Source organism: Acomys minous (genome assembly GCF_964271855.1).
Source record: "Acomys minous genome assembly, chromosome: 19".
NCBI classification, from domain to species: domain Eukaryota; kingdom Metazoa; phylum Chordata; class Mammalia; order Rodentia; family Muridae; genus Acomys; species Acomys minous.
Genome location: NC_140499.1, coordinates 28,367,731 through 28,493,477, shown reverse-complemented (window position 1 = coordinate 28,493,477; position 125,747 = coordinate 28,367,731). Strand labels below are relative to the sequence as shown.

At 42.2% G+C, this 125,747-nt stretch overlaps 5 protein-coding genes and 1 long non-coding RNA gene across 6 annotated transcripts; 3 read left to right on the top strand and 3 right to left on the bottom strand.

Annotated features, from left to right (window-relative positions):
* Nucleotides 1–15,372: 15,372 nt before the first annotated feature.
* On the bottom strand, nt 15,373–26,911 carry RAB33B (RAB33B, member RAS oncogene family). The gene is made up of 2 exons (XM_084769848.1): nt 26,283–26,911; nt 15,373–17,803 (listed from the first exon to the last, which is right to left on the bottom strand). The coding sequence occupies exons 1-2, from the start codon at nt 26,529–26,531 to the stop codon at nt 17,363–17,365; spliced, it is 690 nt and encodes a 229-aa protein (XP_084625974.1). The 5' UTR covers nt 26,532–26,911; the 3' UTR covers nt 15,373–17,362.
* Nucleotides 26,912–37,490: 10,579 nt separating this feature from the next.
* On the bottom strand, nt 37,491–102,304 carry NAA15 (N-alpha-acetyltransferase 15, NatA auxiliary subunit). The gene is made up of 20 exons (XM_084769256.1): nt 101,958–102,304; nt 79,733–79,817; nt 77,397–77,501; nt 74,754–74,911; nt 74,090–74,224; nt 72,829–72,982; nt 70,564–70,683; nt 68,980–69,075; nt 68,756–68,862; nt 65,934–66,006; nt 61,308–61,477; nt 59,387–59,539; nt 58,536–58,664; nt 57,604–57,817; nt 54,022–54,215; nt 50,630–50,738; nt 48,182–48,280; nt 44,294–44,437; nt 42,926–43,023; nt 37,491–40,332 (listed from the first exon to the last, which is right to left on the bottom strand). The coding sequence occupies exons 1-20, from the start codon at nt 102,009–102,011 to the stop codon at nt 40,132–40,134; spliced, it is 2,598 nt and encodes an 865-aa protein (XP_084625382.1). The 5' UTR covers nt 102,012–102,304; the 3' UTR covers nt 37,491–40,131.
* Nucleotides 66,394–72,817, top strand: LOC311590365. Its single transcript, XR_014776851.1, has 3 exons — nt 66,394–68,372; nt 69,235–69,605; nt 70,919–72,817. It is a non-coding gene; the product is annotated as an uncharacterized lncRNA (long non-coding RNA).
* LOC311590364 (uncharacterized protein) lies at nt 102,178–105,716 on the bottom strand. The gene is made up of 4 exons (XM_084769258.1): nt 104,379–105,716; nt 103,167–103,305; nt 102,963–103,074; nt 102,178–102,652 (listed from the first exon to the last, which is right to left on the bottom strand). The coding sequence occupies exons 1-4, from the start codon at nt 104,499–104,501 to the stop codon at nt 102,574–102,576; spliced, it is 453 nt and encodes a 150-aa protein (XP_084625384.1). The 5' UTR covers nt 104,502–105,716; the 3' UTR covers nt 102,178–102,573.
* Nucleotides 105,717–105,967: 251 nt separating this feature from the next.
* On the top strand, nt 105,968–113,323 carry NDUFC1 (NADH:ubiquinone oxidoreductase subunit C1; the record flags this gene model as incomplete). Its single annotated transcript, XM_084769184.1, has 5 exons — nt 105,968–106,009; nt 108,073–108,265; nt 108,849–108,952; nt 109,611–109,690; nt 113,167–113,323. 4 exons carry the CDS (start codon nt 105,968–105,970, stop codon nt 109,668–109,670), a joined length of 399 nt encoding a protein of 132 aa, XP_084625310.1. The 3' UTR covers nt 109,671–109,690; nt 113,167–113,323.
* Nucleotides 113,324–117,206: 3,883 nt separating this feature from the next.
* On the top strand, nt 117,207–124,153 carry MGARP (mitochondria localized glutamic acid rich protein). Its single transcript, XM_084769257.1, has 4 exons — nt 117,207–117,807; nt 120,995–121,098; nt 121,565–121,658; nt 123,272–124,153. The coding sequence occupies exons 1-4, from the start codon at nt 117,726–117,728 to the stop codon at nt 123,814–123,816; spliced, it is 825 nt and encodes a 274-aa protein (XP_084625383.1). The 5' UTR covers nt 117,207–117,725; the 3' UTR covers nt 123,817–124,153.
* Nucleotides 124,154–125,747: the final 1,594 nt, after the last annotated feature.

Genomic DNA, 125,747 nt, shown 5'->3' with positions numbered 1-125,747 from the left:
CGCCTGCTGATTACTCAAGGGCTCATTTGCCCCCACTCAGCTTTTGTTTCCAAAACAACCCTTGAATTCCTCTGTGGCTCAGCTCCCTCTTGTGAGGATTTCTTCTCATAGCATTTCTGGGAAGGAGACATAAACCAAAGACCTCGTTCTAAGGTAGCTACAAAACAAACAGAAAGGCCAGGCAAGTAGCACTTGGAAAGCCAATGACAGAAAATCAGAATCAGGAATTCAAGGTCATCCTGGCCTACACCATGAGTTCAATGGTAGCCTGGGCTACAAAAGACCTTTTCTTTAAAAAAAAAACTAGAGGAGGAGGAAGAATTCAGCTGGGGTTAGGGTGTGGCTATGTGGCAGGACCAGTGCTCAATATGGATGAGGTCCTGGGTCCCCTCCCTAGCCACACGTACACATACAAACACATCACAAAGGACAAAAACAGCTTTAGCTATTTTTTCTTTTTGTCACCAGATTGAATTTTGAATAGCTAATAGCACATTTGGTACCTCCAGTAAACTATATCAAACAAAGCTGATTTATATTTAAAAACAAAGGCTGGTTTGAGGTTTTGGTTTTCAGGACTGGGTTTCTTTGTGTCCTGGTCCTATGTAGACCAGGCTGGCCTCAGAACCCAGAGATCCACCTGCCTCTGCCTTCCAAGTGCTGGGATTAAGAGAGTGGATGTACCACCACTATCCAGCACAAAGGCTATTTTTTTTAACAAAGGGATTTTTTTTAATGTCTCATGGTACTTTAAAATTCTTAGCTACAGCCAAGCCTGGTGGTGCACACCTTTAATCCCAGCACTGGTCTACAAAGGGAATCCAGAATAGCCAGGCCTGTTATACAGAGAAACCCTGTCTCAAAAACAAAAAAACTAAGTAACTAATAATAAAATGCTTAGGTAAAATGCAGTTATCTGCCAAAATCTGGGCTATGGACTTATCAGTCCTAAGGATATAACCCTGACTTCCTAAGCAGTCCCCTTATTTTCAGTGTACCATCCCTGCTGTGGAGAAAGAGGCCTAGTTTATGCAGGGAGCTGTCTTCTCCTTCATGTGTGTACCAAACATAAGGAATTAAATTAAGTTGTGATTTTTTTTTTTTTTTTTTTTTTGACTCTGGGATTCAGCTGGCACCTCCGGCAGAAAGCATACCTCCCTAAGCAGGGAGGTCTCAGCACCTTTACACAGAGCTAGAAATAAGCCAGGTATGCTAGCATGCACCTTTAGTCCTAGAGCCCCGGTGACTGGGGCAGGAGGAGCTGTATATGAATTCGAGGCCAGCATGTCTACATAGCAAGTTCCAGGAGCAACCAGAGCTACATAGTAAGCTCTCCACATCAAAACAAAGCAAAAGGCTTGAAATGAAAATTAAGTCAGAAGCCAAACCTGGTGGCACACGCCTTTAATCCCAGGACTCTGGAGGCAGAGGGAGGTGGCTTGCTGTGAGTCTGAGGCCAGCCAAGATAACACAAACCCTGTTTCGAAAGACAGTTTTAAAAAAAAAAAAAAGGCCCAACATTTGACAAACTCCTGACCCCACTGAAGTTGGAGGGTGAACTCAGGAATGTTGTCAGTGATTAATAAAGCTCATAGGGTGCAGGGGTGAGGTGGCACATGCCTGTAATCCCAGCACTTGGGAGGCTGAGGCAGGTGGATCTCTGTGAGTTCGAGGACAGCCAGGGCTACACAAACCCAGTCTTAAAAAAAAAGAAAAAAAAACAAAGCCAAGTATTTTTCTGAAGTACACACACACTTTGCTGTATTTCATATCTCTCTGCATCTGAGATATGAAATGTGATGTTCCATATTGACTGTGCCAAGGGCAAGTGCATGATACTTGAAATGGTGGTTCACTGTTGTCAGGTTTCTGGCTGTATGCCACCTAAGAGGTCTTGTGCACACACATGGACACATACATGCACAAGCATATGTTTATACACATACACAGGCTGAAGTACTGTGGTTTTATCTTTATAATATAAACATATGAACAAGATATGCTAAGTATCTGGTTGCTCTTGTAGGGATCAATTTACTTGCTATGGGGTGGATGCTACCCCCTCTAGGATACAGTCCCACTCACATGACAAGCTGAGCCACAATTTTAAAAAATTTATTTTGTATGGGTTGGCGGGATGGCTCAGCCACTGAAAGCACTGAGGCTGAGGCTTTGACAACCTCGGCTTGGTACCTGGGATCCACATGACGGAAGGAGCTGGCTTCCACAAGTTCTTCTCTGACCTCCATTTTCATTTCATCTCACACACACACACACACACACACACACACACACACACACACACACATACACCTACACACTCACACACACAAGCAGGTTACATTTTTTTAAATTGCATCTTAGTTTATCTTTGTGCCTGCATGTGTGCATACATGTGTATGTCAGAGGCCAGGAGTCTGTTCTTTTCCTTTTACCATGTGGGGATTGAACACAGGCCCTCAGTAGGTGCCTTTACCTGCTGAACCATCTGGCCATCTCTGGTTAATTTTCTTTCTTGCTTTTTTTTTGGGGGGGGGGCTGCTCTTTCAAGACAGAGTTTCTCTGTGTATCTTTGGCTACAGAGATCCGCCTGCCTCTGCCTCCCCAATGCTGGGATAAAGGTGTGTGCCACTACGCCTTGCTCAAATGTTGGGCTTCTTGAACTGTATTCTCAGCTGATATCTGCATGGAGTTTCCTTGGTAGGACACACACACACACAAAAAAAAAAAAAAAAAAAAAAAAATTTAACCCCTGGAGCTTTACCTTGCCAAGTAGTCCAATAATTGATGCTTGTGGTAGTGTTCCTGAGTAATTAGGGAAAGGTTAAAGGAAGCAGAAATGATGGTGGCCGTCTTGAAACTGCCCTAGGAGGGGGGGAACATATCAAGATCCAGGCAACATCACCAGAGAACAAGAAGAATGAAGTTCAAGCCAACAAGGTGGGATTGAATAAAATATCCTTCAAAGCCATCACAATGTTTGGACCGTTCTTTAAGGTGATACAGGAGTGGGGAAAGAAGTAGAGGCATAGATAAAGCCAGACTGGCTGTGTGCAGAAGCTGAGAGGCGGGCACAAGGGAGTTCATTATATTATAACGCCTGCTTTTATGGTTTCAGATGGGGGGGGAACATAAAACAATTTTAATATTCCCAAAGGTTGCTAACTATAAACATATCAAGCTCAAGAATCATTGAGGCAAACATTACCTGTCATAATTCTCTCTGAGCAATCCCCTTTCTTTAATTTCCTGGGCCCACTGGCATCTAATCTCTATTGTAAACTGGATGGATCGGGTTTGGTTAAGTGTTACACTGGTAATTCGAGAATGCTCCGATCTGATTCCCTGCCTGTTAAGCCATTCCCTGGCTGTCATTCTGCCTTTGGGGAGAAAGTGCTGGACAGACCCTGAGGCAGTCACATTTTTCTCACCCTCTGTGACTACGCTGGGAATCTCACTCTGAACGTTGATCTTGGGAGTTTGGTTACTAGATCTGCTGGTCCTAGTGTGCTGGCAAGCATCCAGGTTCTGCGCCTTTGAAGATCTGGGGAAAGATGGAGCCAAGGAAGATTTTTCAAGGACTAAGAACATCCCGACTCTGCCCCACCCCTCTGCTACCCGCTGAACCTCTCACTGTGCTCGGGCCTTCTGGTTCTCACACTTGACAGGTGTGTTCCTGGCTCCAGACCACTACACCTGCTCATCTCCCTCCTGGGTACCACGTCCTCATGAGAGATGCCTTCCAGGCCATCTGTGTCCTCCACGGCCCACTTTATCATTCCCAGTTTGTTTTCTGTTCTTCTTCGTGGTGTGTGTATATATGCTCCTTAGCTGTACGTCTTCTGCTGCGAGCCACGGAGGTACAGCATTTGCTGGCCCACTGCGATCCATCAGCCCTTTGTGTGGTGCCTGAAACACTGGAGAGTCTCATTCGGTGTTGACTGAAAACATGACTGAATCTTCTCCTGGAATCTCCACTTGTAGCGATTGCTCTTCAGTGAAGGAAACATGAGGTTATGCGGTAGTGCACAGCGGGAGTAATGAGCGCGAACACAGCACTGTCAGATGACTTCCAGCGCTAGGTATCAGGGGAGCCAAATGTGTGGCAAAATCAACCTATCAATGTAGTAGGAGAGCAATTGCGATGGTGTGGAAGTACAAGGCACAAGGAAGTGCCGGGCCATCGTTACACATTTGGTCCAGTACAACAAAGCAAGGTTAGGAGAAGAACCTTGCGGAGCCAGCTCTCTCTTCTGACCCTCAGTGTAAAGCTGGCCTTTAACCTCCACACACCTTCCCTTGATATATGTCCACATACACACATGTGCGCACACACTAATAATAACGAGGAAGAATACAATTGTTACAAGAAACAAGGTAGGAGTAAAAAATACACAGGAAGCTGGATGTGGTAGCACACACCATTAGCCTCAGCACTCAGGAGGCAGAGATGAGATGGATGTGAGTTCAAGGCCAGCCTGGTCTACATAGTGCGTTCCAGGACATCCAGGGATGCATAGTGAAACCCTGTCTTAAAACAAAAAAGGAGCTGGGCTGGGTGGTGGCGCACACCTTTAATCCCAGCACTCCTGAGGCACAGGCAGCTGGATCTCTGTGAGTTCAAGGCCTGCCTGGTCTACAAAGTAAGTCCAGGACTACAAGAGGAGCCCTGTCTTGGAAAAGAAGAAGAAGAAGAAGAAGAAGAAGAAGAAGAAGAAGAAGAAGAAGAAGAAGAAGAAGAAGAAGAAGAAGAAGAAGAAAGAAAGAAAAGAAAAAAACAAAAGCGCACAGGAAGCTGCATGCACACGGTGCCCACACTTGGGATCCCAGCATCCCAGAAGCTGAGGCAGAAAAACTGAGACTAGCCTGGCCTAGAGACGATGATCCTTTCTCAAAAGTACAAATATTAAAAAACTAGAATGTATGGAAATTGGAAAGGATGCTTAAAGCAGCTCATACTAGTAGATAATACAATTTAATTCCTTATACACAGCATCAAAAAGAATGGACAGGTACAATTTTAGAATTCATAAGTGCTCTATTTAGCTCCTTGGTAGTGTATCCAATATGCTAATGTCAATTTTAGTTTTATACATTAGCAACAAGCAATTAGAAAATTAAAAATCATGGGGCTAAAAGAGATGGCTCAGAAGCTAAGAGCACTTTTTGCTCTTCCACAGGACCTAGGTTCAGTTCCCAGGACCACCGTGGTAGCTCACAGCCATCTGTAACTCCAGTGCCCTTTTCCGATCCCTGAGAACGTCAGGCACACGTGTGGTACACAGACATGCATACTGGCAAGACACCCATAAACATGAATAAAAATAGGTAAATCTCATAAGAAAGAAGAATAAGGTGGTGAGGGACGGAGGACACCAGTCAAGCCCTGACCTCCTTAGACACTTGCACCAATGCTCACAACCAAGCTCACATAAACACATACTCAACAAGGAAAAAAACCTTAATGATTTCCTTTAAAAAGCAACAAAAAGCGGGCGGTGGTGGCACACGCCTTTAATCCCAGAGTTGGGGAGGCAGACGCAGGTGGATCTCTGTGAGTTTGAGGCCAGCTTGGCCTACAGAGTACGTGCAGGACATCCACGGCTACACAGAGAAACCCTGTCTCGAAAAAAAAAAAAAAGCACAACAAAAATACAGTAACTCCTATAAAATAACCAGGTCCTTTAAGAAGAAAATTATAAACCTTTATTGGAAGATGCTAAAGAGAAGCTAAATAAATAGGACTTACTATATTTGTGGGCCGAAGAATCTAACTTTATTACAATGTTACTGTAATTTTTTTTCTCTCCCTTTTTACTATTTATTTATTTTTGCCTCTGTGGGCTGTGAAGATGGCTCACTGTATAAAGGCACTGCCATGCAAGCCTGATTTTCAAAGCGCCTCTAAAATTATTTAGTTTCAAGCAAACCTTTTAATTTGTAGTCAAAGTTACTCGGCAAGTATGGTGAATACTTGCCAATCTTTTGAAATGGGATAATGTGCCACTGCCTGTCTTTACATATAAACCCTGTTTTCACGAATACTAGCTTTCTTGTGGTCCTAGCATGGCCCCACACATGCCAGGTAAGTGTTCTGCCAATGAGCTACATAGTCCCAACACAGTGTAAACTACCACTTATCAGCTAATAATGTCAGTATTAATTTTAATTTATAGATGTTTAATTAAACACTTGGTTTGTTTTATTCACTTTATTTTCATACTTATATTCTGGGGGCCAATTCTTTTTTGGTTGGTTGGTTTGGTTTGGTTTTGGTTTTTTGAGACAAGGTTTCTCTGTGTAGCCTTGGCTGTCCTGGACTCACTTTGTAGACCAGGCTGGCCTTGAACTCACAGCGATCTGCCTGCCTCTGCCTCTCCAACTCTGTGATTAAAGGCAGGCAGATCGCTGTGAGTATGAGGCCAGCCTGGTCTACAAAGTGAGTCCAGGGCAGCCAAGGCTACACAGAGAAACCTCGTCTCGAGGGGCAGAAAAAAAAAAAAAAAAGCCTTGCAGAGGCCAGGAGCTAGAAGGCAGCTTGGTGCAAGTGCAAGGACAGAAGCCAGCTGGAGCCCAGAGCCACTTCTCCATCAGGCAGCTGCTGCCCACAAGCTCCTAAACTGAACCAAAGTGGAAGCAGGGCTAAAGGACAGCAGCCACTTCTACAAAACACAACCTCCCAGCCGTGCTGTGTCCCGTCTGTGGGTCGGCTGTGGTGGAGACATCTGTCTTCAGAGCCAACCCCTCTGTCCAGGGCAGAAACAGCTATGTAGGCACGTGTTCGGAGCTCAACCCCTCTGTGGTTCTTCTGTCTCATGTCTGCAGAGGCTGCAGAGGCTGAGATCGCAGCTTCTTAAGTTAAAGCCCGCCTCCACTGCAGAGTGTGTTCAAGGCCACCTGGTCTACAGAGTGAGTTGCAAAACATCTGGATGGGACTACACAGTGAAACCCTGTCTCGAAAAAACAAAATAAATAATGGAATAAAAAGTTAAAATTTGCTGGGCATGCCTTTAATGCCAGTACTCAGGAGGCGGAGGCAGGCAGATATCTATGAGTTTGAGGCCAGCCTGGTCTACAAAAAGAGTTCCAGGACAGCCAGAGCTACACAGAAAGAAGTTAATTTATTTTTTAAAAGATTTACTTATTTACTATTATGTGTACAGTGCTCTGCCTACATGCACACCTGCATGCCAAAAGAGGGCGTCAGATCACATTATAGATAGCTGAGAGCCACCATGTGGTTGCTGGGAATTGAACTCAGGACCTCTGGAGGAGCAGTCAGTGCCCTTAACCTCTGAGCCATCTGTCCAGCCCCCAAATAGTTAAATTAGAAGAGGGCTGGGGCTATAGCTCTATGCTGAAGTGCTCTCCTTAGGATGTGTGGTGACCCGGGCCAGAGGTGACAACACAGACTGGCAAGCAGACATGTTTATGGTAGAACAACCTTGTGAGCTGCAGGAGAATGAAATTCTCTTTAAGAGACTCTAGTTAGTGTAAATGAGTCTAATAATGAATAAGAACCCTGAGACTTACATTGGCGTCGAGTAACTGTCCCCCAATGGGAAGACGAGGCTGGGAACTACGTGCGTGCACAGGAGTCTTGCCAAGGTTTAACAAGCAGCAGTGGCCCTCGTTGGCTGTCAAAACACATTATAAGAAGGCGTGGTGGTGTGTGCCTTTAATCCCAGCACTTGGGAGGCAAAGGCAGGTGGATCTTTGTGAGTTCAAGGACAGCCTAGTCTACAAAGCATGTCCAGGACAGCCAGGGCTACACAGAGAAGCCCTGTCTCAAAAAACCAAAAAGAAAAAGAAGGAGGAGGAGGAGGAGAAGGAGAAGAAGGAGAAGAAGGAGGAGGAGGAGAAGAAGAAGGTGAAGAGCTCAGTTTATTCATGTTCCCTTTTCTTCTGAGGCAGGATCTTACTCTGTAGCCTCACATTTGCATTCTCCCTCAGCCTTCTAAGTGTTGCGGTTTCAAGCATGAGTGCAGTACACCTCAATCACCTTCTAAGCAGCGAGGTCAAGTTGGCTACGCTTGGCAGAGAAGCCAAAAAGAGTGCTGTAGAGATGGCTCAGTGGTTAAGAGCACTGTCTGCTCTTCCGGAGGTCATGAGTTCAAGTCCCAGCAACCACATGGTGGCTCACAACCATCTATAATGAGATCTGGTGCCCTCTTCTGGAGTTCAGGTGTACATGTACATGCAGGCAGAATACTGAATGCATAATAAATAAATAAATCTTAAAAAAAAAAGAAAAAAAAGAGTGCTGCTGTGTTCGATTTCCTGCAACGAAGCTCCTGGAAGCTGCGCGCACGTTTGCAGCAAAATCTCAATGCCATATTGCCAGAGCATCCTGGTGGGCAGAAATCGCTCGTTTTCACAAGGCATGATTCAACCATCACATCAGGAAATGTTTCCTCTTGCAAAGCCCTCAGAGCCAAATTGGTAGAGAGAGAATCAAGAGGAATCGTTCAGGGAGTGATTTTCAAATGCCAAATGCTTTGGAAAGAAAAGACGATTGTGTGGCAATCAAACACAAGATACTAGCCTCAAAATGTGGAGACCGGCACAATCAAGGCTATTATAAACAGAATTCGTGAGACTGCCTTTCCTTCCCACCGTGAAGCCAGGGGAGGATGCTTGATATGAGCCTGTAAGCAGAAGCCCTTTCCTGTGCCTCACACAGTGAGGAGGCATGGTACCACAAGGCCACAGTGCCACAGGCCACAAAGCCGCTAGCTAAAGTGACAACACCAGGACCTGAGAAGGCTGGTTTACAAAGCAGTTTGTCTGGGGGCTTCAAACTCTTCAACTTAAAAAAAAATACACACACACACACACACACACACACACACACACACACACACACGGCTATGAGCAAAGGTGCTTCCTGCCCAGTCTGGAGAACTGAGTTCAATTTCAAGGATACACATAAAGAGAGAATTGATTCCCCAAAATTATCCTCTGACCTCTCCATGCACCTGTACTCAGAACACACTGTCCAGGTTCGATTTCTGTGATAAATGCTATAACCAAAAGGACTTGGGGAGCAACAGGTCTATTTGGCTCACACATCCCTGTCACACTTGATCACTGGATGAAGTCGAGGCAGGAACTGAAACAGAGGCCATTGAGAAATGCTTTTGTTTACCCCTCAGGGCTTACTCAGGTTATATCCATCAAGAGCATCACTGGCCAGGCTTAGCTGTGTCTCTGGGTTTTCTGTTCCATCATAATCTATGCAAAAGTGTTCACTGGAATGTATTTGCCAGATTGGCATCTCTGCCAGCTTGCTCGTGCACATTAATTACATGTCACATTTGTCTCTTTTTAACAAATGGGTCCAGAGTCTAAATGCAATTCTAAATTTGGAAAGATTTTCAACAAGATAGAAAAGTCTAACTTTTAAAATGCTTTAAAAGCATGCCTTTAATCTCAGCGCTCAGAGAGACAGAGACAGGTGGATCTCTGTGAGTTCAAGGGCAGCCTGGTCTACAAAGTGAGTCCAGGACAGCCAAGGCTACACAGAGAAACCCTGTCTCAAAAAACAAAAAGGAACACAAACAAGCAAAGAAGATGGACGGATAGAGAAAATATGATACAGAGACATGGAATTTTTTAATGGAAAGTAATAAGGAGTTTATTAATAGAATCAATAAAATGTGTGGCAAAAGTTGGATAGCAACCAGCAATTCCTGAAGGCTATAATAAATAACAAACCAGAAATCAAGAGACATGGAATTTTATTCAGCCATAAAGTGCTCAGCTCTAAATGGGACCTCTGTATCACAATTCCTCTCCTTGCTGCTCAGGGGTCATCTCAGAAAAGGAGGTGGAAAGAGTGTAAGAGCTAGAACTCCTTTCACACAGCGTTTCCCAGACGGGACAAGGCTGTTACATACATGGTCTCACAGTAGCTGTGGCTGCAAGCACAAGATCTGCTCAAGGGCAAGCCAGTCAAAGCTTCAGCATAGATAGGGGAGGGGCTCACAGATCCCGTGGTAGATGAGGGCTATTGGTGATTGATGGCTGCTGGGGAAGGGAGAATCAGCTTTCTCTGCAGGAGGCCAGGGAGGCCCACACACATATTGGCAGCAGTAACTGGAGTCAGTGGGTTCAACATGGGGCTGGAGAGATGGCTCAGAGGTTAAGAGCACTGGCTGCTCTTCCAAAGGTCCTGAGTTCAATTCCCAGCAACCACATGATGGCTCACAACCATCTACAATAAGATCTGGTGTCCTCTTCTGGCTTCAGGCACACATGCAGGCAGAACATTATACAAATTATAAATAAATAATTTTTAAAAAGGCAGGCTTGGTGGCACACGCCTTTAATCCCAGAACTCAGGAGGCAGAGGCAGGTGAATCACTGTGTGTTTAAGGCCAGCCTGGTCCACAGAGTGAGTCTAGGACAGCCAAGATAACAAAGAGAAACCCTGCCTTGGGGGGTGGGGGTGGGGAAGGTAGCCTGGCAGTGGTGGCACATGCTTTTAATCTCAGCACTTGGGAGGCAGAGGCAGGTGGATCACTGTGAGTTCAAGGCCAGCCTGGTCTACAGAGTGAGTTCCAGGACAGCCAAGGCTGCACAGAGAAACTCTGTCTCAAAAACAAACAAAAAACAAAAAACAAAACAAAACAAAATAGTAGCGCATTCCTTGATATAAAAGTGTGTTCTGTAAAAGCATGGCATAGGCTTCTGCATCACAAGACTTTTAGTTAGCTCTAGCATGACGCAGATGGAGGCCACTGTGAGCAGGAACTCCCCATGGTCCCCGTGTAGAAATTTTAAAAGGCCGTAGCTTATGGCAGCCCTCTCGTTCCAGCTAGAGCATACCCACATAGGCAAAGCTGCTGCAACTGCTGTTCAGAGTGACTTTTGTACCTAGTTAGAAGTGCCCATAGGACCATGTAGCTGTACCTTGGGCCACTTGCCCTAGGGGTTTTCCAGCTACTGTACAGGAACTCCACCCAACTTGAGGCTGCCATCTGGAGTGGGTACAAAGGACAGGGAGGACCAGCCTTGAGCTGTCCCATCCGAGCTGTCCAACCTTGCCCGGCTACCCCTCAGATGGCATTGTCCTGCACACCAAACCAGGAAGAACCTAGCTGAACAGCTCGCTATCCCTCATCCACTACCACTGAGGGAAAATACATAATCGGTTTATCAACTCAGCTTCAGGGAAATTTGCTAGACAATAATAGATATGACACATATATTAAGTCATTTCATTGTCACAATAACCAAAGAGTTGCTCTCAGTCTCTCTTCTAAAATGAGGATACGCTGGGGGGCGGGGGTGTGGGTGTGGGTGTGGGTAGGATGGCCAACGCCTTTGATCTCAGCACTTGGGAGACAGGGGCAGGTGGTTCTCTGTGAGTTCGAGGCCAGCCTGAGATGCATAGTGAAACTCTTGTAAAAAAAAAATAAATAAAATGAGGATATATGGTAAGGAGAGTTAAGATGAAAGCATAGCCACAAGGAAGTCCAAGCTGTAGGGGTGCCATTACACAGGGACACAGTACACACGGACACAGCAGCAGGGGCTCTGGCCCATAGCTCAAGGCAGGTCGTAATTACAAACTGCCTTGTCCTGATCTAAAACATTATCCAAGATATATAGAAATGAGGAGGAATCCAAGGAACAATGAATAACCACACATTCACCAATTGGACTATCTAGAGAAAGTGGGCAAAGGGTTAGAAGCACCTTACCTAAACTGGCTTGTGAAGGAATAAGAAATCTGAACACACTTTTAACTAGTAAGTGGGCTGGACAGAAGAGGAAACGTTTCCTGTTGTGGTTTGCTTGGTGTGTTTGAGGACTGGGTCCCTATCTGATGACACTGTTTCAGGAGGCTGTACAATCCTTACCTGAGATCTAGATGGAGGAAGTGGCTTGTTAGGCGTGGTTCTTGGATTTCACAGCCTAGACCTGCTTCTGGTCGTTTCTAGAAGCTACCCTGTAAGAGCCAATCCCCCTACCACAGGCATGGGCTGGCGCTGTTGCCATAGCGTCCTGCCATAGTGGATGCTCCCACTTACACCAGGAGCCAAAATGCGTCTTTTCTCTCTTAAGTTGCTTTAGCCAAGAACAGTCACTAACGCGCTCTGGACTGGCTAATTTTATGTCACCTTGACACCAGCTAGAATCATCTGGAGAGAAGGAACCCCAGCGGAGAAAACGGCTCCATTCAATTGCCTGTGGGCAAGCATGTGGTGCGTTTCCTTGATGGCTGATTGATTCAGGAGAGCCCAGCTAACTGCGAGTGGAGCCGCCCCTGGGCTGGTGGCGCTGGGTGCTACCGGAAAAGCGGGCTGAATGCGACATGAGGTACTTCCGATGTTCCCTGCATTAGCTCCTGCCCTGGCTTTCCTCAGCGATGGGCTGTGACATGGAACTGTAAGCTGAAATAAACTCTTTTCTACCACCCCCCACCAAATAAAAATAAATAAATAAAATAAAATGAGGGGACTGGAAGCCAGTGATGGTGACACGGCCATACTGAGCAGCTAACCCTGGCAACCTGAGTTCAAAGTCCAGAACTCATAAGTGTGGGAAGAGGATGCTTGGGCCGTGGTCCCTCTGACCACCACACCACTCCTCTGTACACATGTACGCACACACAGTTGATAAGATTTTAAAAAAACAAGATTAGAAACCGCACAAGCAAGGCTAAGGGCGAGGCAGAGCTCCAAGCATCAAGGCAGACAGGAAATACAGGGCAATCAGTCCAGTTCTGCGGTCTCCAGTGGGCCCTTGGGTCAGTCACACTGGGCTGAGACCTGTAGAACTCCTTAGCAAAACTCGTCTAGCTTGACCAATAGTAACACATTTAGACGGAAGAAGAGGAAATATGAGTGCAGCCATACAAATTTGCTGGCCTGGGGGCGGGGCTGAAGGAGGCTGAGCATCTCTGCTTCGCAAAGGCAGGCATGGCACTTCTGTTCGCAGCACTCTAAAACTTAAGTAAAAGAGCAACCCCAAGTGTTAAAGAGAGACTTTTCTCTACCTGGATATACAGGTAGCTGTCTGCTGGCCTGTGCCTCCTGACATTCGGTAATAAATTAGGGGTCAGTTGTGAAGGGACACAGGTGGGTGTGTGGTAACAGGTAAATGGTCCTTTTGGGCACCATGATGTTAGAGGCCTTTAGTACATCTGCAGCAGCTCTGGGGACACGCTGATGGCAGGTCCTGAATGTCACAGGGGTTGAGGAGAGCAGTAGTGACAGAGAACTCAGGTGATGAGTTCTCTTGGCTGCTGCTGCTCTTGTATTTGTCCTATCTCCTTCCTTCCTGGGTTCCGCCTGACGATTGTAAAAGCCACCCCAAATCCTCTTAGTCTTTCTGTATTTTTATTTTATGTATTTATTGTATTGGGGTACGGGGTATTGAAACTAGGGTCTCGAGTATCCCAGGCAAAAACTTTACTACTGCACAGTACTGTCCACCTTTTAAACTTTCTTTCTTTCATTCATTCATTCATTCAGTCAGTCAGTCAGTCTTGAGACAGAATCCAGCCAGGCTGGCCTCAGACTCACTGTGAGGATGACCTTCAAATTCTGATCCCCCTGCCTCCACTTCCTAGGATTATAGGTACACGGTGTGTTCTGCCAGCTTCGTCACTCACCTGTAATCCCAGCCCTCAGGGAGGCAGAGGCAGGTGGAGCCTGGAGCTGTGCCAGTTAGAGCTTTGTCTTTTAGGCTATTACAGTGAGTTGACTGTCACCATGACCTCATTTTCATGAATGATTAGCCACAGAATTCCCAGCATAAGTATGATGCTGCTGCTACCCTGTAAAAGCGACTTATTTGTTGCCCACATTTCTGTGAGGCTGTCCCTGCCACTTATTTTTTACTTTTCTTCCCCCAAATATCCCTGCCTCCTAAACTGCAAATACTACCTGCTTTGTTTGTTTTTTTAAGATAATGGCCTTGGGCAAGTACCTGATTGGCCAGGCCAATGAACTGTCCATTCTAGAAATTTCAACTTGGAACTGACAATCAGTTCATTTTTCTCTAGATGGTTGCAGCATCCAATGATCAGAAATAACCAGTGACCACATTTTCCTCCCTACTGAGCCAGAAAAGTGGAGAACACTAGTTGTTCAAGGGAAAATGAGGACATCCCGTGTGGGGCTCAGCTGGAAAATGAAGGGTCCAACGTCAGCCCTGCTCTGAGTCCAAGGTAACAAGCTAGACACAAGTCAGATTCCTGCAGTAAGCTCCTTCTCAGTTGCTTCTCACTTTTTTCTTTTTAATTAACTTTTTATTTTTATTATTTATTAATTTTTGAGACAAGGCTTCTCTGTGTAGCCTTGGCTGTCCTGAACTCACTTTGTAGACCAGGCTGGCCTCGAACTCACAGAGAACCACCTGCGTCTGCCTCCCTGAGTGCTGGGATCACAGGTGTGTGCCACCGTACCAGGCTATATTTTTTATTTTTTAATTAATTAATTAACTAATTAATTTATTTGGTTTTTCAAGACGGGGTTCCTCTCTGTAATAGAACCTACCTCTGCCTCCCGAGTGCTGGGATCACAGGTGTCTGCCACTGCGCCCAAACTGTACAACCGGGTGGGACAGTTAAAGTCAGTAGTTTCTTCCCATGTAAACCTGTTAAAGAGTTCTGTAAAGAAGCCCTCATTTCTTTCCCATACCATGTTGCCTGTTTCCTGTGCTGCTCAATAAATACTGTACTGCTCAGAAGTTCCTGTGCTGTTCAGAGCTCTTTGCTGGGAACACGAGCAACACACAGGCAGCACAAGGCAGGCAATGAAGGCAGATCAGACCCACACAACACAGGGGCTACAGACAGGTCAGAAACCACAAACTACAGATGGAAGACACGGACAGAGAAGTGAAGAATTCAAATTTGGGCTCACTCTTGGTCAAACTACTCCAAAAGGAAGTCTAATTTATTCTTTAATGTGACATCTATGCACTTACCTATCATTTTGTGTGTGTGTGTGTGTGTGTGTGTGTGTGTGTGTGTGTGTGTGTGTGTGCAGGTGCCTGTGGAGCTCGGAAGTGGGTGTCAGACCACCTGGAGCTTTAGTTATAGGGATTTGGGAGGCACCAACATGGTGCCAGGAACTTAAAGGACAAATGCTCTTAACCTGTGAGCCATCCCTCCAGCCCCACACTGAGTATTCTTGAGAAACCTTGTTTCAGATCTCAACTTCACTGGTTGAGAATACCTAATCCAAAAACTCTCAATCCAAAATGAGGTTTTGAATGAACTAAATATCAGATTTTGGGTTTTCAATTTAACAAACTGCAAGCTATATATATTTTCTGAAAACCACAGCAGACACAAGAGGAGGTATGTTTGTCGATTTTATATTCAACCCAGAAAACAAAGGAAACACCATGGCATTTCTTCACGGCAGAGATTTATTGTAGTTGGTGGGAAACATGTGAGAGGGACACTGCCTCACAGCAGGACTATGAGCTTGTTGAGGAAACATGGAAAGCAATATGCTGTCAACCAAGTGGTTCGTAAAGTAACTGCTTTGGTGTTCTCAAATTAACATTTTTCTAAACCATATGACACTTCCAGTTAACTGCCAGCTAAAATAAACTTAGAGGTACAAAATGTGTGATACTAGGTATGAGCTCACCATCATTTTGGAAATGATGTCAGCAGTCAATAGAGTGCTTTACAAACACTTTGGACTACATCTAAAGGCCTTAGTCCTGCTGTATCTTTTTAAAATAAGAAACTAAAAATTAAAGTGGTGGGTCATTACAAATGAGATACAAATAAGTTTTAATTAATAAATACTAAAGTTAAAAATAATGCTTTTCACAGAATTGTAAAGAATGCTCATTAACTCCTTACCAAAAAAAAAAAAACATTATGAATTAGCAGTACTGAAAAAAAAAAGTACTGAGGACAGTACATGAGAAAAGCACAGACGTGCTTGGAAGGCGTATCAGTTCTTTCCACAGTTGTACAAGTGTTGAAAACAATGAACAGGCTCCCTTCTGTAAAAACCACGCCTACAGTCGCCAGTTACCACAGCCGTTACGTTTCACTAGAAAAATAGTTCACAAGTCAGCACTCATCTAGATAGAAGACATTTTTAATCTTTAATTCTAGCATGGTTAAGAAAAGGGTAATGGGCTAGTATTGATGAGGAAGCCTTTAATCCTCAGCAGTTGGAGGATGAGGCAGGGGGGTACCTGTAAGTCTGAGGCCACCCTCGTCCCAGGCTACTCAAAGCCAACCTGGGCCCTAACATTTATTTAACTGTATTTACTGAATTAATATTTAAATTGTACAATCATCCCTTAAAAGTTACTTTCACTTAGTTTATTAAATAGATACATTTTGCCTTCATAACTGAATTGTCCGGTTGGGACCTTCAGAATAATGAAACAGAAAAACCTGAAACTAGGCTAAACCCAGCTTATGTGTCTTTCTGTAACAGCTTCAATGGAAATGTGCAAAGTCTTAAATTCAAGCTAGAAGCACTTAGAGAAAAAAAATCTTTTAAAATTATTTTTCATCATTGAGGGACAGATAAGATATTTTTTAATATTTAACTCATTTTCCATACCAAGGAACAGTTTGTGGCCATAAAATTTGGCATTTAAAACATTTATCCATAGCTGGGCATAGTGGTGCATGCCTTTAATCTCAGCACTAGGGAGGCAGAGGCAGGGGAATTGCTGCAAGTTCAAAGCCAGCCCGGGCTACAAAGTGAGTCCAGGACAGCCAAGGCTGCAGAGAGAAACCCTGTCTCAAAAAACAAAACAAAACAAAAGACTCAACGATACTATTACAGGAACACACGTAGACGCCCCGGCCAAATGGACGCTGACTGAATCCAGGCCTGAGCCACCCAATTGACTGGGAACAGAGGACAAGGGGCACCAGAACCAACTCTGTAAATATCTGGTATTTCGATTAAGTCATGGCTAACATAAACTCCTGTTAGAACTGCCTGGATTCCTTTGATTAGTTTTTAGTGCTTACAGATACACAGTAAAGCAAAGCACACCTCGCCATTTGCTCCAGCTCTGCTCCGGATGTGTGCAGGACACAGCACTTCTTAACAAGACTGACCCTTTGAGTCCCAGCATGCTAACTTGAGGCCACCTTCGTCTGGCTGGCACTGGAAAGATGGCCTGGGTCATCCCAGCTTTGCCTCATTTTCCATCCCAGCTGTGAACCGGCCTTTTCTATAAGTTATCTCAGTGACAAACTTGATTAAGAGGATGCAAAGTACAAAAGGTGGACTAACAACAGTAACAGTGGGGTGATCTGTTATATTTAAGATTTGCTCTTATGAACATAATCACCGTCACCCTTCAGAAGTCTCTTTAGACAAGTCAGGCCCACGGCGGCCACGCCTATGACTTAGCACCAGCATGTCACCGCAGGTTTTGTTTCAGGTTTCAGGCTAATTCTGTTATCTGGCAGCTGGCTAAGCATCAGTGGCTTGTGGCTCTTGAGTTTATGAGCCAGCGTCATGAATATAGCTTCTACGTGGTCGTTATCATTGGGGTTTTTAGCAGAGGTCTCAAACAAAGGCATACTGTGCGTGTCAGCAAACTTCTGGGCTAAGTCTGTGGGCACCTGAATGGCGCTTCTCAAGTCACATTTATTTCCGACCAGAATGCGAGGTATGTCATTTGCCAGCAAATGCTGCTTGCACTCCTCTATCCAAGAAGGCAGGCTGTGGAAGCTGGCCATGTTGGTCATGTCATACACGAAGACAACAGCGTGCACGTTCCTGTAGTAGTGCTGGACCATGCTCTTCCTGAACCGCTCTTGGCCCGCAGTGTCCCACAGCTGGATCTAGAGGGGAAATAGAAAGCAAAGTCAAACTTTCAGGCCAACAGTACGGGCACACACACGCCACTGATGAGCTTTAAACCTGCCAGCTCCTTCAATCCAAAGGTCTTTATTTTATCCATTTTCTTTTCCCTTGAAGTAGCGTCTTACCGTGTAGCCCTGAGTGGCTGGAACTCGCTCTGTAGACCAGGCCAGCCTCAAATTCACAGAGACTCACTGCCTCTGACTCCCGAGTGCTGATGCCCAGTTTTCATCATTCTCAATAGTCTTCCTTTGTCCTAATTCATATAAGCCTAATTTTATTCAGGGTAGGAACATAAACTATTTATAAACCTTGATTTCTCATATTTTCTTGGTACTTTGGTACCCAAGGGCAGAACTGGAGCTAGTAACATACAACCGGCCTTCCTAGGAGGAGGGTGTCCCAGGAAAGCTACTGTCTTTCGGGACTGAAAAGAAGAGGACCCGGAGAGATGGTAAAGTGTTTGCTGTATGGCTATGAAGCCTGGGTTCTGTCTTGGGCACTCACAGAAGGTGATGCTTCAGTCACACCTATAACCCTAGCAATGGGGGTGTGAGGACAGAAGGGTGTCTGCAGGCCAGCAGGGCTAGCTGGACTGTTCAGTTTCCAGAGGTAAAGCCTGTCCCCAAAACTAAGGTAGAGAAGGCAGGATGCCTGTGATCCCAGCACATAGGGAGGCAGAGGCAGGCGGATCTCTGAGTCTACAAAGCAAGTCCAGGACAGCCAGGGCTACACTGACAAACCCTGCCTCGGAAAAGCAAACAAGCAAACTGGGGAGCAACTGAGGAGGAAGTCTAGCCTCCATGTGTGTCTGCACACACAGGTGCACACACGATCACACACACAGGGAGAACAGATAAAGCACGTCACGTGTCACAGGTAACCCTGCCCCTTGATGTCTGACAACATACATTTTCTAAGAGTGAAACTAGCCTCCCAAGGAAAGCATAAGGCAGAGCTGAGCATAAGCTTGCATCCTACTAACAGGAGCCATCACAGGACGGCTACCTCTGGCCTCAGTTTTTAAATATTGTATCTAGGAACTGATTACAGATTTGTCAGATAAGATCCTAATGAAGGGCTGGAGAGATGGCTCAGAGGTTAAGAGCACTGGCTGCTCTTCCAGAGGTCCTGAGTTCAATTCCCAGCAACCACATGGTGGCTCACAACCATCTATAATGGGATCTGGTGCCCTCTTCTTATGGTGCAGTTGTACATATAATCAGAGTACTGTATACATAATAAATAAATCTTTTTTTAAAAATCCTAAGGATCCCTCCAAAGGTGTAAAAATTCTACCAAGGTGTGGTAACGCATGCCTTCATCCCAGCAGAGGCAGGTGGATCTTTGTGAGTTCCAGGAAAGCCAGGGTTACTTAGTAAGACTTTGTCTCAAACAAAGGTATCTGAAGCCTGTATTCAGGGCTGGCAAGATGGCTCATGCAGGGAAGGTACTTGGTACTTAGGTCAATCCCAGGACCCACACTGTGGAAAGAGAAACCAACTCCTACTGGTTGTCCTTTGACTTCCACACATGCACACGTGCGTGCACATAGGAAGTACATGAAATTTAAAACTAAAGCATCTCTAGATAAATGCAATGCAATGTTCTGCCAGGCATGTTGCTGCTAATGGTCCTGTTACTAGACTGGGGCAAGAGTATCTAGAGTTTGAGACAAGCCTGTGCAACATCCTAAAATGTAAAGATTCAGAGACTGGAAAGACGGCTTAGCAGGTAAGAGCATTTGCTGCTCCTGAAGAGGACCAGGGTCTGGTTCACAACAGCCTGTAACTCCAGTTCCAGGAACCTAACATCCTCTGGGCACCAGGCACAGACATGGTGCACAAACACCCATACACATAAAATAAAAATAAATGAAAACAGCTGGGCATGGTGGCGCATGTCTTTAATTCCAGCACTTAGGAGGCAGAGGCAGGTGAATCTCTGTGAGTTTGAGGCCAGCCTGGTGTATAAAGCGGGCCCAGGACAGCCAGGACTACAAGAGAAACCCTGTCTAGGAAAAAAAAACAAAAGAAAACATTATTTAAAATCCAATGTCAGGCCGGCGGTGGTGGCGCACGACTTTAATCCCAGCACTTGGGAGGCAGAGGCAGGTGGATCTCTGTGAGTTCGAGGCCAGCCTGGTCTACAAAGTGAGTCTAGGACAGCCAAGGCTACACAGAGAGACCCTGTCTCGAAAAACCAAAAAATAAAATAAAATAAATAAAATAAAATCCAATGTCCAGCTGAGTGTGGTAGAGCACACCTTTAATCCCAGCACTCAGGAGGCAGAGGCAGGCGGATTGCTGTGAGTTTGAGGCCAGCCTGGTCTATAAAGCGAGTCCAGGACCAAGATAACATAGACAAACCCTGTCTTGAAAAACAAAACAAAACAAAACAAAACAAAAATCCAATGTCTCCGTGGTCCTAGAAGTAGATGTTTCACCTCACTCTCTGCTCCTGGAACCATCACCTCCAGGACTTGCCTGTTGGAGTTATTACCTGTGGTCCCTGCAATTTGCCTCTATAGCCTCTTCATCATTAAAACAAAAAACAAAACAAAACAAAACAAAAAAACAGTTATTGAAACCTCTGGCTTTAGCTTCAAAATTCACCCAGGATTTTGCCCTCTATCCCCTGTCTTTTTGTTTTATTTTAGTTTTGGTTTTTGGAGACAGGGTTTCTCTGTGTAGACTTTATAGACCAGGCTGGCCTCGAACTCAGAACGATCTGCCTGCCTCTGCCTCCCAAGTGCTGGGATTAAAGGCCTGCATCACTACTGCCCAGCTTGTCCCCTGTCTTTTCACTGACTTTTTTTTTTTTCACTCGAATTTCGGATTTCCAGGATAACCCACCAACTGACCTGTTTGCATAACTGAACACTTGGGCCCTGAGCTTCCCCCCCACTCCAACACGGATAGACTGATCCCGCCCTCACAGGAAGACAGCTGCGTAGTACCGTGAGAGGATGATGGTTTGATGGAGGGCTGTGTGTGTGTGTGGGGGGGACACGTAGGAGAGAAGCTGAACGACAGTCTTGCAGAGGTATACAGGAGAGACACTCCAAGCACACAGTGGGGAACCAGCAAGTGACTTGGCTGAAGGCAAAGGGCAGAAGGCTGTGTTAGCTTTTACGTGAGACCAGCTGAGCTGCTGTGACGTTTGACGTCCCCCCCCCCCCGCCCCCTGAGTCCTGAGGATGAAACCCACCATCCTGAACACGTCTGACCAGTACTCCACCCCTGGGAGATAATGTTGTAGCTAGGATTCTGACGATGGGAGAATGGGAGAAGCTGCAGCGGGAAGCTAGCTGGATTTAGGGACTAAAAGATAAAGACTACCAAAGGATCACCTGCTAGATTCTGAACCAGATGTAGTTTTCATTTATCATGAAATCTCATTCTTGTGCTTCTTTTCTCCAACCACATAAAAAAAGGCCGTGGGGTATAGCTTGGTGGTAAGAGGCCTGGCATACACAGCGTATGTGAGGAAGCCCTGGGCTCAAGCCCCAGCATAGGAAATACAGAACTCATTCTTACATTGCATGTCACATAAAAACAGGAAGTAGAGCATTTGTCTCTCACAGTTTGTTATTCCCTACACCATACTATCATTCTTTGTGCTTAAATATCCATTTTGCCAAAAATCAGTCATTAAATATTTTATTTATTAGTGAAGATATCTTGTTTTGCTGCTTTTTTTTTTTTTAAGGTTTTTCAAGACAGGGTTTCTCTGTGTTACAACCCTGGCTGTTCTATACCAGGTTGGCCTTGAACTCACAGAGATCCACCTGCCTCTGTCTCCCTGAGATTACAGGCGTGCGCCACCACACCCAGTTTGGAGGAGATACTTGATTCTTTCTCCTTAGTTAATATTAATATCTAGTCTTTAACAGGGCAAAGTCTCACTTCTCTCTATGTAAACAAGAGAGGCACTGATAGGTTTAAAGACTGAGTGCTGATCTGATAGGAGACTGGAATTAACCTCCAAATATCAGGCTCTACTGAAGCACGCACGCACGCACGCACGGCCATGGGACTGCTGGGACAGAGGACAGCTAGACAGTCAGGAAGGAACACATGGATGAAGACTGGGAGAGCCAATTTGAAAGTCAAATACATTTTTAAAGGAATTCATTTCTATTCAGCTGCCAAAATTCTGTGAATAAGATTTTTCTCTTTCAATTACATGTGCGTAGCACTCAGAAATCAATTAGCACGTACAGAATTTCTAGAGTTTTCTTTTCCTTCTTTTGTGTGTATGTTTCGACAGGCCTGGGACTGAAAAGGAAGACGCTTTTTAAGGCTACCAGATTGTTGAAGCTGTGGACACACAATTCAACTGCCTAGCTGCATAGCTTGAGTCGGTTTTGGGTTTTGTTTTTCTGGGTTTTTTGAGACAGGGTTTCTCTACGTAGTCTTGGCTGTCCTGGAACTCACTCTGTAGACCAGGCTGGCCTCGAACTCACAGAGCTCCACCTGCCCCTGGGATTAAAGGTATGTGCCACCACTGCGGGGCCTGAGGAGCTCTTTTTCAAATAGATCTGAATGCTGGGGTTAAAGGTATGCTGCCTTTTTTTGTTTCTTGCAACAAGGAGGCCCACAATTCATTGAATAGTCAGGCTGGCCTTCAACTTAAGGCCCCCCTCCTGGCTCAGCCTCACATTACGTAGCTCTGACAGACCTAAAACTCACATAGACCTACCTATCTACGCTTCCTTAGTGCTGAGAATAAAGGCATCACAAGCACAGCCTGCTTAGGAAAGGTTTTACAAAGATTCAATACAGACAGGGATGGGGAAAGAGCTTAGCTCACACAGTACTTGCCCCACTTATACAGAGCGCTGGACTCCATCCCCAGCACTGGAAAAACCAGGTGTGCTTGTCTGTAAGGTAAAGGTTCATGAGTTCAAGGTTGGGTTGGAGAGATAAGCCCCACTTTCAGAGAGGCCCTGTCTCAAAATATGTAACAGTACTTAGAGACCACTACCAAACCAACACATGCTTCCCTAGCAGATGGGATTGTAAGGTGAACTGTCAGATGCTCTGAGCAAGCTGACAAGCTGGAGAGAAAGACAGAGAGAGACAGATCCTAGGTGTAAGGGACTATTCCTTATCCCCCTAAACTTTTTTTTCTTTTTTCTTTTTTTCCTGGTTCTTCAAGATGCAGTTTCTGTGCTGTCCTGGAAGTCACTATGTCAGTGGTTCTCAACCTTCCTAATGCTGAGATCCTGTAATAATCACAGCTCCTCATGTTGTGGTGACTGCCCAACCTTAAAAATATTTTCGCTGCTACTTTATAACTGTAATTTTGATCCTGTTATGAATTGTAATGTAAATATCTGTGTTTTTCTGATGCTCTTAGGTGATCCCTGTGAAGGGGTCATTTAATCCGCAAAGGGGTTGGAAGGCACAGGCTGAGAAGCACTGGACTCTGTAGACCAGGCTGGCCTCAAACTCAGGGCTCCTTCTACTTCCGCCTCCCACGTTCTGGGGTTAAAGGCCGAGGCAGGCAAGTGAGTCTCGTGACTTATGAGGCCAGACGTGGTACATAGAGGCTTCCAGGACAGCCAGGGCTACATAGGAAGACTGTCTCTAAACTAATTAATTAAAAAAAAAAAAACCAAGAGCAAAGCAAAAAGCCTTACACACAGCCCATATGCCTCAGAGAATAGAAGTTTATTTGGTTCACAGTTTTACAGGTGGACAAGACATGCCCAATAACCCATTAATCCATAAATGAGATTTATTCACTAATCTATGAATGAACTAATCCCTTAACCAGTCAACAGATTAGTCTAATTAATCTATAAAGGGATTAACCCATTCATAAATTCAAAGGACCCAATCACCTCCTAAATGTCCCACCTCCAAGTGTCATTAATTTAGAAGCTTGGGAATTAAATTTCCAATTCAGGAGAGAAATTCAAGCCACAGTTTCACTAGCTCATGCTTGCACCTGGGTTAGCCGGGCTTCAAAGCCTGGGCAACTTTCCCCACAACTGCTCACCCCTCAAACCATGCACACACCAGAAGCTTTCCTGCTTCCACAAGCTTCTGTACTGTCCTGGCTGGTTGTGTGCCAACTTGACACAAACTAGAGTCATCAGAGAGGAAGGAGCCTCAGTGGAGAAAATGCCTCCCTGAGACCCAGCTGTAAGGCATCTTCTCAATTAGTGGTCAGTGGGGGAGGGCCAGTCCACAGTGGATTGTGTACCTCTGGGCTGGTGGTCCTGGGTTCTATAAGAAAGCCGACTGAGCAAGCCAGGGGAAGCAAGCCAGCACCCCATGGTCTACATCAGCTCCTGCCTCCAGGTTCCTGCCGTGCTTGAGTTCTTGTCCTGACTTCCTTCAGTGATGAACAGGGATATGGAAGTGTAAGCCAAACAAACCCTTTTTTCCCAACTTGGTGTTTGGTCATGGTGTTTTGTTGCAGCAATAGTAACCCTAACTAAGACACATACCTAACCTAGTTTTACTTAAAAAAGAAAGGAAGGAAGGAAGGAAGAAAGGGAGGAAGAAAGAAAGAAGTCACCTTTTACTTAACTAGCTCTTGTTGCCATGTGCACAAATCTCTTTCCTTAGCTTCTGTTAGGGATGAAGCACTGGACTCTGAGCATCCTAGTCAGTGCCTACCTCCAAGCTGCACCCCATTCCCATAAGTCACCTTTACTTCCTTTATACTACAATGTAGTCAAATGTCAATACTGGCAGCCTGAAGAAGAAGTTGAAGATAAACGTTTCCAGGGCTAGGGATATGATCTGTCAGGTAAGTAAGTACTTGCCAAGCTAAATTTGGACCCTCAGCACCTGTACAGCATAATTCCAGCCCTAGGGAGGGCTTGCTGGTCAGTCTCCTGGAATCAGTGTGCTCCAGATACCTTGAGAGACTGCCTCCAAAATGAAAGAGGGAGAGCAACTGAGGAGGAGCCCTGACATTAACCTCCAGAGGCTAGACTTAGCCCAACATACACAGGCGCTTGTGCACACATGTGCCCCAACCACGAGTCCATCTCTTAACTCAAATGATTTGCCCTTTATTGTTAGGGGTAAAGGCTTCTCTGAGGGTGGGGAGAGGGGGTTGAGTTAAGAAAAGCAAACATCCTGCCTCAAGGGTAGAGGGTAGGAGGGACAAACCAAACCTGTTCCAAGAAGACAGAGGGAGGGAACTGCAGCGTAAAGCAAAATAAAAGCAGTTGCTTAAGGAAGTCAAGGTGGTTCTCAGGGTTTTTATGTGTGTGTGGGTGGGGGGGGGGTTGTTTTGTTTGTTTTGAGAAACCCCTGGCTGCCCTGGGCCTCACTATATAGACCAGGCTGATCTTGAAGTCACAGAAATCCACTTGCCTCTATCTCCCAGAATGCTAAGGTTAAAGACGTGGGTGCCCTCCTACACCCTCCCCCCCCCACCTCCCCCCGCCCATCCCTCCTCCCGCCTTCCCCGAGTTTCACAAGTGTTAAGGAGTATATTAAGTAACCTTTAGTGGTTTTGCAATAAAGTGTCAAGGTTTACAGCACCAGGAGGCCCCTACATTGTCAAGGATCATTACTCTACTGTTGCAGAAATCCAGCACTTCCGAATCCCAATCTGGCTGTCTTGGACTTCCTTACTATAATTACAGTGTCTGATGCCACAGAAGCCACCTGGGAGAGGGTCTGCGCTAGCATCAAGAGATATGACTTTGGCAAACCGCTTAAAAACCACCACATACATGTAAATACTTCAATGGGAGAATACAGAACACGCCTCAAAGGCAACAGGCTTTACCTCCACCATACTTAGCATTGGTGCAATGCTCAAATAATAATGCTCTACTTCCACAATACTTAGCATTTGTGCAATGCTCAAATAAATTCCTAGAAATAACGAAGGTTTTGTTTTGAAATTGGAGTGTCTTGGGTCTGTCTGTTTGCTTGCTTGCTTGCTTGCTTGCTTGCTTGAGACTGGGTTTTTCTGTGTAAGAGAACCCTGGCTTTCCTGGAACTCACTATGTAGACAAGGCTGGCCTCTAACTCACAGAGATCCGCCTGCCTCTGCTTCTAAAGGCGAATGCCACCACGCCCGGCTTATAACGGAGTTTCCTATGCTTGAGAAATGTCTGGATTTGCTTCGGTCATATTCCCCAGACTCCCAGGCCATAACTCACTCAGGCAATAGGGGGTGGGGCTGGAGGGTGGGGAGGGGCGATTATAGCCCTTACACCCTTGACACTCAAAGTGTGGTCCACAAGCTTGTTGCATGTGCATCCTTTAGGGACTTATCAAATCATAGCCCAGGTAAAGCTGATGCACGTTAGAGGTGGGGGAAACACTGCCTCCGAAGTTTGCTGTATACAGATGCACTTTCCACGCCAGCGTGGGGCACCTGGGGCGCAGAACCGAGGTGCGGTCTGGACACCTGCCAAACCCTGGCTGCCCTCTGCAGAGACATCCCCCCACACCCACAACCCCTCCATCGGCTCACCTTGATGCGCTCGCCATCAATCTCCACCGCTCGCTCTCGGAAATCCACGCCGATCGTGGCCTCGGTGCGGTCGGGGAAGCGGCCGGCGCAGAAGCGGTAAGTCAGGCACGTCTTGCCCACGTTCGAGTCGCCGATCACTATGATCTTAAAAATGCGGGAGCGGGCGGGAGGCAGACACCCGGACGCCCCTGACACCGCACAGCTGGACGAGAAGCTGACCTCCAGCGACGACTCCATCTCCGAAGCCATCCTCCCGACCCGCCCGGAGCTGAGCCGGAGCAGAGAAGCCGGGGGAGTGGCGCCACCCCAGCGGCAGCGCTCCCTGGCAGTGACACACAACGCCCCGGTCCCCACAGCCCGCAGGCCCCGCAGCGCGCGTGCGCGAGCCCGGCGAGCCCCTGCCCACGCAGGTGTGACGCCCCGCTCAGGCCCCGGTGCTCCGGCCCCTGCGCGCGCGCACTACGTCTCCGCCCGCAGGCGCTGTGTACCCCTAAAGATGCGTCGGCCCTCCCCGGCTGGACTGCGGCGCGGAAGATCCGCTCGAGGGACCTCTTTGCGCGACGCTCCAGTCTCCGACCGCCCCGCCACGTCCTAGGTTCTCCCTACTCCGGAGGAAGCTGCGCAGCTCCTCGGGGGCGGGGAGAGTCTCTGTGGAGAGGAAGGAGGTGCGGCCCCGCTGCTGTCTCGCGAGAGGCGGAGGGGCAGTGGCGCTGGCCACCGGGTGTGTGTCTCCCACCCCCCGCCCGGGTCCGGGAAGGAGTTGGGGGCTTGGGGTCGGGGCCGCTTGAGGTTATGCACGGATCTTGTCTAGTTTGGTTTAGATATCCCCGATCTCACAGTTGCAGCAGATCAGCGTGGGATCCTTGGGAAATCCAAATCCTTTACGCATCTGGGCGTGGCAGTGCACTGTTAGAACGACTCGAGGCTAAGGGAAACTGAGGCAGAAGGATGTTAAGTCAGAGTCTTTTTTGTTGTTGTTGTTTTTGTTTTTTCGAGACAGGGTTTCCTCTGTGTAACAGAGCTCTGGCTGTCCTGGACTCTTCGTTGTAGACCAGGCTGGCCTCGAACTCACAGATATCTGTCTGCCTCTGCCTCCCAATTGCTGGGATCAAAGGCATGCGCCACCACCGCCCGGCATGTCAGAGTCATAAGGGTTGGAGCCTAGCCTTTAATCCCAGCACTGGGAAGGCAGAGGCACGAAGATCTCGGTGAGTTCAAGGCCAGCCTGGTTTACATTTCAAGCTCTCGGACGACCAAAACTTTTAACAGGCCCTCAGACGCTGACGCCCTGAGGAAAGTACTATTAAGGCCTTGGAACTACATAGGCAGCTACACCTGCCAAAAAACAAAAGCAAAGACCTAATCAAATTCTGTAGTTGTGGGAAAGTCCCTAATGTAGTACCTTGCTTTTTGGCTTATGTGTGTGATTAAAAACTCACCCTGAGAAAGGCTCGGGTCCCAAATACCAAGGACTAATAGACTATATTTGCTTGAACCCATGCATGGCTACTTGGTCGTCTCTGGTAGATATTTCACAACAAGACTAAAGAAAACCTGTCTTTTTGTTTGGCTGTTTGCTTTTCAAGACAGGGATTCTCTGTGTAGCCTTGGCTGTCCTGGACTCACTTTGTGGACCAGGCTGGTCTTGAACTCACATCGGTCTGCCTGCCTCTGCTTCCCAAGTGCTGGGATTACAGGCATGCACCTCCATGCCCAGTTTAAGAAAACCTGTCTTTAAACAAAACAAAACAAAACAAAACAAAAAAGCCGGACTGGCCTCGAACTCACAGCTCCTCCTGTCTCTGTCTCCCACGTGCTGGGGTTACAGTTGTGCACCACCGAGCCTGGTTTCAGATAGCTAGTCTTGGTAGCTAGCTTGCTCTGAGGATCCCGCCTCCATCTTCCAACGTAGGAATTACAGGAGGGCGCCCATGCCTGCTCAGCATTGCCCTGGGTGCTGAGGATCTTCTTCCTTGCCCTGCAACACTTTAAGCACTGAGCCATCATCTCCTTGTTCCCTTCCTTCCCACCCAAACAGGGTCTCATATTGTAGCTAAAGCTTGCCTAGAACTCCCTGTGTACACAGGACTGGCTCCTGAACTTGTGGGGATCCTGTCACATACCTAGCTGATTTTTTTCCATTGGCTTAAAAAATGCTCCTGAAGCTGAGCATAATAACATATGCCTATAATCCCAGCACTGAGAAGGCTGTGACTTTGAAGCCAGTTTGGGCTGTGTAATGTCACGGGTTACATGCAGGGTTAACTCTGAAGGACCTGACGAGGTAACTTTGTAAGTCACAGTTGATGATCAGGAGCCATGAGGCTCCCTTTAGGAGCCGTTCCAGCCGTCTCAGGAACAACCTCTACCTCACTGACAGGCACAGGGCTCCAGGACCAGCTCCCACCCGGCTTTTTCAGGTGTTTCATGTGTGTCTCTTAATGAATAAAGGGTTTAAAGAGGGAAGTTGTCACAAGTCATAAATGTGTCGCCTGTCTTGACTTAAAGCTTGCCCACTCCTTTGTTCCCTTATCGTTCTGAATTCCTGGCTAAAGTCCAAGAGAAGACATCGTGACTGCAAAAGCTGAGTCAAGGGTCCTGAAACCAGGTGACCTGGGGAGACCCAGTCACCAATGTTAACTTCCTTGCTCAAAATATGATTGGTCAATGCAACAGCCCACCTTGCTCCCCTCTCTTTGTGTTCCCATCCTTGTTGTTGGTTTTTGTTGTTATTTCTTTTTTGGTTTTTTCAAGACTGGGTTTCTCTGTGTAGCCCTGGCTGTCCTGGACTCACTTTGTAGAGCAGGCTGGCCTTGAACTCACATCGATCCACCTGCCTCTGCCCCCTGAGTGCTGAGACAGCTAAAGGCATGCATCACCACGCCCAGCTTGTGCTTCCATCCTTTACAAATGTTTTACAATCTCCCTTCTGGGACAAGGTTTAGCTCCTGAACTGGCCACCTTCCTGCGAGCGCAGAAAATAAAGCTTTCTTTTTTAAGCTTCTCTGAAGTCAGTTTTCTCGGCTTCCACTCTGAACCCAACGCTCCTAGGTGAGAAAGGAAGGGGCCGAGATCAGCATGTATGCCCTATTCCACCCACGATGCCATGAGGCCCAGGTGATGCCTGCCGCACGTAAGTGGTGGCATTACAGAAAAAGTTCTGCAGGAAACTGGCCTTTCACAAATGGCCACTGAATCTGCCCAGCTTTATCCAGAAGAGTGATAGTGCTTTTTTCTTATTCTGGAGAGCAAACAAGACTCCCCTCGGAACAAGTAGAACTTGAAAGGGAAAAACAAATTAAGAAGAGAGTCAGAAGTTAGGCTGGATTGGATGGGATCAACGTTCTATACAGTGGTTCCTGGCATGGTGGTGTGTGCCTGTAAAAAGAGCACTTGGGAAACTGAGGCAGGACAATCATAACTTCAATGCCACCAGGGGCTACATACTTTTAGTCATAGCTCAGATATACAGCCAGACTCTGACCATGTCACAAGCAAATAAATGGGGGGAAAATTGAGACAGAGCCTCTGTGTAGTCCTAGCTATCCTGGAACTCACTCTGTAGACCAGGCTAGTCTTGAATTTACAGAGATCTTTCAGCCTCTTCCAAGTGCTGGGATTAAAATCACTGGGCCAGAAGACTGAAGATAATGCTCCAATGTTATAGAGAGTTTGGAGGGACTATTCAGATAGCAAACTGTCTCTGTCATCTTCTCATTTGGGAAGCTGCTAACCTGCACTCTCTGTATACTCAGGCAATTAATTTTATTCCTTCTCAAGTCTCTGATGGGGTTGAAGACCAGATAGTTTAGTTTTAAAATGAAGCTTAGTTGATGTTTTTAGGTCTAGATAGATGTTTTAAGTTTCTAATGATGAGATATGATACATATTGATTTACATTCAGAATTTTAGATGCATCAAGATAGGAAAGATGTTTTCTTCAAGGCTGCCAAATAAAAATAGCCAAAAACATTAAGAATTTACATTTATTTAATTCCTGACTGTGTCATGGTTCTTCTTGATGTAGGTAGTTTATTATATATATGTATAATAATATGAATGTATATGTAAAAAATTAAAAATATTTATTTAAAAATATCATGTACCACAACACCTAGCCAAATAAATAGAATTAATAGAGGAAACTGGGATATAAAATTGACAAGATGGGGCCGGGCATGGTGGCTCATGCCTTTAATCCCAGCACTCGGGAGGCAGAGGCAGGCGGATCGCTGTGAGTTCGAGGCCAGCCTGGTCTACAAAGTGAGTCCAGGACAGTCAAGGCTACACAGAGAAACCTTGTCTCAAAAAAATAAAAATAAAAAAATAAAATAAAATTGACAAGATGACTTCAGATGTCATGGTTAACAGTTTAGTATATCCAGTCTCATTCAAAATGATGGACCATGCTCCCCAGACACAAAAACAGCAAAGCACAACTTGATGGTTTATACTAAAAGCCTTTCCTTTTTTTCTTTTTATTAAAAAGCTTTTAAAAAATGCAACTGGGCGTGGTGGCACAGGCCTTTAATCCCAGCAGTCAGGGAGGCAGAGGCAGGTGGATGGATATGAGGACAGCCAGGCTACACAGAGATACACAAACAAAGTAATAATTAAATAATTAGTTTTAAAGATGCATGGGCTTTGCTTAGGCATCCCAGTTCGTTCGTTCGTTCTTTATTTATTATGTATACAGTCTGCAGGCCAGAACAGGGCACCAGATCTCATTATAGATGGTTATGAGCCACCATGTGGTTGCTGGGAATTGAACTCAGGACCTTAGGTAGAGCAGGCAGTGCTCTTAACTGCTGAGCCACCTCCCCAGCCCCGCATTCCAGTTCTAGAAACACTCCAGGGTAAGCAACTAGAAGAGCAAAGGTTTGTTTTTGTGTCTGTTTTAAGTCATGTAAGCAATGCCATGACAGTGGTGGAACATGACTGGCATACCCGAATCGTGAGTTCAATACATTGTGTTAAGTAAGAAAAAAGGTGGTTAAGTTTTCAGCCAGGTGAGGTGGCGCATAGCTGTGATCCCAGGTCCTCGGAAGTATAAGGCTGGAGGACCCCAAGTTCAAAGTCAACCTGCTGAATTTAACAGGATCTGCTATAAAATAAATAAACAATACACCTCCAGGCAATGGTGGCAAACACCTTTAATCCTAGTGCTTGAGAGGCAGAGGCAGGTGGATCTCTGTGTCTGTGAGTTCGAAGCCAGCCTAGTCTACAAAGTGAGTTCAGGACAGCCAGGCCTACACAGAGAAACTCTGTTTCAAAAAACCAGAATCAAACCAACTAAACAAACAAACAAAAACCCAATATGCCTAATAAATACACATAGGGTCAAATAAAAAAACCAGCACGTGTGAAGGGAAAGTAGCTCAGTGGTAAAACGCTTGCCTAACAAGGCCCTACATTTGATCCCCATCATTGAAGAAAATTCCCTTTAAATGTTAGCAATTCTCGTAACATAATGTTTATGAATGACTAAACTTGTTTTTTCCTACAACTGAATAGTGACTGAATAGTGAAAAAGAGATGTCTCCAAAACAGGCTGATGGGATAGCCATTAACTTCTTCACTTCTGCCCTCTGGTGGCTACACAGGGAGGATGCACTCTTTTCCACGCTGCCATTTTAAGAAGTAAAACAAATAAATATAATTGAAAAGTAATACCAGGACTGAAGGTGCACTTCAGAGGTAGAGTGCATGCTTAACATGTGTGAGGCACGTGTTTTGAGTACCAGAAATAGTTATATTTGTTTTTTTGTTTTTTTCCGGAGACAGGATTTCTCTGTGTAGCCTTGGCTGTTTTTGTTTTGGGGGCTTTTTTTTTTTTTTTTTTGAGACAGGCAAGTCTGTAATGGAAGTTTGGGTTTTTTTGTAAACTTGGTTATGTTATTTAAATATATTTTTGTTTTAATCTCAAGTATGGGATTTTAGTTTGGGCTTTAGTATGTCCATAACGGATAATTGCCTCCTGCAGAGTGTGCTCTTTGCCAGCTGGTAATGGCCTGCAGCAGGAAGAGGGGCATGGTCTAGGACTCTGAGGAACATAAATAGGAGAGCTCTGAAAGAGAACGTGTGGTGTGCACATGTAGCAGTTTGGAGAGATCAGAGACAGACGATATGACGGGTTGGAGATAAGACAGAGATACACTTCAGCACAGAGGCTCAGAGGAGACTACTTGCTGCCTTTGTTGACAGAGACTAGTATTGCCCCAAAAGAACCCAATTGACCCTAAACAGCCAGGAGAAGTAAAGGGGCCTGTTCCCCCTCTCCCCACTAACCTTCTCTCTTACCCAGAGGTAGGGGGTTGAAGGAGGGATAGAAGCTGTAAATACTCCCAAATAAAATAGAGTTTAAAAACAAGCATCAAAACACGTCAGTCTGTATTCTAATTCACCCACAAGCTTCCGTAACTCCACTATACTGCTGTGGTACTAAGCCTCAAAGAGTTGGTGCTGGTACTTAATAGCTGAGTCACAGGATCAACAAAAATGACCTCACTAATGCAGGACCTTCAGTAAAGACAGATTGAAACTGGAGACCATGGTGAGGAATAACATAAAACCCAGAAAGGTAAGGAATAGTGTCAACTCTGCCTCAATTAAAAAAAAATTATTTTCAAGGCCAGCCTGGTCTACAAAGTGAGTCTGGGACAGCCAAGGCTACACAGAGAAACCCTGTCTCAAAAAACCATAAAAAACAAAACAAAACAAAATTATTTTTTATGTTCATTGTGTTTTGCCTGCATTTACGTCTGTGTGAGGGTGTCAGAAGCCATGGTACTGAAGACAGGTGTGAACTGCCATATGGGTGCTGGTAATTGAACCGAGGTCCTTTGGAAGAGCAGCCACTGCCCTTAGTCACTGAGCCATTTCTCCAGTCCCAAAACCCTGCTTTTTGTTGTTGTTGTTGTTGTTTTGAGACAGGGTTTCTCTATGTAGCCTTGGCTGTCTTGGACTCACTTTGTAGACTTGGCTGGCCTCGAATTTACAGTGATCGCCTGCCTCTGCTTCTGGAGTGCTGGGATTAAAGACGTGCACCACTACGCCCAGCCCCCAACCCTGCTTCTTGATCAATAACCATTTACCAGCATCCTAGACACAACTGAGGCTGTGACAAAAGTACCTTTTTTTTTTTAACTAAAAAGACTAGATTTTAGAGTCCTACCAACACCCTCAGAAAGTAAGTTTACTTGATGACTCTGGGGCCTGTCAAATGCCTTACCAAATGCTCTACTACCAAAGTTCCTGTCTCAACTAAGACTTGTAATAGGGATCCATGTATTTACAGTAAATGCCATCTTGTAGTGTAAACAGATGGTCAGATTCAGCTGTTCTCATAAGTACTGGGTTGGTATTTAAAAAGCCCAAGGATTTGTACCTTGTCCACTTAAAAGAGCTATGTCTAATGAAAAATTAAAGTTGTTTTAATAACATAAACTAATAAATAGGTTGGCTTTTTCTTTGTTCTCCACTGTTTGTTGTTTTGGTTTTAAGACAGGGTTTCTCTGTGTAGCTCTGGCTGTCCTGGAACTCACTCTGTTGACCAGGCTGGCCGCCTTTGGCTCAGTATTGCATGACAGAAATATCAGAAAAGTGTAGCTAGAAAACCAATCAGAAAACCACTTTTGTTTTGTTTTCTGAGACAAGGTTTCTCCGTGTCCCCCTGGCTGTCCCAGAACTCACTCTGTAGACTAAGCTATCCTCAAACTCCACCTGCTTTTGCCTCATCAGTGCTAGGATTAAAGGAGTGCACCATCGTTCCTGACTGAGACAGTGACTCTTAACTTTAGGTGTACCTTAGAATCTTTAGAAAAGATCAGGGTTAGGCAATTGTCAGTACTGACTAATACTAACTGCAGATCATTTTAATCATGTTTCCTAGTAGGCCTAGGCAACAGGTGTTTTCAGAGTTTTCCTGGGACTTGAATTCAGAACTAGTGTTAACAATTTTAAGGACTGAACTGTCTCCTCCAGAGAAGGGCAACTGTGGACCAGAGCTGACAGATGTGAATGATCCTCATTATGGTGTTGAGAAGACAGATGATCCTGTGTACTCTCTTTGTAAAAATTAAAGATGCTAGGCTACTAAAAGAAGTCTAGGTATGTAGTATCCCAGTCACCAATGTCCTTATATACTTTGAAAAATTAGAAACTCTGTGGCAGCTGGGTACAGTGGTACATGCCTGTAATCCCAGCATTTAGGGAGACAGAGTCAGGTGGATCTCAGTGAGTTGGAGGCCAGCCTGGTTTACAGATTGAGTCCAGGACAGCAAAGTTTACAGAAAGAAACTTTTTGTCTTCAAAAACAAAAACAAAAAACCAAGAAGAAACCATTCCAGTAAGCCTGTATCAATAGGCATGGGAATACCTGGGAAGAGACTGCTTCAAGACGAGCCATTCACTGCCAACTAGTATCACAACAGACAATGGAGGAAAATAGAGATGGTACTTCAGCATCTGTGTCCTAAAAACTGTGTAAGAGCAAAGATTAATGTGGAGAATATACTGATGTCAATAAATGATGTATCTGTAATATTTTAAGATGGCAATGTAAGGCCAACAGATAGGACCACAAATATTTATCTTCATAGTCACAGATAGAGGATAGGAAATTTGAGACTGCAGTTACCTAAGTTCACAGTTATTGCTACTCCTACATTCTGTGGGACAATCATATTCACACCAACCTGAAGTTTGAGTGTCTACTATGCATTGCTCTCATCTCTTTTCATAGGTTTATAGGCTGGCAATATGACTAAGGGAGCAAAGGCACTTGTTACCAAACCTGACAATCTTGAGTTCAAATCCTAGGACTCACATGTGGTGGGAAAAGAGAACTGACTCCTGCCAGTTGTCCTTGGACCTCCAAGTTCACACACATTGAATTAAAAAAATAAAATGGACTTACAGGAATTTGAGCCAAAGCATTAGTCATGTAACTTCATGCTGCAATTGAACATTTCACTTACATTAATTCTAGCTAACTAAAAATGCTATATTTAATGGAGTGTTAAAAAACTTTTTCAGCCGGGCGTGGTGGCACATACCTTTAATCCCAGCACTCGGGAGGCAGAAACAGGTGCATCTCTGTGAGTTTTGAGGCCAGACAGGTCTAGAGTTTCAGCTATAAAAATACAAACAAATGAAGCAGTTGGCTTATTCTTTGATCCTTTTTTAATAAACTTCTGAACAAGTAATGCTGAGTACATGTTCCTAAATATGTTACTTTTTTTCTCAACTAAGTTAATGAAGGGAAGAAATAATTATCGGGTACTCCAGAATCCAGGGGAAGTCTTGCTACCATCTACTTTAAATGGTGACTTTTTATTTTGAAAGATACAAAGCAGCAATATGATTACTTGAGGGCAGATAAATAGAGCTCCTAAGAAAAGCCAGTTTGGAAGAACAAGGTAGCCATGTGTGTGTCATGATCACAAAGTAAACAGGTAGCAAATTCATCCAGGATCAAACAATGGAAAACCACAGAGACAGCACAGAGTCCCTGTGCCACTCATGTACAAATAAACATAGAAGACAAGCATCATTAGTTGAAACCAACTCATGAGATTCAGAACACTCTCAAAATCACCTCACTTCCTGTTACTCCTAAATGAAGACTGTGTTCAGAGGCCAGACCATCTTTACAATATTTCCAACCTGCAGAAATATACCGTCTCCATGAAATAGAACAGGTTCTTAACTAGAGACCAAGGCCTCATTTATGGGTCAATGAACTGTCTCAGCAGGGGAAGGTGCCATGCAGCCTGGTAACCTGAGTTGGACTTATGAAACATAAAAGTGGAACATGAGATTGGATTATGCAAGTTGCCCTCTGACCTAAACACACACACACACACACACACACACACACACACACACACACACACACACACACACACACACACACACCTCTTTTGTGTGTTTATTTTGGTTTTTCAAGATAGGTTTTCTGTTTGTAGCCTTGGTGGTTCTGGGCTAACTCTGTAGAACAGGCTGGCCTGTCTCCCAAGTGCCGGCTGGGATTAAAGGCGTGCCCCATCACACCCGGAAATCCTTCATCGCTAACTCAGAAGGGAGGCGGAGGCAACATCTGTGCTGGAAGCCAGCCAGCAGGAGCTACATGGTGAGATACTATCTCAAAAAACAAACAAAACAACAACAAAAGACATGACAGGCCTTGGAATGGTTTTGTTCCACTGCTCGTAACATCCTTTAAACAAAGGATATAGTCTGGCTTTGGTACATAGTACACTGAGATTATAACATCAGTAAACTCTAATTTATACCATACCAAACTTTTGTACCATCCCAAAATACTGTTGCCCGAGAGCCAACTGGATAAACTAACAAGTGGCACTTGTAGACTCTCCTTTTATACTTTTCCCCTCCGCTTTGTTTACCTTCCCAGGCCTGTCCCCAACTCCATCTCCCAAGCGCTACGATTATAGGTATTCACTTTCACAGCACCCTTTGCTGTTTTTTAAGTATTACAAGTATGTCTTCATGGACATACAGTCATTTTACTATACAAACTATAGAGTATATATCAAGGGTATTCTTCATTAAACACAGCATTCTTAGAGCCTCCTACACACCACAAAGGCTTCCCACAACCACCTCAGAGCTGTAGAAGGGAAAAGTGAAACTTGGTAATAACCTTTTCCAAAAAAGTTTTATTGCTACAAGTTGTTAAATTTAACCAGCAAAAACTGCAACCATTTCTGCTTCCTATGGTGCAACAGAGCCATTTCATGGGGTTTGTGTTTTAGATTTAACAATGGGTTCAGCAAAGCTTAGACAACAGCAACTTGATACTAATAATCTTTCCATTTAAAAATTGGGAGGACATGGCAGAAAAGGAAGACTCCTTCCAGCAGAAAGGTTGGTCTGGGTGCTATTAATATCATTGTTTTTAGAATTCAAGGGCAGGAATTATCTGAAAGAAATGCCTACCATGTTCAGTGCTCTAGATGCTCTGCATGGCAAAGGAAATAAGTCTTATGAACTGACTCGACGGGATTCTGTTTGTCACAACCCACCTGATCCTGGACCATGGTTTTCTGAGCGCTTCATACAGTCACAGCTTTCATGTCATAGCTCTAAGAGCAGTAGAGCATGCAGTACAATCATGGTGAGAAACAGGGCCTAATAAGACCCAGAAAGCTTTCCAGTGACATCGGCACTACTTTAGTCATGCTATTAGAGATCATTTTATTGTTGTGCATAATAAATACAGAAAAAAATGGTGAAAATGTATGACTCCACTATCTAATTAAAGCTAAGTAAACTAAGCTAGTCAGATTTTAGCTTTTCAATGAGAAATGACAATAAGTGAATATAAGGAAAAACAAAAGATCTTTACTTTCCTATATTAATACAGGCCGAGGGACCCCTTCTTATTAAAAGGGTTGATAACACCAGTTCTTAGCAATAAACATAAGGCACTTGTTTAGATTACAACATCACACTGCATTTCCCCAACTTGTTTATCTAACCCTGTTTTCCCCCACAGTATCACTGGAAATTAACTGAATATGAATGGGGTAAATGTGAAATGATCCAGTTGATATACTCAGAGTAAAGTACAATGTTTAGGTAAACCCAGTCAAGGTCCTTTGACACCAGACAATGTATCCACTATCAAGTAAACCTGAAAGAAAATAAAAGATTTATTCAATAATTCCAGTAAAATTGGATTGGAATACAATGTACACGACAGGAGTTTAGCTTCTCTTGGTGGCATCTGCATTAGAATTCTGAGTACTTCTGAGTATTTGTCCTCAGACAGTCTACATCATTTGAACATTGCCAAGACAAACAGACAGATTTCATTGTGATATACAGTAGAGTTTAAACAAACCCACACATACACACCTACTATATGGCTGGTGCCTCCTCCAGCACTGAATTAGTGGCACACATACCACTAGTGTTCTTTCCAAACAATAAGAACTTAGTTGCCACTCATTAAAGAAAAAATTTTAAAGTTTCCTCTTTTTTTTTTTTTTCTTTTTTTGCCATCTGTTAAGATGTTCCTGAGACAGGGCCTATTAAAGCGAAGCACTGGAGTTGATGCTGTCATTATCTTTGCATCCATCACTGACCTCTTAGACTGGGATGTGGAATGCAGATCATGTTCTATGAAGTAAAAGGATATGACCTTCTGAAAATCCCCTTTAGCGTATGTACTATCTATAACTAAAATACTACAAAAGTTCAATTTTATATACACTTAATTCATTTTACTTAAACTTAATTTCTCAGACCTTGCAAACATAAAGAAATATTGAGCCTGAGGCTAGTTCTCAGTGTACAGGTTTGACATGTTTAAGGCTCGTTTTCCAATCAATATAGTCGTGTTTAGTTTTCCAGATTCTGAATGACATCCATAGGACCTGCCACCATCCTAGCCCTCAATGAAATCACAACAAAGGAGCAGCATTCTACATAATTCTGGAACTTCCCTGACACCACCATTTAGCCCACTCTATAAAGCTCCCCTCGGTACTTGCCCTACATTCATTGCCTCTGGCTTCAACCTCTGTTTCCACCTGTGTATTTCACAGAAGCCCAACTCGGATTAGTGGAAATATTCACACAACTGTTTTTCAAAACAATTTATTGCATCATATTTGGTACCTTATGTTTGACAACAAAAAAAAAAAAAGAAATTACATTTGTAACTGCAGGAAAAAGAAGCTGGTCTGTTATTGAAAAAAAAATCTTGGGCCCTTTAAAAATTACAAAGTCTTGGGCTTGCCTGAAACAACTGAGCAAGAAATATATTCTTAGAAATGAAGGGCTTCAAGTATTACAAACCTGTGACACTGTGGAAAAGTTCCAGAGGTATCTAAACTGCAGCACTTTTTTCTGCATATCGTGAACAAGGCCTGCTGAGGTTTTTAGCTATTAGTCTCTTGATCAGTCATAGAATGGTAGTCAGGAGTTCTGCTCTTTAACTTCAAGCCATGGTAGATTTTTCTTTTTTTCACTCTCGGGTGAAAATTCATGCTTGCTAATTAGTTGGTGCCACATCACAGTGCATTTGGTTCTTGCATTACAGTTTTAACAAGTTTGGCCAAAACAATGCTAAAGGTTTGCATTGCTATTTTAGTTCTTCAAGTTTTAGTTAAAATTGAGATTGTTCCAACTGGTTCCTTCGGTTAAAAACTGTGGTACAAGAACACCAAACTGATCATGTACAGTGAATTTTGGAAACACAACACACGTACTGAACACCTTCTAGGTTTCATTTAATCTGCTTGGTAGCTGTGTGTCCCAGTCTCTACAACGTCAAGCATCTGCTGTAGATGGCTCTGTACATAGTGATTCACATTGCATACTTCCTATGGTCAAGATAATCAACCCCGTAACAAAATCAGTCAGATGCTAAAGCCCCAACAACTCTTTGTGCTCAGTGAAAGAATCCAGTGCTAAAACAGCATTTATGCTGTCTGAGATATAGTAAAATCTCACAAGACGAATTGAAAGTAATATTTCTGCCACACACCTGCTATGTTAGCTGTAATAGCCTCCAGATTTTATATAAATTAGTTTAAAAACATGGGCAGGGAAGGTAGGAATAGGATACGGATTTTTTTTTAACCCCTCAATTTTAGCAGCTTTTAATTTTTTTTAAGAAACTGAATCTATATCCTGTAATGTTAGATATTTTATATATAGTTTTCAGCAGGATAAAAAAAAAAAGTAAGACTATTTGAAGGCAAGAACATTTACTCCTCTCATTCTGTGTAAGTTAGAGCAATGCAGCAGGTGCGTGACAAAAATATTATACACTAGATATGGTCCAAAGTCATTCCATCTGCGTGTTTAATGATGTTCAAATTTCATTGGCCAGTTCTTCAGTTTCTGCAGAACTATCTCCGTTAACTGTGATCTTCATGTCCTCTTCATATCCAGGAGGCATGAAAGCCAAAGCATAAGGGAAAAGCTTGTGGCAGTTTGCTCTGTATGCTTCAGCAGCTTCTTTACAGTCTCCTAGGCTACCACCACACAAGGCTTCTAACACCTCCATGCAAGTCTAAAGAAAGAGAAGGTCATGTTAGAACATGTTGAAAAGGGGTCTTACTATGAGACACTTCAACATCAACTACTTCCAAAACAAGAATAGAACAGCTATTTTAGAAAAACAAAAGCATTTCTTCCTGCTCATGAATCCCATCAGGATGGTCTTCAAGGCCTAATTCAACAATTTCTTCAGAAATGGAGGGTTTATTCCAAATCTAAAGAGTTAAGTATATGAACATTTGATGATACATAAAGCATTAAAAAGGTACTGTTATTAGAGAGGTATTTTGAGGAGCTAGAGAGATGGCTGAGAGGATAAGAGCACTGGCTGTTCTTCCAATGGTCCTGAGTTCAATTCCCAGCAACCTATAATGAGATCTAGTACCTCCTTTTGGTGTATGGGTGTTACATACAGGCAGAACACTATAGGCGTGATAGATAGATAGATAGACAGACAGACAGACAGACAGACAGACAGACAGACACTTTGAGCAAACACACAGCCTTTACCTTAGCCTAGTTTGGCCCTGTGTAAAAATGTTAAATTTAAAATGTTGAGGCGGGAGAAATGGCTCAGTGGTTAAAAGCACTGGCTGTTCTTCCAGAGATCCCAGGTTCAATTCCTAACACCCACAAGGCAGCTCATAACTGTCTGTAATTTCAATTCCAGGGGACTAGATACCCTTGCACAGACACAAAGGCAGAACACCAATGCACATAAAAATAAGTAAGTCTTTGAAAAAAAAAAAAAACCACAATGTCAGTGCCAATTTCTGCAGATAAGCCATTTTACTTCCTTCCCTTCTTTTGAGGAAGTAATGAGCCAGCAAAATCAAATACTGGTTCTGGCAAGGGGGCCTGTGTTTAATTCCAGCACTTCTGATGTAGAAGCAGGCAGATCTTTGAGTTCAAGGCCAGTCTTGTCTACACAATGAGTTCCAGTTCGGACAAGGCTACATAGTAAGACAGTCTCAAAAAGCAATCAATCACTCAAACAAACAAACAAAATCAAATTGAGTTATTTAACTCCAAATTCAAATTAAGAAATCTTGAGGCTGGAAAAATGGCTTAGTAGTTGAGAGCACTTATTGCTTTTGAAGAGGTCCTGGGTTTGGTTTTTCTCAGCATCCACACGGTGGTTCATGACCAATCCTAACAAGAGTTCTAGGAAATCCAGTGCCTTCTTCTGAACTCCAAGGGCATCAGGCATGTATGTGGTATACATCCATACTCACAAGCAAAACAGACACAAAAATAAAAATAAAAAAATTTTTAAGTAAGCAAAAATATGTTCAGTATGAAGTGATTTAAAGAAACAGGTTCAGCCAGACGTGGTGGCACACACCTTTAATCCCAGCACTCAGGAGGCAGAGGCAGGTGGATTGATGTGAGTTTGAGGCCAGCCTGGTCTACAAAGCCAAGTCCAGGACAGCCAGGGCTGTTACACAGAGAAACCCTGTTTCAGACACACACACAAAGTTCTTTGACTATCCCCTACTTTATTATGTACATTTTTAAATGCTTCATGTGAGGCACACTCCTCACATTTTCAGCTAAACAACACTAGTTTCCATAACATCTTGCCAAGATACAAAAAAACCAGTACTCACTCAACCCTCAATGGTGTGTTCCTTGACAAAGAGTTCGAAGACTTTTGCCCCCTTCAGCTGGATTTATGGCTGAGCAGTGAACACACACACAAGCTATCTTTCAGCAAGTACTCCATTTTTAGACAGGGTCTCGCTGTATAGACCACACTGCCCCAATTCACAGCAGTCCATCTTAAGTGCTTATAATAAAAGTCTGGACTAGAGCAAGTACTCTTTTTATTGGGACAACTATACTACAATGTAGTTGTCTTTTGTTTACAGTTTAGATTACAATTGACACTGTCACAATGTCACAATAGCTACTACTCTAAAAGTCATTGTTTTGTGTTTTCAAGTTCCATGTAGCTCTCTGGCTGTCCTGGAACCCATTTTGTAGATCAGGCTGACCTTAATATCTTAAATGTGTCAGAATCCTAGCTGAGACCACTGAATGCTCATAAATGGTTGCAAGATATATAGATATCCTGAAACATAACTGAAATCCAAAAATAACATTTATATTTTTTTAATTTTTAAAAGACTTCTTTATGGGTATATGAGTGTTTGCTTTTATGTATATCTATGTACCCATGTGTGCTCCGTGTCCATGGAAGCCAGAAAAGGGCAATGGATCCCTAGAACTGATGTAATATTTGTGAGCTGCTATGTGGGTGGTAGGGATTGAACCCGGGTATCCTAAAGAACATTCAGTATTCTTAACTGAGTTATCTCTCCACCCTATATACATATAATTTTATCATAACATAATTCTAAGTAAGCCATATATATGAAACTAGTTATTAAGTACCAAATAACCTGGTATACTTGTGCATAAGAACACAAACATACACATATACACACATTGTCCCTTAAAAGTAAATTTCTAACAGATTATAATGATTTGGAAAATATTACAGATAAGTAACAAAAATGATTTCATTGTTTGTAGTGAGAAGTAAGAGTTGTTAGTTTTTCTAACAGAGAGATTACTTTAAATAAATAAATAGGCCCCATTACCTGAAGGTTTCTGTTGGTGAGGGACGCATCAAGTGTTGTTGCCAACTCTATCGCTCGTTTCTGACTAGAAGAATCTAAATAATATACCATTTTGGCAGCTAAATGGGAAGAAAGAGTTGTCAGAGTTTAGGAACCTTGGCCTCTACTCATTTAGATGTAAAACAGAAGATATGTGTATGAAGTGCCATTGAAAACAGTTACAATACCTGAGAGGGCTGGACTGTCTAACATAGGAGAGAGGATTAAGGTATGTAATAGACACCCATCCATTGAAAGAGAACATGTTAGTAAACCACACATAATCAAAACCACGAAACAATACAAATATTCTAATATTTGTCTTGGTGTAACGAGATCATGAATCATTTTCCAACTAAATACAGTAATTTGCTAGAGAAGGCAGATGACTCATTAACTTCACGTGGGAAAAGGCATGAGAGGAACAGCCAACTTCAACGGTATGAGACAAAAGCTTGCACTCAGCTTCTCACAGCAGCAGACAAAGCTTCTATGCTTTAGCCAGGTTTGCTTTGTTTTGTCTGAGACAGAGCTTATTGTGTAGCTCTGGCCTGAAGCTCACAAGGTAGACCAGGCTGCCCATGAGCACATTGAAACCGGCCACCTCTGCCTTCAGAGTGCCGGGATTACAGGCGTGTGCTACCACTTTAATTAGTTATTTTTAAAGCACACTAATAAAACCCAGACATTCATGGTGAATGATTCTTCTTGGCTCAGGCTTTCTGAAATGCAGCACAGTTTTCAGGTATTTATTTAGCTTACCAGGAAAAATGCACAGCACGGAAAATCAAAATCACACTACGTGAGCCTTACGACCACAATAAGGGAAGCACGAGACCCCAGCACAAGAACCTACACAGTATTGTAATGCACACTTTTAAGTTCACTGGGGTGGGTTGAGTACTGAAGTTTTGTAAAACTCACTTAAATTCAGTTGTGAGGTGACACATGCCTTTAGGCCTAGAAACTGGAGGCAGAGGCAGGCAGATCTCTATGAATTAGAGGCTAGTCTTGTCTATATAGTGACTTCCAGGTAAGGCAGGGTTACATAGTGAGATCATGTCCAAAACCAAACCAAATCAAACCAACAACAAAAAAATCAGTTGCACTTATTTGTTTATAATGGTAGTGCTGAATCAGTAGAAACTACTTGCTTACTTTACTGTAATAATTCTGTCTCACAAAAATGTAAAATATAGAAGAAACATCTATATATGGTCTATTTTCCTAGGAAAAGTACAGTATATATTGCCATTTTAAGCAAAATGTATACCTTACCTTGACGGTGATTCATTAAAGCATGAGAAGCTGTTCAAGAAGGCTACTAGAAGGACCAAATAGATTGATTACCTGATAATCTATGTGGCAATGAATCAGAATTCCTTTTCAGGAAAGTTTCATTAAAATTCTTTGGATTTGTTGCTCCAAAAAGACGGTTCATTTCTTGTTTTAATACTGTTCTAACTGTTTCAGGTAAGTCTTTACTTTCACACACTGTTAAATAAATTAGGAAACAAACACTTTTAGCAGTTAGATACTCTGACAAAGCTTGAAACACGGTGAGAAGTACCCTAAAAGATGCCTTAAGGAAAAGCTACTACATGTCACTTTAACTATGTAATTGGTATTCAATAAATTATACTTATTTTACTACAGTTTTGAAAACAGTGAAGAGATTTTCCTCAGTTAAAAACTCTGCACTGAGATCAGTCTCAAAGTGGAGGCCACAACCACCTTTTTTATGTGGATGCCGGGGATCTGAACACACATCTTCACGTAGTCATCAAATCTATTAGGCTATCTGCCTAGCCCCAAGTCTGCATTAAAAGCCTAATAACCCCACAGTTCAGCAACTGTTATAGTGTGTCTATAGCTTTTCTCTCTGTTGGGGGGATGGTGGTGGTAAAGGTGAAGGGTGGGTACAAAAGGAGGGTAAATTGGGGTGCACGATATAAAATTCACAAAGAACCAATAAAGAATAAATTAAAAAAAACCAAACCACCCTCTGCTGATCAATTTCAACATTAAACAAGCATACATCCCATATCCTTAGTATGCTGATATTTTCTATGTATTTCTACTTGGTTTTCAAGTGACAGTAATGAGCTGCTAAGAATGGATTTCAGCATTCCATTAACAAATTATTATCCTCTAGTTTAAAAACAAACACTAAGTAATCATAGAAATAGCTTACAGATAATTTTAAACCAACTAATTCACCGACATGGCACCAGTTAGCTAAACAGCATTTCTTTTATGAAGCTGAGTGACTTAACTAAGTTACTAAAAACTAACTTACCCTTCATTATAGTTGCAATTTTAACTTTTTCTGACCATTAATCAAGACTTATTTTTCAGGAAGGAAAAGTAGAAAAGGAATAAAACTTTTTACACTCTAGCCAATTGCGAAGAACACTATCTTCTGTAAAATAAAAAGTGGTGTGGCTGAATACTTTGGGGGATCCTTTACATATAAACAGAAAGTAACTATATAGTTCCCATTAATTTTGAAAGAGTTAACATTTTCAGTATTGTTTTTAATTTATTTCCCTCAGGTAAAAACAAAACGGGAAGGAAAAAAAACACCATAAAATTTAAAATATATTATCTATACACAGAAAACCTGTATCTTCAGGCCTGCAAGATGACTTGGGAGGGCAAAGGCACTTGTTGCAAAGCTAAGGATTAATGATTCTCAGAGCATTTGGCTCCCACAGGTTATCCCCTGGCTTTTACTTGTGCACTATGGCACTAGCAGTTTAAGTACATTTCTAAAAGCAAATACAGAAATCAACTCCCAACCTGACAACCAGTCATTTGGAAAAACTATCTTCACTTAGCAATGCAACATGCAACACACACACACACACACACACACACACACACACACACACACACACACACACACATCTATACCCCTACCTACCTACGGACCTACCCACACTGTGCATGGTGGTGCATGCTTTTAATCCCAGCACTTAGGGAGGCAGAGGCAGGTAGACGACTGTGAGTTCGAGGTCAGCCTGGTCTACAAAGGGAGTCCAGGACAACCAAGGCTATACAGAGAAATGCTGCCTCAAAAAACCATAAATAAATAAATAAACAGACAGACAGACAGACAGATAAATTTGTAGGCGTGGTGTGGTGGTGCTCAAGAAGCAAGGCAGAGGCAGGTAAATCTTTGTAAGTTCAAGGCCAGCACAGGACAGAACTACCAACTAACACCCTGACTTGAAAAGAAAAGGGGATGGAATGCAGAAGGAAAATGAGAAAAACAGAAGAAAAAAAAAGATTCATATACACCAAAGCTATGTTTTCCACAAAGATATCAATTATCTGTCTTTTTAAGCACCAAAATATGAATAAGCAAACTAACACAAACCCAAAGGCACCACCAGCAACAGCAAAAACACAACCACCGAAATAAAACTTAAATGTTACTTGGGGTCTTGAGAGGGAGTTCAGTGGTAAAGAGCTCTAGCCACCTTGCAGAGAAAGTGCATTCTGTTCCTGGCATCTCCTTCTAGCTTATACCAGGCACACACAAAATGCATACAAACATACATACAGAACATTCATATATATCAAATAAAAACAAATAAAATTTGGGCCAAGAGTAGTGCTGCATGTGTTTAATCCTAGGCAGGGATCTCTGTGTGTTTGAGGCCAGCCTGGTCTACTTGGTGAGTTCCAGAACAGCCAGGGCTACACAGAAACACCCTGTCTCAAACAAACAAATTAATTGATTAATAAAATAAATCACAAAACAAAAATAAAAATATTCTATGACTTCTATGTAATAAAATCTTACCTATATCTTAGGTGAAGGTTCAAAATCAGGTTTATTACATGATGACTTATTGGTATGACTGGTGGACAGACTATAAACAAAACTTGATTATCTTCTATGATAAGTTAGTAAGTTTCATGAATCAATGAAAAGTAATTAGCAATAGGAGGTCAGGTAAAAAAATAATTTTTTCTGTGTAATCTTGGTGATCCTGGACTCACTTTGTAGACCAGGCTGGCATTGAACTCACAGTGATCTGCCTGCCTCTGCCTCCCTGAGTGCTGGGATTAATGGCATGTTTCCAGCAAGAAATCATTTTCTAGTAAAATTTTTTTCGGAGGGGGGAGGGGATCGACACACAAGACAGAGGCTTCACTCACTGTGTAGCCCTGACTATCCTGGAACTCACTCAGTAGACCACGTTGGCTTTAAACACAGAGTTCTACCTACCTCTGTCTACTGCATGCTGGGATTAAAGGTATGTGCCACACAGCCCAACTCTAATGAACTTTTATTTGGTTCCCCCAACATCCTCAACTGAAATCATATTGGTTCATGCTATTAGCTTCTTAGCAGACAGAATTAAGCAAAGTCTTCCCAGGACAGTTAGCATTGTTAACATAAGTAGAGAAAAAAAAAAAAAACACAAAAGATAGAGCTGGGCATGATGGTACATGTCTTTAAATCCCAGCCCTCAGGAGGCAGAGGCAGGTGGGTTTAAAATCAGCCTGGTCTATATGTTGAATTCTAGGACAGCCATGACTATGTGGAAAGAACCTCTCTTAAGGGGGGGTTGGGGGGGGGGGGAAGAGGCAAAACAAGTTAAGGGAAATGGCTTAGCAGGTAAAAAAGCATTAGCCAGACAAGCCTGTGACCAGAGCTCAATTCCTGAAACTGAAATTAAAAAGACAGGTATAGATCACACATTCACAGTCTTAACACTTCTCTCCTGTGTTCTGTTCACTCTGCATTTCTACTACACACTAACAATAATGTATTGATCTGGTTGTCAGATGACTATTTTTAAGTTAAAAAAAAAAATACTGATAGATTGTTGGCAGCTCAGAAGGATGTTTTGTGTGCCATGCATAAGGCTCTAGGTTCAAGCCCACTATAGAAACAGAAAACGCCAAATGTGATTCCCAAATACTTGAATCTAACATTCTATACCAATACCACAAGTATTTAAGGCCTTAAAATGAAAATCACAAACAAAAAAACCCTGTTTTTCTCTCAGCTAACTGAATATGTAGTACCTTTAACATGACTTTATGTTCAGATTATTTGCTTTTACTTATGTGCATACCGTATGTATTTGGGTGCCACTGAAGGCTAAAAATGATATTAGAAGCCCCAGAGGAGTCAGAGGTGACTGTGTGGGTAACTCAAATTCTACACTCATTACCAACTATTAGTCAAGTATGTGCGGCATGGGAATAAAAACCTACCAGAATTAAACAGTCGAATCATGCACTCATGTAGCCAGGGATGACTAGGATCAATAGCAAATGCCCGCTTTACTGATTGTAGCATCAAAAGAAACTTTTCTATAAAAAGAAAAAATATATTTTGATAATTTGATAAAATAAGTTGTCCTTCCAAGAACCTTACAAACACAACATATGAGCTATAACAACTTTGAAGCAAACATCTTCCCTCCAATTGGCTACATGTTATTTCCACATACCATTTTTCAAGTGGTTCCACCAAACAGAACTTATACAACATCTGTAATATGAACTAGTATCATATAAACAGAGAAACAAAATGTAAAGCCTTTTCCTTTCTAGCTTCCATTACTTAGAAAAACTCTTGTTCTCCTATGTTCTGTGACAGACAGTTCCCTTTCTGCCACCTCTGGATGCGTCCACCCAGACTATGTCTAGTGCTCTACACTATCCCTACTCCCACCTGCTTACCTTTCCCAAGTCTCAGCGGTGCCTCCACCTGTTAAATAGAAACTTACACTGAGTCTTCTTGATAGTCACCTCTTTGTTGAGACTTTCCTAATTTGGTATCACGCTTCAAATATCGAAGCATAAAACCCTAACTACTTCTAAAACTCATACACCCCAAACTCAGAAAATACTAAAATTCCTGCTATGCTCTTTATCATCACCTACTAGACACCACTGCAAGGTGTTGCGACCTCTTTAAACACAGCAACTTTTGTGTATCTGGAAATTCTACCTAGAAACATTTTCTTTCTTTCTTTTATTTATTTTTTGTCCAGCTTGGGGTACCCAATGAGTATCTTGCTGGCCCTCTAAGATTACTTTTATAATGAACTGGGGTAGCAAAACATAGTGGTACACTCTTTTAATCCCCGTGCTCAAGAAACAAAGGCAGACAGGACCTCTGTGAGTTCCAGGCCAGCCATGACTCACAGTAAAACCCTGTGCGTCCCTTCACACACACCAAAAAAAAGTAAGTTAAATATATGAAAATTAGGGCTGGATAGATGGCTCAGAGGTTAAGAGCACTGACTGTGCTTCCAAGAATCCTGAGTTCAATTCCCAGTAATGACATGGTGGCTCATAGACATCTATAATGAGATCCAGTGCCCTCTTCTGATGAACACTGTATAAGTGATAAATAAATAAATATTTTTTTTTAAAAGGAAATTAGCCAGGTGTGATGGTGCACACCTTTAATCCCAGCACTCAGGGGGCAGAGACAGAAGTAGCAGGGAAGCTCTGTGACTTTGAGGCCAGCCTGGCCTACTAAGCAAGTCCAGGACAGCTAGGACTACAAAGAGAAAATTATTTAACTAATCAATTTCTTTCAAAGTTATAATTGTGAAAAGTAGAAAATACAGTAAGATATATTTTAACTACTTAAAAAAATCTATCAAAAACCAATTTTTGTTATCTTTTGACCATTTCTTCCTAATTACTTCTATAGTATTATTATATACCTCCATAAATATATTAACAACTGGGCATGCTGATACACACACATGATCCCAGGCTTGGGATGCCAGGATTGCTGCCAAGTTCAGGTCTAGCCTGATCTACAGAGTGAGTTTCAGGCTAGCCAGGGTAACATGGGGACTTGTCTCAATAAACAAATATATGTTCAACTAATACTAAGTTTTACATCTTATTTCAAAATAAAAGTTATATTAGAATTTATCTATATTATATATTGCTCACATGGCCTGAATTCATATGCCCTGCTTCATAACAGTTATTTTCTGATGTAACAGTCTTAGCCTGATCCTACTAATAACCAGCTTTTCACTTCAATTCATACTACTTTAATAAACATTTCCAATGACTTGAATTACATAAATTCGGTACTATGAAGTTTTGTTATTGTCTATATACACATATATGAGATATAGATAGATAGATAGATAGATAGATAGATATAGATATATCACCCTAAATGTGAAAGACAAGACTATTAACTTCTCCTTCACCTTGTCCTTCCAAACAACACAGACACCAACACTGTTGACACATTCTAGTGGATACTATTTCCTTCAGAATCCAGAACTATCCTCTTAAGATCCAGCTCAGGAACTGGTTTATATTTATGACATCAACTCATAACAGCTAAAAATTATCTGATGCTTAGCTCTGTCACCCACTATTCTAAACTCTGTACTTATATTAGACAACATTACCAGAAACCCTCAGGTTCTTTCACATAACATGTTAGGTGATCACTGTATCTGACTTAATACTAGGGACCAGTGTGCATCTGCTGTTGGGCTCTGTGTTCTCTAAGAGGACAGATACACCAATGCATTTCCTACAACAGTCTACATAGCATACATCTTTATGAGGAATCTGTATTGGTATCTGTCAAGAAATGCAATAGTGATGGGTGACACTAACCCTAAGAAACATGAGCAGTTTTATCACATCTACTATACCCTAATATCCTACCTTTCCTAAAGTAAATCTCAAAGGCAAAAAGATGAGTTTCTATCTTGTTCTTCACCAAGTTCTTCAACGGTGTTAAAAACTTAATAGCTTCTTCCAATGGTGTTTCAACCTAACAAAAATGAAAGACATTATACAAAAGGAATTAAGATTCTTGAGGAATATGAACTTAATTTAAACTATTTTCTTTGGCCACAAGTAAAAAATAAAAGAAGGCACTTACCAGTTGCCCAGAAATATATTGTCAAATTTCACCCTCCCATAAGTTACACAAAGGCAATTTTCAACTCTAGAACTGTCTTCAATGATTTTTTATTTAATCTTATTGTTTTGATGTACGCTAGTGTTCTGTCTGTGTGTGTGTGTCTCTGAATCACTTGTGTAACATGGTTCTCAGAGGCTAGAAGAGTGTGGAATGCCCTAGAAGAGACTGGAGTCCAGACTGTTGTAAGCCACTAAGTAAATGCTAGTCTCCAAGAAGGGGAGTTTAAAAATGACTGGCTAGGTGCCAGAGACATGGCCCACTAGTTAAAGAGCAATTGCTGTACTTGCGAGGACTAAACTTTGGTTCCCAGCACTCATATGGTAGCTTACAACCATGTATAACTCTACACCCTCTTCTTACCTCTGCTGGCACTAGGCATTCCTGTGATGCACAGACATACATAAGAAAAAGACTCATACACATAAAATAAAGCAAATGTAAAAGAAATCATTCACTCATGTAAAAGAACAATACAGTCTGATGGCCCTGGGGAAGTATAAAGAGAAACGTTGAGCAGTACATGAAGGAATTCATGAATACCAATTACTGACTCATGCTAAACTGGAGAGACAAGTAATTTACACATTTTGTTGCTATGTTGGGAAATAGACATACACATGTCTCACGAGCCAGGTGGTGGTGGCGGCACACACCTTTAATCCCAGCACTTGGGGTTGGGGTGTGGGGGGCAGAGGCAGGCGGATCGCTGTGAATTTGAGGCCAGGCTGGTCGACAAAGTTAGTCCAGGACAGCCAAGGTGACACAGAGAAACCCTGTCTCAAAATCAAAGAAACAAACCAAAACAAAAGCACATATGTCTCATGAAGATTAGACTTCAAAGCAGGTTTTTAAGTTTGGAAATTGTATGCTGGGTATGGTGGCTCCTGCCTGTAATTCTAGCACTTGATTCTTACAAAGGAAGACTGCTGCAAGCTTGAGGATGACCTGGGCACCAAGTGTTCATCAAAACTTTAACTAAACCCATGCCACCTTCCATTTCCCCATGGGTAGAATTACTGATGATAGCTAATGTTACTTATTTATCTATTTATTTTGGTTTTTTGAGACAGGGTTTCTCTGTGTAGCCTTGGTTGTCCTGGACTCACTTTGCAGACCAGGCTGGTCTCGAACTCACAGCGATCCACCTGCCTCTGCCTCCCAAGTGCTGGGATTGCAGGCGTGCACCACTGTGCCGGGCAAGGTATTTAATGGTTTTATTTTATATGTATGCTATCTTGAGTTGATTATCATTACATGTCCCATCTACAAGTACACTTTAGGCTATGTACCCATATTTGGCAGCAACTTTTAAACAGCCTTCAATGTTGCAACCAATAATTATGACATCTTGATGTACTCTGCCCTTGCCACTATCAGACAGGTATGAACATTGCTGGATTAGCCATCTCTGAAGTACTTATATTAGGAAGGGAAGGGTCTTATGTTCCTAGCAAGTAATAATACTGTGTAGTGAGCAACAACCTATGAGAAGGGTTCCTTCTACCACTTTCTTCTCAAACAAAGCACCCAGAAACAGTTGCTTCTGAAACCCTTTAACACTAGCTACTAATAGTCACTAGACCATATTGTGATGTGTGGTACAAAAACAACACTGCAGGCCCGTGTGGCAGAAGGACAAATTATTCTTTCTTTATTTAATAATGCTAGAGAACATTTTTGTACATGAGAAACTTGTGAAAGCCTTTTTAGATTAAAACATTCAAATTTTTAGAAAGTATCAAACATTTTTGATAAGGAAAACCCTGAAAATATGACAATGAAGGAAATTTTTTCAACAAATCTTTTTATTTATTTACCCTTAACTACTTGACAATGAAAACAAAAATTGAGGGGGCAAGAGAGTATGTTATTGTTTAACTGTTTCCAGGATATTAAAATGCTCAATTCTGAAAGGAAGCTACGTAAGGGGCAACGCAGAGACGGAGGCCGTTCTTACCACAACAGTAATAAATAGGTTGCAGAAAGAGAACTGAGGTGAAGACTGAATGAATCAGAGAATGAGAAGGAGCCAGAAGATTGGGAAAGACTGCTGAAGTTAGTTTGAGGCCTAGAGATTGAATATGTGAGCTGGGAGAGGAGTTTGAGCCAGAGCAGCTGAGTTGAACCAGCCAGCAGTTCAGAAAGAAGAAGAAAGGGTGAAAGAGCCTGAAAACATACTTTCTGGAGGCTAGAAGCTCCCAACGCTAGCAGACAGATGCAATAATTCCCAGAGGTAACAATTATCTCAGGAAAATAAAAGTTCTTTTTACAGGCCAGACTCAGGAAAACCTTCTAAAGGAGGCGTGACATAGCAGTTCTGCTTTGCAGGGAGCTCAGAGAACACTATTCTGTCCCAATAGTTACACAGTGTAAAAATGTGCAAATACGGCATGTGAGAGTCAAATCACATTGCTTTCCTTTACCACTACTGCTATTTCTAAGAGGGTACCAAGCACCTGCCCTGTATAAATGCATTCTCTGTTTCTTTCATATCCTAATTTTCTTACATAATGATTTTAGATTTCAAGTGATGTGCTTATTCCACGGGTTTAGCACAATTATTATCTCCATGGACTAGGATTCTTGTGAACAAAGAAAGACAGGTTACTAACCAATATAACTTATGTGACAGTATCTAGATTTGGGCTCGATGGTTAAAATTCTCAAGTCAGAGTCTAGATTAAAAAAATAAATAAATAAAGGGGATGGAGAGATGGCTCAGAGGTTAAGAGCACTGGCTGTTCTACCAGAGGTCCTGAGTTCAATTCCCAGCAACTACATGATGGCTCACAACCATCTGTAATATAATCTGGTGCCCTCTTCTGGTGTACATGAAGACAGTATACTCACACACATATATAGAAAGGAAGGAAGGAAGAAAGGAAGAAAGACAGACAGACAGACAGACTGACTTAAAAAATTTCCCCAGACAGGGTCTTGGCTAGGTAGCCTACGTGAGCCTGAGAGCCTGAATTCCACAAGCTGTCCTCTAACTGCCACATGCACAGCCACACACATACATACACATCTGTACAAAACACAAATACATAAATCAGACTAAAAACTGTTTTCAATATCAAAAGCCTACTGTGGCACTCACTCACTTGTGCTAAGCATGACTACGAAATACCTTGGCCAATTTCTCTGGGATCAGTTCCTCTTTGGGGCCTCCAATTTCCTCATCGTCATCATCCTTTTTCTTTTTCTGATTTCTCTGCTGTTTTTCTTTTTCTGCATTTTTTTTCTCTTCTTCTATCTGGGCTTTCTTTTGAGCTCTTCTTTGTTTATTACGTAGCTTCTTTAATTCTTTGTCAGACATGTTTGCTGTAGAAAGTGTTAATAGAATTATAAACATGTTAACTAAATAAGTCACTGTAACCACTTTTAAAACTTTCAACTATTTATTTTATGGGTAAGGGTGTGTGTGGTTTGAAATGGCTCGCACAGGCACATGTATCTGAATGCTGAGTCATCAGAGCGGCACAACCTGAGAAGGACTGGGATCAGGACATAGTTCTGCCGTGCCTGCTGCCATACTTCCCACCATCCAGATAATGAACTGAAACTGTAAGCCAGCTCTCTTATGTGGTTCTTTTTCTTTTCTTTTTTTTTCAATATTTGTTTATTTTATGTATATGAGTATACGGTCTTCATGCACATCAAAAGAGGGCACCAGATCATATTACAGATTGTTGTTAGCCACCATGTGGGTGCTGGGAATAGAACTCAGGACCCCTGGAAAAGCAGCAAGTGCCCTTAACCACTGAGCCATCTCTGCAGCCCCCAAGTGTTTCTTTTGTAACAGTTCTCTTGGTTACAGTGTCTCTTCACAGCAATAAAAGAATGACTAAGACAGAGTGTACGTTTGCATTTGTTATGTGTACTATGTGCACAACCGATGCCCTCTTTTGCAGGAGTAGCAAGTGCTCTTAACAGCTGAACTACCTCTCCAGGCTCTATTCCCACCCCTCTAAAGTTTTAGTTCTTTAACAATTTACTTATTTAAAGCATGTGTATGTGGAGGGGTGGGGTGAATGCACATGCAACACCTACAGAGGTCAGAAGACAGATCCTCTGAAGTCAGTTATGGGAAATTGTGAACCATCCAACATTGGTGCTTGGAACCAAATTTGGGTCCTCTGCAAGAGCAGCACATGATCTGCTCCCTGCTCTTAATTTTTTCTTTATTTTAAACCAACTTTATTTTGTATGCAGTAATATAAATACTATAATAGGATGATCTGACATAAATTTTTCTGTTTTTGTTTTTCTTTTTGAGTAGGGTGTGTTGGTACATGCCTATAATCCTGGCAAAAGGCGGTGGATCTCTGTAAGTTTACGACCAACCTAGTTGACAGTGAGCCAAGCTAGCAAGGGCTACATAGTGAGACCTTGTGTTTGAAACAACAAAACAAAAAACAAAAAAAACCACATAGAAGATTACGAAGGAAGGGATGGAAGAAAGAACGGGCAGGCTTAAAGTGAACATTGTGGGAAACTTAGCAATAGAGTTACAAAACTTATCAAATAAACTAAATGACCTTGCTAAGGTGATTCTCCAACAAAAGCCTTGAATGTAACACTTCTTGCTGTAATAGCAAAAATGCAAAAGAAAGCTAAAGAAGTACCAGGAGCTGCCAGCAGAAGTAAAAAGTGTGACATTAACATCCAGAAGATGATGCCTAAGAGTACCATTCACAACAAAATGGAGATGCCAACAAAATTCACAGAAATAGCCATCATGTTCCTAATAGAACTGTACAGGAAGAACCACATCAAATTTGGACTGAAAAGAAACTATTAAAAAAGAGCGAGAGAGAGAGAAAGACCCCTTAGACTCTCATAAAGAGAAAAGGAGAAAGTAACCAGCTGCAAATAAACGCTGGTTTGTTTGTTGTTTGTTTGTTTGTTTCTCTCCAATCTCCCTTTGCAGCCTAGGATGGACTATTTAGTGAGTTCCAGGATAGGATCCACTACTGAGTGAGATCATGTCTCAAACTAAGCCAGTTGCTATTTAAAAATCTACTTATAGTACATCAGAAATGAATTATCATACGAGTACTATAGATAATTTAAACCAATATATGGTTTTTGTGTAAGTGATTCAAAATCCCAAGTACACAGTGGCTAAAGAGGGTCTTGAAACAATCCTGACAATATGAACAGATGACATTAGGAAATTGAGGATTTGTGGTTTGGGGGGGTGGGGGAGAGAATGGGTTTTTGAAGTGATAATAAAAGGATTCAGGCTTACTTCATGCAGTCTCCAAACTAGCTTTTCACTATGCTATACGTACAAGCTATTAAGTAACACTATGCTAAAATCAGTGCATTTTTCTGCAGTAGACAAGATACTAAGCACTATCAGTTTCTTAAGTAGGGCACTCATAATTAAGCAACTATAACATGAAAGTACTGCAAATGACATGAAAATAGGTTTCATTGTGTTCTAAACACTTTATCAAAGCAAGAACAAGCATGCTATGAACTAGCCTTGAACTTCAAATTTTCTTGCACCTGTCTCCATGCTTGGGTGTGCCATATATGTTATTACCTGCCATTATTATTATTATTATTATTTTTCCCCAAGACAAGATTTCTCTCTAGGACAGCTCTGGTTGTCCTAGACCGACTTAGTAGACCAGGCTGGCCTTGAACTCAGTGATCCGCCTGCCTCTGCTGCTGAGTGCTGGGATTAACGGCATGTACCACCGTGCCCAGCTACCTGCCATTATCTTAAAAGGGCTCAGGTCAGTTCACCACAGTAAAATGGTCATAAGTTAAAAATACTTACACATACACAAAATATCTTGACAACTTGCTACAAAAATGGTATCAAAAAAGTTAGATGAAAATGATGAGCCACATCAATTTTTCTAGTTTTCTTATTTTTTAAATCTAATTTTTTTTTCAAGACAGGTTCTCACTCTACAGGCCAGATTGGCCATGAACTCATTGTGACCTCCCTGAGTTCTGGGATTTAAGGTGTGAGCCATCTTTCCTGGACAATTGTTTTAGTTTAACTCTAAGCTAGATTTTAATGTTCAAGCAAAATATATCTTATACTGGGCTAATTACAAATTGCTACTAAAAAAGGAATAACGAGAGCTGCTGAGGTAGCTCAGTGGGTAAGGGCACTTGCCATCATGTCTAACTACTCAACGATGGAAAGACAGAGTGACACATGCACACATGCAGGCACCAAATAAATATAACTAGATTAAAAAAAAAAAGAGTGATAAGTTATACTAAAGAGTCAACACTAATGTAGAGTTTCCACACAAATTATATCACTAGCAATTATAGTACTATACTTAGCTGAATAAATCTGATAGTAAATGTGAATCTTAAGTAACTTAAGCTCATTAGATTCAAACATCTAATCCCATATTGAACCCCTGGCTAGGAAAGTAGCTCAATAACAGAGTACCTGATGAGGAAGAGGCACTGGATTGGATCCTTAGTCACCCCCAAGTACCTAAGCAAAACTCTCAAATCAAAACCAAATTAAGTCTATGCTTAACTTATTTTGAAAGCATAAAAGTAGTTTTTCTTCCACTGCTTAGCAAAATTCACAAAAACCCATCATTTTCTATCCTTGGATAACAACCACTCAAGCAGATACTCAACTAAACCTTTGGAGGTCAGGGAACTGTATTATTCACGACAATAAGTACCTATAAACACAACAGAGCAAATAATGATGTTATACCTGTATCAGCCTCATGCTCTTTGTTCTCATCTGTAAGAGGGTTGTCATGAAGTTTCAAATAGATCTCAATAGCAATTCTTGCTGCTTTGAAGTAAAATGGATGCTGTCGAAGTACATCTTCTAGTTTTAATAAGTCCACGTATGATCTAAGGGTAATCTTCCTCATACAGTATGTATGGAAGTCAAACTGGTCATCAGTGATTTCTATAAAATGCTAACAAAATTATCCTTTTATTATCATTGGAGTATAGCATTGTCTTAAACCATAAAAGCAAAGTCTTGGAACTACTTGTTTCTTTAGCATGAAAAACTAGTAAAAAACAAAATTTACAATCGTTGATGTATCTGGCATATAAAGTTAAAAAATACAGTTGGTTATTGCCTAACAAGAACTGAATAATTTAAATGAAATGGGATAATAATGCTTCAACTATGTTCACGAATATACTTATTTCCTCTTTAATCATACTCACCTAAAACTATTCTGACAAGCCATTCACTAGTTAGAATGATGTTACTATATAGTAGGCACATATACTATACACAGAGATCAGAGATCTTATTTTAAAATCTTATGGCAGGGACTATAGCACATACTATTTGGTAGGGTTTTTGAGGCTACAAATCTGAAATCTGTACAGCATGCTATTACATGTAAATCAAATAGTAAGTCAAGAAATCAACAATGCCATTGTTTAACCAAGCACGGACATTCTGTATTTCATATTAAAAATGTCAACATGAGCAGGGCAGTGGTGGCAATTGCCTTTAATCCCAGTATTCGGGAGGCAGAGCAGGAGGATCTTTGTGAGTTTGAGGCCAGCTTGGTCTACAAAGAGAGCTCTAGAAAGCCAGGGCTACACAGAGAAACCCTGTCTGGAAGAGCAAAACAAAACAAACAAACAAGAAGCTCACATATGTAAGGTACTTACTCTCTCGATTTCATGACATTTCTTAAGTGCTTCACCAAATTTGTTCATTGCTTTGTATGCCTGGGCGCACTCTGTCTGGAACCACATGCACTGCATCTCGTTCAGGTTCTCTACTGCTGATGTGCCTTCCTAAAGAATCACACAGTGACCGAGAAGATCAGCACCCAATATTTCACTTTACCATAAGATTTAACAAGGAATAATGGTCAGCTCATCAGAATTCTCTGAAGCAATTTTTTTAAAAATTCTTATAAAATAGCTGGGAGTGGTGGCACACACCTTTAATTCCAGCAAAGACAGTGAATCTCTGAGTTCCAGGCCAAACAACAAAAAGCAAAGCAAAACAAAACAAAAGCATGAATGCAAAGAGTAGGAAGCCTCAGGTTAGCAAAGACAAAATGTAGGCAAAGGAGGAAGAGATGTGTTTGTGGTGCATAGGGCCGGGTGTAGACACCTGCCTCTGCATCCCAAGTGCTGGGATTAAAGGCGTGCACCACAGCGCCCAGCTACAAACCAGTTTTAAAAACCAATGTTCAACTATACAAAAATATTTTATTTAATGATTATTCTTCTTCTAATACAGTAATTTAGTATCTAGACGATATTGATAATAAACTTGAGGGACTGAAAAAATGGCTCAGGTTCAATTCTCAGGACGACTCGACTTTTAGTTCAAGGAAATGCAATGCCATCTTCTGGCTTCTGTAGGCACCAGGCATGTTCATGATTGGCAGGTACACATGCGGGTAAAATATCTATACACATAAAAGAATTAACTTTGAAAAAGAGAAAGATATGAATACAAAGTCAATTATGTCTTCTTTGCAATCAAGAAGATTAGCCATACAAACCCTCGTAAACTTGGAGCACATTTCTTCAGCCTCTTTAATCAGATTGGCTTTTAACATGTATTTTGCACACTTAGAATTAATAAATCTGTCTGCTGTGTCCAGGGCCTGGGCTTCATCCATCCACCTGGCAGCTTCTTTAATATTCCCAGCATGCTTGCAAGGTACAAAAAGAAAATTAAACAAGTAAATATAATTGTACTGTGTTAAGTAATTTGCGACCTATAAATAAACAAATGAAAGAAAAGGTATTTTTCAGACTCAAAACCTGAGTTTGGATCCCAACACCAATATAAAAAAGCTAGTTGTTTAAAAAAAAAAAAAGCTAGTTGTGATACCTTGAGTTTCTAATCCTAGTATTGAGGGAGGTTAAGACAGGAACATTCACCATGCAGTGGTGGCTTTAATCCCAACACTTGGGGGAGGCAAAGGCAGGCAGATCGCTGTGAGTTCGAGGCCAACCTGGGCTGCAAAGGGAGTCCAGGACAGCCAAAGCTACACAGAAAAACCCTGTTCCGAAAAACCAAAACAAAGACAGGAACATTCCTTGAACCCACCAGGCAGCCAGTTAACCTTGCAGAAGAGGAAAGCTCCAAGTCAGAAAGCTATTAATAAACATTCCCCCACTAACCTAATTCTAATGTATTTATCTGGCAAAGCCACAAAACTGAGTAAAACTTGGCTTTAAAACATTTGGAGTAGCAAACAAGATGGCTCAGCGGGTAAAGAAAAACTGCTGCCAACCTTGATGATCTGTTCAAACCTATATACATATAACGGTAAAAGAGACAACTCCTATTATCTTCTGACTTACATGTACATGCTGTAGAAACATAAGCCACTTCCCTCAAAATAAGTAATGTAATTTTAGAAAATGTTTTTAAAGTTCTGGGACACAGAATGCTGGTGCACACTGGTAATCCCAAGCACCTGATGCATAAGTCCACTTTTTAGGCCAGCCTAGATTACAGGGACCATGCCTTTAAAAAAAAAAGCCTGGAGTGGTGGCAGTGGTGTATGCCTTTAATCCCAGCACTGGAGAGGCAGGGGCAGGCAAAGGGAATCCAGGACAGTCAGGGCTACACAGAGAAACCTTGCCTCAAAAAAAAAAAAAAAGTAATTAAATATATCAAAATAAAGACAGTAATAACAAAACTTGCAGGTGGGTGCACTTAGTGTCTGTCTAGTACATATGAAGCTTTGGATTCAATACCCAGGACAGTCAAGGGGGAGAGGGTGATTTGAAAACTACTTAATTCTATTATTTTCTTACTAAATGTATCATTGGTCGACAGAAACTCCTCTAAAAAGCTTGATTACTGGATATACTGAAAATTAGAAAAGAGACCAACTTCGACATTAAGAACATGTACCATAAAATTCTCAAGCATAGCTGAGGAATTAAGTCAAGAGATGGTAGCATGTACATTCAAAGTACAATTGTTTTACTTCATTAACATCAGATGTTACATGTGATCATACTCAATTGTCAGCAGAAACACACTTTATAGTAAATAACTATCAACAAAATCAAACACAGGTGTGCTTGTCTGTACACAGTTTTTTGTATTATATAGGTGTCCCCCCGCTCCTCCTCTACCCCCCCCCAAACCCCATGACAGGGTTTCTCTGTGTAGCCTTGGCTGTCCTGGACTCACTTTGTAGACCCAGCTGGCCTCAAACTCACAGTGACCCGCCTGCCTCTGCCTCCTGAGTGCTGGGATTCAAGGTGTGAGCCACCACGCCCAGGTATTATATAGTTATTAATGAGTGATCAAATAAATGTAACTACGATGACTCCAAGAACAAATCAGACTGTTATTTCTGATATATTTTAGTTACTCTACCTAGAAGCTGTAAAACAACAAAAAACTATGACCAATATCATTACCTTATGAGAAAAAAGGGGGGTAAAGGTTTTTACCTTATAGATTTTAGCTTTTACAAGAAAGAGTTCTATCAATGTTGGTGTACTTTCAATAGCAGTATTTATGTATTCCAGAGCAATAGAGGGCTGGCCAATTTTATCATAATGTTGTGCCAAATAGTACTGGACCCAAAGCAATGTGGTTGGAGGTTCCTCCTTTCCATCATCTTGAAAGGGAAGAATTAAAAAAACAAAACAAAACCAGATTAGATATTAAATACACTAAGAGAACATTCTATCCCCATACTGGTCCCTCCATTTAGTAGTTTTAGAGAGGTTTGTGTATCTATCTGGCTATAATCTATAGCTAAGCACATTAAGACCTACCAAAGCATGTTTTTGTAAGTGAACCTTACCATAATACCTTGCCTATAGTAAGATTCTAAAAAGAAAAGTGTGAGTGTCCAATTATTTACATATGTATGTATATATGTTCGTGTGTGTATATATATATATATGTATATGCATTTGTAATGTGGACATTTTCATTTTGGGTGACATTTTTAGATATTAATATTACGTCAAATATGTAAAGATCAACTACAGACTGAATAAAAGCTATATCCAAAGAAAGACAAAAATTATTTCTTCTGTAATTTAGTTCAAGATGTAATTTTAGTATGTAAAAATTAAACATACAACTCACACATCAAAAATGTTGTCCTTAAATATAAATTTCTATAACCTGAGAACTCTATTTGCTTTTTTTTCCCTAATAAAAGCAAGGTGGCTCAGAGGACAAATATTCTGAGAGGAACACACTACCTCCCCATCTGATAGACCCGCTCAAAGTGCTACTACACATCCATGAGTATGTCACTGAGCCTCTTCCACATGTGTAAAGTATATAGAAAAATGATGATAATCAAAGGAACATCATGATAATTAACCAATGAAACCATGGTATGCCTTTTTAAAAGTACTGTTAAAATTAATCTGAGACCTAGAAACAATGGCCAGCTTACTAGCAATGTGCACCCCAGGTCCCACGGTGGGCTATTCCACTATTGAAGCCAGAACTCTGTGGGAAAAATGATTCCAGGTCTTCAGTGGTAGTGCACAAGATAAGTGCTCAAGATCTTGTCAGCGATAAGTTATCACCTACCACCACCGCACTTGAAAGATGGAGCCACGTAAAATTAAATAAGTATCAAGCATGCTTAAGTAAATTTCTCTTAAAACATTTATTATATTCACTTGAGTGTATGTGTGTTGCATATATGCTTGCCACAGTGCACATGCAAAGGGTAGAGAACAATTTTTTCCCCTTAAGTTCAGTCCTTTTACCATGTGGTATCCAGGGACTAAACTTATTAGTAATCAGGGCCTGAATCCCTATTATTTAAAAAATAAAATTACTTGCCAAGTTTGAAGGATACAATGAAGTAGTCTACTCTTTTGAAAACTGGTAATAGAGCAAAACAAAGTATAACAAAGAGGGAAAAAAAAATCTTGTTTTCTCATACAAGCTGAAATTTTTGGAAATCAAGTAGTAAGAGAAATAAAACATACCTTTCAAAATAACAGTATTTGCCTACTGATAGGCAATTTTGGCTCACTCAGCTTACGTTTAAAAAAAAATTATCAGAGGCTGGAGAGATGGCTTAGCAGTTAAGAGCACTGACTGCTCTTCCAGAGGACCCAGGTTCAACTCCCAGTACCCACATGACAGCTCACAACTGTCTGTAACTCCAGTTCCAGGAGATCGAACACCTTCACACAGACATACATACAGGTAAAACAACCAAAGCACATAAGAAATAAAGAGGGGGAAAAATATCGGAGGTAGAGGCAGGTGAATTAATGAGTTTGAGGCAAGCCTGGTTTACAAAGTAAGCCTAGGTCAGCCAAGGCTACAGAGAAACCCTGTCTCTAAAAACAAAACAAAAAAGTAAACAAAACAAAGCAATCATCATCAAGCCATTAGCTTAGGACCTGCCCATTAGAAAGATCTGGAACAGACATGTTTCTCCATGTGCCCTGTTCAGGACAGGTATTAGCTATACATATGTGACTATTGAAGAACATTTGAACTGTACTGTAACTAGACCAGTGGTTCTCAACCAGTGCGTCAAAATACCCTTTCACAAGAGTCCCATATCAGACATTCTGCATATCAGATATTTATATTACAATTTATAACAGTAGCAAAATTACAGTTAAGAAAAAGCAACAACAACAACAAAAAAATGTATGGTTCGGGCCACCACAACATGAGAAACTGCACTAAAGATCATGAAGGTTGAGAACAACTGAACTAGACTTTTTATATTATTTCTAAAAAAAGCAAATAGCTACTGTGTGTAATTTCAATGCTAAAAGACAATCTATTATACATCTATCAACTTACAAAGGACAAAAATAGTGTACACGCGCACGCGTGCGTGTGTGCCTGTGTGTGTGTGTATATTCAGCAAAATCTAGACTAAGAAAATTCATTCTCCAATAAACAAATCACAGGTGTTTGAATGAAAAGAGACATAAAAGACACCAACCAAGTCTGTAAGAGTTACTTGAACTTCAAACAAAAGAAGGGCTGGGCATGGTATAATCGTAGCACTTGGGAGATTCTGAAAGGAGTACTGCAGAGCTGGCTAGTTTTATGTCCACTTGACAGAAGCTAGTGTGATCTGGGAAGAAGCAGCCTCAATTGAGAGAATACGCCCACAAGTCTGGACTGTGTAAGGCCTATAGTGCATTTTTTAAAACTAGTGATTGGTGTGTGAGGGCCTCGCCCATTGTTAGTGTTGCTACCCCCAAGAGGTGATCCTGGAGGTCAGGCCTCCTCCACGACCTCTGCTTCCATCACTGCCTGCAGGTTGTTACCCTATCCTGACTTCCCTTCAGTGAAGGAGTGGGACCTGAGAGGTAGAAACTGAGACAAACTCTTTTCTTCCAAAGTTGGTTCTGATTAGGGTGTTTACCACAGCAACAGAAATCTTAACAAGACAACCGCCACAGATTCAAGAACCTCAGAGTAACATAGAGTAATAAATCTGGGAGAAAGAAAAGGGAAGGAAGGAAGGGAAGGAAGAAAAGGAGAATAGAGAGAGGAAGGGAAGGATAAAGGTACTGAACTATAAGGAAGGGAAAGACAAACATAATACAACTGAAAATGTGAGTATATAAACCTCTTATTTAGAATTAAAGACCTTTATTTTGTGAGCATGCGCACCTGTTTGTGTACGACCCAGTACACATGTATGTGGAGGACAGAGGACAATATCAAGTGTCATTTCTCAATTGCAATCTACCTTGGTTTTTTGTTTTGTGTATGTGTCTGTGTGCAAGTGTGTGCAAATGTGTGCGTGCGTGTGTGTGTGTGTGTGTGTGTGTGTGAGAGAGAGAGAGAGAGAGAGAGAGAGAGAGAGAGAGAGAGAATACCTGAGATTGAACCAAACAGCCTGGTGAGAAGAAAATACTGTACCAGTGAGCTCTATCAGCAACCCTCTTTTACCTTCTTTTTTTAAGTTTTGAGACAGGGTCTCATCAAATTACCGAAAGCCCATAAACTTATAGCTCTCCTATCTCAATCCTGTAGCTGGGATTACAAGCCACACCACCAGGTATAACTGATAGTATTGCTATGTTTGAAATGAAATACTTTTCTTTAGGCATACTGAAATATTCATGAAATAATATAAAGCTTAAGAGTAGACAGGAAGTACTCGGGAAGCATAAGCAAGCGGATCTCTAAGTTCAAGGCCAGCCAGGTCTGCAAAGTGAATCCAGGACAACCAGGGCTACACAGAGAAACCCTGTCTCCAAAAACCAAAAAAGGGCGGGAGAGATGACTTAGAGGTTAAGAGCACTGGCTGCTCTTCCAAAGGTCCTGAGTTCAAGTCCCAGCAACTAAATGATGGCTCACAACCATCTATAACGTGATTTGGTGTCCTCTTCTGGCCGGCAGGCGTTATATGCTGGCAGAACACTCTATACATAATAAATAAATCAATCTTTAAAAAAAGAAAGAAAAAAAAGAAAAAAAAAGCCAGACATGGTGGCACACACCTTTAATCGCAGGACTTGGGAGGCAGAAACAGGCAGATCTCTGTGAGTTCGAGGCCAGCTTGGTTTACAAAGAGAGTTTCAGGAGAGCCAAGGCTACACAGAGAAACTCTGTCTCAAACTCCCTTCCCCCACCCTCCCCCCAAAATACATATAAGAGGGGAAGCCAAACATGGTGGTGCATGCTTTTAATCCCAGCGCTTGAGAGGCAGAGACAGGCAGATATCTGAGTTCTAGGTCAGCTGGTCTACAGAATGAGTTCCAAGATAGAGAAACCCTGTCTTGAAAGACAGACAAAAGAATAGAAGGCAGTAGGTAAGGCTATGATGATGATATATTTGGGCATAAATTCAAAATTATTACACCTAAGTGATGAATAAATAGAGGATGATATTAAATCAAGTTTTATAGATCTTCTAAAGTTTACATAGCTTTCCAATAAATATTTCTCAATAAAACATTATCATAACACCGTGTAATTAATGGATAATAGGAAAGGAAATTTAAATGCACTATACTTACTACTAGAATATAATAAAGACTAACCTGAATAATTTCATAGTCTATTAAAATTTTCAACACTTTAAAAAAAAACCATAAAATGTATGTACTTACCATTGGGATTAAATAGGCGACAGCTTTTTAGAGAAGTTTCATACCCAACTACTAGTTCTTCTACGATTGCCACCTAGAGTAGAAACACAAGCATTTTAATAGAAAGGTATTTATTGCTCTTGTGCAAAATGTTCCTTATATAAAGGACTAAATAAATATTCAAACACATTATCCCTTCCCTTTATGAATACTTTAACCTTGGACAAAACCTAAAAGTTCTCAGCTGGGGGTGGTGAGAGGAAGGGGTATGGAAGGTGACACAAACATTTAATCTCAGCACTAGAGAGGTAGAGGCAGGTGGATCTTTGAGTTTAAGGAGCCAGCCTGGTCTACAGATCAAATTCCAGAACAGCCAAGGCTACACCAAGAAGCTCTGTCTCGGGGGGGGGGGGGGGGGATATCTAAAAAGGCTCATGAAGGTACACATTAGTAGTCAGTTTCCTAAAACCTTACTACTAAGTTCCTTTCCTTGATAGAACATAAAGCATTAAAGCAGATGTTGGACAGAGGCAGTACAATGGGTAACTTATATCTAAATTCACGTTTATCTCAAAACACAAAGAGAATGCCCACAGCTAACATTTATTCTTTATGGTAGCACATACACAATGGCAGCTCACAGGTGGTGGAGGAAGAAGAATCAAGAGTTGTTTGATGAACCAGGCAGTGGCGGTACACTCCTTTAATCCCAGCACTTGGGAGGCAGAAATAGGTCTATAGAGTGAGTTCCAAGACAGCCAAGGCTACACAGAGAGAGGGAGGGAGTGAGGGAAGAAAGAAAGAAAGAAAGAAAGAAAGAAAGAAAGAAAGAAAGAAAGAAAGAAAGAAAAGAAAAGAAAAGAGTTGTTTGATCAAGGTCAACTCCAGCTAGGTAGGTAGCAAGTCTGAAACTTGAGATATGAAACCTGACTATAGACGGATGGGTGGGTAGATAGGTGATAAGATAAATGGGTGAATGAATAAATAAATAAATAAATGGATGAGTAGGATTAAATACTATGTGAAAAGGGCAGGGTTTTTTTGTTTGTTTCTTTGGTTGGTTGGTTACTTGGTCGTAGGTTTTCAAGACAGAGTTTCTCTGTGTAGCCTTGGCTGTCCTGGACTTGCTTTGCAGACCAGGCTGGCCTTAAGCTCACAGAGATTCACCTGCCTCTGCCTCCGAGTGCTGGGATCAAAGGCGTGCAGCAACTGCGCATGGCTGAAAAGTGAGTTTTTTAAGTGCCATAAATGAACTTTCCTCATAATCCAGGAGAAACATCACTAACCCTAAAATCCAGCAAAGTGGGATGGATGGCAAAGGTCCAGAAAAATACCTGTCTGTCTAGGTTGTACTTTCCTAAACTTTAACTAGACTTCTGGCTTCCTCAAAAATATTAAGCACTTTAAATTTATTGATTTCCTAATTTTAGCAGAGTGCAGGTGCAGGAGTCTGTAGTGTTATATTCAAGTTTCTGAGGCAAGAGGATCAAATGAACCCACTAACAGATTAGTGCAGCTCCCCTTTAGACTATGAGTCCACAATGAGCACAGCCAGGTTATTGTGGTATACCTGTGCTCTCCTCCTACGTCAGGGTACACATGTATACCAAGATGCAATGTAACATCTCCAAACTGTTTGAAACATGTCCATTTGTTAACAAATGAAAGAATTCTGCCAGTGGTGTTGTATGCCTTTAATCCCAGCAACATGGGAGGCAGAGATAGGCGGGTCTCTGAACTCAAGGCCAGCCTGATTTACAGAGCAAGTTCCTCGACACAAGAAACCCTGTCTCAAAAAACCAAACAAACAACCCCCCACAAATAAATAAAAGAACTACCATAATGCTGAATTTAGGCCAATATTATGCAAACTTAGTAAAAGCAAAAAGAATTAATTCTGTAAATTGGATACTATGAGAAGGCTAGAAGAAAATATAGGATTGCATGTGTGTGTGTGTGTGTGTGCGCGCGCGCGCGCGCGCGCGTATTTATTTATTTATTTATTTATTTATTGGGGGGGGGGTTCTGAGGCAGGGTTTCTCTGTGTAGTCTTGGCTGTCCTGGAGTAGCTTTGTAGACCAGGCTGGCCTCAAACTCACAGAGACCCGCCTACCTCTCTGCCTCCCCCAAGTGCTGGGATTATAGTTATGTGCCACCATGCCGGCCACTAGGATTGTATAAGACTGTTCTGCAAACATAAAATTTCTCACTGTTCCAAAACTACAACATGTTATATGTAAGAGAAAAAGGAGAAATCAATAAAGCCTTGGTCCTTTCAACGAAAGACTGGCAACTAAATGTACATTATGTGTTATGCATGCTTAATTTCTTCCACCTAGTTCTTTTCAATGTCTTTCATGTTTTTAACCCAACATATCTTGTTCTTTCAAGGAAGCAATCAACATGAAGATTAAAATACCTTCTTAAAAATTACCTGAAGCATCATAACAGGTATGTCAGGCAGAAAAAGGGGTTAGTGAATTATCCAAAAAAAAAAAAAAAAAAAAAAAAAAATTCTCAGTTCCTTTTACTGAATAAAAAAGGTGAAAGCTTAGAAGGTTAAAATTTAATTTCAAGAGGAAAAAAAAATCACTTCTGACTTCTAACAATGAAAAGGAATTAGAAAACATGTGAGTATGAGATGAAATTAAGAATAGAAAGCAGACACTGAATCACTAAAACACCAAAGAGCAAAAAGACTACAAAGAAAGAAGGGTACGGAAGCATCAACACTGCAAGCCAGGAAACTATCAGCAGGTTCACAAAATAGGTAGTACTGGGCCAATGTCATGGGAAGCTGGCGAGGCAGACTCTGAGCAGAAAGGATATATGGTTGCCTTTACCTTCTCTTTATCTCTGTATAAAGACCTCAAGGTATTGAAGACAGGTGGACAACCCTTGCTGAAATTCATCCTTAGGAACCTATCCAAACACTCCTTAAACTTCTCTCCTGGAAGAAAAAGATTCTGTTGGAACTCTAAACAATGCACACATTAGCCTTCATAAACATATTTATCATATTTTAATCACAACAGCCCTTTCTTTATTTTACAAGTACTCTGCTTACCAGATAAAAAGTTTAACGGCAGCCTTCTTGGCACAAGTCCTCTGGGGTATTTAGTCCAGGCCTCCTCATAGATTTTTAGCCGTTCTAACATATTAGCTGTAGAGGAAAAAAAGAGGGGGTGGGGGTGGGGCAGGGGGAAGGAAACATCTCTCTTTTATTATGTAATTTTAAATTGCCCAGATTTTTGTCCAACTACAAGTTTTTCTACATTAAAATTACAAATGCCTGCGTGTTGACACACACCTTTGATGTCAGGGGCAAGAAGGTATTTGTGACTTAGAGGCCAGCATGGTATATATAACAAATTTCAAGCCAACCAGGGCTACAAAGAGAGATTGTGTCTCAACAATCAAAAAAGTGAGGGCAAGTTGTACAGAAAAGGGTTATTTCAAATCCTTTCTTTTCTGTGAAGAATAAATCTAACTACATCAACTTGATGGCCTAGAACTCTCTGTATAGACCAGCCTGTCCTCAAACTCACAGAGATCTGTCTGCTCTGACTTCAAAATACTGAGATTAAAGGTGTGTCACCACACCTGGCTTTGTTTGTTTGTTTCTTTATTTGTTTTTCGAGACAGAGTTTCTCTGTGTAGCCCTGGCTGTCCTGGAGTAGCTCTGTAGACCAGGCTGGCCTTGAACTCACAGCTATCCGCCACCTCGCCTTTTTTTTTTCCTCTTTTTTCTCTTTAAATAAAAAATTTTATGGGGCTAGACAATGGCTCTATGGTTAAGAGCACTGGATATTCTTCCAGAAGATGTAGGCTTGATTCTGAGCACAGCTCACAACTATTTGTAATCCTAGTCCAACGGTGCCTGATGATACCTTCTTCTGGTCATGGGTATCAGGCATGTTAAAAGTGGTACACACAAACATGCAGGCAAACCACCCGTATTAAAAAAAAACCTGTAAACTTACTACATTTATTTATTTATTGAGTGTAGTGTGGTGGGGGAGAGGAGGAGGAGGTACACACATATACTTGTATTTCATTGTACATATGCTGAGGACAGGGGTCAGAAGTCAAGTCTCTTCGTCCACCATGTGGGTCCCGGGTATTAAGCCCAGGTCACTGTGCTTGGTGGTAAGCATCTTAACCCACTGAGCCATCCCACTGGCCATTTCCAATCCATCTTGTAGAAGAGGATTTCAGAACAGTCTCAATCCTTTATTCAATTGAGAAATATACTTTTACATTTAGATTTTGGATCTATTGTTTTGTTATTTCTGGGTATCACTATGTAAAAGCTGGCCTTGAACCGACAATGTAATGTAGCCCAGGCTAGCTTCAAACTCAAGATTCTCCTACTTCATCTTCTAAAGTATAGAGGTTACATACGTGAATTAACAAAGCTTAGTATGCCAGACTTTGAACCAAGTCCTGTTTCTTTCATTGTTTGAGGCATGGTCTCACTATGTAGCCCTGGCTGGCCTGGAACTCACCTCCCAGGGGCTAATTAAAGGCACGCCTGGTTCTAGATTCTGTATTGATTTAACCACTACTTTTCTAGTTGTACTTTACAAGGAGTTAATAAAACACGAATTAAGAAAAAATAAAATAAAAAAAAGTAAGTTTTAAACACTACCTGGCTTCAGTGCTTTCTCTAAGCCTTTGTAATAGGCCCAATTTTCAGGATTCCTTTCTTGTAATCCTCTATAAACATCAGCAGCATCTTCCAAACGACACAACTGCAACAGAAGTTCCCCTATTTAACAAAAAGAACATAATTAAAAGTATCCGAGGAAATTTTTCCTTCAAAAATTATCCTCAATGTCTCATTTTGAGTAAATGTTTGACAGTGGTTAGTTCTCTTGAGCTCTTATCCTATTTCATTGTCTCCTTTATTCAAGCTGGCATTAATTTTAAAAAGCCATTATCTTCAGCACTGGAGGCAGAGGACTGCTGTGAGTTCAAGGCCAGCCTGGTCTAAGACAGCCAAGGCTACACAGTTAAACCTAGTCTTTTTTTTTTTTTTAAAGGCCATCGTCTTTAAATCTTCATTATTCAGGAATCTGCCCAACTCCAAGCAAAGTTCCCTCAAAGTAGCCTGTGCTTATATCAGGTAACTGAAAAATAATTATCTACTAAAGACTTATGTGCTTGTGAGTTATAAAGATTTCTCATGTAATAACAAATTAAATCCTTAGAATTAGGCGGGCAGGGGTGGCACACACCATTAGTCCTAGCCTAGTCTATAGACCAAATATTCATTTTAAAGCAGATATAACTTAAGCAAACTTGTGTCTGAGTGTTGTAAAAATTAGACTTTAAACCCCAACATGTGGTTGAATTCTCAACCAAGTTACATTTGACAATTTTTAAAGACATTATATGCTTGTTCATCTAGCAGGACAAACCTCTGAAAACTGAAAAACATCCTATAATTCAAAAAAGAGATACATCTTAGTAAGTTAGGTCAGAGCATCAACAGAACAGGCTAATCGATAACATAAAAAGACCTAGGCTAGAGATGGAGAGATAGCTCAGAAGTTAAGAGCACTGACTGCTCTTCCTGAGTTCAATTCCCAGAAACCACATGGTGGCTCATAACCACCTACAATGAGATCTAATGTCTTCTTCTGGCCTGCAGGCATATATGCTAACAGAACACTGCATAATAAATAAATAAATAAATAAATAACTCACTCTTGGGGGGGGGAAAGACCTGGGCTTAAGTCAATCAGTCAGTCAGTCAACTAATAAATGAATAAGAACTATTAAGCTCTTTTTTTCCAGACTAGGAATAAATGGCAGTATTTGGAGACATTTATTTCAACAGTACCTACCTCTCCTATCAAAAAAGATACAAATCCTGTTCCTTCCCACCTAGAATTTATTGTCTATTTTCTCAAAAAAAAAAAAAAAAAAAAAAGTCAGATAAACCATAAAGAGATCTTTCTCTGTCAGCCATGGTGGTGCACACCTTTAATCCCAGCACGTGGGAGGCAGAGGGAAGCAGATCTCTTTGAGTTTGAGCCCAGCCTGATCTACAAAGCAAGCCCAAGACAGCCAGGGCTATACAAAGAAACACCTTCACAAACAAACTAAAAGAAAGGTCTTTTCTCTTTTAGTTTTTTTCTTTGAAACAGGATCTTGCTCTAGAATCCAGCAGGCCTCAACCCAAGATGCTGACTTAGTCCTTTCAGTGCAGGGTTGTAGGAGTGCATCACTACATGCAGCTTCCTCTATATGCTTTTTGTAAGAACTAATTTATAAATATATATTACTGGCAGTAAAATCTGGCATACATTACTTAACACTTTTTCCAACAAGTTATCTTGTTTTATAAAACTACAATTGTCTCCTGTATTTTAATCAAATCCTGTAGTAATTTCCTTTCTTTTTTTGCAGTACTAGGAATTGGAACTCGGGGCCTCCCAACTGCTATACCAAATGCCAAGTGCTGTACAATGAACTCTATCCCTAGCCATGTATTTCCAATATAAAAGGTGCTTTGCAGAGTGGGTGCTTGCCCTGGGTGTTCACCTAACCTTGTAGTCTCAGTTACTCCCAGCTAGAGAATAAGGACCATTCAGCTCAGGGGTTTGAGACCAGTCAAGAAGACACAGCAAAGACCCCTTTGAAGTAAACAATGAAAAAATTTAAAACAAAAATGCTTTACCCAAATCATTTTACAAATTAAATTTCTGTGGCTTTTTATCTCCTGATCAACAATGCCCATCTTTCAATGACGATTTTCCCATGTCACAAATTATTCAAAATGCATGAACAGTATACAAATTTTCCCAAACTTAGCAAACTGAATTATATGACTATCAGCAGCAACTATGAATTTTCACCCTGTTCTTGGCTACAATTAAAAGCTACACTGATACATGCATTTAAATACCTTTGGTTTCTTCTACAGCAAGTTTATCACAAATCTGCTTCTCATAGGTACAAAGATGTTCCAAGGCTTCTCTATAAAGACCTGCTTCCCGAAGAACTTGATTCTGATATAAAAGGAGTTCACTATATTCATAATCCACTTTATCAGGAGAGGTCTGCATGTATATAAAAGAATGCTAACAGTAAGAATCTTATTTTTATATTATAAAATTATTTATACACCCCCCCAACAGAAAGAAAAATACTGGTTAAAAGGAATACTTTATAAATACCTGTTTATGAAATGTTAAATAAATAACAACAGTATCAGCAATAAATAAATGGAAAGAAGGAAACTACTAGTAATAGAATCCAAATATGAAATCTAAAAGAAAATAATGGTAGACTCAGAGAGTCTGACTTCACAGATGTCATTTTAGCAGCTGAGCCAGGCAGTGAATGGTAAAGGCTAGTAGTCAAAATTTGATGACAGATGAGCTATTTGGTCTTTGGTTGTTTATAAATAAGGAGTAAAACAACAAGTTTACAGTTGCAAACACCATCCAACACAGTAATTAAATGATCAAGCAAATTATGTGCCACCTGATGTGGTAAACTGAGAAGCAGCCATCATTAGTCTGTGGTTTTCTATGAAAAGTACAGCTTTTACTAACAATGAGTGAAGACAAACAAATCCAAACTCAGAAGCATTCCCAAAGCTTTACTGTTTGCTCCGCAAAATAATTAATAAAGAAACTAGAAACTCAGCCAGGCATGGTGGTGTGCACCTATAATCACAGCATTTGGGAGGCAGAGGCAGGCAGATCCCAGTGAGTTCCAGGCCAGTCTTGTCTACAAAGTCCAGAAGAGCCAAAGCTACACAGAGAAACCCTATCTCAGAAAAAAGAAAAAGAAAAAACAAAAACAAAAAGAAAGAAACTCTTTAAAACTGCCTAAGATAGAGACTCCAGAAAAATGATTACATGATAGGTATACTTCAAAACAGGACAATGGAATTGAGGAGAAAAAAAAACCTATTAGAAAGAAAAAAAATAAAGTCAATTTTACAGACTTAGAAATTAGAAATAATCTAAATTTGATAACCCACAATAACATCTATCTTAGGAGCACTGTGAAGTACATAAAATAGCATGTCTGTAATAGTTTAAGGGGAAAAAACATAAGCACATAGATATTAACCACAGAGATTTAAAAGTACGTATATATACTTCTTTCTTTCACTTATACTTAGAAACAGACACAATAAACTGGCTTGTTATTACCTGCTGTGTTTTCCTAAATTCTTCTAAAATTTTTGCTGCCATTTCATAGTCTTCTAATAAATGGTAAGCAATAGCATAACCAATCCATGACGCTCTCTGTGCAGGCCGAAGCTGAAGCAACTGGTACCTTGTTTCCTTCATGGGGGTAAGGGGGAGAACAACAGGACTTTTAGATTCACAGCTAAAGCAAATGCTCCTCTACTGACTAGTACATGAGGTTCAGTCCTTAGGGGTTTAAGAAAACAGAAGATCACATTAATTTGTTTCAGTTATTCATGCTATAACACAATGCTGGTAACTATTTTAGTCAATTTTCAACATCAAATATTATATAGCTGTATAAAGACAACATACGTTGTAGCCTCCAGTGTTAATTTTATGGTAATTTTTTTAAGCTTGATACTAGATATCCTTTATTTCCTGATCTCCTCAGCAAAGTCAGAAAATAAAAATTTTTATAAAGTATACACCAGGGGCTGGAGAGATGGCTCAGAATTTAAGAGCACTAACTGCTCTTCCAGAGATCCTGAGTTCAGTTCCCAGCAACCTCATGACAGCTAAATTTCTTTTAAAAAATAGAAATTATCTTCATCAGAATTTAGTCAAAATTCCAAGTAACAAGATTTCTCTTTTATGATAAAATAAGAAATATATATTTACTTACCCTATAACCCTCAAGATCTCGCATTTGTATCTGTAGTAAGGAAAGATCTCTTAAGATCTGAAGATTGTCCTTGTCCCATTTCAGTGCATTTCGGTAGCACTTAATGGCTTCGTCATACTTCTTATCTGATCTCTGAAGAAGGCCATAAACATGCCAACCTAAAGGAACTTAGTTAAGGATCTAACCTTTATGTCCAGAAACACTACTCCCAGCTATGAGTGGTAGCACACACCTTATAGCCTAAAACCAGAGAGCAGAGACAGACAAACTTCAGAGTTTCCGATCTACCAGGGATACAAAGTAAAACCTTATCTCAAAACAAAACAGGTTTTATACACATACAGTTCAAAACACTTGGAAAGCTAACATCATTTGTAACTTTCTGAATGTAAATGGGGACAACACTGGGGAAGAATATACAGATAAAACAGAATTTAACTAACAGAAAAGAGGACAGCTTTTGAAACCATAGACAATTAAATCTGACCTGTTATATTAACGCTATAACCTCAAACAAATTAGCCTTATTTGGCTTCTTATTTACAAAATGTAAATAGTATCTATATAGTAGAGCAAAGCAATGGTAATGAACTGAAAAGTATTCACAGAAGTGCTGGAGGCGGAGAGCGGACAATTAGAGAGACACCTCTGTGGTTAGGTGCTCCTCTTCTAGGTTCAAGTCCCAGCACCCACATAGCAGTTCACAACTGTCTGTAAAAGAGCTCCAAGTGACTTGACACCCTCACACAGACATACATGCACGCAAAACACCAATGCACATAAAATAAAAACAAATCATAAAAGAAAGAGAGGAAAGAAAGAAGGAAGGAAGGGCTGGCTCACCGGCTGACGCAAAGCAGACACCAAGTAAATGTAAGAAAATAGAAGAATTGGACCCATGGTTTTTCTCTGGTTAAAATGTCTTAAAGACAATGCTCCTCATGGCACAAAGTTTCCAAAACACAATCACATATAAAACTAAAACACTGATTTAAAAAATAATTATTACAAATTCTCAGTAATTCGGGTTCTTACTCCCCCCCCCCTTTTTTTTTTTTTTTTTTTTTTTGGTTTTGCAAGATAGGGTTTCTCTGTGTAGACTTGGCTGTCCTGGACTCGCTTTGTAGACCAGGCTGGCCTCGAACTCACAGCGATCCACCTGCTTCTGCCTCCTGAGTATTGGGATTAAAGGCATGCGCCACCACATCCAGCCATCTTTGAGGAGTTTAACTTTCCTAAAAAGTTCATCATAGCTGGAAAGGCAGCTCAGGGATTCAAAGCACTTGCTGATCTTGCAGAAGATCTGAGTTTGGTGCCCAGTACCTACATGTTAGCTCACACTATTGCTAACTCTAATTTCAAGGGCACCAGGCAGGCACATGGTATACACACACAGGCAAAAGACATAAATAAAATAAAATAAATCTAAAAAACCATAATACCCATTAGTTACATCTAGTTAGTTACTGCAAGTAAGTACACGCAGAGCAGAGTGTTGGTACCATCATCCAAAATGGCAGCGTATCTACAGCTGCACTGCTGAGCCCTGGCTTACCTCTCTAGTTCTCTTCACACTTTGACACTCTGTGTCTACAAGATTAGTGGTACTTTTTTTTTAACAAGCCATGTTTTATATACACTCTAAATAGGCATCTAGTATCTTCAACAGACTATTTACTTCATCTGTACTGTTCTAAGAGACTATACTAAACACTTGAAAATGTGTTCAATGACTCAGCTCTTAAATTTTGCTAGCCCACAAAACAGGTATAGGAATCCTTGTTAGAGACTGAAAAATACAAAAGTATATTTTTGTCTGCTTTTCTTCATAAACTTCTACTCAAATCCAGTACTTATTAATCCCTTAACAAAATACAAATTGTTATATACTTCAACATTAGGTCACTACAACTAATTAAGTGTAAATATCCCCATTTCACAAATGAGGAAACCTGGGTAACAGAAAGGCTAAGTAGGCTTCATATCTCTGCTCATATTCCGTATACTATAATGCTGTCTAATATTCCTTATAATACACCCTCTCTAAAGTTATGACATAATGAATGAAATGATAACACCTTTCTTGGACCATTTAGTCTGCTATGACAAGTAAACTGGGTAATATAAAAATAAAAGATGTTTGCTGTTCCTACTTCTGTATATTCATCATCTACTGAGTCTTGTTCTCTCCCTCATTGAGGGCACATCCTATCTGTATCTTCATGTGGCCAGAGTGGTAACAAGCTCCCTGAGGGCTTTCACACAGCTCTTATTCTGGAAGGCTCTATGCCCACACCCTATTCTCTTCTCAGACAACCCTACTCCCTAATAACATCACTCTGTGACTTCAGGTTCAACATAAGCATTTAGAAGGATACAAATCCTTAGGCCATAGCAACAACGCCCCTCCCAAAGTGAGAAGAGCTTTCTTAGAAACAATTTATCTAACATATATTGTTAAAATTCAGTGGGTATATTTTTTTAAAGTTCCTTGAATGGTGCCAGTTGCTGCTTTCACTATAGAAAAAATATTGTTTCCTCACACTAAGAGGGATTTACATTTCTTGACTTGGTTTCCTGCTTTTTTTTTTTTTTTAAATCAAAACAGCCTACTGAATCTTTAAAGACATTTCAAAAGGATACACACATGACTCTTCAAGTCATTTCTCAAACCTCTACGAACCAATTCATAAGCTTCCTCCTTTTTTCCCAAACAGTTCAATGTTAAGCCTTTCATAGCCAGGGTTTCTAGTTTAATAACAAAGAAAAAGAGAAGGCAGAAGAATCAATAAGAAGTATCTATAATCTCAGAAACAAATATTTCAAGATTAACAAAATGTTTCCAGGTTTGTAGAGAATTAAAAATTTTCCAAAAACTGACACAGCAAGTGAGCAAAAGCCTCTGTATCCTGTTCTTGGAGGCACTCTTAGATGAATGAACGAATGAAAGATGAAAACCTAAGCGGGCATGGAAGCATTCACCTTTAATCTCAGCACTTGGAAGGCAGACACAGACAGACCTCTTGTAGGTTTAAGGCCAGTCTGACCTACTTACAGAGTTCCAGGTCAGCCAAGATAACACAGTAAAACTCTGTGTCCAAAATTTTTTTTAAAAAGATCAAAAAACAAAATGCACACTGTCTGACTAGGCAGACAGTCTGTCTACTAATATTCACTCTGTTGGCATTCTTAGGGAAATTTATGAGATGACAACATACCTATTCCTTTAAAATATGAAACATAATCTTGAAAACAGACTTCGTTTCTATAAACCTAAGTTACAAGAAGGCTAAACCAATTCATTAAGACACACATAAATTGTCTACAGGTCTGATTTTGGGTATATGTGTTTATCACCTGTGTGTTTTTAAGTACATGTGGGCACTTCCATGCACCTGCACATGTGTTGAGGTCAGAGGACAATCTCGGGTCTCGGTCCTTGTTTTCTATTTTATTTCAGGCAAAGTCTTGCTGTTTATTGGCAGTTGTATATGCCAAGATATCTGGCCTACCAGTTTCTGGAGAGTCTCCTGTCTCTGTTTCCCATCTCCCTGTAAATGTGCTGGGATTACATGTGTACACACTACCTGATTGGCTTTTCCTACTGTTTAAAGGAATTCAAACCCTGATCCTCACGTTTGCTTTAGGAAGTACTTTACTCACTACTATCTATACATCCTTATATTTCTAATTTTCAGAAATGTGTTATTGAGTCTTTAGGATTGCTATAAAGAACACAGTTAAAGATATCAGAAGCTCACCATTTCCAATCACCAGTTTAAAAGAGTATTGTGGGAAATAGTAACTTCTCAGAAAGAAAAATTATTCCTAATTTCATAATGCATAATCTGTGAGAGTTAAAATAGAAATATTCATGATTTATTTACCTAATTCCCCCCACCTCAAGACAGGGTTCCTCTGTGTAGCCTTGGCTGTCTTGGAACTCGCTCTGTAGACCAGGCTGGCCTTGAACTCAAAGACTCGCCTGCCTCTGCCTCCCAAGGGCTGGGATTAAAGGCGTGTGCCGCCACCGCCACCACCTGGCCTATTTGCCTAATTTTTAAAGTCAAGTTTTAGAACTTTAGAAAAGAAACAGCAAAGATTTGTATGGGTGAAGACGCATGTGCACACATAACCCTTTGCACTTAGGAGGAGGAGGAGGATGATCATGGGCTGGAGAGATGGCTCAGAGGTTAAGAGCACTGCCTGCTCTTCCGAAGGTCCTGAGCTCAATTCCCAGCAACCGCATGGTGGCTCATAACCATCTATGATAAGATCTGGTGCCCTCTTCTGGCGTGAAGAGTTACATGCTGGCAAACACTGTATACTTAATAAATGAATAAATCTTAGGGAAAAAAAATCCAATCAGGCATGGTGGCTCACACCTTTAATCCCAGTACTCAGGAGGCAGAGTCAGGTGGATCTCTGTGAGTTCAAGGCCAGCCTCGTCTACAAAGCGAATCCAAGACAGCCAGGGCTACACAGCGAAACCCTGTCTCGAAAAAGAAAACAACAACAACCAAAAAAAAAAGTCTTACAGTGTTATTTGTCTAAAAATATCTCCAGTAAATGTGTGGTACTTCATATTCAACCTAATTTCATTTATGCTAAAATACAGGAAAAGAAGCGAGGCCCAGTGGTGCATGCCTTTAACCCCAGAACTGGGATGGGGGGAAAAAGGCAGGTGGATCCTATGAGTTTGAGGCCAGCCTGGTCTACAAAGCAAGTCCAGAACAGTCAGTGCTACACAGAGAAACCATGTCTTGAAAAAAAAAACAAAAACAAAAACAAAAACAAAAAGGAGAAGAAACCAAAACCTAAATTAAATGTACTATCGTTTTCTTGGTATTTAACTCAAAATTCATTGTTAAATTTTATCTTTCGATAGGTGATACAGGTTCACGCTGAAAAATAAAGACAGCTGAATAACAGTTTCAGTAAAGTCAAATGTACTTAGAGGTATATAGTGTTATTCTTACCTCCATGCTCTGCAAACTTGGGATTGGAAAGGATTTGTTTACAGAACTTCAATCCATTTCTATACTGCTTATGTTCATAACATCTCTGTCAAAACAAGAAAGTATGTCAGTTTACCAATAAATGCAGAAGCTTTCTAGGTTCGTTACTAAATATTTATGCTACTCAACAGTATGTTATCTTCAGATTCTTCCAAGTCCCACTAAAAAGTCACCAAAAGGGGATGAGGATGTGGCAGAGCACTTGCCTCCCACAAGCACAGCTCTAGGTTCTGTCTTCAGCACCAAAATTAAAAGGCTTCAGTGCAAAAAATTAAAAGCAGAACAAAGTGAAAGATATAGATTTGAAAATTCATTAGGTCGTTTTCAAAAGGCTAGTAACTGAGTTATAGGAAAAGTAAAAATACAATTTAAAGGTAAAGATAAGGCATCATGGTGCACACCTGTATCTTAATCCCAGCACTCAGGAGGCAGAAGTAGGTAGGTCTGTGAGTTTAAGGCCAGCACGAGTATGGTCTGCATAGTAAGACCCTGTTTAAAAAAACCAACTAAACATCAAAAAAAAGATGAAAAGGGAATAAGAATTACATTTTAAAATTACACTTTTCTAACCAAGCTAGTCTTTTAGGTGTAATGGACCATGTAAGTACATGCAAAATGAATAGAAAAGAAGAGCCTTCACTATAGTGTATCAGAGAGAGAGAGAGGAAGAGGAGAGGAAAGAAAACAAGAGTTGGGGAAGGAGCACACCACAGCATATCATAGAGGGGGTGTTGTAAAAGAGGAAACTGAGTTAGGAAAGGGGCAGAAGAGAGAAAAGAAAATCACAGGAAAAAGTTTGATTTCAAGTCTAAACTGTCAGAAATAAATATTGCTACACCTGCTTGATTCTTAATTTCATTTCTAGAAATATCTTCTATCTTTTCACACTAAGACAGTGTTTCTCCTCCCCGGTAAGATTCCTTTTAGGCAACAAATAGATGGGTTCTGCCGGGTGTGGTGGCGCATCCAGTACTCAGGAAACAGAGGCAGGTGATCTCTGTGAGTTCGACAGCCTGGTCTAGGACAGCCTGGGTTACAGAGAAAACCCTGTGTTGAAAAAAAACATAACAATAGATGGATTCTGTCTTGTAAACTGGTTTGCCAATCTGTGCCTTTAGATTAAAAAATTGAGGCCATTAGCATTAAGAGCTATGTATTCATTCCTACCACTGTGTTACTTTTGTAGATGTTTGGTATTTTCCTAATCCACATCTGTTTGTTTCTTAGTTCTTAGCACAACTTACTTTATTATTCTTGTGTTCTCCACAATGTGTTTATATTTCTCTTCAATGTTTAGGATTCCTTTAAATATTTTCTGGGGTGCCACTAAAAATAGTCATAAATTCCCTTGGTTTGTGTTTATTGTGGAAAGTGTTACTTTTTCCATCATTATGGAAGGATGATTTTGCTGGATATAGTAAGCTAGATCAGCAATTACTGTCTTTCAGACTACTGAAATATACTGGTGTGTGTCCTCTTGATTTTCTAAACTTCTGTCAAGAAACCTACTGTTACTGTGATGGATTTATCTTTATGTATGACTTGAAACCTGTCTCTTGCCGCTGTCATTCTTCTTTCTTCTGTGCGCTTAGTATGTTCAGCATGCTTACAATGTAATATACGGAGGCTCTTTTCAGGTCTTGTCTGTTTAGGTGTCTCCTATCTAGATGGTTACCTCTCTCCCTGGGTTTTGGAAATGTCCTGCTATGACTTTATTTAGCTGGACCTTCCCTCCTGTGCATCCGTGGTGCACAGATGGGTCCCATCAATCTAGCACATCCTGCTGGCACTCTAGTCTGTCTGTGTCATTGTCTAGCGGTTCTACTCCATCTACTTTGTCTTCAAGCCCTCATAGTCTTTTGTTTTGCTTTGCTTTTTTTCGAGACAGGGTTTTTCTGTGTAGCCTGGCTGTCCGGAACTCACTATGGAAACAAGGTTGGCCTCAAACTCAGAGATCTTCCTGCCTCTGCCTCCTGAATCATGCATACCCTCATACTCTTAACCCACTTATTCTATTAGTGAGGCCTTCCAGAATTTTTTACTCAATTTACCTTTTCATTTCCAAACTTACAATATTCTCAGTAATCTTGTTAAATTCCCCTTTCATATCATGTTTACCTGTCTGCTTCTGTTCAAAGATTTATTGACGTACACTCTAGTTTCATTGACTAGTCTTACAACTATTCTTCTGAATTATTTAGGACTCTATCTTATTCTCATAAAGTACTACTGTAGAATTAGCAATTGTGAAGACTTGTGTTCTCCTGATTTTCCATGTTTCGTGGGTCTCTGAAGTCAGATTTCGTGGTTGGCTGGATTTTTAATTTAATCACGCTGTTGTTTCACTGAAGTATTGCAATTTCAAAACAGTAAGGTAGAGTTTTTCCATACTAGATTGGAAGTGTAGCTCACAACTTAGCCCTCAGCTCACAGTCAATGCACTAGACCTGATCTCTAGTGTAACTTTGAGAATATAATACTATGTTCTGACACAATCACAACCAAAAGATAGTTTACTATGAAAATACAGTAGAAATAAAAATTAATCCCTTCAATTCTAATAATTTGAAAAGGAGGTAAAGAACAAAGGACAGTATTGTACACACTAAGATACTCCTTAACTAAAGATAAAATGGAAAAAGATATATGCAGATAAAGATTGGTGGTTACACCAGGCGTGCCTGTACTCCCAGCACTCAGGGAGCCAGAGTCAGATGGATCTCTGTGAGTTTGAACCAGCATGATCTATATAGTGAGATCCATTACAGCCAAGGAATACATAGTAAGACCTTCTCTCAAATCACAGAACAAAAATCTTAAAAACAAGTCAAAGAGGGGAGGGGAGAGAAAAAGGGAAAAGGAAGCATAACCAAATAACTTTAATTTATCTTCTCAGCACTCAGCCGGGAGACTTAGTCCCAGTTAGTTTTGTTTGTTTGTTTGTTTGTTTGTTTTTTGAGCGTGTCAAGACAGGGTTTCTCTGTATAGCCTTGGCTGTCTTAGACTCACTTTGTAGACCAGGCTGGCCTCGAACTCAGAGATCCACCTGTCTCTGCCTCCAAGTGCTGGGATTACAGGCATGCACCACCACTCGCCTGGCTTTCTCTATGTAGCCTTGGCTATCCTGGACTTGCTTTGTAGACCATGCTGGCCCAAAACTCATAGGCTGCTTCTGCTTCCCAGAGTGCTAGGATCATAGGCATGCGCAACACGCCCAGCTCCAGACCATTAAGCTGAAGACAGATATTAAATAAAGGATGTCTGGCACACGATGTCTAATATTAGGCCAGCCAACACTCCAGCACACAGAGACTGAAGGGATTTACCAAGCCCAACATATGGCTGAAAACCAGCAACTGAATACTACTAGGGGACCCATGAAAGACTAACTATGCTCCAGTGTAAAAGGAGCAGCACTAAGTGGACTCAGCAGTTATTTAAAAAAGAAGATGACGGCAGGGTGTGGTGGCGCAAGTCTTTTAATCCCAGCACTTGGGAGGCAGAGGCAGTTGGATCGCTGTAAGTTTGAGGCCAGCCTGGTCTACAAAGTGAGGACAGGACAGGCAAGCTACACAGAGAAGCCCTGTCTCGAAGGGGGGGGGGGCAGATGATGACGACAACCATAGGAAGTTGAGAAAAGGGTGGAGGGGTCGAGGAGATGGATAGGAACTAAATACACTGTATTAATATATTACTTTAAAATTTTTTCTTAAAAGGAAGCGAGAATGAGGTAGCTACACAACAATCTGTGTTGTCTTTGCCTGAGCCTCGTGGCTAAGTCATCTTCCATGCAGTAGCTGCTCAGGCAGACTGTTCTGCCTCTGAGCTATCTCTGGGGGACAGTTGTAAGGAGAAGAGGGGGATGAAAGTGTATCTCTGTTCCATCCCTTGCTGGCGCAGCATGAAGTGATCACATTCTGTGCAGTCAATTGGCAGAGCCATGTCAATCCTACCTCTTTGCAGTTCCCCACTTAGGCAAGGTACAGACACTAACCCTGCCTTTGTCCCATTCGTCTGGTAGACAGGGTGCAAATGGTCCACCCAAGTCTACAGCTCAGTCCAGGTTTCTACTTCTTGAGACATTACAGTTATTACACAAAAGTTGTTCCCCTCTTCCCAAAGGTATTTTATAGGCCGAGCCTTTTCCCCCCAGTTCTTCAAGACAGGGTCTCTCTGTAGCCCTGGAATTCACTCTGTAGACCAGGCTGGCCTTGAACTCTACCTCTCGAGTGCTGGGATTAAAGGAGTGTGCCACCACCGCCTGGCTGCATAAACCAAGTCTTAAGTTCATGACACCTGCTCTAAGTTTCTGGTCATACAATGAAGAATTTCTGCTTTAAATTGGCTATATGAGATACAGGAGTCTTTTTAAAATAGCTTCTAGTCAGTGCTCAGGTTAAGAAGCTTCCTAGCATCAACTCCCCTAGCATCTCTGCCCATCCAGATGCAGCATGGTGCTTCTGTTCTCTCTTTAAATTACTTTACTGAAAAACGCAGCAGAAATTACCTTTTTTTTTAATTTACTAGCCGGGCGTGGTGGCACCGTCTTTAATCCCAGCACTTAGGAGTTAGAGGCAGGCAGATCGCTGTGAATTCAAGGACAGCCTGGTCTATAAAAATAAGTCCAGGATAGCCAGGACTGTTACACAGAGAAACCCTGTCTGGAAACCTGCACATACACCCCTGCCCAAAAATTTTTTACTTACTTATTATGTATACAGTGTTCTACCTGCATGTAATGCCTGGGCACCAGACCTCATTATCAATGGTTGTGAGCCATCATGTGGTTGATGTGAATTGAATTGAGGGCCTTTGGAAGAGCAGCCAGTGCTCTTTGAGCTCTGAGCCATATCTCTGGCCCCAATTTTTCCTGTCTCAAACTGTGATTCCAAGCCTCTGTGGCAGCTCACTCAGCTTTAGAGCAGAGAACTCCCCAAAAGGGCTTAGTTCTCAGGAATGGCTCTGCACTCATTCTCTTTCCTTCTAATGTAGGTATTTCTTTTCTAAAGTTTCCTTTCATTCTCTGCTACTGAAAGTAGTGTTTTTTCCTCTATCACACACTTAATATAATGGATAAACTATGCCCAGGATACTCCTCAGAGATTTATTTTTGGCCTAGCCAACAGTATGCAGGCCCATCTGAACATACAGTCCACACTAGGGTATGTGATAGTCACTAATGTTTTTACTTAACACATATGGGACTTTATTTTGTATAGCTGTATTTAAAATATTCAGGATTAAGCTTTCTTTCATGGTCTGACTGGAACTCTCTTACAACTGTTTATAATAACACTTTTTTAAAAAAGGAATTTCAAATACAAATAGCATTAGCCAGTGGTGGTGGTGGTGGTGCATGCCTTTAATTCCAGCCCTCTGGAGGCAGAGGCAGGTGATAAAAATGTAGGCCAGCCTGGTCTACAGAGGTAGTTACAGGACACCAGAGCTACACAGAGAAACCCTGTCTGGGAAAGACCCAGCACAGGAGGCAGAGGCAGAAAGATCTGGGGTTAAAGGTCAAAGAGCTATTCAATAAGTTTAACCTGAGACTGATCAAAACAAAACAAAATCTTGTAAAATAAATTCAGAAGCACAAAAGATTGAGTCCTAATTTTAGTCACTTATTTCACAGTGCTAGGAGTAAGAAGACAAAGCAAGTTACCTATGGCTACATACCTAGTTAGTAATAAAATTTAGACTGCAGCCTAGGCTTTCTGATCCTCAGCTGGCAGTTCTCTCCACTACATACAGAAGGTTCTTAAACATTACTGCTAACAGAGTTGAAGAGATAGCTTGGCAGTCAAGAACACTTGATGCTCTTCCAAAGGACTCAAGTTCCCAGCACCCACATGATGGTTCACAACCATCTGTATCTCCAGGTCCAGGGAATATGGTGCCCTCTTCTGATCTCTGGAGGCATTAGACATGCAAATGGTACACATAAATACAGACACACAAAACATTCATGCATATAAATCTAAAAGAGGGCCAGGCACAGTGGCTCACACCTGTACTCCCAGCACTCAAGGAGTCAGAGGCAGGTGGGTCTCTGTGAGTTTAAGGCCAGCCTAGTCCACAAAGTGAGTCCAGGACAACCTAGGCCAATGTATGTATTTATTATGTATACAGTGCTCTGTCTGGGTATACACCTTCAGGCCAGAAGAGGGCATCAGATCACATAATAGATGGTTATGAGCCACCATGGGGTTTCTAGGAATGGAACTCAGGACCTCTGGAAGAGCGGTCAGTGCTCTTAACCTCTAAGCCATCTCTCCAGTCCTCAAGTTTTATCTTTTAGTAGATTATAGAAATAGGTTAACAATTACAATTATTATGCACCTTGTTATTTGTTTATTACCCAGTTTTATAACCAAATAAACTCTTTTAAAATGCCCCCAAAATAGGGACACCCTGGGTATACCTTTGGAGTACAAGAACACCATGTGGGCAGCCGTCAGGGTCAAGGATCTTATCTTTGGACAACAAGTGTTTTAACTACTAATCTATTCCCTCGGGTTCCCTTCCCTGACTTTTTTGGTTGGTTGGCTTTGGTTTTTCCTTTTAACTTTTGTTTTTTAGATTTATTTATTTATTATTTACATGTGAGCCAGCAGGCCAGAAGAGGGACCCAGATCTCATTACAGATAGTTATGAGTCACCATGTGGTTGCTGGGAATTGAACTCAGGACCTCTAGAAGAACAACTAGTGCTCTTAACCTCTCCAGCCCTGCTTTTTGGTTTTTCAAGGCAGTTTCTCACCAGGAATGATGGCGCACACCTTTAATCCCAGCAATCAGGAGGCAGAGGCATGTGCATTTCTGTGAGTTCCAGGCCAACCTGGTCTACAAAGAGAGTCCAAGATAGCCAAGGCTACACAGAGAAACCCTGTCTCGAAAAAACAAAAACAAAACAAAACACCAAAGACAGAGTTTCTCTGTGTAGCCCTGGCTGTCCTGGACTTGCTTTGTAGATCAGGCTGGCCTCGAACTCAAGAGATCCGCCTGCCTCTGCCTCCCACCACACCCGGCTTACCCTGCATATCCTTATTATATAGTATTATTTTAAAGACAGTAACGTGCATAATCACACAAGAGAATAAACAAGCACAATAATCTTTTAAAAAGGGACTCAACACAGCATCTGAGAAATGCAAACTAAACAGAACAGAGACCACCTCCCTCTCATTAGTGTGGTATTATTTTCTAAAAGCCTGAGAACCAATGAAATAATAGCTCAGTAACAATACAAGCCTAAAGACCTGAGTTCCATTGCAGAACCCCATAAAGGTTAGAAAGCTAAGCCAGGCGTGGTGGCACACACCTGCAATCCCAGCACTTGGGAAGCAGAGGCTACACAGAGAAAGAAGCCCTCTTTCAAAAATAGACAAACAAAAACAAAAGTTAGAAAACTAACTCTACAAAGTTCTCCTCTGACCTCCGCACATGCACTATGATGAACCAACCAATCAAAATCAATCTACCTGTCTCTCACAAATAATAAAAGTGAGTATGAGTGTGTGAGTGTGTGCGTGTGTGCATGTGTGCGTGTGTACTCAAGCTATAGAACTTGAGCACCAGGTAGGAGAGCCAGGTAAGGAACCTAACACTGACTAGGATAAAAAGAAATTGAAATCCTTGTTGCTACTGATTAGAATATAAAAAACGATGCAGCCAGTAAAGTCAACAGTATAGAAGTTCCCCACCCCCCCCACCCTCGCCAAAATTAATCCTTTCATATTCTCTCCTTTTCCCAATATTTCTTATCTCTTTCAGGTTATCTGAAGAAGTAGTATACTTAACAAATAAAACAAAACATCACCAGTTAAGACAAGGGCTCATATAATCCAAGATAGCCTCCAACTCACTATGAAGCCAAGGACAACTTGATATCCTGATCTTTCATCCTGGATTACAGTGTGCCACCACACCCAGGCCCCTGATCATACTCTTTAAAAATTTTTACTTTACGTGTGTGAGTGTTTTACCTGTCTGTGCAACACTGGCTAGAACTGGAGTTAAAAATGGTTACAAGCCACATATGAGTACTGAGAATCAAACCTGAGTCCTCTGGGAAGAACACCAAGTGTTCACAACTGCTGAACCATCTCTCTAGCACCTTAGCATAGATTTTATAAAATGATAAAGTAACCCACATACTTAATTTTTTCATGATAAATCCCTGTATTAAATTTTAAAAATGAGATGCCGGGGGGCGATGGCACATGCCTGTAATCCCAGCATTCAGGGAGACAGAGGCAGGCGGGTCACTATGAGTTCAAAGCCAGCCTGGTCTACAGAGCTCAAGTTCCAGGACACCTAGTACTATACAAAGAAATCTTGCTTAGTCTGGGGTGGGGGGGCAGAGAAAAATATTTAATTAAAAAATAAAGGCAATCATAAAACACACTAGTGCACCAAAAAAATTACCTGCAAAGAAAACAAAATTTTATTAATAAAGGCAACAGGAAGCTAGACATGGTGGCACACGCCTTTAATCCCAGTACCTGGGAGGCAGAGGCAGGCGGATCACTGTGAGTTCCAGGCTAGCCTGATCTACAAAGCCAGTGCAGGACAGCCACGGCTAAGATCCTGTCTCAGAAAAAAACAAAAACAAAAACAAAAGTTAGCCAGGCATAGTGGCACACCTGCGATTCTAGCACCCAGGGAGGCAGAGGCAGGCAGATCTCTGTGAGTTCAAGGCCAGCCAGGTGAGGATTACAAAGCTGAGTCCAAGACAGCCGAGGCTACAGAGAAACCCTGTCTCAAAAAACAAAACAAAACAAAACAAAAGTTGTCTTTTTTTATATTCATGCTATGGCATACTCTCCAAACAGACACACATAGAATACACACACACACAAAATGATAACAATAATAATAATAGTAATAATAACAGTAACAACAACATATAAAAATGTGCAGACTCAAGAGTTGTAACAATTTCTAGGCAAAAAATGCAAACAAAAGTTCTATCATAATCCAACTGTTGGAAAGTAAACACAAAAAAATGTAAAAGCAACAGGGTGGAGGGAGGGAAGCTATTATCAAGTCTTAATTATCTCCGCTTCTGTCTTAAGAAATTATAACTATAAAAGCAAATTAAATCCTAAAAAGGCACAAGAAAACTGAGTGTAGTGGTGTACACCTTTAGTCCCAGCACTAGAGGCAGAGGCAGGCAGACCTCTGTGAGTCTGAGGCCAGCCTGGTCTACAAAGCAAGTTCCAGAACACAGTTTATTTTATGTTATTTTAGCAACACACAGCTTTGGTGAGAAAAGGAGATACCTTAAAAGAAGGCTTGAGCAGGGTAGTGGTGGTGCATGCCTTTAATGTCAGCACTCAGGAGGCAGAGGTAGGAGGACAGCAAGGTATACAGAAAAACCCTGTCTCAAAAAACCTACTACTTCACAGTAATTAGCAAACCATAGAATGCTCATTTCTGAAACAATCAAGCTTCAAGTGTTTTCAGGAAAAATGAGTACCATTTAGAGTATTATGTATCTGTTAATTATTTTACATATGTAAATCTATGCTACCTTTTTAAAGGATTTATTTTATTTTCATGTGTGTTTAGTCTTGCATGGTTGTTGTATGGTTCCTTGAAGTTACAGGTAATTTGTTAACTACCTGAAGTGGGTACTTGGATGTGAATTCAGGTCCACTGACAAGAACAATAAATGTCTTAAAAACTGAGCTATCTCTGCAGCCCCCATGTACTATGGTTTTTATTAAAGTCTCATTTTGCTGTTCTGCTGGAGACTTGGTTTTTGAGATAGGGTCTTTTTATGTAGCCCAGGCTAGTCTAGAACTTGGCTTTCAGAGTGGATTGCTGAGATTATAGACATGTACTACCTTGCTTATCTTTGTGATGTTGTGTTAGGCCCATCTGCCCCATATGCTATATATTTCACTTTTATTATAAACTTTTGCACAACGCAATGTCTTTTAGGAACATATATGGCCTGGTATAGATGGAACTCTTTATATATAAGAAACCAGAAAGATGCTTTTAACAATGTGATTGTAAGTCCTATCTATCTTACTTTTGTGTTTGCTTTTCAAGACAAGGTCTCTTTGTGTGTAGTTTTGGCAGTCCTGTGACTCACTTTGTAGACCAGGGTGGCCTCGAACTCACAGAGATCCACCTGCCTCTGACTCCCAACTGCTGGGATTGAAGGCAAGCACCATCGCCACCTAGCCTTACAACTTTTTTTTAAAAGATGTATTTATTTATAATGTATACAGTGTTCAGTCTGCATACAAACCTGCATGCCAAAGAGAGCGCCAGATCTCATTATAGATGGCTGTGAACCACCATGTGGTTACTGGGAAATGAACTCAGGACCTCTGGAAGAGCAGCCAGTGCCTCTTAACCTCTGAGCCATCTCTCCAGCCCGCCTACAACTTTTTAAAGGAATGTTAAAAGGTTTTGATCCATCAACACATGAAAAAGAAAAACAAACAAAACTATCATTCTGGCTCAAAACAGATATTCAACAAATACTACAATTTACTTCATTCTTCATTTTGATGCAGTCCTCAAATATTGATACTCAAAGAAGATCCTGTAGTAGCTAATGAAATCCCTCTAAAAAACCAGGGTTGGAGAAATGGCTTAAAGGTTAAGAGCACTGGCTACTCTTCCATGGGTCCTGAGTTCAATTCCTAGCAACCGCATGGTAGCTCACATCCATCTATAATGAGATCTCCTTCACTCTTCTAGCATGCAGGTATGCACGCAGGCATGCACGCAGGCTGAACACTGTATATACAATAAATAAATAAATACATCTTTAAAAAAAAAGAACAAAATAAAATACCATTTTAAGTAGATTGCAGTATCATTGAGAACAAAGATTGCTATTTATTTACTTGGTACGGCAACATGTCTAAAAGCAGAAAATCAGCCAGGAGTGGGTGCACACCTTTAATCCCAGCACTCGGGAGGCAGAGGCAGGCAGGTCACTGTGAGTTTGAGGCCAGCCTGGTCTACAAAGCAAGTCCAAGAGAGCCAAAATAACATAGAGAAAAACTCTGTCTTGAAAACAATCAGAACCAAAAAGCTGGGCAACACACCTTTAATTCCAGCACTTGGGAGGCAGAGGCAGGTGATCTCTGAGTTCTAGACCAGCCTGATCTACAAAGAGTTACCAGGACAGCCAGGACTCCACAGAGAAACCCTATCTCAAAAACAAAAAATAAATTAATAAAACCAAAATGTAAAGGACACCAGCTCCATCATTTATTTTTGCACAACTTTTGTTTAACTTTAAAATAGGGGGAAAGAGGGATGGGCATAATAGCAGGTGCTCTTAATCCTAGCACTAAGAGATAGATGGCAGGCAGATTTAAGTTTGAGGCTAGCTTGGTCTACATGGTGAAGAGTTCTAGGCCAGCCGGAGCTACAAGAGACCTTTAAGTTAAGGAATTGTTTTAAAAGAAACAAGCACTATAATTCATATCTTAACAAAGAGGAGACACAATCACACACCATTCTGGTTTGGTGTTTTAGCAGAGGATGGGGAGGTGGTGCTAGTGACTGAAACCATGGTACTAGAAATGTGAAGTAATTCTCTAACAACCGAGTTACATCCCTAACCTTTGAGGTTTTGAGACAGGATCTCACTAAGTAACTTAGAATGACTGAATTATCCCAGGGTGGCCTGCAACTCTCAATCCTCGCTCCGCTTCCCAGAATGCCAAGGCTGTGTCACTACTAGAGGCTTGAATTTTGTCTTTTTTAAGGCACAGCTTTAATACAAGTTTATATGACAGGCAAAGCATGCTTAAGAGTTTAGATATCTAAAGAAATCCGTAAAAGCCAAGATCACAGCCACAGCATTAAGTTCCCTCCACGTTTTAATATGCACATTAACAACTTTCACTCTCAAAATCTCATATACTTTTTAACATCAGAACTACAAAATGACAATCTTTTCAGGTCAACCTTTCCTAAGAATCAGACTTACTCAGCAACATGAGACTACAAAGAAAGAGCAGTAGTTAGAGGTGAAAATGCTGAGAACTGGCTCAATTCAGTATTAAGTTATGAAAACTGCTTCCCCTCTTTCCAACACCAACTTAACAGCAGCATACTTTGATCAATCCTAAAACCTCAACTAATTGTTAAATTTTCTGAAAAATAATCACAAAGGAAATAGAACATATTTGAGCCAGCCAGTAGTGGTGTGCACATTTGATCCCAGCTCTCAGAAGGCAGGGTCAGGCAAGATCTCTGTGAGTTCAAGGCCAGTCTGGTCTACAGGGCAAGTTCCATGAGAGCCAGAGCTACACAAGAGAAACCGTCTCCAAAAGCTAAAAATTTAAAAAGCTAAACAAAACAAACAAACAAACAAACAAAAAAACCCAAAAAAGCAACAATACCCTAACATATTTGAACATTTATATTTATGGTTATAATATTGTACACAGTGACCCCCCACTCTAGCTGTGTAAAAAATCACTTGCAGAGCTTTATAAACACATAGAGCAGTGATTCTCAACTTCCCTTTAGTACAGTTCTTCATGCTGTGGTGACCCCAACCATCAGATTATTTGCTTTGCTACTTCCTAACTGTAATTTTGCTACTGTTATGAACATAATATAAATATGTGGGGTTGGGGATTTGGCTCAATGGTAGAGAGCTTGCCGGGCAAAGACAAGGCCCTGGGTTTGGTCTTCACTTCTAAAGAAAAAAATATATATAACTGTTTTCGAATGATCTTAGACGCCCCTGTGAAAGGGTCGTTTGACCCTTAAAGGAATAGTGATCCATTGGTTGACAACCTCTGCTTTAGAAGACTCTAATTCAGCAGGCACCTGACAGCAAATTCCCTTAACTTTACCAGATTTTTTCCTCTAATGCAAAATGAAACAATGACAAAGATTTCCTTTTATTATGCTTCTATAACAAGAGGCCAAACAAATGAACTAATACCATGATTCATTCATAAATGCAATTTCCAAGCTTTTACCAAACAACAGTCTCTGCCCAATATCCTGTATAATAATACAGTCTACAAAGCCAACGGCCCAGCTTAACTACCATCTCCAAATTTACTTATACAAAACCATGAGCACTTTCTCTCTTGCTCTGTAATCGCTATTTTTGTTTTGAGGGTTTTGTTTGTTTGTTTTTCCAGACAGGGTTTCTCTGTGCAGCCTTGGCTGTCCTGGACTTGCTTTGTAGACCAGGATGGCCTCGAACTCACAGATATCCCTCCTGACCCTGCCTTCTGAGAACTGGGATCAAGTGCACACACCACCCATGCTTGGCTCAAATATGTGCTGGGATTAAAGGCGTGCGCCACTCTGCCCGGCTGTAATTGCTATTTTAACAATTGTTTTATGCAACAATTACTTATTTAGCATTACTATAACACATTACCTAATATGAACATAGCAATTAACAAAACAAAGTTGTATCATAAAACCCACATTTTTAAAGCCAGGCAGTGGTAGCTCATGCCTGTAATCCCAGCACTTAGGAGGCAATGGCAGGCAGATCTTGGAGTTCAAGGCCAGTCTGATCTACAAAGTGAATCCAGGACAGCCAGGGCTACACAGAGAAACCCTATCTCAAAAAAGCCAAAACAAAACAAAACCCCACATGTAATTGCAAAAGATATAAGTATATGGCTAAGTGTATACCAAATGGTCATTAATTATACTGGAGAAAAATAAAACCATGAAGGAAGTAAGAAAAAAGGTAGGTTAAGAAATACTCCTGATCAAAGAAGGAAAAGTTTGATCAACATTAGAAGACTCCACCTAAAACAGATGTTAGGAAGAAACCATTCAGTTTTCTGGAAGAGAAACTTCCCAACATGCACTTCTTTGTGTATGCTCTCTCGTGGGCTTTTTAATATACAAACACACTTTTATGAACAGCAACAACAACAACAACAAAAATTAATCAATCCTCTACCATACATACATTCTCAGAAGCAGAAATAAGATGACACACTAAAAAGAGGTGCTCATCCAGTTGAGACCGTATGGTTACCAAGCACTCCAGTTCTCCCATGCTGCAGGGTACCAAATGTTCCTGTCTGGAAAACTCTAGTCAGTGTTTCACAATAGCTGGGATGGCAGTTCTATTATCAAATAATTAGTCTATGTGAGCCCCACAAATGACCCTGCACTGTATGGCTTTGCAATGCCTATGGAATGATACGGTAAGTTCAGTTCCTATAAAGGTTTTTGTAAGAACATAGTATTGTCTATTATTATGGAAAACTGAATCAGGCATGGTGATGGTGCTCGCCTCTATCCCAGCACTCAGGAGGCAAAGACAAGAGTTTGAAGGCAACCTGGTCTACAGAGTGAGCACCAGGACAGCCAGGACTACACAGAGAAATCCTGTCTCATAAAAAAAAAAGAAAGAAAACTGAACTATAATTATTTCATTAAAACTTTCTATCCTCCCCAAATAATCAACCAAATGTGTGTGTCTGTCAGTCTGTCTTGATCAAAGTATCATTTTAACCGCTTTAGATTTCAATTTTGTTTCCTATGTATGAGTGCTTTACCTGCACATATGTATGCATATGCACCTCAGTAAGTGTCTGTACTCATGGAGATCAAAAGGTTATCAGAGTTAAGGCTGGTTGTGAGCTAACGTGTGGGTGCTGGGGGCTAAACCTCAGGTCCTCTGCAAGAGTAACAAACGTTCTTAACTGATGAGCTATTTCTCCAGTCCCAAAGGTAATTTTAAAAAAATTTTCATCCAAACAGGGACTGGAGAAATGGCTCAGCAGTTAAGAGCACTAGTTGCTTTTCCAGAGGTTCTGAGTTCAATTCCCAGCACCCACATGATGGCTCATAACCATCTGTAATAGAATCTGAATCCTTCTAATGGTGTACATGAAGACAAAGCACTCATATATATAAAATAAATCAGTAAATCTTTAAAAACAGAGAAACCCTGTTTTGAAAAAACAAAGTAAAATTTTTTCATTCAAACATAGCATTTAAAATACACACACACACACACACACACACACACACACACACGCACGCACGCACGCTTTGTTGATTAAAAAATATAAATGTATTTGCTCCTTCACGCCACATCTCTTTCAAAAAAAGGATTTGGGGGGTGGGGGTGGGGGGGGTTCCAGATAGGGTATCTCTGTGTAACAGCCCTGGCTGTTTATTTTAGCTCACAATTCCAAATTATAGTGCAGCACTGCAAGGAAGTCACACCAGCAGAAGCCTGCGTTAAGTAAGGGTCTCTAACTGCTGTGATAAAATACCATGACCAGAAAAAAGGAGGAAAGAGTGTATTTCATCTTTCTACCCTTAATGACGTTCTCTGTCACTACATTAGTGCTGTGATACATACCTCAAACATGCAAAATAAATAAATGTAAAAAAAATTTTAGCTAAGTTTCTTAAATTATTTTAATGAAACTCATTACCTTGCATGACGAATATATGCTAATAAGACATTAAGTTTTTGATGAAATAAATGTCTTCATGATCAGTTAGTATCTGATCTGAATATCTATTTTATATATCTCCCATATGGAGTTGTATAAAATTTCTCAGGCAAAAGGAAATCACAAGTAGAAAAGGCTTAAGCAGCCCTAGTTTATATGCATGTAGTATAGGGAGAAATATATTAAAACTAATTTCAAAAAGAAAAAGGAAACCAATTTCAAAGTAACTGCCTATGCTGCAAAACTAAAATAACATCACACTAACCCTTAAATAATTGCTGAGCCTGGCGTGTATGTGCCATAGGGTTGATCTCCAACTTGGGGGAATGTAAAATAAGAAAGGCAGGTGACCTTTCCTGCGTATAAGGAAACCTACTTGTTAGTAACAATTCCTAAAATGAATTTCATCAGCAACTAAAACTAAGCTGATTATTACTAGTTACAAAGACACTTTTATCTTTCTTTTTTCCTGTTCTCTCACATCTCTCCCCCAAATAGTAAAAACTAGACAAGTACGATCTAACTGCCCTGAAAGGTAAGGTCTGGTTGCTCACTCCTAGCTCTGGCTGGGAACCCTAATTTAACTTCAGTCTGCTTACCTAGTAAAAATATCTGCATGAAAGCAGCAGGACAGCTCAGCGGATAAAGATGCCTGTTGCCCAGCCCGATGACCTGAGTTTGCTCTCCAGGACCTACACGGTGGAAGCAGAGAACCAACTCCCACAAACTGCCTCTCATCACCACACACTCACTGCAGTATGTGTGCACACACAAAAATAAACTAATTAAAATTTAAATTAAAAGTCTGCAAGAACTCTCAAAAGAGTGCTATAAGAGAAAGGCATGGTGGCACATACCCCCAAATCTAGTACTTTGAAAGATGAGGCTACTCATGGTCCAAAGCACAGCCTGGGAAATGAAAGGTGTTTAGTACAGAACGTATGAACTATCCCCAAATAGCTACCATTCTCCTACCCTTTTCTTTCTTTCTTTCCTGGTTTTTTCAAGACAGGATTTCTCTGTGTAGCCTTGACTGTCCTAGATTCACTCTGTAGAGCAGGCTGGCCCTGAACTCACAGATCTACCTGCCTCTGCCTCCTGAGTGCTAGGATTAAAGGTGTGTGCCACAATGCCAGGTTTCCCTTGCTTCTCCTAACCCTTTTCTAAGGAAGAAATATTCTATCCTTGGAACTTAAAACAAACTACTAAGACTAAAGTTCAAAGCAACATTTATTAATGGTAGTGTTTCCAACTCAAAACTCACATTACTATATAGAGTGAAAGAGGAGAACACGGCAGGATAACAACCAGCTTTGTGATATCTGATTGCTGGCATTGCAAGCATTACATAGGTTCTGCTTTCCTAGTGAGCCAACATCAGAAAGGTGTGAGTTTTGCCCATATCTTTCAAGAACATCTTTCCTACACTAAACCTAGATCACAAGAAAGTGACGTAAAGCTGGAAAGTGGTAGCACACACCTTTGATCCCAGCATTCCAGAGGTAGAGGCAAACAGATCTCAAGGCTAACCCGATCTACAAAGCTGAGTTTCATGACAGCCAGGGCTATATAGTGAAATGGTGTGGGGTGAGGCGGGGATGGGGGTGTAAAAGTTCTGGGCAACTCTCAAACTATCTAGATGAACAAATAGCACCAAAGGTATGCAGAAGCCACAATTTCCTAATGACTAATTTTCTAAGTGTATTAAAACAATGTGAAACTTTAAAAGGAAGTACTAGCAAGCAAAATATCACATAGTACAATATGCATATTTTTGTAATACCAAACGTACCTTCTTTTTCTCTAGATGAACTAGAAACAAGAAATACCTTGCAGTTTTTGTTTATCAATTTATAATAAGGCTTCCTCAGAAACCACAGCACTGAGGAGAGGGGAAAAATGCAACAAATTTTATTTCGGGTATCAAACTAAATTAAGCCAAACAAATCCACTGTGGAAATTACAAAATTTTGCAAAGTGATACTTATACCATGTTTCCATTAAAGTACTAGGCCAGAGGGCTGGAGAGACAGGCCAATGATTAAGAGCCTGTGCTCTTCCAAAGGACCTGGGTTCAATTCCCTGTACCCACATGTTGGTCTCTAACACTAGTTATAGGGAATCCACTACAAGTATGTGGTACTCAGATATATATGCAGACTAAATACTTAGAAGCATTTCATTATTCTGAAACTGAGGCTAGATGTCCCCGTGAAGTACAAACTGATCCTATGTAAGTTACTAGGTAGAGAAAACTACAACAAAAGGAATACAGCTATCGCCAACCTACCAACACTTGACTTTAGCACTGGAGCATGCACAACTTTTCCTTTACCAGACAGGGAAAAGAGGAGAAGAAAAAGCTTAAAAATGAAGTTGTGGCAGGGCATGGTGGTGCACACCTTTAATCCCAGCACTCAGGAGGCAGAGGCAGGCAGATCTCTGCGAGTTCGAGACCAGCCTAGTCTACAAAGCGAGACCAGGACAGCCAGGACTACACAGAGAAATCATATGTATTTAAAATAAAAAAAAAAAAGTGTGGCTTTAATCTCAGCACTCAGAAGGCAGAGGCAGATCTCTGTAAATTTGAGGCTAGCCTGGTCTATACAGCGAATTTCAGGACAATTAGAATTACGTGAGAGACAGACACACCACCCCTAGGCCTGTCTCAAAAAAAAAAAAAAAAGGCAAGAGTTAACTATAAAAACTATAACATGCAATTCTGAAACAAAACTATTACTTTGCTTGGTAACATTTTTTTTTTCATTTCTAATGCCAGTCAACAATAAAACATTATAATCTCCTTTTCTTCCATTTAGTGATTTATACATTTCTCTTGTCTATGGCTTATCACAATAAATCCTTAGTGGGCTAGCAAAATGGCTCAATGACTAAAGGGGCTTGCCACCTGAAGACCTAAATTTAATTCCTGGGACCCACATGACAGAGAACCAATTCCCAAAACTGCCCTCTGACCTATACCTGTGTGCCTTAGCATGAAGGCACACATACACATTTACACACACACACACACACACACACACACACGATTAATAAAGTGTTTTCAAATAATAAATAAAAATTATTTTAACAATGAAATTAAAGGTTTTTGTCCATCATCACAACCATTTATTCTAAATGTTTACACTCTAAGTCTGTAGTGGGGAATGTAATGAGGAATATTACAGAGTAAGATCCTGTGTCAAAAGAGAAAAAACAGGAGGCTGTGGCAGTGCATGCCTTTAATCCCAGCACTTGGGGAGGCAGAGGCAGGCAGATGGCCGTGAGCTAGAGGCCAGCTTGGAGTACAAAACTTCCAGGACAGCACAGAGAAGAAACCCTGTCTTGAAACCCCAACCCCAAAAAGAAAAATGAGGGAGAGAAAGAGAAGGAAAAAAAACCCCAAATAATAAAAGGGTGTCTATAACAGTTGGAAAACTTGAATATTTAAAAAAAAAAAAACTGTTAGTTGGAGCATTCTGGGAGACAGGTAGGTGGATCTCTGTGAGGTGAGTTCAAGGCCAGCCTGGTCTACAAATAGAGTCCAGGACAACCAAGGCTACACAGGGAACCCTATTTTGAAAAATCAAAAAGAAAAAAAACCTAATGATAATTACAACTATACATGGCAATGTATTTCTAGGGTGAAGATTAGCCTACAGTTTTCTTCTGTTTCATATGTGTAGTAGAGAACGTAATCCTGACAGTATGTTAAATATAGGTAAAAGACCTATATATTTTTAAAAGACATAGATAGATAGATAGATAGATAGATAGATAGATAGATATAGATTTTTTTAAGTATACTTTTGGTACCCTTGATTTTTCTGTGTTTTCCCCCTAGTCAGTATAAAAAGAGGGAGGAGTGGTTAGGAGCATAGCTCTGCTGCTATTTAGTAAAGGGTTCAACCTCCAGCATTATTAAGGGGGAAACGAGTGGAGGGAGACAACAAGGAAGTAGGTGGGTAAACACTGCAAGAAAACTACACTATAGTCCTACCTACACACCAGCCAGTCGTAAAGTTACTGAGTGTAATAACTCAGTGACAGATGGATGACCTGCTTCACATGCACAAAGCCCTGGTTACATCTCCAGCACAAAAATAATAACAGCAACTGTTCTTCAGCTGATGAGATGCTCAATGAGTAAAAACACTTGCTGCCAAATTTGTTTCTATTTTGTTTTTTGTTTTTGGGACATGGTCTCGCTATTTAGTTCTGACTGTGGTAGAGCTCCCTATCAGAGCAAGCTGGCCTCAAACTTGAAGATCCACTTAACTCTGCCTTCAAAGTGCTGGGATCAAAGGCAGGTGATGCTAAGCCTGGCCTTTGCTGCCAAATCTGATGACCTGAGTTTGATCCCAGGGAGCCCCTCCATGATGGAAGAAAAGAACCAACTCCTGCAAGCTGCTCTCTGACCTCCACACACATAAACAAAACATAAATCACTCTGGAGCTATGGCACAAGAAGTTCCTCTGTAATCCCAGCACTGGGGATTTGAAGCAGGAAGACAGCTAAGAGTTCATGTTGCAGGGTATCTGGTCACACTATGAACCCCGAGATTGTACTGTTTACAAGAAAAACCTGTGGTGTGGCTCGGCCCTAGCACACACTTTTAACCCAAGAGCTTTCTGCTTGAATACCATAAGCAGGATTAAATAAATTCAGCCACAGGTCAAGGGTCCAAACAAGCAACCAGTTGACAGAGAACAGACATAGAAAAAAACATAAAGGGTAAGAGGAAGTCAGGAAGACTTGAACGAGTTGCACAGGAAGTAAAGGGGAGACGTTCAAGTTGAGGGTATTGTGAAGGAGCACTCCTCCTCTTGGGAGATCAGCTGAGGAGGAAGGTCAGCTGGGTACTTTCTCTGCCTCTCTAAGCTAACAGGTTTTCACCCCAGCACCAGGCTCCAGAGTCTTTATTGGTAAAACTTGAGATTTTGTTAAAAAACAAGTTCCCAGCTGAATGGTGGCATCCCACACCTTTAATCCCAGAACTAAGGGAGGCAGAGGCAGGAAGATCTGTGAGTTCAAGACCAGCCTGGTCTGCAAAGCCAGCCCAGGACAACAGCCAAGGCTACACAGAGAAACCTTACGGTGGGGCAGGAGGAGTTCCAAGCTGATTTACAGAAATAGAGATATGTCTCAGAACATAGAAAATAAAAACTATGCTACAATACCACTTAGACTTCAAACGGTCTGAAAACAAAATGCCATTAAGTAGTATGGGAAGTGACTGTTTAATACGTTTTTCAACACAAATTGATTAATCTATACGATAACATGGGTATTTCCGTAAAATCAATTACTTTAAAATAAATGTCTATTTTGAACTTATTTATGTATTTTATGTATATGAGTACTCTAGTTCCTGTATATTTTGCACACCAGAAGAGGGCATCAGATCCCATGTGAGTTACCATGTGGTTGCTGGGAATTGAACTCAGGACCTCTGAGGAACAGCCAGCCAGTGCTCTTAACCACTGAGCCATTTTTCCAGCCCATAAATGATTATTTAGAGAGAGAAATAAAACTATATATTATATGTATAATATATATATTTCTTTGTCAAGCAAATGAATTATAACTGCAAGCAAAACACACATGCTCCAAAATGCAAGTCAAGTTTGGCAAATAAAGTTAATTCTTTTCACAAAGAAATATTTGTAAAAGAAGCTATCCTTGCACTAAATACCGAACAACAAAAAAGGGCTACAATGTATTAATGACAGTGCCAATACTGCAGAGCATAGTTTACAATGTAAACAGGTTCAATCCAGCACGCCTACACCTATCAATGCTTGCGGTTTTTTAATGCAAACTGCAAACATCGGAAGCACGGGAATGGGTCTGAGCTGGCGTCAACAAGATACATCTCAAAAGATTCTTATATTCCCTTCTAAGTTTTTGCATCGCTGTCTTAAAAACTTCACAGGGTAAGAAAAGTCTGGACTAGAACTTCCTACCGGACCGCCCCCTACGAATGAGTCCCACCTCCGGAGAAGGGTGACGGGGTGGGGCTGTTCTGCTCTCAAATCAAGAAATAAATGTTTCTTTTCCAACTCCCAAAAAAAGAGGCCCAGGGGCTGCAGGGTCAAGTATACAAGTGACTAGCAGGAGGTGGCCGCCCGCAAAGTGCCCTTCCCTTCTACTTCCTACAGCGTTCCCTCCATTCGAGTCATACTGGGACCCGGGCCGGGCGGGGACAGACAGGTGACTCCCAGGTGGGGAGGAAGAGGGAGGGACCCAGGCCGTGGAGGGAGAAGCGCGTTCGAGCAATGAATGAGTCGTGCCTGAGCCACACCACCTGTTCCTTCCGAGGGTGCCGCCCCGACCAGCCGACGGGCACGATCCCCGGCCCGAGCCGGCCGCGACTCCCCGGCCCGTGCTGCCCCCGCTGCCCCGCTCAAGGCCAGGCAGCTCCCGCCCCGCCCCGCCCTCTCCCCCCCCCCCCACTTCGTACGAGAAGGGTAAAAGGCGGCCGAGTGGAAGCCGGGGAGTAGGGGCCTAGTCCGGAACCGAGGCCTCCGAAGCCCCGCCGTCCGGGGGCACGCGGACGGAGGTGGGCGCCACCGGGGCTAGACGATGCCGAGTGCGCTCGGCCCGGCAAGCACGACCGAGGCGGGGAGGGGGGTGTCCCCGCGGGGTGGCCCGGTGCCCGCCCGCCCGGGCTGGGGAGTGACAGGCCCGGCGACCAGCGAGACGCTCCCCGCCCGCCCGCCCGCCCGCAACCTCACACTCACCAAGATCCGCTTGAAGAGCGCGTTCTCCTTGGGCGGGAGGCTCACGGCCGGCATGGTTCCGGCTCCTCCCGCGGCTCCCGCCACCGCCCGGCTCCGTCAGGCCGTTTGTCCGCCCGCCGCCACCGCCGCTCCTGAGCTCGCTTCAGCCTTGAATCCTCCGCTCCGCCGCCACTAGGCCTCGGGTGTCGCCGCGCCGCCCTGTCCTGACACTCCCTTCTCCTCGTTTTTTTGGTTTTTTTTTTTTTCTCTTCCTCCCCTTTCCTTCTTCCCCCCTTTCTCACTTAATGCTGCCGCCACCTCCCCCCTCACGGGTCTCCGTCGGCGGTTCACGTGGTAACTGAAAAGACCGACAGAGGCAGCCAAAATGGCGGACTCCGAGGGCTTTCCCACCCGGGTCACACCTCCCAACGCGCAGGCGCGGTGACCCAGGCTCCCCACCCTCGCTGCACCCGGAGCCTGCCGGGAACGCGGAGGCCGGCCGGTCCAGCGAGTGCGGAGTGTCTGGGAGGGCGGCCAACGGCGCTTCCGCCGCCTCCTCTCGGGGAAACAGCCTTTCTGCCCCTTCTCGCTAGACCGGCCTTTCACTTATTAGGGCCGACTCGCCCAGATGGTGTCATCATAGCTTGAGCTTCGGGTGCCAAGGTGCAGGATGGCGGTGTTTTAAGACGAGATGTAGTGGTTCAAGGCCCAAGTACCTAAGTTGGGAGCAGAGGCGAAGGGTAAGATGAAAGAAAAAAAAAAAAAACGTCGCCTCAGTGGGAACTTGTGAATCGATCCGAAGTAGAGAGGATTTAATCGTCTTTGAAAAGCTGTTAAGAGCGTGACCTATGAAATGGACCCGACTGGCTAGGGTATCAGTGATTTTGTTGACTGTTGCTTGAGTTAGCCAGGAAAGGTCGTTAATCGAGTCCGAAGTGACATATTTGTTCTGCCAAAGGAGCCTCTGAAGGTTGAAGTGTGTGTTAATTTCATTGCTGAAATCGTATAATACAGGCTGAGAGGCACCTTGAAGTAGTGTAGAGGGCCGAGACTTCTGGAGTTGGCTTGTAGTTCGAGCTTAGGATTCTATCTGTTGAACTGCCAGAAATCCTCACAACTCCACTGAGCAAGATCAGGCCTAAGAGTGAAGAAGATGTAGGCATTTCGTTAACAGTCAACAGTAAAACCTTTACAAAGTGACATGCCATTGAGTCACAAGAGCCATTTTACCCTTATTATCTCGTGCAGGCTTTGTAGTATTCTGTGCATCATGAATCATAAAGATGTGTAGGATTTTGGCTCTTTTGGATTTTTTTTTTTTTTTGAGACAGTGTTTCTCTGTTTCCCTGGCTGTCCTGGAACTCGCTTCCTAAAAACAAAGAGAGAGAGATTATAGCAGGCAAATCCTGGGGTATATCCTTGAACACTGTAATTTCTCTAAATATTTAGGAAAAGTAGGTCAGTGAGATGGCCCAATGGTAAAGGCACTTACTCTGCAAGCCTGACAACCTAAATTTAATCCCTGAACTGACATAAAGAAAAAAGAGAAACAAGTCCAAAAAGTTGTTCTCTGACCTTGTTGGCACATGTGAATAATAAATGAAATTATGGGTCTAGAGAGTTGGTTAGTCGATGAAAGCCATGTTGTTCTTTGAAGGACCCTAGGTTGGGTTCCCAGCACCTCTGGAGGCACCAGGTGCACAGACAGACAAAAGGCTCACACATATAAATAAGCCTAAAAGAAAATTCAACAAATAAAAACTACACAAATAAGCAGCGCAGTGGTGGTACATGCCTTCAATCCCAGCACTCGGGAGACAGGTCGCTGTGAGTCCGAGGCCAGCCTGATCTACAAAGTTGAGTCCAGGACAGCCATGGCTACACAGAGAAACCCTGTCTCGAAAACAAAAACAAACAAGCAACACAAATAAATAAATAGCTTTTCTGCAAGTGTGTGCTGTTGAAGATCTACCCTGGGGCTTCATGCATGCCAGACAAGCACTTCTACCATGGAGCTAGCTACCAACTTTTTTTTTTTGTACATGTTTTATTGGCATGTTCATTATACATAATAATGGCTTTCATTATTTTTATACACATACATAATATAGTTCAATCATATTCACACACACAGGTACTTACTGTCTCTTGCCTCCCTCAGCTATTTTTAATCCCCTTCCTACTAAATAGCAACGTTATTGGTTGGCTGCTTGGTTGTTGGTCTTGCTAAGTTGCCCAGGCTAACCCTGAACTCACATCTTCCTTCTCTGCTTTCCAAATGCTGAGATTACAGACATAGTGCCCCATGCAAGTCTCAGCAGCAGGGTTTGGGGTGGAGAGTTTTTGTTTGTGATTTTGGTTGAAATTTTTCTTTTTATTTGTGTGTGTTCACGGGTATGTGAATACTAGAGCCCATAGAGGTCAGAAGAGATGGACACATACCTTGGAGCTGGAGTTAGAGATGGTTGTAAGCCACACAGCATGGGTGATGGGGACGAAACCCAGGGCCTCTGGAACAACCTTGAGTCCTTTTAACTGCTCAGCCGTGGCTCCCTGCCCAGACATCAGCTTTTAAGATTCAGGGCATACCGGACTGATTACAACATTGATCTGATTCATAGCTGAGGTAAAATGCACCTATAGAATAGTCTGGCCACACAGTGACATGAGCATCTGAACCCAGTAATAAGATGCCTGCTGTCATCGCTGCTGTTTGAATCTGAGCTACGCTTTGAGTGCCACCAGGAAGTTACAGCCGAGGCTCTGTGGCACCGAGGCTGCGATGACCCTTACATCCTTCCCTATCACTGGGGTCAAAGGGCTTCCTGGAGCTGGGTGTGGTGCTGCGCACACGTGATCCCAGCACTGTGGCGCCTAGGGCAGAAGAGCTTCAAGAACAAAGTAAGCTCAGCACTCAGGAAGATTGTCTTGTGTGGGAGACCAAAGGCCAGTCTGTACTTGCATTTTCTAGAAAAGCAACGGAAAAGAAGCCTGTTGCCCAGACTTAACAAAATAGCAAATAGTCACATTTTGGAATACTTCTGATTTTTTTTTGTTTGTTTAATAAAAACTTGCATACACAAGAAGCCATCCTTTAGGTCCCGAATAATCCAGGGTGAAATCTGTATACTACTTGCTAACTCAAATCTCCCTTCACCTGGGTCTAGCATTTCAATTCAGGACATGGTTTAAATGGATGCTAAGAAAGACTTCTACCAAACTATATTAGCTATAGGCTCCTGGGTGAATCATTTCAAAATGAGAGTTTCCTCTGCAGCTGCCTCCTCCAACAGTAGGGCCCAGTGAGCCCTAACATGCTGGCTGAGAGCAGTATTCTCATACTTTATAGCTAGCCCAAGTACACACTAGCAAAAGAACACGGGGCTCAGAGCAAAATGGACTTGCCAGCAGAGGTCCCGCAGTCAGGGCTGTGCTTACTAGCTCTGTGCACTCCCGCAGACCATGGCTTCTGTTTCAACGTGTTGAAGACTACCAAAAGCTGTGTCAGGACAAGCCCTGAGAAAGAGCGTACAACTGGCGGCTTGCTGAGTGGACAAGAAGCCAGGAGTTGAGAGCCAGCAACTGACTCAGCGCATTAGTAGGCTGGTTTGCTTACTTGAGCATGAGCTCCAGGCTCAAACTAGGTTACAAAGTAAAGTAACACACAGTTTTAGTAACATGCTTAGCCACCCTTTGAGTTTCACTATGAGCCACAGAGTAAAATATCCTTATTTTGCCTTTTATCAATAATTTCTTTTCCCCTCTTCTTTGTTTTAAATATATGTAGTGTGAGTGTATGTATATTTGTGTGCTCGTGTGTGCTTCTCAGAGCACCCATGTAGAGGCCAAAAGAAAACTAGTAGACCCAGCAGTTGGGAGGCAGAGTCAGGCAGATCTCTGTGAGTTCAAGGCCAGCCTGATCTACAAAGTGAGTCCAAGACAGTCAAGGCTACACAGAGAAACCCTGTCTCCGAGAAAAAAAAAAAGAAAGAAAAAAGAAAACTAGTAGAAGTCTGATCTCTCCTTCCATCATGTGGGACATAGCAACTGAACTCAAGTCATCAGGCTTGGTAGTAAGTGCCTTTCCTCTTAGTTATCTTTCTGGTCTTTTTCTTTTCTAAAAAGGGACTTTGCAGTAGCCAAGGCTGGCCTGAGACTTGCCATAAAGCTAAAACGCCCCCTCAAAATTGAGGCACTCCTGCCTTGGCTACCCACGAGCCAGGATTACATATGAGCCACAACACGCACCTAATGATTTTTCTTTTCTTTTTTTTTTTCTTGTTTTTTTGAGACAGGGTTTCTCTGTGTAGCCTTAGCTGTCCTGGACTTGTTTTGGAGACCAGGCTAGCCTCGACCTCACAGAGATCCACCTGCCTCTGCCTCCCAGGTGCTGGGATTAAAGGCGTGCGCCACCACTGCCCGACTTGATTTTTCATTTTAATAAAAAAATTTTTTTACAATATTGCTAAGATTAGCCGGGCATGGTGGTGCATGCCTTTAATCCCAGCACTCTGGAGGCAGAAGCAGGTGGATCACTGTGAGTTCAAGGCCAGCCTGGTCTACAAAGTGAGTCCAGGACAGCCAAGGCTACACAGAGAACCCCCATCTTGAAAATCCCTCCCCTGTCTTGCAGAGGACTGGGATTTGTTTCCTACCACACAGATCACACTGGACAACTCACAAGGAGATCCAGCACCCTCTTGCCTCCATGGGCACTTGCAGGTACAAACACAGACATAAAAATAAACAAAGAAATGTTTAAACCGGCTGGTCAACCAGGATGATCCAAGGCCTCTGTCCTTCACTGGTGCCTTCTAGGCATCTGTACACATGTCGATATCAACACATGAGCCTATACATAAAAATTATAAAAATAATTTTTTTTAAAAAAAAGCTAAGAATAGCCAGACGTGGTGGTGCAAGCCTTTAATCCCAGCACTCTGGAGGCAGAGGCAGGCGGATCGCTGTGAGTTCGAGGCCAGCCTGGTCTACAAAGTCAGTCCAGGACAGCCAAGGCTACACAGAAAGACCCTGTCTCAAAAAAACAAAACAAAAAGCTGAGAACATTGTCTTGAATAGGCAAACAGTATTTAGTACTCCAGATAACACCCAAGCTTCCCAACTATCCTATAGAATAGACTTTATGTTACAGATGTGAAACTATAGCAAAGATTATGTAACAGCCAGACGTCATCTTGTTGAAATGTGTAAACCTAAATGACACTAAGTCCTGACAGTTCAGATTTTGTTCTACATAGGCTTATGCTAGGTGGGCTAACAGGAGCTAGATCTAGAGTCTGGGGGCCGAACACTGGCTCTTTCTGCCATCTGGATCCCTCTCCTGAACCACCAGGCAGAGCCCTTTCAAGTGCTACAAGAATTTTACCAGGGCCTGGTGACAAAGGTCTATAATCTCAGCTCCTCAGGAGGCTGTGGCAGGAGGATCAAGTTTATGGCCACCTGAGACCTTAATGAGACCCTACCTCAAAAAGTTAAAAAGCTATGTGGGTTGTACGTAGCTCAGTAGTAAGGCACTTCACTAGGCTGTGGAAAGCCCTGGATTCCTTCCTGGTGAATCCTACCTCATAAGACTGAGGGGCATAAATGCGATCCTGAGTATAAATAGATTTTAGGAACTCTGAAGACGCTTCCCGCCGGGCGGTGGTGGCACACGCCTTTAATCCCAGCACTTGGGAGGCAGAGGCAGGGGGGATCTATGTGAGTTCGAGGCCAGCCTGGACTACAGAGCGAGTTCCAGGAGAGCCAGAGCTGCTACACAGAGAAACAAAACAAAACAAAAAACAACAAAAAGGAGGCTTTGTAAATACAACGTCCCCTCAGTCGACTTTGAGCACATCTGTTAATTGGTCCTAATAATCAAGGCACACCCTGCTGTCAATGTAGCGATGAAATAATGACTATAAACCATAGGATGAGTTAACTTACTGTGCCCGAAACACTAAAATCGACCCAAGTTTTATTCCCCAGCAAGACACCTCATTTTTAGACTTTTGGCTGACGAACGAACACTTTAAGAAACCTAACAAGTCCCGTGGGGGTAGACAAACTGCTTTCCTGGCCCCAGCCCTCTCTGCAACCTTTGTTTTCTGGGCTCTAGGAAACCTTGTCCTTATAGCTAGGACTGTGGTTCACCTGCAAGTCCCGCTTCTGCTGCCAGGGGGCGCTGCGGTCCGCGCCACCTGCCGGACATGCGCACTCAGGGAGAAGGCTCGCCGAGAAGAGGCGGAGCTTGCGGAGCAAGATGGCAACGTCCGTGGTATTGGGCCGGTTTTCCCGGCTGCTGGCCTCCGCACGGCTCCCGAACTGCAGTGAGTGACTCTTCAAGCCCATTCATGCCTCAGCCTACCCCTGTCCAGCACGAACCACTCTGGAATCTCCGTAGGAGGAGGAGATCGCGGCCCAGGCGGTCCCGCACTGACCTTCACCGTCTGTGGGCCGTCAGCCCCTAGTCTCTGGCTTCTGCGAATGGATTTTGGGTCTTTTGCCCCCGGCTCTACAATGCCCAGGAGACAACAAACCGTGAGATCCCGAGCCTCCTGAGGCCCGGCGATCAAAGCTTAAACTAACTAAGCTTTGAAGGCGCCCTGAGTCCCAAGGACGACCTTCTGGCTCTGCTTATGGCCCTGGACGAATGGCCTCAATTCTCTGAACTAGACTATTTAAATCCCGGCTGGGCAGATACAGTATAAATGACCATTTAAAGCCAGGGATGGTGGGGCTCGCCTGGAATCCCAACCCCGGGGAGGTGGGGACAGGTGATCAGGAATTCAAGGCCAGCCTGGGCCTGGGCCTATCTCAAAAGAGAATTTCATGCGATGGTAGAAACACTAGTAAATGTTAGGTTTTCCTCTCTACAGGTCAATTAAAAACATATTCTTTCTCTTCTTTCAGCTTCAACACGGTCAAAGTTCTATGTCAAGGAGCCGGTGCATGCTAAACCTAACTGGTTGAAAGTTGGGCTGTCCTTGGTCACCTCTGGTTTTTTGTGGGCTTATGTGAGTACCTACTCATAGGATCCCCTAGAGATAGAGTTAGAGAAATTTGTCAGCTGCCTGCTGTTGTTCTTGGGAACCAAACTTGGGTCCTCTGCAAGCAGTACATGCTCTTGATTGCCAAGCCATCTCTGCAGCCCCAATTTTATATACATTCTTGAAACTTTTCCCTGGCGAAAGGTGTAAACTTATCAGCCTGCCTGAGACACATTTGCCAGCTAGAGTGTCGTGGTTTTTTATTATTATTATTATTATTATTATTATTATTATTATTATTATTATTAGTTTGTTTTTGGAGACAAGGTTTCTCTATGTTATCTTAGCCATCCTGGATCTGCTTTGTAGACCAGACTGGCCTCGAACTCACAGCAATCTTCCTGCCTCTTCCTCCCGAGTGCTGGGATTAAAGGCATGAGCCACCACGCCCAGCTGCTATTATTCTTTTGTCATCATATGCCTTCCATTTTATTATTCTCAAATTCAATGTAAGATTATAGTCAACAGATGTAATCCACTAATAATTTAATTTGCATTTCTTAGCTTTTTAAAATTGTTTTAACATACCACGTTTATCTTAAGAAACATAAGGCTCTTTACTTGATTTCTTCCTCTTTAAGCTATCAGGAAGATTACCTTTCTGGTTTTAACCTTTAACTTGTAGCTCATCAATCAACATAATGAAGATGTTTTAGAATATAAAAGAAGAAACGGATTGGAATAAGCTTTGGAACCAGTAATCTGGTAAGTGTATTCTATAGAGTATATGATTATAGAAGCTAATTTATCTGTTCATTTGTGACTGTGACAGGTCTCACCACTACATGTAGTGGCACATAAGGGAGGCCGAGGGAGGCAGATCTCTGTGGGGCCAGCCTGATCTACATAGTGAGTTCCGGGATGGCCAGGGCTAAGTAGAGAGACTCTGTCTCAAAAAAGAGGGAGTCTTTTACTGTGTAGCCTAGAGCTCATTGTATAGACTAGGAGCCCCCTGCCCTGCCTCCTAAATGCTGGGATTTAAGGAGTACACCACTAAGCCTGGCCTGTGGGGTCACACCAGGGCTAGATGGGGGTCATGCACACCTATGATGCCAGCACTGCAGATACTGTGACAAGGAGATAGTGAGTCTGAGGCTAGCCTGGACAGCACAGCAAGACCCAGTCCTAAACAGGAAAGCCAAATCTATGTTAAATCCTATCTTCCATTAAGAGAACTGGCTGCTCCTCCAGAGGACCCACTTCAATTCCCAGCAACCACATAGCAGCACACAGCTGTCTTAAATTTCAATTCCAGGGGATCTGACAACCTACACCTATGCACATAAAAGAAAATAATTTATTTATTTTTATCATTGTTAGTATTTTTTCTTTCTTTCTTTTTTAGTTTTTCGAGACAAGGTTTCCCTGTGTATCCTTGGCCCTCCTAGACTGGCTTTGTTGACCAGCCTGGTGATCTGCCTGCCTGTGCCTCTGCTCAAAAAAAAAAATTTTTTTTTAAAGATTTATTTATTTATTATGTACATGTACATGTGCAGGCAGAGGAGGGCATCAGATCACATTATAGATGGTTGTGAGCCACCATGTGGTTGCTGGGAATTGAACTCATGACCTCTGGAAGAGCAATCAGTGCTCTTAACCGCAGAGCCATCTCTCCAGCCCCAAAAAATTATTTTTAAAAACCATATCTTTGCCTGGTGTGGTAGAACACACCTTTAATTCCAGCACTGGGGAGACAAAGGCAAGCGAGGCCAGCCTGGTCTACAGAGAGAGTACAGGACAGCCAGGACAACACAGAAAAACCCTGTCTCCAAAAGCAAAAAACCAAAACCAAACAAACAAAAAAGCAAACCCAAAAAATCATGTCTTCTTTACTAGTATTTAAGCATATGCTCAGAGTACTTAGGGCAAGATGGCATAGTTTGTGTGTTTCCAAACGTGTGCTTGCCATGTCTTACACCAAGTAGGAATTCTGTTAGAGCAGGAGTCTTGTCTGCTGTGTTGTTTAACTTCTCAAACTGTACTGAATGATTCTTTTTGCTCAACCATTTTGTTACGATTGTCACAATAGCTAACATCCAATTGAGGAATTCAGCTAAAGCTTAATATTAATGAGATAACATATTTTCCATGATCTATGACTTAAGAGATAAAAGATTTGTGAGTATGTGTGTAAATGTGTGTGTCACACATAACACACATACAATAGGGGCTGGAGAGATGGCTCAGTGGTTAAGAGCACTCACTACTCTTCCTGAGGTCCTGAGTTCAATTCCCGGCACCCACATGGCAGCTCACAACTGTCTGGAACTCCAGTTCCAGAGGATGCAACACCCTCTCACAGACATACATGCAGGCAAAACACCAATGCAAATAAATAAATTAGGAAAAAAAAAAAAAACCCATACATACATACATACAATATGAGCCGGACAGCTCAGCTCTCAGGAGGCAGAAGCAAGCAAATCTCTGTGAGTTCAAGGCCAGCCTGGTCTACAAAGCAAGTTCAAGATGGCCAAGGCTATATAGAAAAACCCTGTCTTGAAAAAAACAAAGAACCAAAACAAAACAAAAACCCTATACATATGATATGTATATTACATAAATGTATGTCATGTATATGCTTTATTTCTGAAAAAAAAAATTTTTTTGAGACAGGGTTTCTATGTGTAACAGCTGGAACTCACTCTGTAGTCAAGGCTGGCCTCAAACTCATGGAGATCTACCTGCCTCTCCCTCCCAAGTGCTGGGATTAAAGGAGTGTGCCACCACCACCTGGCCTGAAAATTCTTTGAAAGAAATTCTTTACCCTTTATAAAATGAAATAATCCCTCATTAGGAAAATCTCAGTCTCTGGGGTGAGGAGATAGACCAGTGGTTAAGGCAGCTGCCTCATGGCGTAAGGATCAGAGCTCAGATCCTCAGAGCCCGTGTGATGCTGGCTTGGCATGGCAGCCACTAGCAACTCCAAAACTCTGAAAGTGAACAGTGGAGTCCCAGATAAGATGGCCACTGGTGAGCCCTGAGGCCAACTAAGAACCTGTGCTTTAATGAATAAGGTGAAAAGCCATTGACAAAGACTCCAAGTACCTAAGCCTTGGGCCTTCACTTGCATGTGCATGCGTGCGCACACACACACACACATGCAGACATGCATACGTTTCCATGTGTTAAGTTGATTAAATAATTTACATCTACTAGATTAAAAAAAAACATAGTAATCACAAAATACATTTTCTTTATTTAAGAACTTAACACTTGGGGGCTGGAGAGACGGCTCAATGGTTAAGAGCTCTGCCTGCTCTTCCTCAGTTCAGTTCCCAGCAACCACGTGGTGGCTCACAACCATCTGTAATGTGATCTGGTGCCCTCTTCTGGCATGCAGACAGAACACTGTATACATAATAATAAAAAATAAATCTTAAAAAAAAAAAGAGCTTAACACATGGGGCTGGAGACATGGCTCAAAGGTTAACAACAATGCCTGCTCTTCCAAAGGTCCTAAGTTCAATTCCCAGCAACCACATGGTGGCTCATAACCATCAATAATGAGATCTGATGCCTTCTTCTGGACTGCAGATGTACATGCAGACAGAACATTGTGTACATAATAATAAATTAACAAATCTTTTTTTTTTTTTTTTTTTTTTTTAAGAATTTTAATCCCAGCACTCGGGAGGCAGAGGCAGGTGGATCGTTGTGAGTTCGAGGCCAGTCTGGTCTACAAAGCAAGTCCAGGACAGCCAAGGATACACAGAGAAACCCTGTCTCAAAAAAAAAAAAAAAAAAAGAATTTAACACTTTAGGGCTCAATGTCCAAATTTTTTAAAAGATTTATTTATATCATTTATACAGTATTCTGCCTGCATGTACACCTACACACCAGAAGAGGACACCAGATTCATATTGATGGTTGTGAGCCACCATGTGGTTGGAGGGAATTGAACTCAGGACATTTGAAAAAGTAGCCAGTGCCTTTAACCTTTGAGCCATCTGTCCAGCTCCCTCTGTTCAAATCTTTTGCTTCTTTTTTTTTTTTCTATTAATAGCACTTTGTCCATTTCTAGTATTTTTGTTATAAATTTAAAATTAGCCGGGCCTGGTGGTGTACACCTTTAATTCCCAGCACTCAGGAGGCAGAGGCAGGTGGGTCTCTGAGTTCAGGAAGTCAGTTTTAACATCTGATCAGCACTTGGGTTGATTTGTTTCCTTCTTCCGTGTAGGTCTGCTCTGTGAGACGATCATGGTTGTTCCCGTGGAGCCGCCCATGTGTTGAGTTGTGGATAGAAGAAAAAGGTTCTATGTGAATATGTATCAATTGAGTCAAGACATACATTTTGCATTGTTACAGAAATAAAAACACTTTGCTCTTCACGTGTAGAGATGGATTCACTAGTCATTGCTGACTAGTCACTAGTCACCTCTCAACTTTTACCTCCTTGTTTTTATGTGTTTGTGTGAGTGTGTGCAAGTGTGTATGTATCCCATGCACATGAAGTGTTGATAGAAGCCTAAGGAGAGAGCTGGAGCCATAGCTGGTTGACAAGGGTCTTGGGAACCAAACTTTGGTCCCCTCCCAAAGCAGCCAGTGCTCCTACCTGCTGATCCCTTCTTGTCATCTTTTCTTCTTCTTCTTCTTCTTCTTCTTCTTCTTCTTCTTCTTCTTCTTCTTCTTCTTCTTTTTTTAACAGGGTCTCACTGTAGATCTCTGGCTGTTCCAGAATTCACTGTGTGGGCCACTTCAGGCTGGCCTTGAACTGACAGAGGTCCTCCTGCCTCTGCCTCCTGAGTGTACCACTATGGCCATCTCTTGCTAGCTTTTTTTTTTTTTTTAAATCAATGCACTCAAACGCCAAAGAGACAGACTCTTTTATTGCTGGAAATACAAAGAGCCTAAGTAACCCTTTGTTGATGAAGAGGTGATATGTCAGATAGTAAAGATGAGCCCTTGTAGCAGAGCTTTTTTTGTCCACTTGCCTTTGAGTGATTCTTATTCTTGTTGTTTGTTTTTTGATTTTTTTATTTTTTTGAGACAGGGTCTCTATTTTATCTTAGCCATCCTGGACTCACTTTGTTTTGTTTTGTTTTGTTTTTTTGGTTTTTTGAGACAGGGTCTCTCTGTGTAGCCTTGGCTGTCCTGGACTCGTTTTGTAGACCAGGCTGGCCTCGAACTCACAGTGATCTACCTGCCTCTGCCTCCCGGGTGCTGGGATTAAAGGCGTGCGCCACCACTCCTGGCTATTTATTGATGTGACTGGGTGCTTGTTTGTTTTAATATGTGTGAGTGTTTGCCCAGGTGTTCACGCACATCCCTCGTGCTCTTGAAGCTCAGAAGAGGGCACTGACCTGTGCTCCTCCATGTGGGTGCTCCTACGTGCCCAGCTTCTCTCCAGCCCCGGAATGACTTCTGACTCACTATTATGGCCACATGAAATTTTCTCCCTGGCCTTCAATCAACATACAGCAGACTATAGGGTGTTTGTTTGTTTGTTTGTTTTTAAGGGGCCTGGGCTGGCAAGATGGCTTCAATGGGGAGAGCACTTGCTCGCCTGACAACCTGAGTAGCGTCTCTAGAAGCCTCGGAAGTAGAAGAGAGTGGTCTCTGTAAGATGTGGTCCACTGACCACAGCATAGTAACAATAAACTAAGAATGGGGGGCCAGGGGGTGGCGCTACATGGTAGATTGAAACTAGCGGGGACCATACACAGTAAGGTCCTGTCTCAACAAGCTGAAGACAGCACAGTAATAAAACCCTTGCCTAGAATTCTTGAAGTCCTGGATTTAATCATGAGTATCATGAATTTTTTTTTTTTTTTTAGGGAAGAGAGTTAGTGTATAGGATTTAAAATGACTTATTATCTGAGCCTCCTTTTGGCTGTAAAGTCCATTATGATTGGTATTGCATGTGTTTGGGGGCTGGAAAAAGCCCAGTGCCTTTGGATGTCAGTTTGGATTCTTGTTAGAGTGGGAAATTTTTAGAGATTATAGACCCAATTTCATGCAGATATACTAACCAAAAAAGGGAGATCTGTGAGTTTGAGGCTGGCCTGGTCTACAAATTGAGTCCAGGACTGCCAAGGCTACACAGAGAAACCCTGTCTGGAGGGGGAGGGAGGGGCGGAGATCTGTGATAGACAGACCCGCAAATGTGTGTCTGCCCCAGAACACACGCCTATGTCAGACTGCACTACAAAGGGGAGTTAAAGTTGCAGGGGGAACTAGGCATGCCAGGAGGCCAACCTTGAGACAGAATTAGCCTAGGGCATGCAGTTGGGCCCAGTGTTGTGACAAGGGTCTTTATAAGCGGCTGTATAAAATCTAACCTGCTTACTGGGGTGTTTGTTGGCTGCTGTGTTTGGTGCTTTTTTTTTTTTTTCTCTTCAAGACAGGGTTTCTCTGCCTTGGCTGTCCTGGACTCACTTTGTAGACCAGGCTGGCCTTGAACTCACATCAATCCACATCAGTCACTCCCGAGTGCTGGGATTAAAGGTGTGTGCCAGCACACCAGGCTGTACTTGGCTTTTGAACAAGTGACCAATCTAGGGATTTGCACCTGTCACACAGCACCCTTTTAGCTCTGTCTCCACCATTTATAGGTTTGAAGGTAGTAGGTCAAGAGCCAAGGAATATCAAGGAAAAAAAGAGAATGTTCCAGTTGGATGTAAGACACGCCCATAAAACTCTGCCTCTGCCTCCTGAGTGCTGGGATTAAAGGCAAGCACCACCACACCCAGCCTTTTTTTTTTTTTTTTAATTTTTAAAAGTTTATTCACCTTTATGTCTATGTGAGAGTATCAGATCTTGGAGTTACAGACAGTTGTGAGCTGCCATGTGGGTGCTGGGATTTGAACCTGGATCCTCCCAAGGATCAGTCGGTGTCCTTAACCCCTCAGCCATCCCAGGTCCTTTGGAATAGCAGTCAGTGCCCATCAAATCTGTATCTTTATCAACAACCAAAGATTAACTGGAAGTCATCCCAGTTAGGTCAATTTATTTCTGACCGTAGATGTTTTCCTAAACAACAGAAAAAAAATGTCAAGGATTTTCTGAAGGGCAGTGATGAATCTGGCCCACAGGAGGGAAATGGCTGCACCTCCAGTCAGCTACTGCAAGAGCTAACATTGGGAAGCATTGGGGTGCTGGGGAAGCAGCTGGAAATTCAGCAAGCAAATCTCACAAGCCAAAGGCATGGGTGTTTGTTTCAGAAAATATGAAAAGAACCCACCAAAGCTCAACATAGTAAGTAACTAGCAGGTTCCTTTGCCCTAAGAGGAGCCTTCAGGAGAAGAGGCAGTGTACTAGGTCACAGTACTGTCTCTTCCAGGTGGAAGGGACATACAGGGCAGATACAACAAATATTGTCACATACAGACTGAAAGGGGACAGTGAGCGTCCGGCTTCACTGCCTCTTCCACCTGGGTGAGCACAGTTCACATCTGCTATGCTTAGGAGCTCTCCTCAGCTCAGACCAACAAGATTCACAGCTCTGGTCTCAGGAAAAAGAAAAAAAAAAAAAGAAACCAAGCCTCACAACTCTGACTGGAGAAGCGGCTTTACTGTTTAAGAGTGCTTGCTACTCCTCCAAAGGAACTTCTGCCTAACAGTCCTGTTAATGTTTTGTTTTGTTTTGCTCAATGCTCTTAGTAACTTTTTTGTTATTGTTTTTCTTTTTTCTTTTTCTTTCTTTGTTTCCTTTTTTTTTTTTTTTTTTTTGATACAGGGTTTCTCTGTGCTACCTTGGCTGTCCTGGACTCCCATTGTAGACCAGGCTGGCCTTGAACTCACAGCGATCTGCCTGCCTCTGCCTCCCGAGTTCTGGGATTAAAGGCGTGCGCCACCATGCCCGGCCTTTTTTTTTTTTCAATTAATTAATTAATTAATTATTTTAAGGACAGGGTCTCAAGTAGCCTCCGACGTCATCAATCTTGCCATGCCAAAGATTTTGAACTCTTTTTTGTTTGTTTGCTTGTTTATTTGTTTTGTTGTTTTGTTTGTGTGGGGGTTGTTTTTTGTTTGTTTTTGAGACAGGGTTTCTGTGTAGCCTTGGCTGTTCTAGACTTGCTTTGTAGACCAGGCTGGCCTCGAACTCACAGCGATCCACCTGCCTCTGCCTCCCGTGTGCTGGGATTAAAGGCATGCGCCACCACACCCGGCTCTGGCTAAATTTTGAACTCTTGATCTTTCTGCCTCCCCTTCCTGAGTGCTGGGAGTATCCGCTGTGCAATCATGCCTGGTATTATGCGCCTTAGGTAAACATTTCACCCTGTATTTAAAGTTTTGGAAACAGCGGCTGGCTTGAAATTCAGCCATCGCCAGGGGGAAACCTTACTTTTCACAAGCTTACCTTTCTGCTACCTTTTCCTAGGAAAGCTAACGCAGTGGGTGGGATAAAGTGGCCTTCCATCAGGAGGGTAAATTGTGTCTGTGCTTGAATCCTGAATCTGATGCGATTCCATAAACGTGTCTGCGTGCTCTGGAGAGACACTCCGTGGGACTGAAAGGGTCAGGCACGTAACAGCGACTTCTAAGCTCCCTATCCCACCTCGGAGATGCAGCCCCTTAAGCGGCTGTCGTTGAGGGGTGGGGGTTGCAGGAAAGCAGCACTACTGGAACTGGGATTTAGGAACCTAGGTGCTAGCAACTAACTCAATCCTCTTCCCGCTTTCCCTGGGACCAGGACGCTAGGGATCTGGAGCCCCACCTGGGGCGGGGCGCTCCGGAGGCTCCGCCCTCTGAGCCTGGGTTGCTCGCTCTGGCCCCAGCAACACAGCGCATCAGGCGATGTATCTCCGCAGAGCTGTGTCCAAGACTCTGGCGCTGCCTCGAAGGGCTCCTCCCGGCCCTGCGCCTCTGGGGAAAGACGGTGAGTGTCCCTCACTTCTCGGCAAATCTAGGCTGGGAACCAGGGCACCGAACCTGCCAGCACTCAGTCGCAGAAGCCTGGACCAGGGGGTGAAGGAACAGTGAGGGAGGGTCTCACATAAGCTCTCCGAAGTTCTTGGAAACTTTGGAAATAGGGAATTTTTCCAGGGCGGCTCTTGATTCCAAATTAGATTTCCTGGGTTCCAGTCCTGATCTCCGGCAAGTAATAGTTCATTTTTTTAAAGTGAGGACTACAGTACCTGTGAGTTGTAATCAATAGATATGAAATGGGGGGGGGGGGGAAGACCACTTTGAAGGGGGTCTGGCTCACTCCTAGATTCCCACGTTGATTATTCAAGGAATCGCTAAATTCTCCAAAGAGGTAAGGGAACGGATGGGTAGGGGGACGTGGGGTGTCGGCGCGCTCCTAGGTGGGCTCCAGGAGCAGTGTCTGTCCACTGAACACTGGTGGTGCTGAACCCCGGGGATCATCCGGCCTTCCTCATCCCTTCGAAGGGGAGCGGCCTCGGGACACTCTTCTGGCGTTGCTGACAAGCTTGTAATTCCATTAACTTCGGATTAGGGGATGAAAGGGAGCACTCTTGGAAAGTCTAAAGAAAGCACTGCGCTAACTCCTCCAGGAACATAGGTGCTTGATAGGTGTCGCAGCTCTGCACCGGTTTCCGGTTTCTAGCGGTTCTCTCCCAGCCACCCTTTCCTGGTCTACCTTCTGACCATCACTCACTGAGGCACAGCTCTCAAACTCTAGAGAGTTCATTTTTTGCTGTACTCCACCCCACTTCCTGAGGCATCCGAGGCAATATCCAGAGCGAGGATTTGAGCAAGAAAGACAGAAGAGCGCCTGTGGGAAAATCCATGAACCACAGGGTTTTGGCCAATGTTGGTGGTGGAGGGTGGGAGAGAGATCCACCCACCTAGTCATTTAAATGCTGCTTGAAGGAAGTCTCCCCACAAGTAATAAGATGCCTTCTCCTCTCTGGGTATACCTCCCTCATCAGAGAGCTATATGCACCACTGATGAGGTGGGGGAGAAGCCATTTAAGCTGAATATAATGAGGCTGTTCTGATGTTCAGATAAGGAGAAAGATGAGTCCACTCTCTGCATCCTCCACTAAAGTCACATACTCATGCACACTCACAGAAGCGCGCACACACACACACACACACACACACACACACACACACACACACACACACACACACACACCAGAGCCTGTATGTGCTCAGAGAACAGCTTGCAAGAGTCAGTGGGTACTAGAGAGGGAAGTAGGTCTTGAGGTTTGGCTGCCGACAGACCCTTTTACTCCCCAAGTCCTGTCATCTGCACCACACCTTTTTACATCCCCTGCCTCCTACTCCCCGGGTTAGATCAAAATAAAAGTTGTGTTAACATTCTAAACATGCAGTTAGCAGTCCTGGGTGCAAGGGTACTGACCTCATTTTAATTTTCACCCAATTGCTTGGATTTTTGTGGTACTAGGGATTGAATCTAAAGACCATCACTTACTAGACAGGCCTACTTCTTTTTTCGAAACGGTTTCTCTGTGTAGCCTTGGCTGTCCTGGACTCACTTTTGTAGACCAGGCTGGCCTTGAACTCACAGAGCTCTACCTGTCTCTGTCTCCCTGAGTGCTGGGATTACAGCACCACGCCCAGCTATTTACTATAATCTAAAATTTCTCTCTCTCTCTCTCTCTCTCTCTCTCTCTCTCTCTCTCTCTGTGTGTGTGTGTGTGTGTGTGTGTGTGTGTGTGCATTTATTGGTGTCTTATTGGTACTTCCTACTTTGGTAAAAAAATAAATTTGTTTCAGTGTTTATTTCTTTCAAAAGACACATTTTAAGCTATCATTATGTTTTGTCCTCCTTTTGACTTTTCAAAAAATGTAAAACTTTTTAATGAATAACTTAGGTTTAGAATAGCTCATTGGGGAAATACCAGAAAGACAAAATATAATATATAAATTATTTATACTCTTCCCATTCAATAAATACTAGTATTTATGGTTAGTCTAATTAATTTTGGCAGTTGTTGTTGGTTTTGCCTTATAGAAACAAGATCTAGCTATCAGGCTGGTCTGAAACACTTAATCCACTTGCCTCATTCTCCCAGGTACTGGCATTACAAGTGCACACAGCACATCCAATGACTGTAGGTCTTTTTCTTTTATTCTCGTGCATGTTTTCCTATGTACCCTGAGCTGGTAAATCTGAGATCTTCTGCCTCAGGGTAGATTACTATGGATTTTCATATAATGTGTATTTTCTCATAGTCTAGAGAGTGTCTTGCAAAAGATGCACGTTCAATTCTACCACCCACAAGATGGCTTGCTCCAGTACTAGAGAACCAGAGGGCAGCCTCTGATCTTTGAGAGCACCAGGCATGTGCACGGTGCACATATGTACATGCAGGAGAAACATTTATCACATGAAACAATAAAGCAAATAAATGTAAAAATTTATTGTTTTTTTCTCCAGCCAGGGTCACACATAAACACACACACACACATACACACACACACACACACATACACACACACACACACACAGACCCTGTCACAAGAAATGAAACAAAACAAAAACTTGGGTGTGGCTGGCCTCAGGTAAGTAGTGAGAGAGCTTGTCTCCAAGAGCTCAGGGCTAGTGCATTCTAAGCTTAGTCAACTGCAGGTAACAGACGTTATCTTTAGGTAGACGTGTGCATGACTAATTATTAAAACAACCATTCCCATTCCCTTCTTTCTCAAATGGACAGCTGAAAAAAAAGAACAAAGGAGAGAGAGACACACACACACACACACACACACAGAGAGAGAGAGAGAGAGAGAGAGAGAGAGAGAGAGAGAGAGAAGTAATTCTTTCTGATGAACTCTGTGCTGGCTGTGTATGGAGGAGTGTGTTTCCTTTGCATCTCCTTTGGCTGTTCAGCTTGTTTAGTGCTTCTGTTTTCTCCTCATCCGCATTTGCCCTCCTGCCATCAAGATGACAGACAGGCTTCAGGTCAGCCCAGAGACTGTTGCATGGGACTTACAACCCTGCCTCCAGCGCTGCATTCCTTGAAGTGCTAATAGGTCCCAAGTTCACCCAGGAGAAATGCTTAAAACACATAACTATTTAAGGTGCCTGTATTATGTGGCGAAGGTAACCCTGTTTAAACTTGTTCTCCTAGCATCTCTTCGCCGAATGTCATCTAGCAAATTCCCTGGAACATCTGGCTCCAATATGATTTATTACCTGGTTGTAGGTGTGACCGTCAGTGCTGGTGGCTATTATGTAAGTGCTTAAAGACTATTAAAGAATTCATTCGTGTGCCTTGCTTCCTAGAGCACGCCCTCAACCCCAGGGTTCAAGGCCAGTCTAGTCTGTATTCCAAGTTCCAGGCCAGCCAAGGCCCCTTCATGAAAAGAGGTCCTGTCTCCAAAAAGGGAGGGGGAGATTAGCTCAAGTGGTGGGTGGGCATCGATTTCTCTTCTATGCTGCGCTGAAATTGTTCTTTAAACCTCTGTTTTGTTTTTCAAGACAGGGTCTCCCTTTGCATAGCTTTGGGTATCCTAGAACTCTCTGTAGACCAGGCTGGCCTTGAACTTGCAGGCTTCTGCTTGCTTCTGCCTCCGAAGTGCTAGGATCAAAGGCGTGCGCCACCACTGGTCTTTAAACTTGTCATGGTGGTTGCATAGAGAATTGTATGAACTAGATCTTAGAGAAGGGCAAATAAAGATAAGCGCACATTTTCTTTCAGACTTATAAAGCTTTCACATCCAAGCAAGTCAGACATCCAGAGCCTGTAGCTGACGTGAAAGAACAAACAGCAGCAGAGCCACAGCCACTTCCAGGTAAGATGAATTTCTTCTTCTTCTTCTTCTTCTTCTTCTTCTTCTTCTTCTTCTTCTTCTTCTTCTTCTTCTTCTTTTTTTGGTTTTTCAAGACAGGGTTTCTCTAGGTATCCTAGGCTGTCCTGGACTCACTTTTGTAGACCAGGCTAGCCTCGAACTCACAGCGATCCGCCTGCCTCTGCCTCCCGAGTGCTGTGATTAAAGGCGTGAGCCACCACGCCCGGCGAATTTCTTCTTTTGTTTATTTATTAGAGACAAAATCTCATGAATCCCAGACAGCAGGTCTTCCTGCCTCCACTGTAGACATGTCCCCACCACACTTGGTTCTTTCTTTTTTCATCTCATAATAACTTAGTCAGGAGCGACAGTGTGGGGTTCTCTCAGGAAAGAAAATTGCGGCAACCTAGAGTTACTCTTTTTGAATGAGCGCTTTTGATCCATGCACGGTTTCCGTGCGTCTTGCTGAGAGGCAGTTTAATTCTCTGTATGGTAATATTTTTGCTACTACTCAGATGTCCATTCATGCAAGCATAATTTTAGTATCTGTCCCTCTCAGCAGTTTGGGCTCTCATTTCCCTCATTATTGTTTTAAGCGATAAGCTAAGTTTTTTTTTTTTTCAGTTTGGGCAGAGCATTGCCCTTGTGTCTTTCTCAGAGTTACTTCACACGAGATGAATCAGTGGTGTGTCCTGAGTCCAGTCAGTTGAGGAGACAGCCACTGTAAGGACAGAGCTTTAACAGTTTCTCCCCAACATCCATTTCCTGCCTTAAGAAGCAGCTCACTGTAACTTCTTAGAGATTTATTTTATGTGTGAAAGCGTTTTGCCTGCATGTACATGTGTACCTGGTGTGCACACACACACAAGATGTCAGAAGAGAGATTCCCCTGGAAGACGATCACAGGTGGTTGTGAGCTACCCACCATGTGGGTACTGGGCACCAAACCCTGCTCCTCTGTAAGTGTAGCCAGTGCTCTTAGTGCTGAGCCCTCTCTCCAGCCCCAAGCCAATTACTTTAAATCATACATTTTTTTTTCTATCTCGACTATCAAATACTGTAATCACTATTTAGAAACAGAGATACTAGCAGCTCAGGAGTTGGGCTTTGCTTTGTGGGGTTTTTGTTTGTTTTGTTTTTCGGTGGTTGTTTGGCTTGGGTTGGGCTTTGTTTGTTTTTTGCTTTTGTTTTGAGACAAACTTCCACCATTGTAGACCAGGCTGGCCTCGAACTCACAAAAATCTACCTGCCTCCACCTCTGGGATGCCCAAACTAAGAGAATGGGCCACAAGGCTAGGCATTCAGCTTTGATTTTTTTTTTTCTTTTCTTTTTTCTTTTTCTTTTGTCATGACACTAGGAAACAGTATTAGAGCCAGCAAAATGGCTCAGAGGATAAAGGCAATCACAACACTGGGGAAAATGACGCTGGAGAGTCAGGAGTTCAAGGTCATCCCAGGCTACATGGCAGATTCATGGCTAACCTAGGCTGTAGGAAGTGTTATCTCAAAAGTGTTTCCCTTCCCCCAAGTTAAAATACAATAAATTAATTTCAGTGTTCCACTTAATTCCCATGCTCTCCTAATTAATACTTTGCTTAATGAACCAAATCTTAAAGGCGAAAAGGATCAGGTGGCAGAAGCCGAGAAAGCATGTTCTGAGGCTGGAGAAATTTCTGTAAAGGAACCTGAATTGGTAGATGCTGAGGAAGGCCCAGAGGCCGCCCCAGAGGCCGCCCCAGAAGCTGCTCCAGAGGTCACCCCAGAAGCTGCCCCAGAGGTCGCCTCAGAAGCTGCCCCAGAGGCTGCAGCTGGGCTTCCAGAGGAGTCTCCAGCCTCCCCAGTGCCTGCCGAGGCTGCCCTTGTGGAGAGTGCAGAGCCTGAACCGAAGACCACTGATGCTTCCCCGGAGGAGACCATCGAGGCTGTGCCTGAATCTACTCCGGAGGCGGAGAGTGTAGCACTGGACCAGGCTGACGCCTGCAATGAAGGGGATGCCAGCAACCAGGCTGAAGAGCCCACTGGGAACTCAAAGTCCGAAGAGACCAAAGAGACCGAGGAGACCGCCGAACTCAAAGAAAACCCTCCCTTAGGCTCAGAACCCTCTGTCCAGCACGAGTCACAAGAAGAAACCGAGGTGACAGTGGAAGCAGCCTCGCCCTAAGGCTGATCTGCAAAATTCTATAGTTGCTTTTGTATTTTTAGTAACTTTAGCATTTCTTTCTAGGATATTTTAATATACCTTAAAAATTTTTGCTTTTATTAATAGATGTTTGATTTGGATTTAGTGTTTTACATGCCTTAATAGCTTTCTACCCTCTAAAATCAGGCTGTGTAAAGAGCTTAAACGGTATTAACTTTGGGTTTAAATTTTATGTTTTAGAAATTGAGTTATCTGTGCAACCTGTATTCACTTTGATTTTTGCTCTGCCTTTCTCTTACTTTATTATATGTAAGACTAGATTATTGGGTTCTGCATGAACTCATTTAAATAAAATTAGAAAATCTTAAGTGTTTCTAGTCTTGTTGTTGAGGGAGGTTGTGGTTGGGATAAGGATGACTCTGGTCCAGGCTGGCCTGAAGCTCACTACATAGCCTGGGCTAGCAGCCTTGCTCTGTGATGGGTTTATCGATGTGAGCCACGATCACACTCGGCCTAGGCTTTCTCTTCTTACAATATCAATATAGAAATAAACTATGTTGTCCATTAACATACATGCGTATGCCTTCCCATGAAGAAACCACATTTTGTGATTATATTGAAGGAAAAACAGCTTGGGAGAGCTCTGCCCTTTCCCTAGCTTGTTATGTAAGAGAGGACGCCTCACTTTTCTGGTTCAGTTCAGTGTTTACTGAGGATTTACACTTCCTGCCAGGAATCATTCACGCACGTATGCATCGCATGCAGCAAATGTTCACAGAGTGCCTTTAGCCTAACCAGCCACTGTCCTCAGTCTATAGTTTAGAGTGGAATTATATAATAAAACAAATAAGAAAAAATTTATATAGGGATTAGGTAGAGTTTGTAAGTGTTGGTTGGGACTAAAATTGTCATTTTGGATATGACAGTAAACGCAAGTGTTCCACCACTCCTGGCTTCCCCACCCCGTTTTTCAAGATAGGGTTTCTTTGTGTAGCCTTGTCTGTCTTGGACTTGCATTGTAGACCAGGCTGGCCTCGAACTCACAGAGTTCTGTCTGCCTCTGCCTCCCCAAGTGCTGGGATTACAGGTGTGTGCCACCTCGATAGGCATAAAAGCAAATCTTACTTTATTTTATTATATAAAACAATCCTTGCCTCAAACTCACTATGTAGCCCTATCCTATGTAGCCCTAGCCTTATCCTCCTGCCTCAGTGTCCCAGGTCTTAGAGTTATAGATGTGCGGCCACCATACCCAAGCAGAGCAAACCTTTATACAAAGATGTCTTTCAATAGAGACTGATGTACTCTGTGGAGGCAGTCATGCCAGGTGAGGAAAAAGAAAAGTGCGAATGATCAGCAGCCAACACATGCTGGAAAGTTCCAGAATTTTTGAGGCGACCAGTCTGAGTGAATGAGGAAGAATAACTGGAGATGTCCCTGAAAAGAAAGGCAGTGAGTGAAGCCAGGCATGATGATGCATGCTTATTTTCCCCCAGCACTCAGGGACTGAGGCTGGAAGATCATAAACTCAAGGTCAGTTTTAGCTACAGACATAGAAAGACCTTGTTACAACAGAGAAGGCAGGCAGGGTCGGGGAGGGGGGTGGTAGTTGGGGGAGATGGCCTAGATAACGTGGAGTTATGCAAGATTTGGGGCATTACTGGAGTTAGCTGTGGCCTCTGCTGACGGTCTGTTTTGATCTCCTTAACGGGATACATTTGCTCCCAGCTGCTGTGACAATCCACATGCTTCCCCAAGCCCCTCCCTGGTGAGCGCTCACCCCAGGCAGCTCATACCCACTGTCTGTCTGCCTCTCCTAGCAGCGGAAAAGGTGGGGGCAGCTCTGTGGTGCAGTGCTCTAGAGCACAGCCTGGGTCAGGGCTGAAGCTGGTCCCTGGAAGAGATTATATCCCGCTTGGATGCGTTTCCCTGCTCTTCTCTGCTCCCCTCTC

What these genes read in the sequence shown, in the direction of transcription:
- NAA15 (XM_084769256.1), bottom strand. Translation starts at nt 102,011, where the DNA reads ATGCCGGCCGTGAGCCTCCCGCCCAAGGAGAACGCGCTCTTCAAGCGG. An exon ending in CGCTCTTCAAGCGGATCTTG is followed by an intron (nt 79,818 to 101,957) that starts GTGAGTGTGAGG and finishes TTGTTTTGACAG; the next exon opens with AGATGTTATGAACATAAGCA. An exon ending in TATACAGAGATAAAGAGAAG is followed by an intron (nt 66,007 to 68,755) that starts GTAAAGGCAACC and finishes TTTCTACTCTAG; the next exon opens with GTGGCAATCGTAGAAGAACT.
- RAB33B (XM_084769848.1), bottom strand. Translation starts at nt 26,531, where the DNA reads ATGGCTTCGGAGATGGAGTCGTCGCTGGAGGTCAGCTTCTCGTCCAGC. An exon ending in TTGATGGCGAGCGCATCAAG is followed by an intron (nt 17,804 to 26,282) that starts GTGAGCCGATGG and finishes TTTCCCCTCTAG; the next exon opens with ATCCAGCTGTGGGACACTGC.
- MGARP (XM_084769257.1), top strand. Translation starts at nt 117,726, where the DNA reads ATGTATCTCCGCAGAGCTGTGTCCAAGACTCTGGCGCTGCCTCGAAGG. An exon ending in TCAGTGCTGGTGGCTATTAT is followed by an intron (nt 121,099 to 121,564) that starts GTAAGTGCTTAA and finishes ATTTTCTTTCAG; the next exon opens with ACTTATAAAGCTTTCACATC. An exon ending in AGAGCCACAGCCACTTCCAG is followed by an intron (nt 121,659 to 123,271) that starts GTAAGATGAATT and finishes CAAATCTTAAAG; the next exon opens with GCGAAAAGGATCAGGTGGCA.
- LOC311590364 (XM_084769258.1), bottom strand. Translation starts at nt 104,501, where the DNA reads ATGTCTGGGCAGGGAGCCACGGCTGAGCAGTTAAAAGGACTCAAGGTT. An exon ending in GCCTGCACGAGATAATAAGG is followed by an intron (nt 103,075 to 103,166) that starts GTAAAATGGCTC and finishes CTTCACTCTTAG; the next exon opens with GCCTGATCTTGCTCAGTGGA. An exon ending in GCCCTCTACACTACTTCAAG is followed by an intron (nt 102,653 to 102,962) that starts GTGCCTCTCAGC and finishes CTCCCAACTTAG; the next exon opens with GTACTTGGGCCTTGAACCAC.